We start from the raw sequence: 144,179 nt of genomic DNA on the forward strand, positions 1-144,179 counted from the left end.
TTATTCTTATGTGCGCATTTGCTTATCAAGACAGAAAGAAACCAGCAAACAACCAACCAACAAAACCTAACATAATTTTTGGTACAGCACTGGCGTAAAAAACGGGGAGCAATGGGGACCCCCCCCCCCCCCCCCCACACACACACACACACACACACACACACACTTTTCAGATAACTAATCCAGTCCTGGACAGACAGCCCAAATAGCTCAAGTGTGTTCCCAGGACAGCGTGCTTGAACCTTAATTGGGTATAAGCACGAAAATAAGTTGAAATGAATGAATATAATTGTCTAGTAGCTAAACACCACCCCCACCCCCACCCCCACCCCCCTTTCAATAATGTTCCGGTTAAATACGTATGTGCTGACGGGTTTCTTCCTGGAATCTGTGTATTAGTTATTAATATGTGATTTTTGTTTTTATCAGGGAGCTAAAAAATGATTGATGTTAAGGTATTTACAGGGATAGAAGCTAACGCTCGCCCCCTTGCCCCAGGCGAGTAGAAATATCTGGGGGCGAGTAGGCAACAATTCAAATGGCGCAAGTCCCCCGGGCGAGTAACACTGGGCAGTTGTGACCCGGATTCATGAATGAATGAATGAATGAATGAATGTTTGTTTAACGACACCCCATCACAAAAATACATATCGGCTATTGGGTGTCACAAATGGTAAGTATATGATAATATGAACATATTATTTGCATATACCTATGTAAAACCACAGTGTAAGGAGCTGTGGGGAGGGGGTGGGGTGGAAGTATAATACAATATATAAAATCAAGTTAAGTACATCTTAAAATTTTGTATAGAAGTCAAAGAGTTTTAAAAACTTTACAATTAACATTGGATGGAATTTAAATGATTCCAAAACATTTCTGTTGCCAAATATATCATTTCTTGTCGGCTTGAGATGATCACACTCCACCAAAATGTGCCGTACAGTCAGTGTACACTGACAGTGTTCACACTGAGGAGGAGGGTACTTCTTTAAAATAAATGAATGCGTCAAATATGTATGGCCGATGTGGGCACGGCATAAGACTACTTCATCCTTCCTGCACCGCCTGTAGGATGACTGCCACTCTCCCAGGACTGCCTTGACAGAATGAAGCTTATTCGCAACCGCACCGTCCCAATCATCTTGCCAAGTCGAAAAGATATATTGGTTAATATGAAATTTAAAAATCACTGTAGGGGACATCAACATGGACACGGGGCAAGTTCAAAGCAGACTTGGCAGCAACCTCTGCCTTTTCGTTACCCCTAATGCCAACATGGCTGGGTACCCAACAAAATATAACATCTTTATTGGCAATTGATAAAAAGACACACTTTCGTATCACCATCCCAACTAAGGGATGCTCCAATTTCTGCAGTAAAGATTGATGCTGAATCTCATGGAAATTATTGCGTCTGATGGAAAAACTGTAGCACAAACCACAGAATTCCCATCCCGTGATCCGTCTGTGTAAACAGGAATGTAATCACAGTACCTCTCTTGGATATCCATGAAATGTTGTTTATAAATAACTGCATCTGTGCAATCTTTTTTTTAGATGCACAAGATCGAATACAATTTTTGGTGGTTTGATACACCAAGGTGGGAAAATAAAATATGAAGGCGTTTCCAAAATGTCTGTTAAATCAATGTTGGAAACTGATAAAAACTGCTTAATGCGAAGACCAAATGTTCGAATTTATTTATTTATTGTCAAACACCGCATTGTGTGCAGGATGTTTTGGCATTGCTTTAATCTTTATAGGATACTGCAGAGAAAGCTTTGTACGTCTAGCACCCAAACTAGGTTCGTGTGCATCGACGTACAAGCTCTCCACAGGAGATGTTTTGAAAGCACCAAGACAACGCCTAAGTTCCTGGTTGTGTATAGGATCTAGCATTTGCAAGTAAGACTTACGTGCTGACCCATACACAATGCACCCATAATCAAGTTTAGACCGAACTAAAGATCTATAAAGTCGGAACATAACCTTTCGATCTGCTCCCCATTCAGTCTTGCCAATAACTTTTAAGATATTGAGGGCCTTTTTCACATAATGTAAATGAGGAACAAAAGATAGTCTCCTGTCAAAAATAACCCCCAGAAATGTGGTCTCCTCCACAACTGGAACCGGAGTTTTGTCCAGAAACAGCTGAGGATCTAACTGGTGACCTCTTTTTTGGCAGATATGCATACAGACTGTTTTTGACTTTGAGAATCGAAATCCATTGTCAGATGCCCATTGTTGAAGTTTATTCAAACAAAGCTGCAACTGACGTTCAATGATACTCATACTGGACGACCTGTAGCAAATCTGAAAATCGTCGACATATAACGAGCTATCAACGCCAGGTTTTAAACACTGGGTGATGCTGTTAATTTTCACGGAAAATAAAGTTACAGACAGGATGCTACCTTGAGGCACACCCATCTCTTGGGAGTGAGAATCGGATAACGTAGATCTCACTCGTACCTTGAAAGACCTATTCTGTAAGAAATTTGAGATAAAGTCAGGCATACGGCCTCTTAAGCCCATGCCATGGAGGTATCATAAGCTTTCTCGAGGTCAAAAAAGACCGATACCAAATGCTGGTTATGGATAAAAGCATCCCTACAAAACGTTTAAAATCTAACAAGATGATCAACCGTGCTACGTCTAGTCCTGAACCCACATTGCATGTTAGTAAGCAATTTGTGGGACTCAAGATACCAGACAAGTCTACGGTTGATCATTCTTTCCATGGTTTTACAAATGCAACTTGTCAAAGCAATAGGGCGATAACTGGTAGGATTTGTTGGATCCTTACCAGACATAGGAATAGGAATGACAATGGCTTTTCTCCAATCAGAAGGAAAGTCACCAGAAATCCAGATTTTGTTAAAGATATTTAATAGAACCATTAAGGATGATTCAGGTAAGTGTTTTAAGAGTTGATAATGTATTTCATCTGGCCCTACCGAAGTATCGTGGGCTCTACGTAGAGCGTCCTGCAACTCCACCAAAGAGAAGTGCCTGTTGTATACTTCAGCATTTTCAGATGAAAAGTTAATAGGTTGCTTTTCAGCTTTATTTCTGACAGATGTAAAAGCATCTGTACTGAAAGAAGAAGAAGAGTTGTGAGAGAAATTGTCTGCCAATGCATTGGCAATGTCACGATGAGACATCACATCCGTGTCATTGACAGAGAAATGGCGAACTGTATTATTGGATTCTTTTCCCTTGATTTTACGTATCCTATTCCAGACAGATTTCACAGATGTTTGAGAACTCAACTTGGAGACATAATTTCTCCAAGAGGATTTCTTACTCTGGCTGATGGCTTTACGAGCCTTTGCCCGAGCAATGCGATAACTATTCAGGTTATTCCCGGTAGGTTCGCGTTTGAACCTCTCGAGGGTCCTGTTTCGCTTTTTGATGGCATCTTTGCATGTCTCATTGAACCATGGTTTATTAAAACGCTTCGGTAATGCCGAAGTCTTAGGAATAGTTTCCTCTGCAATATTTTTCAAGATGGATGTGAACAAAGACATGGGATCATCGGCACCAGTCATGGCAGGTTGTTGCAGTCGAGTTCTGCATAGATGCCGAAATTGATCCCAGTTTGCCCCTGTCAACTTCCATCTCTGAACCCTTTCGAGTGATGGAGGTCCATCATTCTCCAAAATAATCGGAAAGTGGTCACTACCACAAGGGTCTGGACAAACTTTCCAGGAGAAATCAAGACAAATTGATGGACTACAAAGGGTTAAATCAATGGAGGTGAAAGAACCACTTGCAGGATGAAAGTATGTATGACTTTTATCATTAAGTAATATTAAGTCATTTTTGAGAATTAAGTCTTCGAATTGTTTACATCTAGTATTTATGTCATCGCATCCCCACAAATTGTGGTGAGCATTAAAATCTCCCATGATAATAAAAGAAGTAGGGAGTTGATCAAGAAGACCTTGAAGGTCCTAGTGTTAAAATTGTAATTGTTTTGAGGGGGTAAATAAACTGAACAGAGAGTAATCGTTTTATGAGCCGTAACCTTTACAGCCACAGCTTGTAAATTTGACTTTAATATGACTTCACTCTGGGGAATGTTTTCATTTACAATAATGGAAACACCCACATACGCTCTATTTTCGCTTTGTTGACATTTATGGTAGATATTAAATCCTCTGATGTTAATACTGTCAGTATCCTTCTGGAAGGTTTCCTGAAGACACACTGCAAGAGGATTATAGTTTTGAATTAGAAGACTTAATTAATCAAAATTGGGCCTAAGCCCACGACAGTTCCAGTGGATAACTTTCTTTTCCATCGGGAGGAAGTATGGGTTTTATCTTTGGCTTTGCTGGTGGTCTTTGTGATCGGCAATGATCTGGAGATGAAATCTCCATATCATCATCACCGATATCAGCCAAAGTATCATACATATTGCTGATAGGGACCGAACGTAGTTCGATCTTTTTCAGCCTACCAGACAGTACTTCTGTAACTTTCTTTGGAGATTTCTTTGTGTCACTGCCTGTCTTAGGGAGACTAGTGCTCAACCTATTTGGGGGATTCTTAGAATCAAATGACACTTGGGTTTCAATTTCCTTGTGTTGGAGAGTAACTTTTTCTTTTTGTGCTGCTTTCTGCACTTGTTTTTGTGCCTTCTCAATGTCAGACAGTTTTTTGTACTTGGCTTCGTCACAATGACAGGTTAGGTCTGTATTGACCGCAACACTTTTAGTGGCGACTTTGGCAGTAGCTGCACATGACTTGTCAGCCACTGTCGGTGTTGCTGTCTCCACCAACCTTCTGGCATCCATGAAGGATATTTTATGTTGTACCTTTACCTGTTGAACTCGTTTTTCCTGTTTCCACCGCGGACACTCTCGTGTGCTGTCATGGTCAAAAAGACAACAACGAGCACATGTAAGTTTGCCACGACATGTGTTCTGACCATGGCCAAACCTCTGGCATTTGAAGCAACGCAAGAGGTTTGGAATAAAGGGTTCAACAGGGATATTACGGTAACCGGCTTTGACAGACTGGGGAAGGGTAGGGACGTTAAAGGTGAGGATACAAGTATTCGTCGGTAACAAATCATTGTTTCGACGAACCTTTATCCTCCTCACAGCAGTAACACCCTGCGGACTTAAATTTTGGCATATTTCTTCCTCGCTTACTCCTTCCAGATCTCTGCATCTGATCACTCCCTTTGACGAGTTGAGGGAGGTATGCACAGTTACCTTAATCGGCACATTGCAAAAAAAACTGTCGACTTGAGGAGGCAGGTTGAATGTTTTTCGGTTAAACACTCAACCAACAGCCCATTCTTAATTTTCTTAACAGATTTTGGTTCACCAGCCAAGCCAACAATTGCCTTTTGAATGGCAAAAGGTGAAAGTTTATTCAAGGCTCCGTCATTAGTGGAACTGATGACGAGAAACCTTGGCCAATGTTGTGAAGAAATCACTTTGGATTACAAAAACATTTTGCTGAATGACGACCAAGTTCGTCTAGCGTGTTATACTTGAACTGAACCTGTGAAAACACTGTTCGTTTGTGTACGTTACGCTTATTTTAGTTGCCGTGTATAGTTCCCATATAGGTTTCGTCTTCTCAAACTGCTTCAATAATGAAGTTGTGGTGGGGGGCTAGTGATTTTTCCTTGGGACTAGTAACTTTCCTCAGCTACTAGTCCCCCGGGCCTGTGAAAATATGTCCTAATTTCTACCACTGGTATTTAGCATCAATCAAAAATTTCACTATCTCACTCTAAAATGTGTTATCGTCACTGCAGAAACTTGCCAAAAGTTATATAATAAATCAAAATTTCATGTGTTTTGTCAAATATGATTTATATCTCATCTCGTGAAGTTTGCAATCATATCAAACTCGTTGCCCTTGCCCGATTCGTGAGGTGATTGCCAACATCACTCGATGAGATATAAATCATATTCGACCAAAAACATGAAATATCCGCTCTATATTGATATAGATTGGTTACAAAGAAAAAAATGTTTTATTTAACGACGCACTCAACACATTTTTATTTACGGTTATATGGCGTCAGACGTACTCCAGTAATAAAGCGCTCGTTTGATCCACGGTCGGTCTGGGATCGATCCCCGCCGGTGGGCCCATTCGTCTATGTTTCGTTCTAGCCAGTGCACCACGACTGGTATATCAAAGTCCGTGGTATGTGCTATTCTGTTTGTGGGATGTTGCATATAAAAGATCCCTTGCTACTAATGGAAAATGTAGCGGGTTTCCTCTCCGAGACGATGTCAAAATTACCAAATGGTTGACATCCAATAGCCGATGATTAATAAATCAATGTGCTCTAGTGGTGTCGTTAAACAAAACAAACGTTTTAGATGTTTGATGACACCCCAGCACGAACAATACATCGGCTATTGGGTATCAAACTATGGTAAATCCAAACATGAAGTTAGAAATTATAGGTCTCACTACAGAGATATCATCTGCCATTAAAACTCATGTTAAATTGCCCAACTTCAATTGAAGATTGCCAATAGAACGGGTTCTCGTTGGCACTAACAACATACACCATTGCGAACATACATTATACGAGCATTTATTGTCACTCCAAAATTGAGAACATTTCCGTCCGGTTTTTTGTTTGTTGTTGTTGTTGTTGGGTTGTAGTTGTTTTTTTCGCTATATGACTGCATCTGGCCGTAGTACAGATCCGAACAGGTGGTTCATCAACAGATTCACCCGAGCTGTCTCTTGCGCTATACACCCATATCCCAAAGGTCAATGCACAATACTACAACATAACATGGACAAAATTAAGCAAGATTTGATTACCATTAAGCATACACATTATTTTAAATATTCTGTTTCCTAGAAGTGAATATGTGAACCATAACGTGTCACAATTCGGAACTATAGTGGACTGTGATCAGTGAACTCTAACCCAGAAGTGATCTGTGTAGTGAGACCTAGAAATATAAAAAAAGAAGTTTTATTTAACGACGCACTCAACACATTTTATTTAACGACGCACTCAACACATTTTATTTTACGGTTATATGGTGTCAGACATATGGTGTCAGACCACACAGATTTTGAGAGGAAACCCGCTGTCGCCACTACATGGGCTACTCTTCCGATTAGCAGCAAGAGATCTTTTATTTGCGCTTCCCACAGGCAGGATAGCACAAACCATGGCCTTTGTTGAACCAGTTATGGATCACTGGTCGGTGCAAGTGGTTTACACCTACACATTGAGCCTTGCGGAGCACTCACTCAGGTTTTGGAGTCGGTATCTGGATTAAAAATCCCATGCCTCGACTGGGATCCGAACCCAGTACCTACCAGCCTAGAAATATAAATGCTCAAGACATTTTTCATGGCAATTTAGTGTTGTATCCTGCGATTAAAACGGGCACTTCAAATGGAACCCTTTGACCACCACCCCCTATGGATCCGTCAATGGTCTTGAAGGGAGGTTCCGTGTCCCCTCCAGAACCACCCCTGTATAATGCTGGCTACAGAATACGCATTACAAAAATTATTAAAATGAGCAACTGGAAGAAACAATTACAATGAAACAAGAATATTTTTCAAAATATTTTTATTCAAGAGAAAAGCAAAACAGGTTTATCCACCACCTGTAATCAGATGCGAATGAAGTAACTAAGAACAAGTGGCTAAGACTTGTAGATCACTTGTCTATAATGACGACCTTCAATTCCAGTCTTCGACAGTGAAACACAGGGGTGGATCCAGCTTTTTGCAAGTGGGGGAGGGGAGGTAACAAAATCCTAAATTGGGAATTTGAAAAGAGCTCCCAAAGGGAACTAATCTGTAGGGAGGTACGAGGTGAGGAATGCTCCCAGGAAACGTTTGAAATAAAAATACTCAGATGTGAGGGTCTTTTTGTAGTGTCACTTGGTTTCTTCTATATTAGTAAATGCTTGATAAATATATTAAAAACGTTTTTAAAAACAAATGGCTATGACTGCCAGTATTTAACTTAAGATTAAGGAAGGAAATGTTTTATTTAACGATTCACTAGACACATTTTATTTACTGTTAATCGGAGTCAGACATATGGTTAAGGACCACCCAAATATTAAGTAAGGAAACCTGCTGTCGCCACTTCATGGCTACTCTTTTCGATTAGCAGCAAGGGATCTATTATATGCACCATCTCACAGTTAGGATAGCACATACCACGGCCTTTGTTACACAAGTTGTGGAGCACTGGCTGGAACGAGAAATAGCCAAATGTGATCAGACGGGTATCGATCCTAGACCGACCGCGCATCACCATTGGGTTACACCCCCCCCCCCTCCCCCCCCTAACTTGAGATTAAAAATGAGAAATAGATTTTAAAATGCTATATAACTTTTGATAAACATCTCCTCTTGTTCCCCATGCCTCCCCTACCCTTCCCCCTAGAATGTTGGGATAGATCCACGGGTGGCTTTTTAAAAAACTAAATTCATTGTGTTGCCCTTTTCATTAGTTGTTTCTGGCATTCTTTCCATCCTTAAGACACCCCTCCCCCCCCCCCCCCCCCACCTTCCCAATCATCAATATGTTTTCTGGATCCACCCCTGGTAATTGTTGAATGTAACCTAACTACAAATATTTACAAAGTAACACCATCTCCATTATTCTATTGCCTAGCCTGGTAATGGACAGATGAAAGATGTTTCGTATACAGTGTTACAGATTACAGAAGGAAAAGAAAAAGAAAAACTCTATAAAAAATATTTCAACTTTTTTTATATAAAGCACTCTGGAAGAAAAAGGTTAACTGCCATTTGAAAACAATCCACAACCAAGCACAACATCATGGAAAAATATATACAACAGCAAGCAATCAAACTGTACTGAATTCTTCAACAATAAAAGCTCCAATATTTCACACTTTATTAAGTTAGAGATGTTTCCTTCGGTTACACTGAAGTATAGTAATGTAGATGGGTTAATCATCATTTTCCACCTCATAGGTTGTTCCTCATACAGCAAGGGTCTTTTATAAGCACTTTCGTACAGACAGGATAGCACTCACTAAGACTTTTGATACTACTAAACAAAATAGAAGTGAAAACTAAATCGGTACATTATACATGTATATAAATTATTTCGATAAAAAACCCAAACCGATTATATAAAATCAGGTTATTAGCACTAGCATGTCAAAATGTTCAGAATTTAAAAATAAATTCAATAATGTTTTGGAGCTTATTTAAAAAAATAATAATAATAAGTATGTACACTTTAATAAAAAGAAAGCACAAAAAGAATTGAAAAATATAGCACTGACCTTTTTAATATTCATTTCCGTCTATACACATTTACATCATCAATATCATAGATAATGAAGTAACAATATTTTCACAGTATTTTTAACAAATAAAAACATTTTTCTTAAAGGAAGACCTAAAAAGTGCAAAGTTCTAATAAAAAGCTGCCATCTCCTCAAACTGTCAGCATATATTTTGCAAACAAATAATGCACTTAAGGCAAATCACAGGCACTTGCAACATAGTGCCCTATATCATACTATTGTAACTACTACGACTTTACGGCCATAGTGCCCTATATCATACTATTGTAACTACGACGACTTTACGGTAGAAAAATAAAATAACATTAAAATTTCAAATAGCTCTATTGAAATGCTAAAATTGAAATCCAGTTTTTGTTAAAAAAACAAAGCCTAAACATGTGATATTTAAATTTATTTGTTAAATGAAATAGGCTTAAATTTTACTCTGCAATGAGTTATCTTCCCATAACAAAAATCTCTGAAAGTAGTAGTTATATTTTAGCAAGAGAGATTGTTCATGACTACATTACAAAACATAATTAGTACTGTGTATTTTGATGCAAATATAACTTGTAATCAAAGTGAAAAAAAAAAAAAATATGGTTTTGACAAACAAAATTGTCTCCCTTTTAACAATTCAAAATGCTATTTACATTCATTTCACCTGGGTTTAAAAAAAAAAAAAGACAAAGAAAACGTCTAGACAACATTCATCTTTCTGTTTTTTCTTCTTTTTTTAACTTTCCTCATATAAAACATAAGACTAGTCAATATCACAAGATGACACCCATTATATTAACAAGAAGCTATGGCCTAAGGGAAATAACTCTCTCACTAATGGAGATGAAAATAAAACGAGCCAGACAATTCCATTAACGAAGATAGTAACAAAATAAGCTCAAATCCAAAGGTATTAACTGTTCCATTTAATGGACACGACAGTAAAACAAGCTAAAATGCAATGGAAACATTAAAATAACCTAACACCCAAAGTGGTTCCATTAATGAAAATGGAAAAAAAAAAGAAGCCACTGTTAAAAGGAAATATCAAATCAGTATAGTCAAAAATTAGATTTTTGTTAGAGTGTCAAATTTCAGAGACAAGTATAGCTTTTGCTAACATGGCTAAAGACGCATTTTCTCCATTTAGTGTTCATGTATTACCTACAAGTCATTTAGAAAATATGATTTTAATGTAAAAAATTGTGCAACAGACTCAACAAGTAAGCCGGCAATTAGCTAATTTTATCAGCTATTCTATTCAAATTTATTCAATACATGTGGCCATTTTCATTCCATCAATTCAAATAGTTCATCTGTGTCTTGTATTTCCCTCCCATCTGAAACTGGTTTTGGATCTTAGCAGCAGCATATTACTTTGTGGTTGGACACTAAGTTTTGTATAGTGAATGCATCACACCCAAACTGGTTTTGGTTTGTACATAGGTTTTAAAACTGGTTTTAAAAAGGCGAGTCACTGGGCTACATCCTCTCCCCCCCCACCCCCCTCTTTAACGATCAATGCAAAATCTAAAACCTGTTTTAACAAACCTGATTCAAACAAAAACCAGATTGTATGTACTTGTACATACATGTGCAGTACATTAACCCATAGACTACAAATAAACACAGGTATTACTATTTACCATACACTATAAACACAACAATTATACAATGTTACAGAAAGAAAAAAAATCTACATGTAATAAAATAGAATCTTTCTTATATCAACACTAGTAACCATAACGGAATAACAAAAATAATCTATATAAAATAACTGGAGGAAAATATGAAGATATCTGAAAAATATTTGTGCTAATCATTCATCTGTATTCACTGTAGAACAAACACAATGGGACAAATTTACGAAATGGGTTTATCCTTTAGTCTTTTCAACTTTTCAACTTTCCTAAGCAGACATCTATGTTTAATACAAACAAATTATCCTATAACTTATCAATAACGTCCATGTCATAAACCCATTAGATCAATCTACTAGTTTATCATCCATTAAAGGCTTTTGTAGGAGATCTCGCTGGCACGATAATTTGCTTCTTATAATCTTGATTGGTAAAAATTTAATCACAAGACAATGTTTTGTTATGTCACTGTGTTTGTTTCAGTGCTAAACCTACCATTAGTGATGTCACGCCACTGCCGTTCTGCTAGTTGAGTCTACCGCTGACATTCAACTCTCATTACTGACATTGTTTACAACTGTCGCAAATGAAAAGAATGATAATGGATGATAAAAAGAATACCCCCCTCTCGTGTCTTGTAATATCATAATTTACCAGCACTCGTTGATAAAAGTATAAAATCCTTGGCAAGCCTCGGAATTCATACTTTTATCAACTCGTGCTGATAAATTATGATATCACAAGACACTCGGAGATTATCCTCTATATATCATTATTTACCAAGTTAATAATGTTTTGCTGCCAATGGGTAATTTGTTTACAAGACCTGTATACCACAATTCAACAAGATATCCCATGTAAGACAGAAATTTCTTACATATAGCTTTCTTTCATGGGGTAGTTCTGTCCTATATACATGTACCTGAGGATGAGAGAAAATGTTTTCATAAGATATTAGTACTGTGATTGATTAAATGTCAAATTAAAACGTTATTTTACAAGTGTTACAGGAGAAATAGGATTCGCTACTCATGTGTTTTAAAATGTAAAATAACAACCTCGTCTAGTTAAACGACATTTAACTCACGATAGCTTCGACAAATACCAACTGACGTTACACTCGTTTGATAATTTCCCCCCATGTCATAAAAAACACTTGTCGTGAATCTTCTATATAAACACATGTGTTTAGTAGTCATGTAAACACTGGTACAATATTTCATGTGAAACGTTCTGTTCGTTTGTCAGTTCAAAGGGATTTATCCAGTTCTTTTTGCCAGGTCCCATGTTGGATGTGATTGGGAAAATTAGCGCTAGTAATTCAGGTCACTGAAGGACGCAATACATCATAGTTAAATTAATTTATTAGAACAGACATAATTACATATACATGTATATATATTATATACTCGGTCTTTTTTTGCATAGAAATTGGGAATTTTCAGCCCCATTTTCTTATGGGAAAGGGCCCATGTTAGGACCCACAGAACGTCTGGATAAATCACTGGTTAAGCAAATATAAATTCACATGAATTGGTTATGTTGAGAACCGTTACACAGTCTAAAAGTAACTTTATCAAAGAAACTATTCATCAGGGTATTAATTTTAAAACTTAAAATATACTAATAAATTTGCTTAAAATTACAGAATCAGGTGAAAAAAATTGCCACTAAAATGTAAGGTAAACAGTTAAAACACAAGTTTTAGGTAATTAATTGGGTCACACAAATATATTTAATGTAACTAAACAATCAGTTAACGACCGCAGGTAAAAATAAACTTAATTTTTGACTTCAGGTTATCTCAAATTTTTAAATATTGTCCCCTATAAACATGTCACATTTTATCCACATTTAATACTTATTTATACATCTGCATGACAACCTGTCATAAATTCGGCCCAATGTTTAACATACCATAGTAACGAAATATATATCTATACTAATTTTATACATATGTGTATATATAAAACAGAACACAAGCTTTCACAAAAACAAATGTCAGTTGTGCGTTTGTTACTGTCTGACAATTTCTTTACATCAAGCACCAAAGAAAACAACAACAACTAAATGTAACTCAAATAAACAATTGTTTGCACCAGAAGTTGAATTTTTAAATCATGTAACGTATCGGCAAAAAACAAATAATAAAAAATAAAAGTAATAACAACAGCCCAGTAATAAAACAAATGTTAAAAACCAGAAGTTACTATTACATGGCATCATAAATAATTTTATTCATGTCATCAGGTCCAATAATTTTTCGTTTTTTTAATTTTAAATATATTAATGAGGCCACAACAGCACCCTGATTTACTGACAAATATCGGCTTTTGGGCAAATCGAACATATCTGTAACAAGAACTGGTCAAAGCTGGGTTCAAAAATAAAATTAAATTAAATTAAAATAATAAGACATAAAATGAAAAATCATTTAAAAAAAACAAAAACAGGGTAAGTCCAGAAAGCTGTTATCAACTTGATTCTCAAGTAACCTGTATATACACATGTATGATGGACTCTTTTATAACTTTTTAATATTTTAAATATATTACACAGTAAACAATATATATATATTTTTTTACTGCTATAAGCTGTTACAATAACATAAATTACTACAAAATAGCAAGCTTTTAAAGAAATGTTTAGCTATTTTAAATGTTACTGGGTGGTGGTGTGTGTGTGTGTGTGTGTGTGTGTATGTGTAATTATATATATTATATAACCATAATGGGACAAAATTGTTGTTACTTACGTTAGATTTGTTATTACTTAGATAAAATTAGTCAGAAGAAAAAAACCCAAAAAACAAACAATTTTAATATAAGAATTGCAACACGACACCAGTGAGTATACTTTAAAAAAAAAAAATTCATCTTGCTGAGAAATTAAACGACTCGTGTGAGAATAATATATACAGTAAATATAATGCTACCTATTTCAGTAAGAAGAGAATATATATTGATATAACCACAACTGAGGTGCTAAACAATTTCACTTGTGCGTTTTAAACACCTTACCATAATGCTATTTAAAATGGACTACCCTGTATTTTCTTTAATGCTGGCTTGTGCGTTTTAGTCAACATAGGTATTTTCTTATGCAAATATCTTCAATCTCGTATTAATTTACACAATGACATCATTCGTTTGTGCGTGCAACCAGCCGTTCGTTGTGTGTAAAATAACAACCTGTCATCATCAGTTGAAAACGTAACATCTTTCGCGACAAATGTACAGTTTTAAAAATTAAAACGATTTTTGTGTCAACGTATATGCTTTCAAAGTCTGAATCTACCCGTTTTATTTTTTTGTTAAGTCTGAATTAATCTCTTTATAAGACAAAATTAAACTTAGCAGTTGAATTACTTTTAACACATTTTATTCCATCTGTTGTGTTTCTGTGACAAATCTGAGTCCATACAATGAATTACTGTTAAGTCTGAATCCAACTGTTTTATTTCTGCTGTCTGAATCCATCTGTTTTATTTTTGCCAAGTCTGAATCCATGTTTTACTTCTGCTAAATCTTGAATCCACTTATTTTATTTTTCAATGTCTGAATCAGTTTTATTTCTGCAATAGTCTAAACTCATGTGCTGTATTTCTTTATCAAGTCTGAATTAATGTCTCATCCATATGCATGAAGTAAGAATGTCTCATCCATATGCATGAACTAAGAATTCTTTTGTTATAATTATTTTAGTGCTGAATTACGTCTTAATCCATTTATTTAATTTGACATCACATCATTAAATCCATTTTGTATCTCAGAACAGTCTTGAATCTTAAATTATTGATTTCATTCTACGGCAAGGATGAAAATTACATTGGTTAAAGAGACAGACCCTAGTTTCAGCCCATGAAAATGCACACTAAGTTTAGTTAATCTACAAACCTGCAACACATTTGGATAAAGTTACAATTGAGTGAAACCTGAGTGAAACTTTGAAATGGTGAAATACCCTCTAAAAATAGACTAAAACATAACTGCATAACTGTTACTTCTCAGACGTATGTGGGCTTTTAAAAATATGAGAAAAGCATTTTGTGATATTAAAAACACCAGGTAGACCAAAAACATTTTGAATGTACAGAAATGGATAATCTAAACAATAAACTCTAAGTAAAGTATGATTTTCAGTTATCAAAAAGGGCTCTAATAGTAAAAAATATGCATTAGTGTTTAAAAACTAGGGAATGATCCTTTAAAAAACAAACAAACAAACAAAAAACACCTGAAAACGTCACAGGTCTTCAAAAGTCACAGTTCCTTGTGAACTTTCTACGAAAGAACAAAATACAGGGTTCAAGTTGTTGTTTTAAATGCTAAAATCTGGAATTCGTGGGGCAACAAAAAAAATTCTTTTAAATTTTTTTATCTGTGTACTATAGAAACATGTTTATTGTTGTGTCAAGTGTAAAAGTGTGCCACTGTCCTCTGTAAATCTATAGTTTATCTTCCAAGATAGTGTGAATTAACTATTTCATTAACCACAAGCGGTGTCCGACATCCTTCTCCGAATCTCCGCTTCCTGCTGCTGCTGCATAGGATTGTAGCAGACTTATGTCTGCTGTGGAACCTGCTTTGGCTTCACCGCCGTGTCCATTCCCAGGTGGAGCAGCAGGCGCCAAAACTTCGGGCCGTTCCAGAAACCCCTGCAGAAAAGAAGCAGTTTCCGAGTTAAACGCTTAAATTGTTTGTTTAACAACACCACTAGAGAAAGAAAGAAGTGTTTTATTTAACGACGCACTCAACACATTTTATTTACGGTTATATGGCGTCATTCATATGGTTAAGGACCACACAGATATTGAGAGAGGAAACCCGCTGTCGCCACTATATGGGCTACTCTTCCGATTAGCAGCAAGGGATCTTTTATTTGCGCTTCCCACAGGCAGGATAGCACAAACCATGGCCTTTGTTGAACCAGTTATGGATCACTGGTCGGTGCAAGTGGTTTACACCTACCCATCGAGCCTTGAGGAGCACTCACTCAGGGTTTGGAGTCGGTATCTGGATTAAAAATCCCATGCCTCGACTGGGATCCGAACCCAGTACCTACCAGCCTGTAGACCGATGGCCTACCACGACGCCACCGAGGCCGGTTGTCAAACGAATGAATGAATGAATGTCACCACAGCACAAAATACACATCAGCTATTGGGTGTCACAATTGGTAAGTAGATGAAAATATTATTTATTTATATATATTTATGTAAAACCAGTGTGGGTGAAAAGTATAATAAATACATAAAATCAAGGTAAGTATATTTTTAAAACTTTTTATAGAAGTCAAAGTGTTTTAAAAACTTTACAATTAATTCGGGATGGAATTTAAAAGATTCCAAAACATTTCTGTTGCCAAATATATCATTTCTCGTCGGCTTGAGATGATCACACTCCACCAAAATATGGCTACAGTCGGTGTACACTGACTATGTTCAAACGTGAACAAATTCCATTTTTGACAGTTATGGCCCTGGAATAAATTCCCATGAAATTCAAACTTAATCTGGCTATAAAATAACTATTCCAGAAACCTCTATAGACAACAAGCATTCTGAGAGTACTGCTAAAACAAAACAATGTCCCTTACAAAGCCCCTAAGTACAAGGGCCATAGATACATTCCATGTTCAACAGTTATAGCCCTTGAATAAATTTCCATGAAAGTTAAATCTAATGCCCCTAAAATATAATTGTCAAACCTGGATCAATTTTAATTTGACAGAGTTATGGCCCTTGAATAAGCATAAGCATATGCGACAGGGGGACTGGAGCAAAACCTCAGATTTGGGCAAACATGCTAGAGATATTCAGGTAAAATGTGCTAACCTTTTTGCTATGCATTTCAATCATTCTACCCTCAAAATTAGTTATAATCCATGTAAAAATGCATAGTGATTCATTTGTAACCATACATGTATATAGCTGTTCGGCAGTAATGCTAATATGAATAAATGTTATCCCGATTTTCGTTTAATTTGGGCAAAAGCCAGCCTGCTTCCCTACAAAAATGGGAGCCCATATGCCTATGTGAGGCATTACCAAATTAACAAATAAAAAATCCAGAAATATATTAGTGAGACATACAGACATACAGACAGACTGACAGACAAAACCTAGTCTCCTCCAATTGAAACTACTTTTAAATCAAACCAAAATTATCATTAACATTTGATTTGAAATGTAAGCATTGTACATGTACCTTCAATTACACACTCATAAAAAATTAAAACTAAATAATTTAATTTACTTGTAGAAAAAAATTATAAAACTAAATAATTTAATTTACTGGTAGAAAAAACTGTTTTTGAATGGGAAAACCTTTAGTTAATGATCGACAGAATTGGGTGCTTCAAGTGAGTCACACATCGATTTAATAATCATTAGATATCAAACATATGGTAGTTATGGCTTTCTTGATGTGACACATGCTGAGTAGCTCCTTGCCCTGGTAAGACAGGACAGCACATACCACAGCCTTTGATATACCTATCTACACCTATCACAGATGATCATCTTGCTACTTGCTACTTACGGCAGTATGAGGTACCAACAGACTGGAGCAAGGATGTCTTTCTTGATGTGGTACATGCTGAGCCGCTCCTTACCCTGGTCAGACATAACAGCACATACCACAGCCTTTGACATACCTGTCTTCACCTATTACAACATATACCACGGCCTTTGATATACCTGTCTTCACCTATTAAAACATAGCATGGCCTTTCATATACCTGTCGACACCTATCACAGGTGATCAATCATCTTGCTACTTACGGCAGTATGAGGTACCAATAGACTGGAGCAAGGATGTCTTTCTTGATGTGGTACATGCTGAGTCTCTCCTTACCCTGGTCAGACAGCACAGCACATACCACAGCCTTTGATATACCTGTCTTCACCTATTAAAACATATACCATGGCCTTTGATATACCTGTCTTCACCTATCACAGGTGATCAATCATCTTGCTACTTACGGCAGAACGAGGTACCAATAGACTGGAGCAAGGATGTCTTTCTTGATGTGGTACATGCTGAGTCTCTCCTTAGCCTGGTCAGACAGGACAGCACATACCACAGCCTTTGATATACCTGTCGACACCTATCACAGGTGATCAATCATCTTGCTACTTACAGCAGTATGAGGTACCAGTAGACTGGAGTGAGGATGTCTTTCTTGATGTTGTACATGCTGAGTCTCTCCTTAGCCTGGTCAGACAGGACAGCACATACCACAGCCTTTGATATACCTGTCTTCACTTATTAAAACATGGCCTTTGATATACATGTCGACACCTATCACAGGTAACCAATGATCTTGTTACTTATGGGAGCATGAGGTACCAGTAGACTGGAGCGAGGATGTCTTTCTTGATGTGGTACATGCTGAGTCTCTCCTTAGCCTGGTCAGACAGGACAGCACATACCACAGCCTTTGATATACCTGTCGACACCTATCACAGGTAACTAATGATCTTGTTTATTTACGGCAGCATGAGGTACCAGTAGACTGGAGCGAGGATGTCTTTCTTGATGTGGTACATGCTGAGTCTCTCCTTACTCTAGTCAGACAGGACAGCACATACCACAGCCTTTGATATACCTGTCTTCACTTATTAAAACATGGCCTTTGATATACCTGTCGACACCTACCTCAGATGATCAATCATCTTGCTACTTACGGGAGCATGAGGTACCAGTAGACTGGAGCGAGGATATCTTTCTTGATGTGGTACATGCTGAGCCGCTCCTTGCCCTGATCGATGGGGAATGTTTCCAGAGGCTCCGCCGCGAAATCAAACTCTGCCATGATACATTTCCCGTACCCGGTAAGGAGCGGACAAGACGTGTAGCCATCGTACTGAAACAAGAAACAACACACAGTGAGACACACGGGGAAGAACCGGTCATTATGCACAGTACCAGTCTATCATTTCAACAATATATAAAGAGTGAGAACATCTTGTTGTTATGTACACTACAAGTCTATCATTTCAACACTATATAAAAAGTGAGAATTTCTCGTTGTTGTGCACACTACAAGTCTATCATTTCAACAACATATAAAGAGACACTGTAAAAAGCTGGTTATTACGTAAAGTACTAGTCTATCATTTCAACAACATATAAAGACACACTGTAAAAAGCTGGTTATTACGTAAAGTACTAGTCTATCATTTCAACAACATATAAAGAGACACTATGAAAAGCTGGTTATTATGTACCATACCAGTCTATCATTTCAACAACATATAAAGAGACACTGTAAAAAGCTGGTTATTAAGTAAAGTACTAGTCTATCATTTCAACAATATATAAAGAGACGCTGTGCAAAGCTTGTTGTTATGTACTACCAGTCTATTATTTCAACAATATATAAAGAGACAGTGACAAGCTGGTTCTACGTAAAGTACCAGTCTATCATTTCAACAATATATAAAGAGTGAGATCAGCTTGCTGATATGTACAGTACCAGTCTATCATTTCAACAACATATAAAGACACACTATAAAAAGCTGGTTATTATGTACAGTACCAGTCTATCATTTCAACAACATATAAAGAGACACTATAAAAAGCTGGTTATTATGTACAGTACCAGTCTATCATTTCAACAATATATAGAGTGAAACACAGAGAAAAAAAATATTAAAAAAAAAAATGGTTTTCATGTACGGTACAGTACTTGCCATTGCAGTTTATACATTAGGGCTCGTAACAGCGGCCTGCGAAAAGTAGTACATTTTTTTTAAGACGAAGCAGCCGATATAGAAATTTACCTAAGAAAGGACTGGCCATCATCGACAATACCAGTCTATGATTCCAATAACATAGAAAGAGTGAGACTAAAAACAGCTCGGGCCTAATTCACTAAAGTCTCACAACTTTGCGATCTCACAGTGCAATGCTAAAAGACTTGCAGAGAGGATGCTTTGTTGTCTAGCAGAGCCTAAGAGAGCTTTGTGAATTAGGCCCCTGGTTATCAAGTACAGTACAGCCATTTCTTTTTAATAATCTAATTTTTAAAAATTAGTATCAAGGCTAGAAATATTGGCTTGTTTAAAAAGTTTCTTTTTGTTTAACGACACCACTAGAGTACATTGATTTACTAATCATCGGCTAATCATTGGAAGGAAGGAAAGAAATGGTTTATTTAACGACGCATTTAACACATTTTATTTACGGTTATATGGAATGAATGAATGAATGGATGTTTAACGACACCCCAGCACGAAAAATACATCGGCTATTGGGTGTCAAACTATGGTAAATGCAAACATTAAGTTTACGGTTATAAGGCGTCAGACATATATGTATGGTTAAGGACCACACAGATATTGAGGGAGGAAATTTGCTGTCGCCACTTCATGGGCTACTCTTTTCAATTAGCAGCAAGGGATCTTTTAAATGCATCATCCCATAGACAGGATAGCACATACCACTGCCTATGATGTGCCAGTCTCGGCTATTGGATGTCAAACATATGGTAATTTTTTCATTTAGTCTTAGAGAGGAAACCCGCTACATTTTGTATTAGTAGCAAGGGATCTTTTTACATGCACCATCTCACAGATAGGACAGCACATACCATACCTTTGATATACCAGTCGTGGTACACTGGCTGGAACGAAAAATAGTCCAATGGACCCACCGACAGGGATTGATCCCAAATCGACTGCACATCAAGCGAGCGCTTTACCACTGGGCTACATCCCACCCCACAAACACATGTTATAGTACCTACATGTACATGTATAGTCCATTCCACAGAGAACGCCTTTTTTCATACTATTAAATTTACTACAAGTTATTGATTTTTTAGCCAAATGATTTGTAAATTTTGCACAAAAATTGTACTTTTTTATGATTTCCAAAACACTTTTACTTTTCTTCTTTCGTGAAATCAAACTGCATTTATTTACTAAAAAAAAACATTTTTTATAAAATGACGGGTCGGACTATAGAGAGATCTATAATAAAAAAAATTATATTAAAACTGGGACACCAAATGATCTACTTAATAACCAGCATATCAGAAACAGCATAGATCACTGTCAACATAATTAATAAACGGATACAAGGACTGCATGTAAATCTATATGCAGTAAACACCAAGATTATACATGTAGATTAATCTGAGCTCATACAGTGGGCATTTTAACACAAAAACATTTGTTATAGTACGTACACAATGTATTTTTAACACAAAAACATCAATTGTTATGGTACGTACACAATGTAAATGTATACATGAGGGTTAGAAAAGACGTGTGACATGGGGTTTCTGAACATGTACATATGTGCAGTTAAATGACCCATGAATGACCTCACAGAAATGTACAGATCGTGGTGAGAAGGTATGCTTTAAACATTGGCCAAAATATGTAGAGATTATAATACACATTATTGGCATACATGTACATGCGGATATGAAGTACACATGTCTACAATACTTAGATCGTATGATCTCTGATAAAAACTTCTTTTTTTAAAAGAAAGGAATGTTAGTTTAAAGACACCTCAGCCCAGTTTAAACTATGGTTATTTAGTGTGTAACATATGGTACATACATGTATATATGACACATGTAATTTTGAAACTGGGTCGAAAGAAAGGAAAGGAATGTTAGTTTAAAGACACCTCAGCACATTTTAAACTCTGGCTATTTGGTGTCCGACATGTTTATTTTTACACTAGATAGTGAGAGAAAGGAAAGGAATGTTTGTTTAACAACACCTCTGCACATTTTAAACTCTGGCTATTTGGTGTCCGACATGTTTATTTTTACACTAGATAGTGAGAGAAAGGAAAGGAATGTTTGTTTAACAACACCTCAGCACAAATTAAACTACGGCTATTTGGTGTCTGACATATTGTTATTTCATCACTTGGTCAAGAAGAAAGGAAAGGAATGTTTGTTTAACAACATCTCAGCACATTTTAAACTACGGCTATTTGGTGTCTAATATATGGTTATTTCATCACTTGGTCTAGATAGTGAGAGAAAGGAAAGGAATGTTTAACGACAGCTCAGCACATTTTTAACTAGATATTTGGTGACGAACATACGAACACAACATACATTCAATGAAATGTCCCTTTTCAAAATGTTGGAACAATAATTAGAGCTCGATTATTAGTATAATACATTTTGTTGCCGATTTCAAATATACAGTAATTTCTATCTTCAACAAAACCCCAGGGCTTCTAGATTACGGTATCCCAACTCCCATGTCTAGTGATATTCAATGTTGGGCTAGTAAATAACTACTATTGCCATGCCCGACAGCATGTGAATGGGGTTTTTTGGTCAAATATTGCAATTAAAGTCTATTTTGTAAATATGAATATACTGCCTCCATCTCACCCCAATGTTAGTGTTTTTAAGCTCTATCTCCCTCTTTAGGTGACATATCTGATTATTACTATTATTTAGTAAAATTGTATTAACTTGAAGTAAAGTAGGACTAGTGAATTTTTAATCGTGGCTAGTAAATTTTTAAAATCACTGATCCCATGGCTAGTGGATTTTCAAAAAATTCTAGAAGCCCTGAATTAACCGTATGATACTTTATTGTTTGAAAGCAATAATAAGCTAAAGTAAGCTCTTTCTTCTTTTTGTCCTAAAACAACCTTTTTTGAGACGACAGAAAAAATTGGATGAAACAACAATTTTACACTATAAAAGAAAACACTGATCATTTTTTATTATTATTTACCCAAGACTGCACATCCCAACAAAAAATGAACAAAATAAACAAAAGAAAAACCTCCACTAAAGTAGAGTGTAACCTTTATAGATAAAATTCCAATCGAAAAATGCATTATCCATAATTATCGCCATGGAAACCGAAGCTCTCATTACTTCAAAGAAAACCATTTACAAGACAATGCATTGCCGTCAAACTTAACACGCATAAAAAAGGTTTTAGTCAGACATGCTAAAATAAGAAAGAAAATTTAAATAGCAAAACCAGTTTTTAATGGTTGAAATTCATTCAGTGTTAACAGCAGGCTTTTGATAATTATGTAGCCATTCTGTTTTTATAAAATTCATTGGTATCATTCCATGCCAAGTAAATAATCTTTACCTATAGCCATTCTGTTTTTCGTGAAATTCATTGGTATCATTCCATGCCAAGTAAATAATCTTTACCTATAGCCATTCTGTTTTTATAAAATTCATTGGTATCATTCCATGCCAAGTAAATAATCTTTATGTAGCCATTCTGTCTTTATATAAAGAGACGCTGTGAAAAGCTTGTTGTTATGTACACTACCAGTCTATTATTTCAACAATATATAAAGAGACACTTTGAAAAGCTTGTTGTTATATGTACAGTACCAGTCTATCATTTCAACAATATATAAAGAGAAAGAAAGAAATGTTTTATTTAACGACGCACTCAACACATTTTATTTACGGTTATATGGCGTCAGACATATGGTTAAGGACCACACAGATTTGGAGAGGAAACCCGATGTCGCCACATAGGCTACTCTTTTATGACAGGCAGCAAGGGATCTTTTATTTGTGCTTCCCACAGGCAGAACAGCACAAACCATGGCCTTTGTTGAACCAGTTATGGATCACTGGTCGGTGCAAGTGGTTTACACCTACCCACTGAGCCTTGCGGAGCACTCACTCAGGGTTTGGAGTCGGTATCTGAATTAAAAATCCCATGCCTCGACTGGGATCCGAACCCAGTACCTACCAGCCTGTAGACCGATGGCCTGCCACGACGCCACCAAGGCCGGTATATATAAAGAGATGCTGTGAAAAGCTGGTTATTACGTAAAGTACCAGTCTATCATTTCAGCAATATATAAAGGTGTGAGAACAGCTTGTTGATATGTACAGTACCAGTCTATCATTTCAACAACATATAAAGAGACACTAGCTTTTCATATTCTGTTTTCTGTAAAAATCCATTGGTAGAATTCCATGCTAAATAAATAATCTTTACGTAGCCATTCTGTTTTTTTGTAAAAATCCAATGGTAGTATTCCATGCCAAGTCAAATAATGAGAACTTTTTCCTATTTCACAAGTCCATTAATATTGCTGTCATGTGAAGTAGTTAATGATAATTGTCATGGAACTAAAAAAAACATTTGTTTGAGGATAACAAGCCTTTACTTTCTGACAAGACCATTAACACACTTGTCGTGTGGGATACAAATAAAAATTACCGTCAAGATAAGAACAGAACATTTGTTTAATAAATGAGGTAGGGTTCGTAACAAGTTCATTAACATTTAATACAAGAGAGTTGTTTAACATCATGCCAAGTTTAAATGATAAGTGAGAAAAGGAAACTAATGTTTATTTAATAAGAGCCAACATTTTTCTTTCTGGGGCTTTTTTTTTTTTTTTTAATTCTGTGGCTGTTAGGCTAACAAAAACGATAAGGTCTGTTTTGACACCACTGTTCTACAGCACTCGTTGATTCATTATCGGCTATTGGATGTGAAACATTTGATAATTTTTACATACATGTAGTCCTATAGAGGAAACTGGCTACATTTGTCCATTAGTAGCACTAAATCTTTGATATCCATCTTCCCACAGACGTGACATACCACAGCCTTTGATATCCATCTTCCCACAGACGTGACATACCACAGCCTTTGATATGCCAGTCGTGGTTTATTGTGGAGACAGGGAAAAGAACAATAATCAGAGATTGGATCCACTGATATGGTTCGATCCTATGGCTGAAGCAACTCAAGTGAGCTCTCTACCAACTGAGCTAGATCCCACACTCTCTCCCCCCCCCCCCCCCCATTAACAGCAACTGATCTTTTACTTGCATTTTCTCACAGACAGGACAGCACATACCCAGATCTTTGATACACAAATCTTGGGGCACTAGCTGGGGAGATGTTTCTGCTCATATATTTAGAATGAAAAACATTTAAAGTTTGTTTTTTGTAACAACACCACTAGAGCACATTGAATATTTAGAATGATGGCCTCTAGTACAGTATGACTTCTATTTAATGCTACTTGTGTACATGTTTAAAACAATTAGGAACCAAAAACCTCTAGGGACAAAAATATTTTGATTACCTAGCATATCAATATTTCTTGGTGTTGATTTTAACCAAGTGTTTTTTAACACAACTTATTTCAACAAATATGACACATGTATAAAATGTTACAACCACACTGATTATAGTCATGTGGACTCGCAACATAGCTATATTATTATATTATGTGCTGCATAACCCTGAATTATAACCATAAATAACAGTTAGTCTACTGAAACAGTTTCTACATTCATTTGATAATGAGAGGAAAGAAATGTTTTATTTAACGACGCACTCAACACATTTTATTTACGGTTATATGGTGTCAGACATATGGTTAAGTACCACACAGATTTTGTAAAAGGAAACCCGCTGTCGCCACTACATGGGCTACTCTTTCCGATTAGCAGCAAGGGATCTTTTATTTGCGCTTTCCCACAGGCAAGATAGCACAAACCATGGTCAGTGCAAGTGGTTTACACCTACCCATTGAGCCTTGTGGAGCCTTCACTCAGGGTTTGGAATCGGTATCTGGATTAAAAATCCCATGCCTCGACTGGGATCCGAACCCAGTACCTACCAGCCTTTAGACCGATGGCCTGCCACGACGTCACCGAGGCCGGTCTTTGATAATGAGAGGATTTAGAAAACTATGGTGTACATAAAATTTATCTTATTTCCAAATACTTTAGCCTATACCATTTTGTTAAATGACTTTCAAAATATTAGTAACTGTAATATTTTCCATCCTTGTATTAAGCACAGTAATACAAATGAAAATAACCAATTTATTCTATAAACCAATATGCGATTAAGTGGATGTTCTATAAACTCATATGCAATTAAGTAGATTTTCTATAAACCCAATATGTAATTAAGCAGATTTTCTATAAACCAATATGTAATTAAGTAGATTTTCTATAAACCAATATGCGATTAAGTAGATTTTCTATAAACCAATATGTAATTAAGTAGATTTTCTATAAACCAATATGTGATTAAGTAGAATCGGCTGTAATTGATAAATAGAGAAATTATTCCTGTCCCAGATTAACTGTAACAAAAAGGCAGATACCACCACAAAGGTTGAGAAATTGCAGACAGCAGTGTTTTGAAAGGTTAAAAAACCCAAATGTAACAAATGGATTTGTATGTCAGGATTATTGTGCATCAAAGATTGAAATGAAAAAAATCCTTGTCCCACCATTACAAACAAGGGAGATAAGCAGGGATGTGCAATGCTAGGCGCATTTTTGTGCTGTGCATAAATTTCAATATCCTGAAAACATACATTTTATTGTCTCACATTTGAGTAACATTAATAATCACCAAACAAGAATCGTATACTTCTATGTCAATGGTACAATGAAATATCAATATTTATCACATGTATAATAAAAACATGTACGTACAAAACTGAAATAAAATATATCTATAAAATTATATTACAATTCATAATGTAGAAACATTTAATATATTTCCTAATTATAAATATAAGCAATGGTAATATATATATGTACCCATTTCCAATTATCATTCCTTAGTAAATATAAGCTATGCATAATATAATGATACCATATAAATAACCTGTTATGTCACTAGCTATAAGACAATAAGTCACTATAGGTATAATGCAATAATAACCTGTCGATTCACTAACTATTTGCATCAATTAGCATCAAAGATTTGTAGCAAACAATCTCCACCCTCACCCCTATTTTGTATCATTAGTCAGACTATATATGCACATTAAAACAAAGCACTCTATGTACCTGTATACATACTGCCTATGACCATTGATGGAGGGACGGAGGGGTGGATGAAAATTGTATGTTACAAGTCTCTGCAATTAGTGCAAGCCTTTGCTAACTTTACAAAAAAATGTTGGCCATCCTTTAAAAAAAAAAAATGCTTTCTGTAAGAAGATCAATGTTTTAAAATATTACTGCTACATTAGTAAACTAAAAATAAATATGATACAGGGGTTTAAAATTCCCATTTCCTAGAGTCTGTGGTAAATGAAACTTCCATTCCGGACAAGTAACTTAATTTACTTGTTTAATAAAACTTCAGTTTTTTTTATTTTTTATTTATTGTTTTTTTTAACTTTGCTGTAATGAGATAAAAAAAATTGTTTTAAAAATTAACAGTACATTAGTAAACTAAAAAATTAAATATGACACAAGGGTTTATAATTCCCACTAACCCAAAGTCCGTGGCAAGTGAAACTTCCATACTGGACAAGCAACTTACATGTAGTTTACTTGTTTAATAAAATTTAAGTTTAAAAAAATATATTAACTTTATTGTATTGATATACACACACACAAAAAACACTATAAATTTTAACAGTAGATTAGTAAACTAAAAATTAAATATAATTCAGGAGTTTATAATTCCCATTTCCTAAAGTCCATGACAAGTGAAACTTCCATATTGGACAAGTAAGTTAGTTTATAATTCCCATTTCCTAAAGTCCATGACAAGTGAAACTTCCATATTGGACAAGTAAGTTAGTTTACTTATTTAAAGGGACAGACCCTAGTTTCAGTCCATGAAAATTAACACTAAGTTTAGTTAAAGGGACAGACCCTAGTTTCAACCCGTGAAAATTAACACTAAGTTTAGTTAAAGGGACATAATCTAGTTTCAACCCGTGAAAATTAACACGAAGTTTAGTTAATCTACAAACCTGTAACACATTTGGATAAAGTTACAATTGGGTGAAACATGATTCCGTGGCTTTGAAATGGTGAAATACCCTCTATAAATAGACTGAAACTAGACTCTATAACCGTTACTTCTCAGACGCACGTGCGTTATTAAAAATATGAGAAATGCATTTTGTGATATTAAAAATATCAGGATGACCAAAAACACTTACCGTATATCTTCGCCTATAAGTTGAATTTTTTTCACCCAAAAATTATTTTATAACTTGGGGGGTCGACTTATAAGAGGTTAAAAAAAATTCACCAAAAAATATTACTGTTTTGGGGATTATTTTACAAGTTTTATTGTTGAAGTATGCCATGTATTTATACTCAAATATGTTAATTTGACACATTTATTTTTTATAACCTTTTGTTTTTGGCATTAGAACGGTTTTGGTTATGCAAAAAGGCGTACGATCTCACTCACGTGCCAAGACAACAGTCCACTTAGTTAAATTAACAGTCATCACTAATAGTAAAAATGTAAACAATACTAACTACCTGTTGCCTGAGTTTATTTTGAAATCTGGTCACTGGCATTAATGGTTGTTCAAACAATGTTTTGGCGGTGATTAACTTCATGAATATTACTGAGCTTTCCCTTAAAATAGACTGATCTCTGCAGTTCACTATCTAGAGCAATAGGGACACACATCATTTGGTACAAAAACCAGTGTACTTTCCAGAGTTATCCTCCTTACATGTATTAATATGGCGGCAAAACGTGATACTTTCAGTTTTATCGTAGTGATCTGTTGGCAGTGTTTATAAATAAAGTTGTTGTCTGTGCACAAAACCATCTGTACAGTACCATACAGTAACAGTCAAACAGCTTTCACTCTCTACTAAGGGAATATTTCGTTTTGATGCTATGTAATAATGATAGTTTGATTGGAATAGTCTGATTATATTGCGATGTACAAAACGTGAAAACCGAAGTTTGTAAAATAATTTTCTTTTGTTCAAATATTGTACATTATTGTTCTCATGTGCTGAAAATAAGAAATATTTCAATATTTATAAGTCGTTTTTCATGGGTCGACTTATAAACGGGTCAATAAAAAAAATATGTTTTCAGGGCTTGAAATTAGGGACTCGACTTATAGCCGAGATCGACTTACAGGCGAAGATATACGGTAGAATGTACGAAAATTTATAATGTAACCAATCAAATATAAGTAAAGTATGACTTAAGTTATCAAAAACGGTGAAAAAATATGCGTTAGTGTTTAAAAAATAGGGTATGTCCCTTTAATAAAACTTAAGTTTAAAAAAATATATTAACTTTGCTGTAATGATATATAAAAAAAATTTAACAGTATATTAGTAAACTAATTCAGGGGTTTATAATTTCCATTTCTTAAAGTCCATGACAAGTGAAACTTCCATACTGGACAAGTAACTTAGTTTACTTATTTAATAAAACTTAAGTTTTAAATTTTTATTAACTTTACTGTAATGATATTAAAATGTTGAATAACGTACATTAGTAAATTAAAAATTAAATTTAATAGGATACAGGGGTTTAAAATTCCCACTGCCAGACATCTGTGGCAAATAAAATTTTCATACTGGACAAGTAACCTACATGTAGTTAGCATGTGCCTGCAGGCAAGTGATTTTAATTATTATTATTTTCAACTACTCTTAATACCTCAGATATCCATCAAACTTTTTGACTGGCAAGCAAAAAAAAAATTGAACCTTTGATGGCATACCAAATTTTGATATTATTACATATACATATAGTAAAGACATGGGGAAGAAAAAGGTTAAATTTGTTTTTTTAAAAGACACCACTAGAACACACCGATTTATTAATCATCAGCTACATCATCATCAGCTAACATTTGGTAATTTTGACATATTTTCTTAAAGAAGAAACCCGCAACATGTTTCCATTTGTAGCAAGGGATCTTTTAAATGCACCATCCCACAGACAGGACAGTACATACCACGGTCCTTTAATATACCAGTCGTGGTACACTGGCTGGAACGAGAAATAGCCCAACTGACTAGGATCAATCCTAGACCGATCACACACCAAGCAAATGCTATGTCCCACCCTCTTAGATCTAAGAAACCCACTACATGTTTCCATTAGTAACAAGGGATCGATCCCAAACTGACCGCACATCAAATGAGCACTTTAACACTGAGCTACGTGCATCCCGCCCAAATGGAGAAGAAATATTTCATCACGACTTCTAGCACTTCGATAATCTTCCTGTTTAGCAAAAATGAATTTGTTGTTATGCAGTTTACCACAAACAAGACAGCACCTATGATAGCCTATCAAATATCAACTACATAGAGACTTGCAGGGTTTCTGCCAGAGGGTAAAACGGGTATGGCGCCATACCCAAATTTGTTAATTTTTTTAAGTTAACTTTTTGACAAAATTAATTACTGTTATCATTACTGTATGATTTTCTTAACCCTAACCCTAAACTTTACACATGTTCTTTCTAAGGGAGGTCCCCCATACCCCATGTCGACTGTGGTTGCACTGACTGGATGCAAAGATGGAAACCCAACTGGATGCAAAGATGGAAGTGACTTGAAGGGCATCAATCAAAAAATATAAAAAACACTTGCTGACATCACTCTTTGACAGTCTGCAAATGCTCAACAATGAACTTGACGCTTGTTCTGATTTACACCACCAGTCCAAACATTTGGTAACATGCAGTGGAATGCTGTATAGGAAAACCAGCTGTGGGTTGCATCACAAAGCAAGATGGCAACTTACATGATGAAATGTTTGCTAACCTCCATGTAACATTAAAAAGAAACAACGCACTCAACACATTTTATTTACAGTTATATGGCGTCAGACGCATGGTTAAGGACCACACATATATTGATAGAGGAAACCCGCTGTCGCCACTTCTTGAACTACTATTTTCGAATAGCAGCAAGGGGTCTTTTATATGCACCATCCCACAGACAGGATAGTACATACCATAGCCTTAGATATACCAGTCGTGGTGCATTAGCTAGAACGAGAAATAGCCCAATGGGCCGACAGGGATCGATCCCAGACCGATCACGCATTCGAGCGAGCGCTTTACCACTGGGCTACGATGTAACATTGTGACATTGTCCTAGATATGTACCAAGTCGCACCATGATGTAACAGACTGGCTTAATTAATAGCAAAGGTTCCCATTAACTGCATTCAATAATAATTAATAGGGCGTAAATGGAAAACACACAAAAAAAGGTTTTCCAAAAACAATGAAAGTCATCTGAAGAATCACGTTCCTCGTACACATGTGTTATTTATAGTATCTATACTGATGCATATAAGTGTGAATCGTGATCAACGTCAGTCAAAGAATTCTGGAGCTGTTTGCAAAACACATGAGACTGCAAATATCCCAGAGTTTTTAAGGATTGTTTTTCTTGCAGCTCTTCAAGTGCCATATAATAATATAATATCTATCAAGATAAATATTTATGAAGCTTGCAAAACACATGAGTTTTCAAGAGATGTTTTCTTGTGTCTTTCATAAAGATAAATATTTGTGAAGCCTATCTGCTAAATATCAGTGGGAAGAATTCTTCAATTGCTTGCAAAAGACATGAGTTTTCAAAGTCACAAACTCATGTTTAACTGAGTTGTAACTTTATCCAAATGTGTTACAGGTTTGTAGATTAATTAACTAAACTTAGTGTGCATTTTCATGGGCTTAAACTAGGGTCTGTCCTTTTAATTTCCAAATAATATCATAGCATATAATATTTACTAACATCTACCGATGCATATCTGTGAAGCCTAATAAATATCGGTTGAAGAATTCTTTTTGTTTGCTTGCAAAACACGAGATTGCTAATACCCCAGAGTTTACAAAAGAATTTTTTTTTTCATGTCTTTAATTTCCATAATAATATCATAAGTATAATATTTAATAACATCTAATGATGTTCATCAGTCAAGCCTGATAAATATCAGTCGCAGAATTTTTCAATAGCTTGCAAAACTAATGAATCTGTAGATACCCGCGAGTTTAGAAAGGGTTTTCTTTTATGTCTCTTTAATATCCATGTAATAATATAATACAGCAAATATTATTTATAGCACTGTCGATGCATATCTGTAAAGCCTGATAAATAACAATCTAAGAATTTTTCAGTAGTTTACAAAACAAATGAGACTAGATAACCCCGAGTTTCCAAGAGATTTTTTCTGGAGTCCTTAATTTCCATTTACATGTATCAGTTTTATCAGTTCATAAGGCTGGACAAAGAAAAAGCTGGCCACTGCCGCACTTCGTCAGCTATTTACAATAAAACATCGCAGACAAAACATTATGATTACAGATACTGGCCCGAGTTTGCTTACACTGTGACATGTTTCTGAGACATGTTTCTGACTAAAAGAGTCTTTTAAACTAATTAACGTACATATTAAATACATATTGATATTCTCGTTTACCGTATCAGAGTTTGTAAGTATGTATAGACACACCTGGAAATTAATTAAGCATCACTTGAAGTGTGTTACGGCCGAAAAGGCACTTAGAGGTAATTATCCATGTTGACTGAATTTAAACCCGATATTGATAATTTTTACATGATATTGATAATTTTTACACATTCTCTATCTACTGGGTATTTACCGAGATGGCATCAGTGAAGCATATCAGTGTGATTCCAGTTCCATATAGTTAATTACCAGACATTTTCATGTATACAGGTATTTACAGTTTCTGTCTTTTTCTTTAGAACACATTAAATAGAGGATCTTGTGATATCATAATTTATCAGCACGAGTTTTATACTTTTATCAGCGAGTGCTGACAAATTATGATATTACAAGATACGAGGGGGGTATTCTTTTTATCATCCATTATCATTATTTTAATATGCGACAATTGTAAATAATGTCAGTAATGTGGGTTGAATGTCACTATATTTGGCAGCGGTAGACTCGTTAACTAGCAGAACGGCAGTGGCGTGATGTCACTAATGATAGGTTTAACGCTGAAACAAACACAGTGATGTAACAAACTATTGTCTTGTGATTAAAACTTGACCAATTAAGATTATATGCGATATCTCCCACAAAAGCCTTTAATGGATGATGAATATTGATATAACGACGGTGTCACTTGCTATCAATCATTTTCAATATCCTCTGTACACACAGAGTATTAATTTCAGTGGGGGTTTACTTGCGAAGACCGGCCTCGGTGGCGTCGTGGCAGGCCATCGGTCTACAGGCTGGTAGGTACTGGGTTCGGATCCCAGTCGAGGCATGGGATTTTTAATCCAGATACCGACTCCAAACCCTGAGTGAGTGCTCTGCAAGGCTCAATGGGTAGGTGTAAACCACTTGCACCGACCAGTGATCCATAACTGGTTCAACAAAGGCCATGGTTTGTGCTATCCTGCCTGTGGGAAGCGCAAATAAAAGATCCCTTGCTGCCTGTCGTAAAAAGAGTAGCCTATGTGGCAACAGCGGGTTTCCTCTAAAAATAGTGTCAGAATGACCATATGTTTGACGTCCAATAGCCAATGATAAGATAAAAAATCAATGTGCTCTAGTGGCGTCGTTAAATAATACAAACTTTACTTTTACTTGCGAAGTATAAGCCATAATAAAAAAAGAAGAAATATTTTATGATGACTACAATGCTTTTAACAGTTGGATAATCTTTTTCTTTAGCATAATCAAACATCAACAACAAAAAGACTGGATGGATTGTGGGAAACCCAAATGAGAAGTTAAAAGTTTGTTTTGTTTAACGACACCACTAGAGCACATTGATTTATTAATCATCGGCTATTCGATGTCAAACATTTTGTAATTTTGACATATAGTCTTAGAGAGGAAACCCACATGTTTCCATTAGTAGCAAGGGATCTTTTATATGCACCATCCCAGACAGGATAGCACATACCAGTCTTTGATATACCAGTCATGGTACGCTGGCTGGAACGAAAAATAGCCACTGCTGGGAACTGATCCCAAAATGTCTGTGTATCAAGTGAGCACTCTTACCACTGGGCTACATCCCGTTCACTATTGTAAATAAGAGCATACATTTAACATGTAATTGCAGTCGTTAAAAAGGATATGTTAGTCAAAAAATACCTTACAATGATAGGATACTCATAATGTAAATGAAAGAAAGAAATGTTTTATTTAACGACGCATTCAACACATTTTATTTATGGTTATATGGCGTCAGACATATGGTTAAGAACCACACAGATTTTGAGAGGAAACCCGATGTCGCCACTTCATGAGCTACTCTTTCCGATTAGCAGCAAGGGATCTTTTATTTGCGCTTCCCACAGGCAGGATAGCACAAACCATGGCCTTTTTGAACCAGTTATGGATCACTGGTCGGTGCAAGTGGTTTACACCTACCCACTGAGCCTTGCGGAGCACTCACTCAGGGTTTGGAGTCGGTATCTGGATTACCTACCAGCCTGTAGACCGATGGCCTAACCACGACGACGCCACCGAGGCCGGTGTAATGTTTATGTAGTTTTATGCTGAATGAATAATGCTGGCACATTCAGTTTGAAAACTTACAATTCTACTTTGAAACTAATGTACATGTACATGTAATTCCTATTTTTTTATTTTTTTTATTAATTCATAAAACAAACAAAAAAAAACTTTGTTTACTAAAGGATTTTTACAAGAATTAAAAAAAAAAAAAAAAAAAAAAAAAAAAAAAAAGAAGAGTTTATTAAAAGATTTTAAGAGTTAAAATTAATTTTAAAAACCACAACAAAACACAGAAAAACAATGGTCATCAACTATTTTCATGAGCCGATAGATTAACATTATGGGATGTTGTAACCCTTATGAATCTGTGCAACCCATTCAAATCTTTATCAATAAACACATTGGGCCAAATGTATGAATGGTACTTCCCCTTAGCTACGTGTAACATCCCTAAACAGCTGTATTTTAAATAATTTACAATAATAGAATGTATTTATCCAAATACGCAAGTCATACAAATAAAATCCATACCCCGTCTTTATTACATCAATTTAAAAAAAAAACCTATTATTATTATTTTACTTTATTACATCAATTTAAAAAAAAAAACTTTTTTTTTTTTTTTTTTTTTAAAGGATGGCCTCGCAGCTGTGTTGCAATGTATAAGCAAGAAAACATTTTCAAATCTATTGTTCTCTTTAATGCAGCATTCCTGCATGCCTTCACAGATGTGTAGTTCGCTGGGGTCAGACAAACATGTCACTTTCAGTTAACCCAAATCAAAATTCTTATTACAGGTCAACCCAAATCAAAATTCTTATTATGAGTCAACCCAAATCAAAATTTATTATAACAGGTCAACCCATATCAAAATTCTTATTACAGGTTAACCTAATTAAAAATTCTTATTACAGGCCAATCCAATTCAAAATTCCTATTGACGTATCAAATATTGATTTATTGCTACACTATTAAAATATTAAATTATTATTGCAGAAAATTAAATTTCCTAAAATTATTTATCTAAGAAAAAATGCCAGTCATTTTACACATACATACATACATATAATATATACAGTATAGTCTTCAGCTACATTTTTCCATTAGCAACAAGGGGTCTTTTATATGAACATTCTCATACAGGACAACACATACCATGGCCTTGGAGCACTTGTTAGGATGGGAAACCTAATGCTCATAATCTTGAACATAATATTTTTATTGCAAAAAAAAAAGATTATAATAAAATCACCTTTAAAATGAATTAACAAACTACTAACTAGTATACTACAATGTAACTGACTGTAACAAATACCGTATTTAACATAATAAGTGAGGGGAGTGCATGCTGTAATTGATATAAATAGCTGCCGAGAATACTTGTAAAGATTTTGATGTGGGTTAACATTAAAACCTCCGTCAGATGTGACAGTCTATGAACACGACAATTATATATAAATATTAATAATTACAGAAAATTTAAATAATTTTAAAACTTTTAACTTAAGAATAAACAATATTCACTTTGCAGAAAGTAATTACAATCAAACATATGTCACAAATGAATAAATTGTCATAAAAATTTAGCATGTGCATCTGTTGTTGAATTTTCTTCTTTTTTGAAACGTTAAAATACTTAGAAATATAAAGGCTTCAAAATGTATAAGATGTAAATCTTCACAAATAAATGAATACATTCTTCCAAAAATTTATCTTCTGTTATTTATTATTTATTTATTAGTAAAAAAAAAACATTTTTAATTAAATTTTTTTTATAAATAGTCGACACAGAAATATAAACTAGGTACAGAAATATAAACTAGGTACAGATCTAAAACCAACTTTTTTTTTACACAATTTGGAACGTAAGCGTGAAATAGCGAGAGCCTAAAATCACCCGACTGCTCCAGCGTGACTATCACATCTGAACCGTTTTACCTGTCTCGACAACGTAGTAGACCCGTTCATGACCGCCAGCAAGTTTTGTTGTACAACACCGGTCTGTGAAGCTAAAAACATGTCATGGACTCATTAACGTCACATACAACATAACCACAGTCTGGTCAGAGAAGCGGTGCACCGTGGACATGGACAGCAGTACACAGAGAAAAAAAAAATACACATGGGGAAGTAATGCTACATCATTGGTGTTTTCTACAGCAGTAACGGATAAAAAAAGTTCAAATTTATACATCTACCAGGGGAAATAACTCCATATCATCGGTGTTTTATCCAGCAGTACACGGAGAAAAAAATATATATATATTAAAGAAATGTATACATTTACCAGGGGAAATAACTCCACATCATTGGTGTTTTATACAGCAATATGTGTAGAGAAAAAAAAAATGCATCTACCAGGTGGGATAACTTTACATCATCCGCATTTTATAGGAAAATTGATTATTTTATACAGCAGTACACAGAAAAAAACAAAAACATCAAATTTATACATATACCAAGGGGGATAACTCCACATTATCGGTGTTTTATACATAGTACCCAGACAAAAAAAACCCACATCAAATTTATACATCTACGAGGGCAAATAACTCTTCATCATCAGTGTTTTTTTTATACAGCAGTATACAGAGAAAACATAAGCATCACATCTGTACATCAACCAGGGGAAATAACTCCACATCATTGGTGTTTTATACGGCAGTACAGAGAAAAAAAATTAAACAAATTTATACATCTACCAAGGGAAGTAACTCCATATTATCGGCGTTTTATATTTCAAAGTCCATTTTTGACCATACCAGAGGTTCTAAGAAAGAAAGAAAGAAATATGTATGTGTGTATATATATATATATATATATACCCATATACATGTACATCTATGATGGAAAATAACATCACTTACACCTGTTTGTTTGTTTGTTTGTTTGTTTGTGCGTGTGTGCGTGCGTGCGTGCGTGCGTGCGTGCGTCTATCTGCACCCCCTAAATCTGGAACTGAACTTTTTTTGGATATATAATCGTCAAAAGAAGATATCAACTTTGCATTTTATGTAATATACTTTATTATGCACCAACATGTCTTGCTCCTCTCCCTTGAACTATTCCTGTGGAGGCCTCTATTTGCACAACCATCGTCTTAACTGTCCTGTAAGCCTGAAGGTAAACAAGGCCGTCACTGATGCAATTGTTGACCTTGGACAAACCTCTATCATGGACTATATTTGATAATACCAGTTGTAAAAAAAAAAAAAACCAGTTTAAACAAACACTGAAAGCGGAAGTAATGTTGTTATGTAAACGATTATTTTGTTTTGTTAATTCTGAAAGTAAACACCTGAGTCATCGTTGACATATTACTCAATCTCTACCTAACCCTGGGCAGATCGAGATAACTGCATCACTTGACCAAGGATCATTTTATTTCAACTGCTGTTCACACATGTTGAAGGCTAAAAAAAATACCTATGTTATGGGCTACATCTTTGACACAATCTCTAACTCAGGGCCAATAACCAGGGTCTAATTCACAAAGGTCTCTTAGGCTCACTCTGCTAGACAACAAAGTATTCACTTTGCAAGTCTTTTAGCATTGCACTGTGATATACCATATGTGACACCCGATAGCCGATGTGTATTTTTGTGCTGGGGTATCGTTAAACATTCATTCATTCATTCATTCACTGCACTGTGATATCGCAAAGATACTAGAGTTTAGTGAATTAGACTCCATATCACTTAAATAAACAAAGATTATTTTTAACTGGTATATATATTGTATAGGACAAAGTATAAAGTTTGCTCTGTTTAATGACACCACTAGAGCACACTGATTTATTAATCATCGGTTATTGGATGTCAAACATTTGGTAATTTTGACATAGTCTTAGACAGCAAACCTGCTACATTTTTCCATTAGTAGCAAGGGGTCTTTTATATGCACCATCCCAGACAGGATAGCACATACCATCGTCTTTGATGTACCAGTCATGGTGCACTGATTGAAGCGAGAAATAGCCTAATGGGTCCATCAACGGGGATCGATCCCAGACCGACCACGCACCAAGTGAATGCTTTACCACTGGGCTACGTCCCACCCTCCTCTTGTTGGAGAAAATCTGTCTGCTATGGATACGATCTTTGACCTTTGCTATGGACACGATCTTTGACCGTACACAATCTTGAGCCGTTCATGTGCAAATAACTACACCATCTAAACAAAGATCATGCACTTTACTGAACTGGTGTTTGTACCTTGAAGGTTAAAACACGTCTGTCACAGGTACAGTATATGACCTTGCACTTGCAGTATCTTTCAGTAGGACACACATAAGCTTTATCAACGAAATGATATATTATCAAAAGGGTTCAAACAGGAAATGTTCAATCAATGAATGTTTTCATAACAAATTGTTGTCTGAAATTTAGACAGGTTATGAAAACAACAAAAGTAAAGATGTGAAAAAAAAAAAAAAAAAAAAAAAAAAAAAATATTTTGCCTAAATTTCCAGGACACAATAAAATGTTATGCTTTTTCCAGGATATTCCAGGATTTCCAGGACGAATAAGAGGAAATAAAAGGAAGGAAGGAAATGTTTTATTTAATGACGCACTCAACACATTTTATTTACGGTTATATGGCGTCAGACATATGGTTATGGACCACACAGATATTGAGTGAGGAAACCCACTGTCACCACTTCATGGGCTACTCTGTTCGATTAGCAGCAAGAGATCTTTTATATGCATCATCCCACAGACAGGATAGCACATACCACGGCCTTTGATGTACCAGTCGTGGTGCACTGGATGGAGCGAGAAATAGCCCAATGGGCCCACTGACGGGGATCGATTCCCAGACAGACCACGCATCAAGCGAGCGCTCTACCACTGGGCTATCTCCTGCCCCAGAGGAAACAAGTGCATATATATCTGCAGGTTAATAAAAACTAAATCATGAGACCAATTTCGGATCTCATCAAAGTAAGAAATTATCAGCAGCAATCTTGTTTAACAACAGCCATCAAAAGATTGATTTATCCTTATCCAGAGGCACTGGTCCCAGTTAAGACACATTGACTTATTAAAGCCGCACGCCCTAGTTCCATCCAGCGAAAATAAATTATAATTTGGTTAATCTACAAACCTGTAACACACTTAGATCACGTTTTTATCAAATGGAGTGAAAAAGCAGGTTTTATATCGATAAATACCACGGGAATCCCCATGTCCCAATTGCTTGAAATAATTTTGAAAGTTAGTATTCTGATGTCACCAGTAGATGTCGCTCGAAGCACAACAATGCCTACGTCACGACAAATTTCACAGAGTGCGCACAGACTTGGGGTGCGTTCTTTTCACCTCTCCTGGACATGTTCCAACTGTTCTGTCCTGGTTGTATCCCCTCTCCAGATATCATAAGACTTAGCAAAATTATTGGTTTTAAGGGTTTGTAACGTTTTGTATTGAGACACTTACTTGTCTGAACTTTATTGTTACTGAAAATGTTCACGAACTGTGAAGAAAAATCTCACAAATGAACAACAACAAATCGGATGTTGAATGCGCGAACCGTGCACGAGAAAACAAACCGAACCAAAATGATAACGGTCACGTGGTATACCAACATCTGTGACGTTTACACAGGAAGATTCCCTCTAAAAATAGATTGGACCTCGCTTGCTTAACGGTTTTTTCTCGATAGCATGTCTTGTGAAAAAATGCAAAAAATGCATTTCGTGGTTTTACAAACATCAGGATTACCAAAAACCACTTCAGGTGAATGGAAATGTGTATTCTAAATAATAAAATGTAAGTAAAGTGCAATTTTATTTGTGAAAAATGGGGTTTAATAGCAAAAAACAACGCCGTAATGGTTAACAAATAACTGTAACTAGGGTGTGTCCCTTTAATCATAGACTACTGGATGTCAAACTGACAATGACACACGTCTTGGAGAGATGAAACCTGCTACATTTTTCCATTAGTAGCAAGGGATCGTCTATAGGCACCATCCCAGAGACATACCACAGCCTTGAATACACCAGTCGCGGTGCACTGGCTGGAATGAGAAATAGCCCAATCGGCCCATTGATGATTCCTGGAATCGATCCCAGACTGACCGCGAATTAAGCAAGTGCTTTACCACTGGGCTACGTCCCCCTGTTATTTAACCACAGCGATCAAAAGATTGATTTATCGTTAGCCAGTGGCACCAGTTCCATGATCTTGTTACAACAGAGAGACTAGGTGAATTCATCAATGATTTCGAAATTGATTTTGTTTATGAAGAATGGTCAAAACCCAGATAAAGCTGGACAAACTCCAATCCCGGTGGAAAAATAGAGCATATTTCTACAGAGATTCCTAAGATATCAAGAACTGAGACAATTTGAGTGGCCTATATATCGACACTACCCTATATATACACACCAAGCTCTACAGTGACACTGGAGAACTGAAAGAGACGGCTTAAAGTTGCCGAATGGTTAAAAGTTTGTTTTGTTTAACCTCCAGAGCACATTGATTTATTAATCATCCGTTATTGGACGTCAATTTTTTTTTTTTATTATGTTGTTTTTGCAGTTAATAGTCTAAACTCCTTAAACGGTGAAGAGAATTTTCTTTAAGTTTCTATAATGCTTTCTGGATTTTTTTCGGACGGGGGGGGGGGGGGGGGGGGGGGGAGTAGCAATTGCCCCCTTCTCCCCCCTCTAGCTACTGCCCCGAGGGCTCTCACTGGAACATGTTTTGATTTAGTCATTTTTCAGATATGTAGACGATTCCTTGAAAATTATTAAAATGTGGTTAATGTAAGGAATATTTTATTAGCTAAAGACTAATAGTTGTAGCCACTTTTGTATTAAAAATTAGCAATTGCCTAATTTGGCAATGGACAGGGCGAGCCGTGCCCACCCCCCACCCCCACCACATGCACCCACCCTCTCCTATTCATGCTGGGTGGGCCCTGGTCCCACCCAAAACACACACCCTCTCCTATTCATGCACCCAAAACCCTCTCTTATCGGCTATTCATGCAGGGTGGGCCCTGGTCCCACCCAAAACACACACCCTCTCCTATTCATGCTGGGTGGGCCCTGGTCCCACCCAAAACACACACCCTCTCTTATCGGCTACTATTCATGCAGGGTGGGCCCTGGTCCCACCCAAAACACACACCCTCTCCTATCAGGCTTACAATTCGATACTTTGCTGCAATCTGAAGAAATCATTTAACACACTATATAGTCGTCTAGGATATTCTTTGCAGACTTCATTAGTGGATGGTATAGAGTGCAATTTTCTCTCATTACTGCTGTCACAATCCCCTCCAGCTTCTTTCACGCTAACAATTATATACCACTCTCCATTATTTTTAATTTTTTTACTTCATTATTTAATGTGAATCATCTTCACTTGTGTGCAGTAAAATGTAATTGTCGACAACAGGTTTTTGATTTTAATTTAGGACTCCACCAGACTCATTAAAAAATCCATTATGCAATGTAGTTATTTTTGGATTCCATCTCAAAATCTTATGCTTTAACTCAAATCAATTGGGATCAATTGGACTCGAAGGATCCTGCAATATTTACAACAGGGTAAGGCATTATTATAGGCCAATTAATGGTGGTTTGTCAATTCACTTGATAAGAAAGAAAAAAATATATATATACTGTAAATCATGTAATTAATACGTCATGATATTATTGCGTCTGTACATGAGTGAACAAAAATGCGTATTTTTATTAATGCGTCGGGCAAAGTCCACATCACATAAAAACCACAGTTGTGTTGTTATTATATTGTTTGGGCTTTATCTTTCATGTTAAAAGAAGTCAGTAGTTGTTTTCACAGCTACTACATAACCTGAAGCTAATCGCATGGTGGGTCGACCAGGAAGCCCTAATTACATAAAGTAGTGTAATTAGTATAACTACACCTTATTGTTAAGGGTATGCCTCGCACTTTTGTGTGGTGATTGCTTCTAATTAATCCACCAGTAGGAATAAAAGGTAAACGGGTCGCTATTACAGGGCACAATATTTCACGCGAACGCAGACGTATTATTCTAACAAATGTTTTAGATTGATTTTATACACTTGATGCGCAGCACAGGAATAGACGTTAACAAATGCTATATATTGCAACAGTGACAACTTGCGACCAGTCTAACTTAAATGCCATGTATAGAGTCGAGCCAAATGGTTTGAAGAAATACGCACGGATTGTTGGTTGCGGTTATATAATTTTCTACTGTTTCATTTTTAAAGGAATATATTTAGTAATAAAATTTGTTGATTATAATTTTACAAATGTTCAAAACAGTTTAAATGTATACAGTAATCCAGAAGTGTAAGAAAATTTGAAAAATACTCACATCGCAAAATGAGCTTTTTAAAAACAAAACATTTGGAACATCACTGTATTATATAACCGCTATGATATTACAGGAAAGTGAAAATAGAATGGCAACCTCGAAATGAAAGAAAGATTCTTTAAGTATTCACAAAAAGACATTTAACAAAAATTGTTTTTGTATTTTGTTTCATCTTTTTATTATAAAAGTTTTATTTTATTTAGAAGTATTATAGTAAAATCCTGCACAATTTTTGTATTGGTAATGAGACTAAACAAAATGTGTCGTTATTATTGCGTCGATGAGTTCGCCGCATTTTTCGCATTAATTACTTGCTCGCATTAATTTCATGATTTACAGTATATATACAAAAAAACAACAACAGCTACAACAAAACTACAACCCAACCCCTCAAAAAAGAAAACCCAACAACGATAACAATGACGACAATAAAAAAAATTTTTTTTTTAAAAGAACCAAAAAAATAATAATAAACATCAACAATGAAAAAACTACATTTTTTAAAACGACAACCATAAAACCCCACAAAAACATAAAAAATTGAAAAACGATTCCTTTTTTTTTTTTTTTTAAAAGATGTACTACTGTCCACTCCACTGATTAAGGTTTCTGACCAGACCTGAAATGAAAGCTCACCTCTGCGTGTGGTGATTTTCCAGCCATGGCTGCCGAGAGATTTTGAAAAACTATATGGCACTGAGTCGCTGCAAGTAATTAGTTAAGCTTTGTGTTACGTTATAGCCCAAACGACCTCTGACCTCACACTGCTTACCGTACAACTACTCATGTCTGCAGTGCACAGTCATAACAATAGTAAAACAAAATGTGCAATTTTTTTTTTTTTAATAACCACATGGTTAAATGATGATTAATTGTACTGAATGTTCAACAAAAGAAAAGCTATTATTAATTAAGTTTTCTTAAATTCATTTAAAATGATTCAGTTTCAATCCCAATATTTTTTGTGTTTAACAAAATTATCAGTATTTTGTGGCATATTTTAGACCCCATTGTAACAGTGTGTTTACCAAATTACCTGTATCATAAAACAAAATATATATTAAAATATTCACATTTCTTTTACCTTTCAATATACATGTCTAAAATACATAAAGAGTCAAATGTAATCTTGGCGTCTGCAATATACAGTCACGGACATCTGAAGGTCAGAGGACAATTGTTTTTTAAAATTCTGATTAGTGATAGTTGTTATCGAATCGAAAACAACTGATTAGAAACCTCCATTTAACATTTTAGAATTGTGTGTGGTGATATCTGAAACTTGCATAGCGAATTATGACAAGATCTTAAACAAAATGTTCCTGAGTCGCTTAATATTTTCACTGTTAATTTGGGCTAGCACTGGATGAACAGAAAATTTTGTCTAATTATCTATTCATCTAAAAACAAAATACTGAATAAACAGGCTTCGTAAATTCTGCCCTATGTTTATTAAACTGTAACGACACCCTCCGAAAAATCTGTAAATGATAAGTTTTGCCCAAGCATCGCTGATACAAGTCTAATTTTACATTTTAAAAAATTTCACTTGAATATTACATTTAGGACATTTTATTTATATTGTCACGACAGGTTTTGGAAAAACAAAATGGCTCATCTTTTTTTGTTTTGTGTAATTGATAAATGGTTTAAGTCATTTTTCAATTATCACAGGCTTGTTATGATAATTATATACATAAACATGTATATCTTTGACAAATACACGATTGTAAAAACAAATTGCACATTTTGAGCAGTGTAGAACCAGAGGAAATTTGGACTATGATACATCAAAAGCAGATATATAATACATATAATTAAAAAAGAAAAAGATACTAACTATCTATTAAAATAAAAAGTGTATAATACAAGTCAACAATGTGAAATAGTATCCACACAACAACATTTTAATACAATCCATCTTACCTGTCCGCCAATGAGCAAAAAAAAAAAAAAAAAAAATGGTTTAATTAGAATTATGTTTTAGAGTAAAATGGTTACTGATACACAACATAGTTTTCTACATTCTGTAGTTTGGTTTATTACTATACAAATATCATTATACATAGCGATAATTTTTCACGCACCAGCTAGTAGTTATCTAAATTCTGTAGTATGTTTATTACTGAACAAATATTATTAAATATTATTATATTGTTTGATGTACCTGTTGTTATCTAAATTCTGTAGTATGTTTATTACTGAACAAATATTATTAAATATTATTATATTGTTTGATGTACCTGTTGTTATCTAAATTTTGAAGCTAGATTTATGACTGCAGAAATATTATTAAACATAATTATATTTTGTTATGAACCAGAAGCCAATTTAAAACACAAAACTATTTAAATTTACGTCTGCAACTAGAGTTAAATCGGTCTTACGTTTACATGTGTTTGGAATCTATTTCACGCAGAAAATTACATCATTACGGAAGATGGAGCATTTTACTGACAAAAAAAACAACGAAATTTTTTAGAGCTTTATTACTGTACAAATAGTATTATACACAGCGATAGTTTTTGATGCAATAGTAGCATCTAAATTCTGTAGTTATGTTTATTAAGTACTGCACAAACAGTATTATACGTATAACTATATTTTTTGACACACCTGTAGTTCTGTGAATTCTGATGCTAAAACATTATACATAAATATATTTTTGATGAGTCAGAAGTTATCTAAATCCTGTACCGTATTTAAGTTTATTACTACAATTTTTTTTATTATACACAAATATATATATATACACATGTATATATTTTTTCTATTTTTGTTTTTTAATATAAAAACATTTAAAACTGTGGCAGTGTGTTAGCACTGAGGATTTAATCATATACAACCTTGAATTCAATTATTGATTAAGCAGCCATTCAAAATGAAGACAATCTGTGATCTAAATTTTGAAAAGCTTCTTGTCTATTCAGAAATAGTTTCAGTTTACACCGTTACAGGCATATGGCTGCAACTTTCGTTTGATATTTGTACAAGCCATATTTACGGCAGTTTTTTTATGCGTGATTTTCTTTTGTTGTGAGCAGGGGGTTTTTAATTATAAAAAAAAAGAGAAAAAGAAAAAAAAGGACACTTGAAAGAGGAAAAGGAAGTAGGCGACAGACAAGTTGACACGCCAGGTTTGTGTTTCTCTTTATTGCTTCCTGTGATCTAAAAACAATATCACCGATATTTTTTATCAGACAAAGGTCGATAAATATGATTTTTTTTTTCTTGTTTTTTTTCTTTAAATATATATATTTTTTAATAATAATATTTATTAATATTAAATAGAGTAATTTTTATTTTTAATGTAACGATACTGAAAGAAAGAAAGGAATGTTTTATTTAATGACACATTCAACATATTTGTATTTACCATTATATGGCATCAGATAAATGGTTAAGGACCACACAGATATACAGGGTTTCTGCCAGAGGGTAAAACGGGTATGGCACCATACCCAAATTACTATTTTTTTAAGTTAACATTTTGACAAAATTAAAGATTCTTATCATTATTGTATGATTTTCTTAACCCTAACCCCAAATGTAACCCATTTTCTTTGTTGGGGAGGCCCCCCTTACCCCCTGTCGACTGTGGCTGCATTCAATTTCATAGCGACATACCCAAAAATTCCTTTCTGGCAGAAACACTGATATACAATGGCATACATTTTCCAATTATATTTTCAAGGGATCTTTTATATGCACCATCCCAGACAGGACAGTACATACATAAAAAAAACGTTTGGTTTGTTTAACTACACCACTAGAGCACGTTGATTTATTTATCATCGGCTATTGGATGTCAAACATGTGGTAATTCTGACAATGACATAGTCTTACAGAGATTTGCTACATTTTTCCATTAGCAGCAAGGGATCTTGTAGATGCACCATCCCAGACAGGACAGTACATACCACGGCAGTATATACCAGTCGTAGTGTTAAAAAAAGTTATTTTGTAAAAAAGGAAAAGGATTTTTAAAAACACTTCAGGACATTTGAAAACTGCACATGGTCTAACATATTGAAATTTTGGCATTGACAGATAAAAAAACAACAAACATTTTTTAAAACCTGCTGCTTCCACATAGGTTACTCCCATTAAAAAAGCAGCAAGAGATCTTTTACACACATTTTCACACCAATAGAAAAGTATACACCATGGCCTTTGATGTATCGGTCATTAGACATTTGATGGAAAAAAAACACCTCAGTTCCATGGTGGGTGATTGATCCTATAACATGTTGCACCTCAGGCGAGTGCTCTACCATCGAGCTATAACACACTCATAGTTTTAGTAAAATTTCACAGCAAACATGGCAGCAAACCAGTACCAAAAAGCGCAATATAAATAGGAAGAAAGGAAATGTTTTATTTAACGACGCACTCAACACGTTTTATTTACAGTTATATGGCGTCGGGTTACTGGAAGGAAGGAAATGTTTTATTTAACGACGCACTCAACACGTTTTATTTACAGTTATATGGCGTCGGGTTACTGGAAGGAAGGAAATGTTTTATTTAACGACGCACTCAACACGTTTTATTTACAGTTATATGGCGTCGGGTTACTGGAAGGAAGGAAATGTTTTATTTAACGACGCACTCAACACGTTTTATTTACAGTTATATGGTGTCGGGTTACTGGAAGGAAGGAAATGTTTTATTTAACGACGCACTCAACACGTTTTATTTACAGTTATATGGTGTCGGGTTACTGGAAGGAAGGAAATGTTTTATTTAACGACGCACTCAACACGTTTTATTTACAGTTATATGGCGTCGGGTTACTGGAAGGAAGGAAATGTTTTATTTAACGACGCACTCAACACGTTTTATTTACAGTTATATGGTGTCGGGTTACTGGAAGGAAGGAAATGTTTTATTTAACGATGCACTCAACACATTTTATTTACAGTTATATGGTGTCGGGTTACTGGAAGGAAGGAAATGTTTTATTTAACTACGCACTCAACACATTTTATTTACGGTTATATGGCGTCAGATATATTGTTAAGGACCACACAGATATATAGAGAGAGGAAACCCGCTGTCGCCACTTTTTAATTAGCAGCAAGGGGCCTTTTATAGGCACCACCCCATAGACAGGATAGCACATACCATAGCCTTTGATATGCCAGTTGTTGTGCACTGGTTGGAACGCAATATAAATAGAGTAACTAAAAAATCATTCTTTAGTGTAAACTTTAGATGAACTTTAACTCAAGGAAAAAGGTTGAACACTTTATTTGCCTGGCGCGGAATGTCAAAAAAAGACAGAGAGAAACAAAGAGCCTTATATATAGATAAAAGGAAAGGAATGTTTGTTGTTCATCAGAGCTTACAGAGATAAAAAGGAAAGGGATGTGTGTTTTTCATCAGAGCTTACACAGACAGTAGGAAAAGAAAAGAAAATCTTTGTTTTGTAGTATCATGGCTCTTTGACACTAGGTCAGGAAAGACAGAGAGGAAACCCACTGCCACCACATAGGCTATGCCCATCAAAATAGCAGCAAGGGATCATTTATATGCACCTTTTCACAGTCACGTGGTTGAGAAAAAAACCTGCTGTTGGCACGCAGGCTACCCACATCTCATGCGAGCACTCTACCACTGAGCTACTTATTTTATATCCACTTCCCCAAAGTGGTCAGACTAAGTCCACAGCTAGAAGGTGATGGGAAATGACAGGTGTGTGGCACAGATAGCCACAAGAGACAACACCTGTCATGGTTGGAGAGGCAAGGACTGGGATGTGGAGTTGGACAGTGAAAAAGACGAAAGACAGGAGGAGCTGCCAGATCGAGAAGAAATGAGATGGAATTTAAAGGAGAGAAGGGAAAGGGGACAGTGGAATAAAAAAAGAAAAAAAAAGGACGTATTAACAATTTTTATTCTGTGTTTGCAATTCCTAACCTACAAGGACGTTTAACGAAATACGCTATAAAACTAACTACGTACACCCTAACTAACACACAACACAACACAACATAACACAGATGGGCCAGAATCTAAACACAACAACAATGACTAATTACGGTAAACAAAAAATATGGGTAAAAAACCAAATCCCTAAATTTACAAAATCTAACAAAATCTAATGTTTTTAATCTATTTATTAGTCGATATATGTTTGGTTACACTCTGCTAATATATACATAAAAAATGCAAAAATTGATATAGTGCAAAAATGAAAATGTTAATAGTTCTTGTTTCTACGTGTATTAGGGCAAGCTACACTAGAACGAGTTACTTGTTTCAGTGTATATACGAAGTTAGATCACTCCGTTTCATTAAGTGTTGTCGTGGTTACCTCGTGTTTTATTGTTTTGCCATTCATCACTGCCCAAAGATTTTTCATTAAGGGATAACACATAGTAGCTGAAATTCAAAACAAACAAAATAATACAGGGAAAACTTTGTTTTATATATTTTGTTTATAGCGACAGATAGTGGGTGACCAGTTGAAAATTGCGTTACAATCACTATTTAACATTTTAGAATTGTGAAATTTGCATCTAAATTTTTAGAATTGTATAGCAATCTCTGAAACTGGCATATAGTGAATGACGACGTGCTACCGAACAAAACAATACAGGAAAAATTTGTTTTATATATATTGTAGAGTAGAGTACTTTAGAACTGAACAGTACTAGGGTCTGGACTGAATAATAATAATATGGTTTTGAACGTAACAGTCTGAAAGCAATAGTAGTTTAGAACTGAACAGTACTAGGGTCTGAACTAAATAATAATAATATGGTTTTGAACGTGACAGCTTAAGTCAATAGTAGAGTACTTTAGAACTGAACAGTACTAGGGTCTGGACTGAATAATAATAATATGGTTTTGAACGTAACAGTCTGAAAGCAATAGTAGTTTAGAACTGAACAGTACTAGGGTCTGAACTAAATAATAATAATATGGTTTTGAACGTGACAGCTTAACTCAATAGTAGAGTACTTTAGAACTGAACAGTACTAGGGTCTGGACTGAATAATAATATGGTTTTGAACGTAACAGTCTGAAAGCAATAGTAGTTTAGAACTGAACAGTACTAGGGTCTGAACTAAATAATAATAATATGGTTTTGAACGTGACAGCTTAACTCAATAGTAGAGTACTTTAGAACTGAACAGTACTAGGGTCTGGACTAAATAATAATATGGTTTTGAACGTAACAGTCTGAAAGCAATAGTAGTTTAGAACTGAACAGTACTAGGGTCTGAACTAAATAATAATAATATGGTTTTGAACGTGACAGCTTAACTCAATAGTAGAGTACTTTAGAACTGAACAGTACTAGGGTCTGGACTAAATAATAATATGGTTTTGAACGTAACAGTCTGAAAGCAATAGTAGTTTAGAACTGAACAGTACTAGGGTCTGAACTAAATAATAATAATATGGTTTTGAACGTGACAGCTTAACTCAATAGTAGAGTACTTTAGAACTGAACAGTACTACGGGTTTAAAATGAACACCACCATAATAAAACTGTGGATTTGACTGGATCAGCAGTGGTTTTGAACTGAATAGTTTTGTGTGGTTTTGAACCGAATAGTTTGGTGGTTTGGAAACAAATAGTATTGTGGTTTAGAACTGAACAATGTGAGATTTTGAACTGGACAGTATTGTTGGCTAGACATGAACAATACTATGGCTCTTAATTAAGGGGTATTGTGGTTTTGAACTAAATAGTACTGTGGTTTTGAACTAAAGAGTACTGTGGTTTTGAACTAAATAGTACTGTCATTTTGAACTGAATAGTACTTTGGTTTTGAATTGAATAGTACTTTGGTTTTGAACTGAATAGTACTTTGGTTTTGAACTGAATAGTACTTTGGTTTTGAACTAAATAGTACTGTCATTTTGAACTAAATAGTACTTTGGTTTTTAATTGAATAGTACTTTGGTTTTGAACTAAATAGTACTGTCATTTTGAACTAAATAGTACTTTGGTTTTGAACTGAATAGTACTTTGGTTTTGAATTGAATAGTACTTAGGTTTTGAACTGAATAATTCTGTAGTTTTGAACTGAATATTACTAAGGGTTTGAACTGAATGGTCCTGTAGTTTGAACAGAACAGTACTGTCATTTTGAATTGAATAATACCTGGAAAATACAACATTTTAAAAATAATTAATAAAGTGACTACATACTTATTGTTTTTTAATCATTAATAAAAATATTACATAGTACTTTATTTTTTCTTCTTTTTTTCATTTTTTATTTATATTTGATCTTACATTCACATTGTACACACATACAATGTTGTAATAATTATTACAACATATATGTGAGAGATAAAAAAATTTATACATACATGTAGAACTTAATTTCTTTTAAATCATTAATAAAGATACTACATAGTACTTAAATTTTTTTAATCAATAATCAAATATGACATTAATCATTAATAAAAAATACCATATTCTAAATTTTGCAAATTAGAAACAAAGACTTAATTTTTTGTACAATAATTATTTAAAATTGTTATAATTACAACAGCATGTGAGAAACAAAAAATGTATACATAAAACTTAATTTTTTTTAATCATTAATAAAGACACTACTACATTGTACTTAATTTTTTTTTTTTTTTAAATAATAAAATACATCCTTTTTTTTTTTTAATCATTAATACAAAAATACCATATTCTAAATTTTGGCAATTAGAAAAAACCATTTAATTTTTTATTACAATAATTACAAAAGGACAACCGACCTGCAGCTGCGGCCGTCTTGGATGTTGGCGCGTTGATGCAGTCTCCGATGCCGAAGATGTTGGGGTATTTCATGTGTTGAAGCGTGTGCTGGTTCACTTCGAGGTAGCCAGTCTCGTTGACAATTTTCTTCGCCAGTCGTAGTGGATCTGGCGCCGACATTGGAGGCACAACGTGCAGAAAGTCATACTGGAAGTACAGTAAAATTGATATAAAGTCATACTGAAAATGAAGTTAAATTAATGAAGAATATAAAGTCATATTGAAAATAAAAATATATATTGAATATACAGTGTTAATTACCAGGGCTCGAAACAGCCTGTGGCCAGGTCGCCAAATGCAATCAATGTCCTCTTTGGGAGACTTAAATATAAAAAAAATAATGGCATTGGTTGCCCAAATTTAATATTATCTTCTTTAGAGCTATAACACAAAAGCCACCGTTAATATTTGTATTCCACATTAAAATCTTGCTCGTGGTTCGCTTACCATAATTTGCCAACATGCATTTAGTATTTTTTGGCCACCATATTTTTGGGCGAGTTTCAAACCCTTGTTACAGAAAATAAAATCAAACCGAACATAAAGTCATATTAAAAATAGTCAAACTGAAGAGAAAGTCAGACTGAAAATAAAGTCATACTGAAAATAAAATCATACTACAAATAGTCAAAATGAATATAAAAACATACTGAAAATAAAGTAAAACTGAAAATAAAGTAAAACGTTATAAAAAGTCATACTGTTAATAAAGTTAAAGTGAATAATTTTTTTTACTCAAATTAAATAAAAATCATTCTGAAAATAAAAACTGTAATCACATAGATATTCGTGGCACAAAGTCATACTGAAAATAAAATCATACAAATGGAAGGAATCGTATTTAACGACGCACTCAACATCATACCAAAGATAGAGTCAAACTGATATACAAATATTAGTGGCACAATGTGGCTAAAGTCAAACTAAAATAGCAAATATTAGTGGCACAATGTGCCTAAAGTCAAACTAAAATAGCAAATATTAGTGGCACAATGTGCCTAAAGTCAAACTGAAATAACAAATATTAGTGGCACAATTATGTGCCTCAAGTCATACTTAAATGTTTTATTGACTCACATGGTATGTTTCAGTCTCTCCACTATCACTGTCAAGTTTTGTGAAGATCGCCTCTTTCTTGTCAGGCCGAACTTCTATCAGATTCCTCTTGTAGTTCACGTTGATATTTCTGCAAATATTAAGAGCCATGCATTATTATAAAAAAACCACCAGCTTTATACTCAAGTACGTACATATTTTGTATCAATTACAGACACTGGCGAATGTCCACGTCAAACAGAATCACAATCTCCAGAGCATATCATGGCGGATCCAGGATTTTGTAAAGACTGGAGTCATAAAATTCTAAACAGGGCAATTTGATCCCATCCCTGTCAGTCAAACGCTCTACCAACAAGTTAGAACCCTGTCCCTGTCAGTCAAACACTCTACCGACAAGTTAGAACCCATCCCTGTGAGTCAAACACTCTACCGACAAGTTAGAACCCATACCTGTCAGTCAAACGCTCTACGGACAAGTCGGAACCCGTCCCTGTGAGTCAAACACTGTGTACCGACAAGTCAGAACCCGTCCCTGTTAGTCAAACGCTCTACCAACAAGTCAGAACCCGTCCCTGTCAGTCAAACACTCTACCGACAAGTGAGAACCCGTCTCTGTCAGTGAAACGTTCTACCGACAAGTGAGAACCCGTCCTTGTCAGTGAAACACTCTACCGACAAGTGAGAACCCGTCCCTGTCAGTCAAACGCTCTACCGACAAGTCAGAACCTGTCCCTGTCAGTTAAACGCTCTACCGACAAGTGAGAACCCGTCCCTGTCAGTCAAACGCTCTACCGACAAGTCAGAACCCATCCCTGTCAGTCAAACGCTCTACCGACAAGTCAGTACCCGCACCTGTCAGTTAACCATGATTTACAGAATGTTTAAAACTTGCCTGTCTTTGACCACTTTTGTTAGACTCTCTGCATATTTCTTTACTCCAAAAATGGTTCCCAACGTCGTGTTGAACATGATGTTGGCCTGGTCACGTTTACCCGTCTGAAATACACACACAGACATTTTAAAACATGATGTCGGCCTGGTCACGTTTACCAGTCTGAAATACACACACAGACATTTTAAAACATGTCGGCCTGGTCACGTTTACCAGTCTGAAATAAACACACAGACATTTTAAAACATGATGTGGGCCTGGTCACGTTTACCAGTCTGAAATACACACACAGACATTTTAAAACATGATGTCGGCCTGGTCACGTTTACCAGTCTGAAATACACACACAGACATTTTAAAACATGATGTCGGCCTGGACACATTTACCAGTCTAAAATACACACATGCACAGACATTTTAAAACATGATGTTGGCCTGGTCACGTTTACCAGTCTGAAATACACACACAGCCATTTTAAAACATGATGTGGGCCTGGTCATGTTTACCAGTCTGAAATACACACACAGACATTTTAAAACATGATGTCGGCCTGGTCACGTTTACCAGTCTGAAATACACACACAGACATTTTAAAACATGATGTCGGCCTGGTCACGTTTACAAGTCTGAAATAAACACACAGACATTTTAAAACATGATGTGGGCCTGGTCACGTTTACCAGTCTGAAATACACACACAGACATTTTAAAACATGATGTCGGCCTGGTCACGTTTACCAGTCTGAAATACACACACAGACATTTTAAAACATGATGTCGGCCTGGACACATTTACCAGTCTAAAATACACACATGCACAGCCATTTTAAAACATGATGTTGGCCTGGTCACGTTTACCAGTCTGAAATACACACACAGACATTTTAAAACATGATGTAGGCCTGGTCACGTTTACCAGTCTGAAATACACACACAGCCATTTTAAAACATGATGTTGGCCTGGTCACGTTTACCAGTCTGAAATACACACACAGACATTTTAAAACATGATGTCGGCCTGGTCACGTTTACCAGTCTGAAATACACACATGCACAGACATTTTAAAACATGATGTCGGCCTGGTCACGTTTACCAGTCTGAAATACACACATGCACAGACATTTTAAAACATGATGTCGGCCTGGTCACGTTTACCAGTCTGAAATACACACACAGCCATTTTAAAACATGATGTTGGCCTGGTCACGTTTACCAGTCTGAAATACACACACAGACATTTTAAAACATGATGTCGGCCTGGTCACGTTTACCAGTCTGAAATACACACATGCACAGACATTTTAAAACATGATGTCGGCCTGGTCACATTTACCAGTCTGAAATACACACATGCACAGACATTTTAAAACATGATGTCGGCCTGGTCACGTTTACCAGTCTGAAATACACACATGCACAGACATTTTAAAACATGATGTCGGCCTGGTCACATTTACCAGTCTGAAATACACACACATATACATTTTAAAACCGTTGTTTTTTTCTTTAGCAAAACCACTAGAGCATACTGTTTAATTAACAGTGAGATTACCAACAACAAAAAAAGGTTAAAGTTTATTTTGTTTAACGATACCAACAATGTGCTCTAATGGTGTCGTTAAACAAAACAAACTTCATAACTTTATTGGAAATGAAAACATGTATGCATGTCGTCTTCTGGTATTTTAATACAACTTGAAAAAAATATATATTATCTGGTTTTTAACTTTAATTTATTATAAAGAAAACCTTTAAACTAAATAAAATTAAGCAAATGACGTATCGCGATCACAAACTATTCCCAACATATAGTAGAATGATGGCTGTAAACTTAAAGAGGCCAAGTGGGAAAGTGGTCATATATGCGACATTTTATCCAAACTTAAAATTGACTTGTAACAAAATGTAAACGTGGTTTGCATACGGGTCAAAATTTCTAAAATCTGCTTTAATCCATGGATGAAAACAAATGCTGAGTTGTTACTCATATAATATTGATATTCAGCATAGAGACTAAAGATAGCACTGCACATGTATGCAGTTGGTTCATCTTGGCCATTGCAGCTGTCACCGTATTCATGTATCAAAAGGTGGCTTAATTAACCTATTCAATTTGATAGTCATTTGTTAAAACTTGTTTTCATTGACACTGAGGTTTTTTCTTGTATAAAGTGTCATGAGAGTTGGCATGGGTTAAACGTGTGTTTATACATGTACGAGTTTTAGAACTGTTTAGTTTATAATTACATGCCAAGGCCTCAGTTCGCTTTGGATGCAAATGGACAATAGTACACTTTTGGGTTTTGTCCAAGATTTTCCACTATGGTTCCTGGTCTGATGGAATTGGGGGAAAAGTAGTGCAATTTATTCATAATTGGGACATTTTACGGCCAATTCATTCATAATTGGGGCATTTTTAGGCAACTGAACGATGCAATTCCAAAAAAAAACAAAAAAACATTAAAATAAAATGTAAAAAAAAATTGTACATATTAAGTTATTGGAAGGTAAAATCCAAGTTGGGCTAATACAAAAATAAAGATATATATCAATAAACACTTTGTACATGCATATATGCAGACATTGATAAAGATATAAATATGAAAATGCAGTTAATCTAAATATGTATATAAAAAAAAGTAAAAAAAAAAAAGTTACAACAACAGTAATCTCAGGCTATAGTCTCTTTAAACATTGGACAATATACCTTTATGAGTGGCCTGTCCCAAGGCACTACAAGCTTCCCTAAACCAATGACCTACAGGTTAAAATTTAACGTTCTAAAGTAATGCTCAGCCATGTACACGTACATGTACTTACATAATTTTCCTTGACAGTCAACATTAGTGAAAAATACTGAATGTTAAATATGGGATCATGTATCTTTAAGAATGGCCTGACCCAAGGCACTACATGCTTTTTTAAACCAATGACATGTAAAAATTTACCTTTCTGAAGTAATGCTCAGCCAAACAAATGATTTTCTGAACATAATGTTCCACAACAGTCAACATTAGTGAATAATACTGAATGTTAAATATGGGATTATGTATCTTTAAGAATGGCCTGTCCCATGGCACTACTTGTTTCTTTAAACCAATGACCTACAGGTTAAAAATTTACCTTTCTGAAGCAATGCTCAGCCAAGAACATTAACATAATTTTCCTTAAGTTAACATTAGTGAAAAATACTGAATGTTAAATATGGGATCATGTATCTTTAAGAATGGCCTGTCCCAAGGCACTACATGCTTCTTTAACCCAATGACGTGTAAAAATTTACCTTTCTGAAGTAATGCTCTACCATGTGCATATTCTGATGTAATGTTCTATAATAGTCAACATTAGTGAAAAATGTTGAATGTTAAATATGGAATCATGTATCTTTAAGAATGGCCTGTCCCAAGGCACTACATGCTTCTTTAAACCAATGACGTGTAAAAACTTACCTTTCTGAAGTAATGCTCTGCCATGTACATGATTTTCTGCGGGGCTCCCGCACACTTGATGGGAGAGACGGGGAAGGTAAAGATCGCATTACCTCCCTTGAAGGCCTGCAGCGCTGGGAATGTTTTGACCACGGTAGCTCTACTGTAGTTGGAACATATAGTGTCGTCCATATCGAATGCTTCTGGCAAGCCTTTGATCTGGAAGAAAAAAACGGAACACACATACAGCATTTTTTGTTTACAATTTAGGTTACACACCACCATTAATTACTCCATGCAGTTCAATATAATTCGGCAAGACGTAGCCCAGTGGTAAAGCGCTCTCTTGATGTGCGGTTGGTTTGGGATCGATCCCCGTCAGTGGGCCCATTGGGCTATTTCTCGCTCCAGCCAGTGCACCACGACTGGTACATCAAAGGCTGTGGTATGTGTTGTCCTGTCTGTAAATAAAGCACTCCTTCCATTAGTAGGACGAGACGTAGCCCAATGGTAAAGCGCTCGCTTGATGTGCAGTCGGCTTGGGATCAATCCCCGTCAGTGGACCCATTGGGCTATTTCTCGCTCCAGCCAATACACCACAAATGGTATATCAAAGGCTGTGGTATGTGTTGTCCTGTCTGTGGGATGGTGCATATAAAAGATCCTTTGCTGCTAATCAAAAAGAGTAGCCCATGAAGTGGCGACAGCGGGTTTCCTCCATCAATATCTGTGTGGTCCTCAACCATATGTCAGACACCATATAACCTTAAATAAAATGTGTTGAATGTGTCATAAAAACTATTTCCTTCCTTCCTTCCTATATAATTTCTATATCAGAATATATCCCGTGAAAAATACGAAACTATCGAGAGGGTCGTGTGACTACTAGTTTTAGGTAGTGCACTCTCTTGAGAACTACCATGCAAAACATCACTTGCACAGAGTTGGTTTTGTTTAATGACACCACTAGAGCACATTGATTAATTAATAATCGGTTATTTCATGTCAAACATTTGATAATTCTGAGACACAGTCTTTAGAGAAAACCTGGTACATTTTCCCATTAACAGCAAGGGATCTTTTATAGGCACCAATTGACCAAAAATTTATTTAATTTTTTTAATAATTTGCATAATGGAAATAAAATTGTGGTTAAACATCTTTCTGCTGTTATGGAATGAATTTTTTTTCCCAACACACCAAAACACCACTCTCATGAATATATATATATTAAAACAATAAATAAACATGTAACATACATGTAGAAGCTTGCTTTGTTTAACGACACAACTAGAGCAACTGATTTATTAATCATCGGCTATTGGATGTTAAACATACATGTATGGTCATTTTGACAAAATCATAGAGTGGAAACCCACAGACAGGATAGCACACACCACAGCCTTTGATATATCAGTCATGGTGTACTGGCTGTACCCACAGATAGGGACATCCCACAGACAGGATAGCACACACCACGGTCTTTGATATATCAGTCATGGTGTACTGGCTGTACCCACAGATAGGGACATCCCACAGACAGGATAGCACACACCACGGTCTTTGATATATCAGTCATGGTGTACTGGCTGTACCCACAGATAGGGACATCCCACAGACAGGATAGCACACACCACGGTCTTTGATATACTAGTCGTGGTGCACTGGCTTGAAACGATGGCCCACTGTCGGGGATCGATCCTAGACTGACCGCGCATCAGGTGTGTACTTTACAACTGGGCTACGTCTAGCCCTAAACGCAACATACATGTATTGTGGTTTTTCTTCAGTAGACTCTCAGTGTATTGGCATACGCAACATACATGTATTGTGGTTTTTCTTCAGTAGACTCTCAGTGTATTGGCATACAGTTTCTTTTGAACGTCGGGGCGACACATACCTCAGCGGTACAGTGCTCACCTGATGCGCGATCGTCGTGCGATCGATCTGGGATCGACTGCCGTCAGTGGGCCCATTGGGCTATTTCTCGTTCTAGCCAGTGCACCACGACTGGTGTAACACGGCCTGTGGTATGTACTATCCTAGCTGTGGGGGATGGTGCATATAAAAGATCCCTTGCTGCTATTTGAAAAGAGTAGCTCATGAAGTGGCGACAGCGGGTTTTCTCTCTCAATATCCGTGTGGTCCTTAACCATATGTCCGATGCCATATAACCATAAATAAAATGTGTTGAGTGTGTCGTTAAATAAAACATTTCCTTCCTTCCTTCCAATGATTAGCCCATTATGATCAAGTGGTGTCGTTAAACAAAAAGAAACTTTTTAAACAAGCCAATATTTCTAGCCCTGATATTAATGTTTTTTAAATTAGATCATTAAAAAGAAATGGCTGTACTGTACTTGATAACCAGGGACGTAATTCACAAAAATCTCTTAGGCTTTGTTAGACAACAAAGCATCCTCTTTGCAAATCTTTTAGCATTACACTGCGAGATCGCAAAGTTGTGTGAGTTTAGTGAATTAAGCCCCAGCATTAAACAAAACATTTCTTCCTTTTGAATGTCAGTATGTATATCCAGCACTGCATGTAGTTTAGTACATTTGTACTTCTTGTATAAAGAACTCCTCTGGTAACAAGATAGAAAGAAAGAAAGAAATGTTTTATTTAACGACGCACATTTTATTTACGGTTATATGGCGTCAGACATATGGTTAAGGACCACACAGATTTTGAGAGGAAACCTGCTGTCACCACTACATGGGCTACTCTTTCCGATTAGCAGCAAGGGATCTTTTATTTGCACTTCCCACAGGCAGGATAGCACAAACTATGGCCTTTGTTGAACCAGTTATAGATCACTGGTCGGTGCAAGTGGTTTACACCTACCCATTGAGCCTTGCAGAGCACTCACTCAGGGTTTGGAGTCGGTATCTAGATGAAAAATCCCATGCCTCAACTGGGATTCGAACCTAGTAACTACCAGCCTGTAGACTGATGGCCTAACCACAACGCCACCGAGGCCGGTACTACTGGTAACAAGATGCACCTGTCATATGGACAGAATTCTCTGGCCAAGTCAGAAGTTGTGCCCACGACAGGTGTTCTTGAACACTTCTCTGATGGAAGCAAAAAAGTAAAGTTTGTTTTGTTTAACAACACCACTGGAGCACATTAATTAATTAATCATCGGCTATTGGATGTCAAACATTTCATAATTTTGACATATAGTCATCAGAGAAAACCTTTGTCCAGTTGTGGTGCACTGGTTGGAATGAGAAGAAAAACAATCAGCCGAATGGATCTATCAAGGTGGTTCGATCCTGATGGAGGCAAAAAGAAAGAAAGAAATGCTTTATTTAACGACGCACTGAACACATTTTATTTACGGTTATATGGAGTCAGACATATGGTTATGGACCACACAGATATTGAGAAAGGAAACCAGCTGTCGCCACTTCATGGTCTACTCTTTTCGATTAGCAAAAGGGATCTTTTATATGCACCATCCCACAGACAGGATAACATACCATGGCCTTTGATATACCAGTCGTGGTGCACTGGTGGAATGAGAAATAGCCCAATGGGCCCACCGACGGGGATCGATCCGACACCGACTGCGCGCTGTACCACTAGGCTACGTCTCACCCCCCCCCCCCCCCCCAATGGAGGCATGCCAAAAATTACACCCACCCACACAACAAGAAGCAAACGAGCCGCATTCAGCAATGCTTAAAATGGATTTTGTGGGTGGGTTTTTTTTTACAAAAAAAAACATTATGGAAATTACAATAAACATTCTCAAGAGACCTCAAAGTTTGTGAAAATCAGTTAGAGAGGTTGGACAAAATCAATAGACTGGTTTCCAGTCCGCCGAAAAGGTGTCCACTCTATATTATTTGTTCTTGGTATTGATTCACTAGAGTCAATTATAGTCATTTTATTTCCACTCTGTACTAAAATAGATACTTGACTTAGATATCTGGATTCTTAGTCGGTGAGATATATATAAAACAACCACACCAAATACACTTGTCAAAGTTAAAAGTTTGTTTTGTTTAACGACACCACTAGAGCACATTAATTTCTCAATCATCGGCTATTGGATGTCAAATGTTTGACATTTTTTACATATAGTCTAACGAGTATAAAGGTTTGTTTGTTTAACAACACCACTAGAGTACATTTGACTTTTTAATCATCAGCTATTGGACGTCAAACATTTGGAAATTTTTGACGTATACATGTAGTCTTAGAGTATAAAGGTTTGTTCTGTTTAACGACACCACTAGAGCACATTTGACGTTTTTAATCATCGGCTATTGGACATCAAACATTTGGTAATTTTCGAGGTATATAGTCTTAGAGGATCGATAAAGGTTTGTTCTGTTTAACGACACCACTAGAGCACATTTGACTTTTTAATCATCGGCTATTGGACGTCAAACGTTTGGTAATTGTTTATGTGTAGTCTTAGAGGATAAAGGTTTGCTTTGTTTAACAACATTACTAGAGCACATTGATTTATTAATTATCAGTTACTGGATGTCAAATATTTGGTAATTTTTACAGTCTTAGAGAGGAAATCCACTACATTTTTCCATTAGTAGCAAGGTATCTTTTTTATGCATCGTCCCAGACAGGATAGCACATACCACAGACTTTGATATACCAGTCGTGGTGCACTGGCTGGAACGAGAAATAGCTGATAGTTTATTAAATTCCTTCACATACCGTATATCTTCGCCTATAAGTCGAATTTTTTTCACCCAAAAATTATTTTATAACTTGGGGGGTCGACTTATAAGAGGGTAAAAAAAATTCACCAAAAAATATTACTGTTTTGGGGATTATTTTACAACTTTTATTGTTGAAGTATGCCCTGTATTTATACTCAAATATGTTAATTTGACACATTTATTTTTTATAACCTTTTTTTTTTGGCATTAGAACGGTTTTGGTTATGCGAAAAGGGGGTGCAATCTCACTCACATGCCAAGACAACAGTCCACTTAGTTAAATTAACAGTCATCACTAATAGTAAAAATGTAAACAATACTAACTACCTGTTGCCTGAGTTTATTCTGAAATCTGGTCACTGGCATTAATGGTTGTTCAAACAATGTTTTGTCGGTGATTAACTTCATGAATATTACTGAGCCTTCCCTTAAAATAGACTGATCTCTGCAGTTCACTAGAGCAATAGGGACACACATCATTTGGTACAAAAACCAGTGTACTTTCCAGAGTTATCCTCCTTACATGTATTAATATGGCGGCAAAACGCGATACTTTCAGTTTTATCGTAGTGATCTGTTGTCAGTGTTTATAAATAAAGTTGTTGTGTGTGCACAAAATCATCTGTACAGTACCATACAGTAACAGTCAAACAGCTTTCACTCTCTATACTAAGGGAATATTTCGTTTTGATGCTATGTAATAATGATAGTTTGATTGGAATAGTCTGATTATATTGTGATGTACAAAACGTGAAAACCGAAGTTTGTAAAATAATTTTCTTTTGTTCAAATATTGTACATTATTGTTCTCATGTGCTGAAAATAAGAAATATTTCAATATTTATAAGTCGTTTTTCATGGGTCGACTTATAAACGGGTCAATAAAAAAAATATGTCTTCAGGGCTTGAAATTAGGGACTCGACTTATAGCTGAGATCGACTTACAGGCGAAGATATACGGTAACTGTTCTCAATGTAGTGATAATATTTATCTTATATTTAAATAACACAATTTACCAACATCTAGGTGATATATGGTGTTTTCGTTTAATAATGCTTTGTGGATGATTAAGTACCGTTCTTGACGTTCTTGACATGGTATTAACCTCCTTTTAACCGAAACAACTGTTCATGACTTACATGTAATTATTTCAGTGTCTGAACCGTTAGTAAATTATTATTCCTATGGGTTCGCTGAATAATGTTTTATATTAGGTTTTGAACTGCTAGTAAATTAAACCAGTGGCCTTTCAAAAATAATAATAAATAAAAAAATAATTTACTAATTTTCTAAAGTAAAGTTATTCTTAATTTAATTACAGAGATACATGTACAGTTGTAATCCCATTGCCACAGAGAGTAATTTGTAACTTAAAGTAAAGTTTGTTTTATTTAACGACGCCGCTAGAGCACATTGATTTTTTATCTTATCATCGGCTATTGGACGTCAAACATATGGTCATTCTGACACTGTTTTTAGAGGAAACCCGCTGTCGCCACATAGGCTACTCTTTTTACGACAGGCAGCAAGGGATCTTTTATTTGCGCTTCCCACAGGCAGGATAGCACAAACCATGGCCTTTGTTGAACCAGTTATGGATCACTGGTCGGTGCAAGTGGTTTACACCTACCCATTGAGCCTTGCGGAGCACTCACTCAGGGTTTGGAGTCGGTATCTGGATTAAAAATCCCATGCCTCGACTGGGATCCGAACCCAGTACCTACCAGCCTGTAGACCGATGGCCTAACCACGACACCACCGAGGCCGGTTTGTAACTTAAAGGGACATATACCCTAGTTTTAAAACACTAAGGCATATTTTTTACTATTAGAGCCATTTTTGATAACTGAATTCATTCTTTAACTTAGATTTTATGGTTTAGATTATCCATTTCCGTACATTCGAAGTGTTTTTGGTCATCCTGGTGTTTTTAACATCACAAAATGCAGTTCTCATATTTTGCGTCTGAAAAGTATAACAGTTATGCAGTCGAGTTTTAGTCTATTTTTAGAGGTATATTTCACCATTTCTAAGTCACAGACTCATGTTTCACTCAACTGTAACTTTATCCATACATTATATGTGTCACAGGTTTGTAGATTAAATAAATTTAGTGTTAATTTTCACGGGTTGAAACTAGGGTCTGTTCCTTTAACAAGTTGTAATGTACATCTACAGGAAGGGCCTCCACGAATCCGAAATATTGCACTCTGGGTACTTGACAATCAAACTCGACCCAGGCCCAAGTACCCGACACTTACACTAGATGATAATGAGATTACGGAATAAAGTAAAATAGCATTATGTATCTTAATTTCAGTGCTGAACATGGAAGCCAGATCATGCCATTGTATTGCATTCCACACATTTGACTTTTACTTCCCCTCCATATCTCATATAGCAGTGTTCGAGATTAACGCTATCCCGATATCCCGGGGATACCAGAATTAATTTTGGATACCAGACTTCAATAACCCAGTATCCCACCAGGATACCATATAATATTGTGTGGGTTTTTTTAATCTTGTGTTTTTATTTTTTGCTGAAACAATGAAAGTCGAAAGTTAAGTAACAGTGTCGTCCAAGTTTGTTACGATGTTATTTATGAATTTCATTTAAGTGGGATACTAAATTCTCAGGTGGTACAGCAGATTTTGAAATGTTAGTATCCAACTGGGATATGGCTCAAATTTTTTAATCTCGAACACTGCATATAGCCCTATAATTTACAAGTCGGCAAGCGTATGGCAAAATTACTTAAACAATATAATTACATGAAAGTGCTCTTCCTTGCACACGTACTCTGAGAGTCCACTCTGCGTCATGTGAACAGAGTTGAGTCTCGCTCTAGACTCGGCCCGTGACTCGAGTACTCATAGACACCCTTTGTACACGATTTCATTTTATCATCCATTTTGTAGGAGATATCGCTGACACTATAATTTGCAATATCTCCTGCGATATTCTCCTAGGAGATATCGCTTCTTATAATCTTGATTGGTCACATTTTAATCACAAGACATACTTTTTGCTACGTCACTGTGTTTGTTTCAACGCTAAACCTATCATTAGTGACGTCACGCCACTGTCTTACTGCTGCCAGATACAGTGACATTCAAGCCACATTACTGACATTGCTTACAGTTGTCGCAAATGAAAAGAATCATAATGGATGATAAATTGAATACCTTCCTTGTGTCTTGTTACGACATAATTTATCAGCACTCGGATTTCATACTTTTATCAACTCGTGCTTATAAATTATGATATCACAAGACACTCGGGGACACTCCTTTGTTTCGTCACTGAGTAAACATGCATTACTTACATGGTGATAGTTCAGCTGTAATCCCATTGCCACTATCAAGTACTCATAGTTTATCTGTCAAAAAACAAACACATAATAGGAACAAATATAATTCATTGGAATTCACAACACAATTTCATAGCCAGTGTTTCTGCCCGAAACAAATTTATTGGTATGGCGCTATGGAATTGAATGCAACCACAGTCAACATGGGGTTAGGGGGGGGGGGGGGGGCTCCTCCTCCAGAAAGAAAATGGGTTACATTTAGGGTTAGGGTTAAGAAAATCATACAGTAACGTTAAGAATAATTAATTTTGTCAAAAGGTTAACTTTAAAAAAAAAAAAATCTGTAAAAACATTTGGGTATGGTGCCATATCCGTTTTACCCTCTGGCAGAAACCCTGATAGCAACATATGTTTAATGCATGAAAACATTCAAAAGAACACATGTAATTTAATAAAGATTTCTGCCACACCTTGTTCCATGCACTACAAATGATTCTAAAAAGATTACTGAATAATTTATAGTGTTATGAATATTAGGGTCAGATTTTATTCACGTAAATCTACATAATGTCCATATTTCGTAACCTAATGTCATGTACCATGTTGCACATGAATGTGAAAATTTGACATTGAATTTTCTATATTAAACAAGGCTAGCTCTGTGCGAACAGAAACATTCGCCAAATCATCTATTCAAAATTCAAAAATTGCAAAAACACATTTATTTTCTAATAAAATAACAATTATTACATGAAATTTATTTGCCAAATTGAAATAAAATTTGCCAATTGTTTTTAAAATGCTCATTTGTTGAATTTGGCGACTGCTAGATCGAGCTAGCCCTGTTAAATTTCCTCCACAGTGGTGCTTTTGTTAGTGCTTTAGGAGGAAATGAACACAGAAGACCGGATGTGTAATCGTGAGACTAGACGTATGCTATTCACATCACTTTATAAATTATTCATGCTTTTTTGTAAGATGTTCAGTCCATTCCATCACAATAATATCCCTCTGAGCTTTATAAGCATTAAAATGTAGCATTATTTGATAATCCACTGCACGGCTGTGTCGTCAGAATACTTGGCATATGGCCCCCAGAGGCGGTTTCTAGGGGTGCACAGGGGCCCGGGCCCCCTCCCCCCCCCCTAAATTTTGCAATAATTATAATTTTATTATATATTAATTTTTATTTTTGTACGATACCCTCCAAACTTTCCCCGGCATTCCACCTCATGTCACTGAGCACACACACCCCCTCGCCTAAATGGATTTTCTGGATCTGCCACTGACTCCACAAACTTGGGAGTTCGAATCCAGACTGTAGCAATATGTAGTACACTAAGTTAATAATGTAAATTCAATACCCCAAAGATGGGATGGAGATGGGGTGCAGACAGAAATCTTTTCTCTCTATTTAGCTTTTTTGATGAATTAACAATCATTTTGAAAGGACTGCTAACTATAAAGCAACACATTGTCTGCTGGGCCCAACAAATGTTCATATCTCCTAACTTCAAGCCATAACTGCAAACAAATGGGTAATTTGTCATGAGAGTTAAACTTGATTTGTAACAGGACTTGATAAACCTTTACACAAATTTTCAGCTCAATATCTCGAGGCATTGTGGGAAAAACTAAATGTACATGTATATGTGGCACAGACAGACAGAGACAGAGAGAGACAGAAGGATGGACCAGTAAGGGACTAATAATGAACTATACATGTATGCACCACATTCAAATTAACTGTCATATAACTATATACATATGTGCTAAATAAGGCTAATTATTACCCAATAGCATATGGTTAAAAATATCTTGGTACATAATCAAGGTGATACGTCTGATTAGAACGCTAAGTGAGACATAACACTTCGACATCACATGATGATATCATCGATTGGTGCACCCAGGGCAAGTCTTTAACAACTCCGTGGGTAGGGTTAAGACAGCTACACCCTCTTCTCTCTCACTAACCACTTAACCACTAACAGTAATGTTCAACTAACCCACTGTCTTGGACAGACAACCCAGATAACTGAGGTGTGTGACCAGGACAGCGTGCTTGAACCTCAACTGGATATAAGCAAAAAAAAAAGTTGATATGAATTATATCAAAAGCAAAAATATTTCCTTCAACCGACGGCAATAATTTTTATTCAGCAGCAAAAAAATAGCCAACGGTAAAGACCCCAAGCTATGGCAATTCATATGGCAATGACAGCAGTTGTGGTAAGTGACGTCGTAAATTTCGAACTCTGTATTTGGCAATATTTCATTCATTTCAACTTATTTGCGTGGTTATATCCATTTAAGGTTCAAGCACACTGTCCTGGGCACACACCTCAGCTATCTGGGCAGTCTGTCCAGGACAGTGGGTTAGTAGTTAGTTGTCAGTGAGAGAGAAATATAGCCTGGTAACCTATACATGTAGGTTACGACAACTATATGAAAGTTACAATTGAATTCCTGTTACTACTACTTTTAACGCCAGATGTGTGCCAGATGATTATTGTAGTATACATGTATTTATGAACGTTCTGAAATTGTATTGGTGTGTACGAACATCGGTACGAGAAATGAAATCCGGAAGTAAATTTATCTAGTGGGCGCTGCTTAAACGCGGATTGCCGAACTTGCTTGCAATTGCACAAGTGTACACAAACATCGGTGCAATTTCGTACGAGAAAACGAAACGCAGAAATAAATTCATCTAGTGGACGCTGTTTAAATGCAGAATGACTTATATAAATATAATTGCTTGCAATTGCACAATTTTTCTTACATGTGGTAACCTCCTGGTAACCTGAACGACCGTTCTCGACTTATTTCAATGCCTGTGTATATAGTGGTCTTACACCTACCCATCGAGTCGTTATAACTCGCTCTGGGTGGGAGCCGGTACCGGGCTGCGAACCCTGTACCTACCAGTCTTATGTCCGACGGATTAGCCATGACACAACCAAAGCCAATTTTGGCAATATGGCTAACAACTGCTTAACTATACCGCATTAGCCATGTTGTGAGTGACAGCTTAACCACATGACTACTTATGTAAGTAATTATCATACGAACCAATTCGCCATTTGATGTGGTCACTGTACAGTTATCCGGGTCAAAGGCCACCGCCTTGTCCTGTATCCAGTCACAGTTCTTTGGAAGGACACTTCTCATTGGCCGCCCGGAATCCTTCACATCTTTCAAGCCACTGCCCACCAGGGTCCAATAGGGCTGGTAGTAGTGTGTCTGCAAAGAACAAGAATTCCACACAATTAAATGACGTCTCATCTACAATACATTCATTTGGTGAATGAATCCCGGAAGGAAATGTTTTTAACAACGCACTCAGCACATTTTATTTACGGATATATGGCATTAGACATATGGTTAAGAACCACGCAGATATTGAGAGAGGAAACCCGCTGTCGCCATTTCATGGGCTATATATATATGCACCATCTCACAGCCAGGATAGAACATACCACAGTCTTTGTTACACCAGTTGTGGAGCAATGGCTGGAACGAGAAATAGCCCAATGGGTCTACCGACGGTGATCGATCCTAGATCGACCACGCATCAAGCGAATGCTTTATCACTGGTCTACATCCTGCCCCGGTGAATAAATCAAGGCTTCTAGATTATGGTAGCCCCACTCCCAGGGCTAGTGATATTCAATGTTGGGCTAGTAAATAACTACTATTACCATGCCCGACAGGGCTTCTAGATTATGGTAGCCCCACTCCCAGGGCTAGTGATATTCAATGTTGGGCTAGTAAATAACTACTATTGCCATGCCCGACAGGGCTTCTAGATTATGGTAGCCCCACTCCCATGGCTAGTGATATTCAATGTTGGGCTAGTAAATAACTACTATTACCATGCCCAACAGGGCTTCTAGATTATGGTAGCCCCACTCCCATGGCTAGTGATATTCAATGTTGGGCTAGTAAATAACTACTACTGCCATGCCAGACAGGGCTTCTAGATTATGGTAGCCCCACTCCCATGGCTAGTGATATTCAATGTTGGGCTAGTAAATAACTACTATTGCCATGCCAGACAGGGCTTCTAGATTATGGTAGCCCCACTCCCATGGCTAGTAATATTCAATGTTGGGCTAGTAAATAACTACTATTGTCATACCCGACGGCTAGTGAAAACATTTGTCAAATTTTGCATTTAAGTCTATTTTGTAAATATGAATATCCTGCCCCCACCCCAACCCCCAATGTTAGTGTTTATAAGCTTTATCTCCTTCTTTAGGTGGCATATCTGATTATTACTACATGTATTATTTAGTAAAATTGTACATGTATTAGTTAACTTAAGTAAAGTAGGGCAAGTGAATTTTTTATTTTGACTAATTTGTTTTAATCACTGATCCCATGGCTAATGGATTTTTTTTTAATTCTAGAAGCCCTGATGAATGAACGAACGGTTTAATGACACTGCAACAGAAAAATAAACTGGCTATTGGGTTAATTTGGTGAATAAAGGAAAATAATTTCTGATGTCGAATTCCGGATTAATATATGCACAATTGAGAAACGAAAAAGGTCTAAATTCAATGTGCGACATTTATAAATTCAACTACATTTATAAACCAACTTTCATTGGTATTGGACCTCTGATAAGAAATGGACCCATGCATGATGACGTTAAATATAAAAGCTAATACAGCCATCGATCACTATCAAAAAACAAAACAATGGTATAAGTCTAATTGCACTATTTTTAAGTCAAAAACAATTGTAACACAAAAACTCTGACATGTAAACAACGGCTACTATTAATGCACATCTATTAATATTGGTTTACAGACAGGGTGGCATATGCATGTAGCAGTTGTTTTTCATCACAACCAGTACCCCACGACTGGTATACAAAGGCTGTGGTATGTGCTGTCCTATCTGTGAGAAAGTGCATATAAAAAATCCCTTGCTTCTGTATTGGTAGGGGAAGCTAGTATCCAATAGTCCAGGATTAATTAATCAATGTGCTCTACGGACATCAAATAAAACAAACACTTCTCATGACTGGTATACATCAACGGCTGTGGTATGTGCTGTCCTGCCTCAAATGACAAGGAAAGTGGATATAAAAGATCCCTTGCTGCTGGATCGGTAGGGGAAGCTATTATCCAATAGTCCAGGATTAATTAATCAATGTGCTCTACGGACATCAAATAAAACACACTACTCATGACTGGTATACATCACCGGCTGTGGTATGTGCTGTCCTGCCTCAACTGATAAGGAAAGTGGATATAAAAGATCCCTTGCTGCTGGATTGGTAGGGGTAGCTAGTATCCAATAGCCCAGGATTAATTGATCAATGTGCTCTCTACGGGCATCAAATAAAACAACCACTGTTCATGACTGGTATAAGTCAAAGACTGTGGTATGTACTGTCCTGTCAAGGAAAGTGGATATAAAAGATCCCTCACTGATTTAATGGGAAAATGAAGGTTGCCTCTACATGTTCAGCGGTCGAATTTTACGCTATTCCGCAAATAGTAAATTTCGAAATAAAATAATTCTTCCAATATTCCATCATGAAAATGAAAATAAAGCACGGAATACCGAAAATCGCCTGTGACTATTCCGATTACGCTTTTTCTTCAGCTACTCGCACTACTAAAAACCTTTTTCATGCACTTACCGGTACAAAATAAACGTCTTTTTGATCAAGACTAATTTTTGGAGTGAGTTCGTTTGTAATTCCAGCTAGTACACAGTAATGCATAGACTGGTATATAAACTATTGTTCGTTACGCAATGTTGTACACTGCGACATAGCACAGTCAGGAAAACTAGTGGTACATTAATACAAATGTAATTGAAGGGATAGTAAATTTTTAGACGGGATAGTGTTTTTTGAAATTCACTATTCCTTCGGGATAGTGGTAAATTTTTATTTTTAAATTCAACCCCTGATGTTGTGTCAGATTTAGCAAACATTTGACATTATACCGAACAACCAATGATTAATTAACGAATGTGCTCTAGTGGTGTTATACATTGTGTAACATGACACACCCATATCCTAGCTAACAGCATTCTTCATATATTACACGTCACACCATCCTTGTCATTAAGAAGTGACAGGTGGCACACATACATTTGCATAGTAGCTGCCTACAGGTTACACTGCACCAAAGAAAATGTTTAACAACACCACTAGAGCACATTGATTTGTCAATTAATGGCTATGGGATGTCAAACATTTGGTACAGATTGTCTTAGAGAGGAAACCTGCTACATTTTTCAATTACATGTATAAGCAAGGAATATTTTATATATATATATATATATATATATATATATATATATATATATATATATATATATATATATATATATACAGTCGACCTTCGATAACTCAAACTTCGATCTTTCAAAAACGTCGATCTCTCGAAGTGAAACAGCGGTCCCGGCCGAACTGCTATACAAACTAGTAATAACAGACTTCGAACACTCAAACTTCGAACATTCGAAAAACTCTATCTCTCAAAGTAATTTTTTGGTCCCACCATAAAAAATTAAGGGATATTGCACTTCCAAAACTCGAAGTTTGTGGAGTGACTGAGCCTTTTAACTGTACCGGTAATACTTTAAAGAAAAATTAATTGTCACCCAAGCCAAGCGCGAGTGCCCCGACTGGTCTCAGCTATCGATAATACACGCGGTAATTACAGAATAATAGATTGCCGACTATTTGGTTGTCGGTGTTTGTACACAGCAGCGGGCCTCATTACACAAAGTACGGATAGTCTTGTAATCTTCAAAGAACTGTTGTAATAACAATTAACGCTGTTTGTTTTTTCTCTTAAACGAGTGAATCATGTCAAATTTGTTATTTGCTATTTAAGTGTGAATTCAAAATGATTAATTACTAGTCATTTAGTTATGTCAAAAACTGATACATCAGAGATCAAGCAAGCTGGGGAAGGACCCGGCAACGTGGGGATAGCCAAATCGGTTAATAGCAACAGCTGCAGAACCGTGAACATTCGGAAGAAATGCTGCTCAATCTGTGCAAGATTACAGACAGAGTAATGAAAGACGATTTTTTAAGCAAGTGTGCCAAACAATCTTTAATTACAAAAATGTTCCGATAGTTCTGCTCTTTGTACTTTGTGATTTGAGAGCTATAAATCATTTTGTACTGTTCTGAATGTTTTCAATTAATGTGAAAAAAGTACATGACCTAGTGCTATTTGGCATACAGTGTTTTGATTTGTTATGTTATGTCCCGCTATGTTAGTGAGGGTTTTTTAAAAAGATTTTTGGGATTTACAATAATTTTGCTTTTTATATTGTGCATTTTTTATTTGGTAAACAAACGTACTTAGTGCTAATCGACATCCAGTATTTTAATTTATTAATAAATACAATAAAAGTACATAGAGATGTACGTCAAATTGATCGGATTTATCTCGTTTCTGTTAATATTTACTTAGTTTTATCATATACACAGAAGGAATGTGCTAACATCTGTGTGTTGGGGACAGGGATGGAGCTACAAACGTGTCTTCCGATATCAACGAAATGATAATACTACAATGCAGTTTCACTCTGGGGTCTGCTGTACGAATTTCGAAAACTCGAACTCCCTGAAACTCGAACTATTTCGTCGTCCCCTTCAACTTCGAGTTAACGAAGTTCGACTGTGTATATATATATATCCACTTTTCTTTAGACAGGACAGTACTCCACCGCCTCTGATGTATACCCATAGAAGTACAGGCTCTCCTTTTTGTAGGGGTTAGGGTGGGGGTGTGGCACGCTGGTTTTTTCATAAATTAAATGATAATGTCCGAATCTGGATAACGTTTTTTCACACAGACAGGATGGCCTTCGATATATACCAGTCATGGTGTATCTAGCTGGACCGAGAAATAGCCCAATGGGCCTACCTACGAGGATTGATCACAGACCAAGTGTTTTACCACTGGGACCCTTCAAAGAAGAAAGTTTTGAATCAAAGTTCGAGGTGCATGCACTGTCAAATATTTTACTGAGTATAAACAGCTGTGACTATAATTAGCAGTAATATGTGACATTGAATATTTGTAAAAATACCAGTAAACATTGAGGAGATAAATTTAAGGTTGTGCAAAATTAGCTGGCCCAAATTAGAGTACAAACAAGCTTAATCTCAAAACAAAACAAAAGTTTGTTTTGTTTAACAACACCACTAGAGCACATTGATTTATTAATCATTGGCTATTGGATGTCAAACGTGGTAGTTTTGGAGTCTTAGAAAGGAAACCCGCTACATTTTTCCATTAGTAGCAAGGGATCTGTTATATGCACATTCCCACAGACAGGATAGCACATACCATGGCCTTTGAGATACCAGTCGTGGTGCAACTGTCCCAAACGAGAAATAGACCTCAAAACATTTTGCCTACATAATTAGTCATGACTGATGGTTTTTACTTCCTGTCATTGTTTATTCTGTACTTCGAAAAAAAAACCACCATGCAATTTAGACACTTTTCATTTTTCACTGCTTATAAAAACAACGGAAGTCGTAGTTTACTTTGTTACATTTACGTCTTGGGTGCTAAATAATAGTTATCCTGCAACCACTGTTTTTATTGACAGAATATAACGATGAATAAAGCAAAGTCATATCCTGCAACCACTGTTTCTATTGACAGAATATGACGACGAATAAAGCAGTCATATCCTGCAACCACTGTTTCTATTGACAGAATATGACGACGAATAAAGCAAAGTCATATCCTGCAACCACTGTTTCTATTGACAGAATATGACGACGAATAAAGCAAAGTCATATCCTGCAACCACTGTTTCTATTGACAGAATATGACGACGAATAAAGCAAAGTCATATCCTGCAACCACTGTTTCTATTGACAGAATATAACGACAAATAAAGCAAAGTCATATCCTGCAACCACTGTTTCTATTGACAGAAGTCATATCCTGCTACTAGCAAGATATCACTTTCGACGTCACTCATGCGATGTCATACGCATAGCTACATTACAAAATCACTCATTTGACCTCTAGGTCATCCTACAACGTGGCTTAAATACCAGAAATAATAGCTTTTCCTCTTATTTTTTATGGTTTGCAGGATATAAGATAATAATTAGTTAATGATGTTCCGGGTTTCTGCCAGAGGGTAAAATGGGTATGGTGCCATACCCAGATTTGTTTGCAGATATTTTTTTTTTTAAGTTAACCTTTTGACAAAATTAATAACTCTCATCATTACTGTGTGCTTTTCTTAACCCTAACTCTAAAATTAACCCATTTTCTTTCTGTCAACTGCGGTTGCATTCAGCACACACACATTGTAAATATTCAATTCCATAGCGCCATACCCAACAATTTCTTTCTGGCAGAAACACTGATGTCGGATATTTGCTTTATCCTGTTCAGGCTGAATGATAAATTCCGCTGGGCAAGCCTCGCGTAATTTCCAATTCTTACCTTCACAGGATATATAAAGCCGATATCTTCTCTATTTACACAGCCTTTATAAAAACTAAACTTAACATTTTATCAGCTATTGATTAGCGATTTGTGTGGTTGTTTCACTCGAGGAAGAAAGAAATAACAGAACAAATGGGGAATCTCGTTTAAAAATATTTTGTACTTTTTCTGTAGTGTTGATTTTATCAGTTCATCGAAACGAATACCTGCGATTTACTCTGTTCATTGACAGTTGACAAACTACTCAGGGCTCTACGCGGCGAGTGTTTTTTGCGAGTAACCTTCTTTCACAGGCTACTAGCTGTTAGTTAAACAGTACGTACAGCCAACTGGCGAGTACAAAATAATGGACCTAGTAAGCATAAACAAGTTGAAGATGCCTATGATATCATCAGTTATTAATATCCAATATATCTTAGTACCTTATTATTATTATTATTATTATTATTTATTTTTTAAACAAAACTGGCCCCTTGTCTGGGAATAAGCCCACCCCATGCTAAGCTCACAATGTGTTGTCTTGGCACCCTAGCTAGGCTTATTTCTGGTCAAATACGGTAACAGTGTTCAAAATAAGCACTTGTCCGCACAAGTGAAAATCTGCTCAGACAAGCACAATGTACCTTGGTGGTTATCCAGGGGACTAATAAAAATGTTCAATGCAGTTTCATTTTGAGCAATCAAAACATTGTCCTTGCACTTGAATGAAACAAATAATATATTTGGACAAGTGAAATTATATATGGACAAGTAGATTCGATGGATAGGTGCATGGGCGTATGGGGACTCTTTGATTTAGGGGGCTGGAGGGGTTGATTTGCCCGAAATTTTACCCAGATAAAAACTGCCCGAATTTTTCCCCCAGTTTTGCCAGAATTTGGGGGGGGGGGGGGCAATTGCCCCCCCCCCCCCCAGGTTGCACGCCCATGGGTAGGTGTAAGGCCACTACACCCTCTTCTCTCACCAACCACTAAACAACTAACAACTAATTCACTGTCGTGGACAGACAGCCCAGATAGCTGAGGTGTGTTTCCAGGACAGCGTGCTTGAACCTAAATTGGATATAAGCATGAAAATAAGTTTCATTTAATTTCAACTTATTTTCGTGCTTATATCCAATTAATGTTCAAGCACGCTGTCCTGGGCTATCTGGGCCGTCTGTCCAGGACAGTTGGTTAGTCATCAGTTGTTAGTGTGAGAGAAGAGTGTGTAGTGGCCTTACACCTACCCACTGAGTCGTTAAAACTCTGGTGTCCGATGGCTTGACCACGATGCCACAGAGGCCGGTTAAGTTAAAATAAAATATTTTACTTTAATAAAGCTCTAAATTACATCTCGGAGATGCTAGTTTTACACACACTGTCCCAAACCCTCCACTCACCACGTGCCATCTATATTTTAAGCAGGCCACATTTTTCTCTTACAAAGAAAGAAATGTTTTATTTAACACACTCGCACGCACTCAACACATTTTATTTACGATTATATATGGCGTCAGACATACGGCTAAGGACCACACAAATATTCAGAGAGGAAACCCGCTGTCGCCACTTCATGAGCTACTCTTTTCGATTAGCAGCAAGGGATCTTTTTTATGCACCATCCCATAGACAGGATAGCACATACCACGGCCTTTGATGTACCAGTCGTGGTGCACTGGCTAAAGCGAGAAATAGCCTAATGGGCCCACTGACGGGGATCGATCCCAAACCGACTGCACGTCAAGCAAGCGCATTACCACTGGGCTACGTCTCGCCCCTCATTTTTCTCTTAGATAATATTTTGTTTTGTCTGCTATTTTAAAAGAATTACATCAGACCATATTTCAGACTATATTTTACTTAACTCCGCCACGGCACCGGTCTTAAGCCCAGATGATAAAGGAGAAGGGCTTAGCATGGGGCTAACACCCCCACCTCATAAAACCCCCACTTGCTACAGAAACGTCAATATTTTACTTAACTCCGCCACAGACGGTCTCAAAGTCCGGATGATAAAGGAGAAGGGCTGAGCATGGGGCTAACACCCCCACCTCATAAAAACCCCACTTGCTACAGGAACGTCAATATTTTACTTCACATTAACGAGCCATGTAAACGTAACCAATAGGCTACGTTAATCTGCTTTTACGCAACCTGTTTATAAAATACATTACAATCAATTTTCTTCAATCCTACCCTGTGGATCAAAGCTTCATGTATTTACTATTTGCTAAATAATGAATGGTGATGCAAATCCTAACGAGATGCTGATGTGTTAACAATCGAGTATGTGCATATTGATAACCCAATTGTATGCGCTTCACAGCGTTTGAAAATAGGTTAATGTTAGCTGTTAATATTAGCTGCCAGGAATAAAGTGGATCAGTCCAGGTTACATGCAGGTTAATATATTGCTATCAAGAAATAGGTTAGTTTATTCTTGGCAAATTTTTTATTAAAGAATGGCAAAAAAGATCTGATATAAATTTATTAAAATTAATTGGTGTTACTCAAATACGAGATACAACTGTTAAAATGTAAAGGTTGTTTAGTTTAATGACACCACTCGAGCACACTGATATAATCTCTCTGACCCTTGTAAATGAACGTATGTCTGACATCCAATAGCCGATGATTAATAAATCAACGTGCTCTAGTGGTGTTGTTAAATACAACAAACTCTGTTACCCCTGTGCCATGTTTGTTGTTAACATCACTCATGTCTTTTGACCTATTAAAAAAAAAAACCCCACACCCCAGCAGGTCATATTTCACTAACTACAGATATTTCGAGCCCTGTGTGTTCTATGTACAGTGTAACTCCTCTAAACTGGACACTCTCTGGACCAAGTAAAAAGTCCAGTTTTAAGAGGTATCCGGTTTAGAGAGGTTCTCTTCTGTACAGATATTTAAAAAGGGACCGTGAAAAACGTCCGATTTTGAGGGAATTCCAGTTTACTGAGGGTCCTGTTTTGAGGGAATTCCGGTTTACAGAGGGTCCTGTTTTGAGAGGTTTCACTGTACTTTTAAAGATGTAATCTCTCTGACCTAGCCAGTGCTCCACAACTGGTGTAACAAAGGCCATGGTATGTATTATCCTGTCTGTGGGATGGTGCATATAAAAGATCCCTTGCTGCTAATCGAAAGGAGCTAGTAGCCCATAAGTGGCAACAGCGGGTTTCCTCTCTCTCTATATCTGTGTGGTCCGTAACCATATGTCTGACGCCATATGACCGTAAATAAAATGTGTTGAGTGCGTCGTTAAATAAAATATTTCCTTCCTTTCTTCTCGTGTTTGTGCACGTAGCCCAGTATACATGTACTTAATATTGTCAGGTACAACCACAACCGTATCAGGATATAATGAGAAACATCACAGCTCCTGGATTAATTGCCATGAACCCACTATTAATTACCTAGGCCCCAGTATTAACTACCAAGCAGGTGACATATGCTCCTATATAATAAAAAAAAAAATACGTCACAGTGACATAACACAAATGTTATACACACACATGTATGTCAAAATAGCAAAATTTGACACTCGTAAAGTTCTGTGATAGTACACCTATGACAACAATAAAAAAGAATACATGTACAGGTAACCTAAAGGTTAATTTGTTTCGTTTAACAAAACCACTAGAGCATATTAACTGTCTTAATCGTCAGCTATTAGATGTCAAACATTTCGCAATTCTGTCAAACATTTCGCAATTCTGACATGCAATCTTCACTTAAGAGTTTGTTTTAGATACAAGTTTGTTTGTTTTGTTTAATGACACCACTACGGTGCATTGATTTATTATCATCGGCTATTGGATGTCAAACAGACAGGATAGCACATACCATAGCCTTTGATATACCAGTCGTGGTGCACTGGCTGGAACAAGAAATAGCCAAATGGGCCAAACCGCGCATCAAGCTTTACCACTGGGCTAAGCTCCTGTTTTATATAGAACAACGCCCAGTGTTCTCATCGACTCATTACAGGGGAGCACTGCAAACACCCCCTTTGACATTTTGCCACCCCCTTTGGCTTTTTGCCACCCCTCTTTTTACCCACCCATCCCAACAAAGAAGTTGACATGAACTGTTTGTACTTCAGCTATTACATCAGCATTGCTGAATATAAAAGTAAGTTGTGAAGCTTGCAAAGAAAAAGAAAGAAATGTTTTATTTAACGACACACTCAACACATATTTACGGTTATATGGCGTCAGATATATGGTTAAGGACCACACAGATTTTGAGAGGAAACCCGCTGTCGCCATTACATGGGCTACTCTTCCGATTAGCAGCAAGGGATCTTTTATTTGCACTTCCCACAGGCAGGATAGCACAAACCATGGCCTTTGTTGAACCAGTTATGGATCACTGGTCGGTGCAAGTGGTTTACACCTACCCATTGAACCTTGCGGAGCACTCACTCAGGGTTTGGAGTCGGTATCTGGATTAAAAATCCCATGCCTCAACTGGGATCCGAACCCAGTACCTACCAGCCTGTAGACCGATGGCCTAACCACGACGCCACCGAGGCCGGTGTGAAGGTTGCATGCATAACTGTAGGAACACTGGCCAATCGTCTTTTTTGGTCCCCACCTACTTTTATATTTGCCTGTCGCCCCGTAACAGTGTCTTACACAGTATGGGTGCCCCTCATTCCTGCCCCAAAGTAGAATGAACTCGGAAGGAAGGCATGTTTCATTTACATGTAACAACACACTCAACACATTCAGGACTTTTGATTGCATCAAAATAGAAACGTTGTGCCCAAATTAAGTACAAACATGCTGACCTCAAAATATTTCACCTCAAAATCACTGAAATGTTAAAGTTTAATTACATTAAAATACAGTGAAACCTCTCAAAACCAGACCCTCTGTAAACCGGAATTCCCTCAAAACCGGACCCTCTGTAAACCGGAATTCCCTCTGTAAACCGGAATTCCCTCAAAACCAGACCCTCTGTAAACCGGAACTCCCTTCAAAACGGACCCTCTGTAAACCGGAATTCCCTCAAAACCAGACCCTCTGTAAACCGGAATTCCCTCAAAACCGGACCCTCTGTAAACCGGAATTCCCTCAAAACTGGACCCTCTGTAAACCGGAATTCCCTCAAAACCGGACCCTCTGTAAACCGGAATTCCCTCAAAACCGGACCCTCTGTAAACCGGAATTCCCTCAAAACCGGACTCTCTGTAAACCGGAATTCCCTCAAAACCGGACATTTTTCAGTTCTTTTTTAAAAATCAGTAAAGAACTTAACCTCACTAAACTGGATACCTCTTAAAACTGGACATTTTACTTGGTCCCGAGGGTGTCTGCTTTAGAGGGGTTTCACTGTAACTTGAAATGCATTTCTGAATACTGACAACTCTCCAGAAGCTGTTAATGACAGTTTACTGAACTAAAACGACCTTCCTGCAGTCAGAAAAAAAGAAATGTTTTATTTAACGACACACTCAACAAATTTTATTTACGGTTATATGGCGTCAGACATATGGTTAAGGACCACACAGATATTGAGAGAGAAAACCCACTGTCGCCACTTTATGGGCTACTCTTTTCAATTAGCAGCAAGGGATCTTTTATAAGTACCATCCCACACAGAGTAGTACATATACCACGCCTTTAATATGCCAGTCGTGGTGCACTGCATGGCTGGAACAAGAAATAGCCCAATTGGCTCACCGATGGGGATCGATCCAGCAGCTGTTAATGACAGTATACTTAACTAAAACGACCTTCCTGCAGTCAGAAAAAAAAACACAGTTCTCATTGTGCCCAAATTAGTGAGATCTAAAACCTTGACATTCTAATTACGGTTACTGTACAGGGTTTTTGCCAGGGGGTAAAACAGGTATGGTGCCATACCCACCTTTTTTTGCAGATTTTATTTTTGTATTTTAACCTTCTGACAAAATTCATAAAGCATTAATTGATCAGAGGAAATATTTTCTTAACCCTAACCCTAAACGTAACTCTTTTTTTTTCTCTCGGGGGAAGTCCCCCATACCCCCTGTTGACTGTGGTTGCATTCAATTCCATAGCGCCACACCCAAAAATTTCTTTCTGGCAGAAACACTGCCATATATGGTGTAGGGTTTTATAGATAACAATAATTTGGACACAACAGGTTTTTTGTCTTGTTCACCAAGGTATTTTTATTGCAGTAATGTTAATAAATTTATAGCTTGTAAAGAGCTGTACGTATTCCAAGTTAATTTGATCTAATTACAAGTACAAGTATACAGAGCCAGCTTTCGCCAAATCATGTATCCGTATTTAAACTTTAAAAATGGCTAAAACCAGTTACTTTGTAATAAAATAACAATTATATAATACCTGAAATTTATCTGCCAAATTAAAATAAAATTCGACAGTTGTTTTCAAAATTCGCAACTGGCGAATTTGGCGAATGCCAGAGCTAGTCTTGTTAAATTGATTTTGAAAGAGAGAGAGTACCTTTAACATGGCCATGTACCACTAAGGTTTCAGACATCATGTCTGTTACGGGCCAGGTCTCTGGATAGCCAGTGGCCTGGTCCGGAACAGAATTGATTTTGAGAGAGAGAGTACTTTTAGCATGCCCATGTTTTCAAGCATGTCTGTCATGGGCCAAGTCTCTGTGATTTTGAGGTGAAATCTTTCGAGGTTAGCATGTTTGTATTTAATTTGGGCTGGCTTATTTTGCCGACTCAGCTTATTAGGTGCAATCTAAATCCTTGCTGGTGTCAGACATATGGTTAAGGACCACACACTCCCAGTGTTGATGCCCTCACCCAGTGTATGGGGCAAGACGTAGCCCAGTGGTAAAGTGCTCTCTTGATGCGCGGTCGATTTGGGATTGATCCCCGTTAGTGAGCCCATTGGGATATTTCTCGCTTTCCAGCCAGTGCACCTAGACTGGTACATCAAAGGCCGTGGTATGTGCTATCCTGTCTATGGGATGATGCATATAAAAGATCCCTTGCTGTTAATCGAAAAGAGTAACCCATGAAGTGGCGACAGCAGATTTCCTCTCCAAATCTGTTTGTTTTATTTAACGACGTCACTAGAGCACATTGATTTTTTATCTTATCATCGGCTATTGGACGTCAAACATATGGTCATTCTGACACTGCTTTTTTTAAGAGGAAACCCGCTGTCGCCACATAGGCTATTCTTTTACGACAGGCAGCAAGGGATCTTTTATTTGTGCTTCCCACAGGCAGGATAGCACAAACCATGGCCTTTGTTGAACCAGTTATGGATCACTGGTCAGTGCAAGTGTTTTACACCTACCCATTGAGCCTTGCAGAGCACGCACTCAGGGTTTGGAGTCGGTATCTGGATTGAAAATCCCATGCCTCGACTGGGATCCAAACCCAGTACCTACCAGCCTATAGTCCGATGGCTTAACCACTGCACCACCGAGGCCGGTCTGATGCCATATAACCGTAAATAAAATGTGTTGAGTGCGTCGTTAAATAAAACATTTCCTTCCTTTCCCCCCAGTGTACAAGCCTGGGGGCTAGCTACGCTAATGTTGTTGAATAGCTCCTATCATAATACCTGTAATCTTAGATATCACCAATCTCACCCTAGACCGAACACATGGATTGTATTTCTACACCCGCCCACAATAAACCTACTTTGTGTAGTGAGAAAGACATTTTTTTTTACTATACAATCAGATCCTGTTATTTACCAACATTTGGAGGTGACATATAGCTGAGCTCAAGCAGAGCTTGAAATAGGAAGTAAAATATGGTCTGCTGCCTTTTTTGTGTTGTTTTTTTTCAAAGGCCAAATGAAATATGTTCTGCTAAGAAAAAATATAACCAGATGTTATTTTTTCAGTTTTTTTTGCCAAAGGCCAAAAGAAATATGTTGTTAAGAAACAAATATGATCTGTTGGGAATAAGATAGCATGGGGTGATGTGAGGGTTCAGTGTGTGACAGGGGCGTAGGCCGGGGGGGGGGGGGGGGGGGGGGGGGTCCAGGAGATTTGGAGGAACACACACACACACACACGCACACACACACAGACATGTGAACGTACACACACTAAAGCAAATGATCCGCTTTCAGAACAAAAGCATACAGCTTTATACATATGGAGTTTCTGATGGTGCAAAAAAATAAATAATAGAAAAAGGGTCCACTTGTTCATATTTTAGTTTTAGTTTTAGAAGGTGCAGGGCTCAAAATAGCAGCCTGCTAGTGCTAAATCCACCAAACACTCACAAGAGTCAGATGTAAAAATAGATATATAGAGGATATTTCATGTTGTTTGTCAAATATGATTTATATCTCATCTCCTGAAGTTTGCAATCATATCTCAGTGTGTGTGATATGATTGCAAACTTCATGAGATGAGATATAAATCATCTTTGACAAACAACATGAAGTTTTCTATTTATTATATAACGTTTGGCAATTTCCCTTTTTAAAATGCCAGCAGCAAAATAGTTCTGGCTTTCTTACAGTGAAGATAACATTTCTACAGTGACGATAACACATTTTAGAGTGAAATAGTGAAAGTTTTACTCTAAAATGAGTTATCGTCACTGAGTGACTGATAACACTTTTATTTCACTGATATTTTAAGATATTTTACTAAATGTTATATAATAAATATGAAATCTTATCTTATCTGCTATTTAACTCAAGGTTCTGTTTCAGATTTTAATTCCTTAATATGATTATCTCATCTGCTATTTAACTCAAGGTTCTGTTTCAGATTTTAATTCCTTAATATGATCATCTCATCTGCTATTTAACTCAAGGTTCTGTTTCAGATTTTAATTCCTTAAAGCCGCGGACCCTAGTTTTAATCTGTTTAGTTAGTTTAGTTAGTCTACAAACCTGTAACATATTTGGATAAAGTTCTAAAAAAGTGAAAAAAGAAAGAAAGAAAGAAATGTTTTATTTAACGACGCACTCAACACATTTTATTTACGGTTATATGGCGTCAGACATATGGTTAAGGACCACACAGATTTGGAGAGGAAACCCGCTGTCGCCACTACATGGGCTACTATTTCCGATTAGCAGCAAGGGATCTTTTATTTGCACTTCCCACAGGCAGGACAGCACAAACCATGACCTTTATTGAACCAGTTAAGGATCACTGTGGTGCAAGTGGTTTACACCTACCCATTGAGCCTTGCGGAGCACTCACTCAGGTTTGGAGTCGGTATCTGGATTAAAAATCCCATGCCTCGACTGGGATCCGAAACCCAGTACTACCAGCCTGTAGACCGACTAGTGAAAACAGGAATAATGCTGTTAGTATAGGGTGTATACTACCAAATCAAATCCCATAGACGACAATAGTAACATATGTGGCTAAAACTCCTACATGCAACGTATCAATCGACACAGACGCCATGGATATAAATACTACCACCCCCTCACCCTTAAAGTGAATCACAAAAAAGTGGGTGTCAAGCTGCTCATTTCTGAGGTAACGGGTAGCGTCTACGACTACCCTAGTTCTGCACAAAATTTGAGTACTTTTTTTTACAGGTACCCGATACATGTTCCAAGCACAAGGCTACTTGACACAGTGGTACTAGATGAAATAAAATTGCATACATTTTTAGCCCACATGAAACTATTTTTTTTTACAACCAACACTCACATTTATAACCAATCACAGGACTTGTGGTGTTCACTTCTCTATCAAAAATTGGGTGCACCTCGAACTTTGACCCAGCCGGACGTTATTTGGTTTAGTACTACCTTAAAGGGACTACATGTATATCCTGTGTTAACTGGCACTGTAACATGTATATTTATGACATACGGAGCCTTTTTATGACTAAACATATGGCTGGTAGGTACAGGGTTCGCAGCCCGGTACCGGCTCCCACCCAGAGCCAGTTTTAATCACTCAGTGGGTAGGTGTAAGACCAGTACACCCCTTTCTCTCTCACTAACAATGAACTGTGCTGGACTGACAGCCCAGACAGCCGAGGTTTGTGCCCAGGACAGCGTCCTTGAACCGTAATTGGATATAAGCACAAAAATAAATTGAAATAAAAATGTGACATGTTTATGGCATACGGAGTCTTTTTTATTTTTATGACTAAACATAAGGCGGGTAGATACAGGGTTCACGGTCCGGTGCCGGCTCCCACCCAGAGCGAGTTTTATAATGACTCAATGGGTAGGTGTATAAGACCATTACATCCTCTTCTCTCTCTCTCACTAACCACTAACAGCTAACCCACTGTCTGGACAGACAGCCCAGGACAGCGTGCTTGTACCTTAATTGGATATAAGCACAAAAATAAGTTGAAATGAAATGAATGACTAAAATATATTAAAGGGACTATTATCGTAAGACACCCTCTTCTTTTTCACTAACAATTAACAACTAACCCTATGTCCTGGACAGACAGCTGAGGTGTGTGTGCCCAGGACAGCGTGCTTGAACTTTAATTGGATATAAGCACAAAAATAAATTGAAATACAAATGTGACATGTTTATGGCATATGGAGTCTTTTTTTTTATATGACTAAACATAAGGCTGGTAGGTACAGGGTTCGCAGCCCGGTACCGGCTCCCACCCAGAGCGAGTTTTAATGACTCAATGGGTAGGTGTATATAAGACCATTACACCCTCGTCTCTCTCTCACTAACCAGTAACCCACTGTCCTGGACAGACATCCCAGATAGCTGAGGTGTGTGCCCAGGACAGCGTGCTTGAACCTTAATTGGATAAAAGCACGAAAATAAGTTGAAAATGAAATGAATGACTAAAATATATTAAAGGGACTATTATCCTAAGTTTGCTACTACTGTAACATATGTTTATGATTTATGGAGCTTTTTTTTTTATAAATAAAATGACTGTATCCAGTGTTTGCTGACACTTTAACATGTTTATAACATACGAAGCGTTCTTTAGAGCTAATGGGGCGGGACGAAGCAGCACAGTGGTAAAGCGTTCACTCGATATTGCGGTCGGTCTAGGATTGATCCCCATCGGTGGGCCCATTGGACAATTTCTCGTTCCAGTCAGTGCACCACGACTGGCATATCAAAGGCTGTGGTATGTACTACCCTGTATGTGGGATGGTGCATATAAAAGATCCCTTGCTGCTAATCGAAAAGAGTAGCCCATGAAGTGGCGACAGCGGGTTTCCTCTCTCAATATCTGTGTGGTCTTTCTTCTTCTCCTTTAGAACTAAAGTTACATACAGTAGTACAGAATGTGTCATCTACCTAATATTTGTAGTAGCCCAAACTGGGTTTAATTTCAAAAAAGTTAATTTTGCTTGACGGCACCACTGGAAGGAAATGTTTTATTTAACAACGCACTCAACACATTTTATTTACAGTTATATGGCGTCGGACATATAGTTAAGGACCACACAGATACTAAGAGAGGAAACCCGCTGTTGCCACTTCATGGGCTACTCTTTTTTATTAGCAGCAAGGGATCTTTTATATGCACCATCCCACAGACAGGATAATACATACCACAGCCTTTGTGACACATACCAGTTGTGGGGTACTCGCTGGAATGAGAAATAGCTCAATGGGCCCACCGAAGGGGATCGATCCCAAACCAACCGTGCATCAAGCGATGCTGTACCACTGAGCTACGTCGTGCCCCCAACAACAACATTGAAGTTTGTTTTGTTTAACAACACCACTTGAGCACACTGATTTATTAATCATCGGCTATTGGATGTCAAACATATGGACAGTCATAGAGATGAAACCCGCTGTTTTTCCATTCGTAGCAAGGGATCTTTTATATGCACCATCCCACAGACAGGATAACACATACCACAGCCTTTGACATACCATTTGTGGTGCACTGGCTAGAGCGAGAAATAGCCCAGTAGGCCCACCGAAGGGATCGATCTTAGACCGACCATGCATCAAGCGAGCATTTTCCCACTGGGCTAAGTCCCGTCCTCCATTGAAGTATATTGATTAATTAAACATCGGCTATTGGAAGTCAAACATTTGGTAATTCTGACACGGCTTCTGACAAGAGGAAACCCGCTACATTTGTCCTAATGCAGCATGGATTCTTTTATATTTACTTTCCAGCAGACAGGAAAGCATATACCACAGCCTTTAATTGGCCAGTTGTGGTATACTGGTTGGAACGAGAAAAACCCCAGTCAGTTGAATGGATCCACAAAGGTGGTTCAATCCTGCGACGCAAGCACCTCAAGCGAGCACTCAACCGACTGACCTAATTCCAGGCCCTGTTTATGGAGCCTTTTTGATGACTAAAATTGCATATTAAAGGGACTACATTCTGTTTGTTGCCAATTGTAACATACAGACTTTTTGATGACTAAAACTGCACATTAAAGGGACTATATATTCTGTTTATTACCAATTGTAACGTGTTTATGACATCAGACTTTTTGATGACTAAAATTGCATATTAAAGGGACTACATTCTGTTTGTTGCCAATTGTAACATGTTTATGACATACAGACTTTTTTATAACTAAAATTACATACAGACTGTACAAATTATTAAAGATATTATCTTGTTCAGAACATCTGCAATGTCTGTATAAATAAGATATTTGTAGTCATCCTAATGTTTGTAGCAGCCCAAACTGGATCAAATTTCTAATAACTGCACATATTGTACATGAACGTAGGAAAAAAACAAAAACATTACAAAGTAAAATGAAAGCTGACTGCTATAAACATTAACACATGGCTGCAATCACAATGGATATATACAGACACTGGTATTCTGAACAAGAAAATGTCATTGAACTATGTAACGTTAGTCACTAAAAAAAAATGCTAGATGAACACATCTTACAATGGCTGAAAACTCGGGAATATAACACAGAATAAAGGCTGTTACATAATTCAGGGGCAGAAGTGGGGGACATGCTCACCCCCTGCCTCACACCCCCACTCCACCCCACCCCCATTTTTCCAGTTATTTTGCTCAGCAGGCTGTATAAATATGCTTTATTTGAACAGCTGAAATTCAAATTTTTTTTAGAAGAGCATCCTCCCGAACCACACCCCCTTCACTCAAAGAGGTTCAATTTCTATCTCCCAGGACATCACACTGAAAAAGCACCCCCTTTTTCAAATTCCACAGGAAGCCCCCCCAAACAAAAACTGCAAGCTTAATAAATAGCTGGTAACAACCTTGCAGCAAGGTAGTAACTACCACGTTTCGAGCTAGTATTTGGAACCTTTTTACAACCTTGCCGCAAGCTTGCGACGAGCTTCTTGCAACCTTGCGACGAGCTTCCTGCATGCAAGCTTATTCAGTTTAAGCTAGTATTTGGAACCTTTTTACAACCTTGCCGCAAGCTTGCGGGAAGCTTGTTGCAACCTTGCCGCAACCTTGCGACGAGCTTCCCGCAAGCTTATTCAGTTTAAGCTAGTATTTGGAACCTTTTTACAACCTTGCTGCAAGCTTGCGACGAGCTTCCCGCAAGCTTGCGACGAGCTACCCGCACGCTTGCGACGAGCTTCCCGCAAGCTTGCGACAAGCTTCCTGCAAGCTTGCGACGACCTACCTACAAGCTTGCATCAGTGGCAGCCATCTTGCATCTTGTATAATTCTTTAAAAAACACAACAATGGTTTTAAAGTGAAAAACATGAACAGTTAAAACAAAAAAATAGGTGCTACATGTTGTTAAGATACTTAGGCTACAAAATTAGTTTACCTGTCTGATAGACATGTTCCATTTATGTGGGATAGTCTTGACTAAACTAATATGCTAAAAAGCTCCTGGTCCTATATTCTTCTTCTTCTTCTTGTTTTAGGTTATATTCCTCCACTATCTGGAGATCCACACTGTGGTGTAAAGTGATTTGTTTGTTTCTTCTTGTTTTCTTTTTTCTCCTGTTCCACCAAGCAGGATTCAACCAAACTTGGTCCAAATGATCCTCTTATAGATCTGACCAAGAGTTATTATTTTTCAGGCCAATAAAAATTCCAAGATGGCCACCCTGGCCTCTGAATAACTGAGACATTTTTAACTTTTACTCAAGTTCCACCATGCAAATTTAAACCATATGTATTCCTAATGATCCTCTCATGGCCCTGACCAAGTTTGTTATTTTTTCGGGCAGATTTAAAATCAAGATCGCTGCCCTGGCCTCTGATTGACATCGAAATAGGTCAAGAATGGTCATTCAGCTTACCAGGAGGTTACCATATGATATGTCAACAAAGTCGAGAATGGAACTTGGTTCGAGAATGGAACTTGGTTCGCTGCCAATTGTTTGGGGTATTTTTCACAAAAATAACACAACTTAAATTTGTATTAATTGTGTGTTGTTTAATTATAAATTTACACACAGATGTTTTGAGTATAATGAGAATAATGGTATGTACAGTATGAATTATATTATAAACAAGGTATCAGCATATTTATGAAGATATTATAATGCAGTGTTCCTGCCAGAAAGAAATTTCTGGGTATGGCGCTATGGAATTGAATGCAACCACAGTCAACAGGGGGTAGGGGGGGGAGCCTCCCCCAGACAGAAAATGGGTTACGTTTAGGGTTAGGGAACTTTAAGAAAATCATACAGTAATGATAAGAGCAATTACTTGTGTCAAAATTTAACTTTAAATAAAATAAAAAAAATCAGCAAAACAATTTGGGTATGGCGCCATACCTGTTTTACCCTCTGGTAGAAACCCTGTAATGGGAATTGCAGTAGACTCCATTATAAATACATATGTGGTAACCTACATACATGTAGGTTACCAGGCCAGCTATTTATGGTATCCTGTATATATGGGTTATACCATGCACTAGGCTTACTTTTCTATGCCCGACACTAGACCTCATTGATTTATTAATCATCAGCTATTGGATGTCAAACATTTGGTAATTTTTAAACAGTTAGAGAGAAAACCTGCTACATTTTTCCACTGGAATTGGGAAATTGTTTAACTTGCACATTCAGAGCAAGCTGTTGTAGCGCATGCCATTTTTCCATTAGCAGCCAGGGATCTTTTATATATGCACAATCCAACAGACATGATAGCACACACCAGCAATTGTTATATAAGTTGTGGTGCACTGGCTGGAACAGCACAATGGGCAATTGACAGGATGGATCCTAAATAGACCTACCAACCGACCGAGCATAAGGCGAGTGCTTAACCACTGGGCTACATCCCGCCCTCCAATAAATGTGTGGTAACCTTTAATGTCAATGACATGTACTAGCTTGTTCGAGATATTTATTCTATACTGATCCAACCTTTTATATGTTGCTCAGGGCTCAAGTAAAACTCAATTAAAACATGGCCTGCTTTTCTTTCTTAAAGGGACATTCCTGAGTTTGATGCATTGTAAGATGTTTCTCTTAAAGGGACATTCCTGAGTTTGATGCATTGTAAGATGTTTCTCTTAAAGGGACATTCCTGAGTTTGATGCATTGTAAGATGTTTCTCTTAAAGGGACATTCCTGAGTTTGATGCATTGTAAGATGTTTCTCTTAAAGGGACATTCCTGAGTTTGATGCATTGTAAGATGTTTCTCTTAAAGGGACATTCCTGAATTTGCTGCATTGTAAGATGTTTCCGACTAATAAAATATTTCTGAGATTAAACTTGCATATTAAATATATTTTCTTGTATATAATATCATTGCCTGTATATTTAATGTGTTTCTGGTCGTCTTAATATTTGTAAGAAGCCCAAACTGGATTTTGTTTTCAAATAATTTCGTACATACGAAAAAATATATTTTAGGAAATATAATGAAATTTAACCTAGAAACAAATATTAGAACGATCAGAAACACGTTTAATATACAGCCAGTAATATATTATGCATAAAAATATATTTGATATGTAATTACAATCGTTAAAAAGTCTGTTAGTCGATAACATCTTAAAAATTGTTGCAAACTCAGGAATGTCCCTTTAAAAGGTCAAAAGAAGTACCTGTATATCCTGCTACAATGAAACTCCTCTAAACCGGACACCTTCTGGACCAAATAAAAAGTCTGGTTTTAAGAGGTATCCGGTTTAGAGAGGTTCTCATATGTGCAGTTATTTAAAAATGTTTCATGAAAAACTGCCGTTTTTGAGGGGTTACTGTTTACAGAGAGTCCGGTTTTGAGAGATTTCACTGTACAAAAAAAAAAAATGTCTGGATGGAAATAAAGACAGAATGGGGTGAGTGCATGGAGGGTTTGGGACAGTACACTGTGTGAAAAATTAGGATCTTTCAGATGTATTTTAAAGCATCAATTATGGAATTAAAATATAGGTCAGGTCATAGGGTTTAAGAAGCTGCTGTAGAACACGCTTGTCATGGGCACAGGTGTCGACTCACGCCAGCTCCTCTGTCCAGAACAGGAAAGTGGTTGGGGGGAGGGGGTGTGTGTGTGTGAGAGGGCGGGTTGATAGCTGGCAGGGGTGTTTGTAGAGTTACTGAATTTTGAAAAATGTCTCATAGGATTGAGATCAAAGATGAAACTAGTTTGCACAATTTCCTGAGGTAATTTCGGCACATAATTTGGAATTAAGACAACAAAATCATGAGCTAAATAAATGTAGAAGATGAGATTATAATCATACATACATCTTTCACTTGTAGGTCTAAAACATGGGACTAGTTTTCGCTATTCACAGGTTGCAATTTTAAGCCCCGTTACTCCATATATATATATAGAAGGGCTCCTAGATTATGGTAGCCCCACTCCCATGGCTAGTGATATTCAATATTGGGCTAGTAAATAACTACTGTTGACATGCCAGACGGCTAGTGAATTTTGTTTTTGTCAAATGTTGCAGTTAAGTCTATTTTGTAAATATGAATATCCTGCCTTCACCCCAACCCCCAATGTTAGTGTTTTTAACGTCTATCTGCCTCTTTTGGTGACATATCCAACTATTACTACTGTAATTATTTAATAAAATTATATTAACATAAAGTAATGTAGAGCTAGTAAAACAAATTAATTCACTGATCCCATGGCTAGTGGAATTTATAAAAATTCTATAAGCCCTGCTTTTTCTAGACGATGCCATAAACGTGTCGTACCATATATATAACTGTAAATAAAATAAATAGTGTCGTTAAATAAGACATTTCTTCTTTCCTTCTTTCCTCAACAATTATCTTTTCTACATGTCATATAAGTTATAACCGTAAATCAAATATGTTTAGTCCATTGTTAAATTAAAGAGTTTGTCCTTCCTTAAAGGGTAAATACCCTAGTTTTTAAACACTAACACATATTTGTGACTATTATAACCGTTTTTGATAACGTAAATCATACTTTATTTTATTGTTTAGATGTGTTGTTGGTCATCCTGGTGTTTTTAATATCACAAAATGCATTTGTGATATTTTTAAAAACGCACGTGCATCTGAGAAGTAACAGATATGCAGTCGAGTTTTAGTCTATTTTTAGAGGGTATATTTCACCATTTCAAAGTCACAGACTCATGTTTCACTCAATTGTAACTTTATCCAAATGTGCTACAGGTTCGTAGATCAACTAAACTTAGTGTTAATTTTAACGGGTTGAAACTAGGGCATGTCCCTTTAACATAAATACTTTTATCTACATAAAAATTTCACTTAGCACAGCTTTATAAATCTCTCTAATTTGGGTGCTACAGTTGCTGTTGTTTTTCAATCTGTTCTGAGCACAATCAACGTCTTTCTATCGCAGTACTCAATGCTATAAACAGCAGCTGAGCCTGTTGAGGTGTAGATATTCAGAAAAGCATTTCAAGTTCAATTGTAATCTAATTAAATCAGAACATTTCAGTCGGTTTTTTCAAGGTGTAATGTTTTGAGGTCAGTATATAACTGGGGCATGATTATTTCAACATGTATGTGTATTTTTGGCACAATGTTTATCGTCTTCACTTCGGCGCAATTAAAAGCCATTTTATTTACGGTTATATGGTGTCTGACATATGGTTACGGACAACACATATATTGAGAGAGGAAACCCCAGGGGACATTTTAAAATCTTAGGTAACCAGAAGTCAGTTCATGTCAGTTTTACTCAGGTAACAGACTGTTTGGGTACGTGAATATAGTTCTCGTAACCGATCAGTTACGCCTACCTAATCCTAAAACACTTGAACTACGGTTCTGTGCTACATTCGTGGTTCAAATGTATTTAAAAACAAACTGATTTTCACTTGCATTAAGTGATACTTTTAATTTTAGAATGTAATTGTTCACCATGTAACCGATTGGCTGTTCTCGTGATTTTAAAGTTGCATAACAACCACGCGAACAGAACAATGGTTCTCGTGAAATATTATGACCTGAAACCTGCTGTCGCCACTTCATGGGCTACTCTTTTCGATTAGCAGCAAGGGATCTTTTATATGCACCATCACAGACAGGATAGCACATACTATGGCCTTTCATGCATATACCAGTAGTGATGCACTGGCTGGAGCAAAAAATTCCACCACCTGAAAGGTAAAGGTGACACAATAAATTTTATTTGAAACTTCATGTGATTGCTCGCTTAGCCCCATTTCAGAAGAGTGATCTTCAGCTCGCCTAGCATCATTTCAGGAGAGTGATCTTCAGCTCGCCTAGCATCATTTCAGGAGAGTGATCTTCAGCTCGCCTAGCATCATTTCAGAAGAGTGATCTTCAGCTCGCCTAGCATCATTTCAGAAGAGTGATCTTCAGCTCGCCTAGCATCATTTCAGAAGAGTGATCTTGAGCTCGCCTAGCATCATTTCAGGAGAGTTATTTTCGGCTCGCCTCGATTTCTCGCCTAGCACCATTTCAGGAGAGTGATCAGCTGCTTGCCTTGATTGCTCACCTGGCATATTTCAGGGGGAGTGATCTTCAACTCGCCTTGATTGCTCACCTAGCACCATTTGAGGAGAATGATCAGCAGCTAGCCTTGATCGCTCACCTAGCACCATTTCAGGAGAGTGATCTTCAGCTCGCCTTGATTTTGCTTATGGTCAAGATTGTACATGCATCACGTAATCTCTTATCAGTATACTGGCATACGGGTGGGCAATGGCCCACCCCCAATCACACCTCTATTTTTCTCCCATCTCCTTACTTAACCTGACAACATGAAGTGAACACTTTGCTGGAATAATAACATCAGACACAACATGATCCCATAATACCTGAAAAAATCAGGAATGAATTCTCATAGACAGTATATGGGGTCCCAGCCTTCCCCATAAAATATGATCTATGCAAATTGCTTACCAAGATAATCCAATGCAGTTAGTCTAGACCAAGAAAAGTGGGGCGCTAAAAGTTGTCATTAGATTAGTGATCAGTCGTCAGTGGTTACAGAAAGATAATGCCTAACCAACCTGGGAATCTTAACGTTCTAATCAGAGGTTGAGCAAGCCGTTGTGAAGCACATGACCTGAAGTCCTCGAAATAAGCTGTAGTCAACATACAACCCAGGGTTTCTGCCAGAGGGTAAAACGGCTATGGCGCCATACCCAAATTTTGGGGCAGATTTTTTTTTTTAAGTTAACCTTTTGACAAAATTAATTACTCATATCATTACTGTATGATTTTCTTAACCCTAACCCTAAACGTAACCCATTTTCTTTCTGGAGGAGCCCCCCCCCCCCCCCCCCCCCCCCCCATAACCCCATGTTGACTGTGGTTGCATTCAATTCCATAGCGCCATACCAATAAATTTGTTTCTGGCAGAAACACTGGCTATGAAATTGTGTTGTGAATTCCAATGAATTATATTTGTTCCTATTATGTGTTTGTTTTTTGACAGATAAACTATGAGTACTTGATAGTGGCAATGGGATTACAGCTGAACTATCACCATGTAAGTAATGCATGTTTACTCAGTGACGAAACAAAGGAGTGTCCCCGAGTGTCTTGTGATATCATAATTTATAAGCACGAGTTGATAAAAGTATGAAATCCGAGTGCTGATAAATTATGTCGTAACAAGACACAAGGAAGGTATTCAATTTATCATCCATTATGATTCTTTTCATTTGCGACAACTGTAAGCAATGTCAGTAATGTGGCTTGAATGTCACTGTATCTGGCAGCAGTAAACAGTGGCGTGACGTCACTAATGATAGGTTTAGCGTTGAAACAAACACAGTGACGTAGCAAAATGTATGTCTTGTGATTAAAATTTGACCAATCAAGATTATAAGAAGTGATATCTCCTAGGAGAATATCATAAGAGATATTACCTGCCAGAGGGTAAAATGGGTATGGCGTTATACCCCGATATTTTGGCAGATTTTTTTTTTTACGTTAACCTTTTGACAAAATTAATTACTCTTATCATTAATGTATTATTTTCTTAACCTTAACCCTAAACATAACCCATTTTCTTTGTGGGGGAGGCCCCCCATACCCCCTGTTGACTGTGGTTGCATTCACTTCCATAGTGCCACACCCAAAAATTTCTTTCTGGCAGAAACACTGTAACCACAGGGCTCGAACTTAAAAACTTTTTACCTACAGCAATTTTAGTTTTGGGTTTTTGTTTTTTTTTTTTTGGGGGGGGGGGTTTAATTTGCCATAGGTAAAATGCTCAACAACAGTAAGTTTGAGCCTGGATGCTCCCAGTAATTTTAAATCACTAACGTCAGTGTGGTACAGGCCAGCAAACGCCAGAACATATCCTATAACAATGTCCACTATATACAACTCGGAGAGAAGCCAATTCTGGCCGCATGGAACAGAACTACATCAGAAACTCTGGGCACGGTTTCTACAATGTTTATAAAATCCACTAGCCATGGGATCAGTGATTTTTAGAAATTTACTAGCCATGATTAAAAATTCACTACCCCTACTTTACTTTAAGTTAATACAATTTTACTAAATAATAATAATAATCAGATATATATGTCACCTAAAGAGGGAAATAGAGCTTAACAACACTAACTTTGGGGGATGGGGTGATGGCAAGATATTCATATTTACAAAATAGACTTGACTGCAACATTTGACCCAAAAACAATTCACTAGCCCTCGGGCATGGCAATAGTAGTTATTTACTAGCCCAACATTGAATATCAATATAGCCATGGGAGTGGGGCTACCATAATCTAGAAGCCCTGTCTGGGGATCCAGGGAGGACATGCAAACAACTGCCCAATTCATCACTCAAATCAGAATAGCTGTATGAGACAATTTTTACAAATTTAAATGAAGAAGAAGAAATCATTAACTTTTGCAACAAATATAAAAACCAAAAATAGTCCTTTCATTCAACAGTAATAATTTCTATCTATCGGCAAAAAAAATGCCATTGGTGAAGCCCCTGGCCAATGGCAAATCATACTGCAACTGTGGTAATTGCTGTCGATGCCATCGTTAAGTTCGAGCCCTGGACTGATATTTAACAAATAGTTGAAGTATTTTTTTGGCAGGTACTTGCAGCCACTGGACAAAGTTTGAGGGTGAAACTCACACCTTAAAACATTTACCAGTTGACAGTTCGTACATATATTGTAGTAGAGGGCCAGGGCATGGATAGAATAATTTTTGGGGGGAATGGCAAGTGTTTGCTTCTATATTAATAACAAAACCAGGCCTCTAGTAATTGAATATTTGTATAAGGCCAAACAAAAAAATAGGTGTGTTTCCGGTCGACCGACCGTCCCTAGTTTTACCCCCCCACCCCACCCTAAATTTTTTTCTCTCTTAAACTGAAAAAAAAAAAATGAAAAATGAAAAAAAAGAAGTAAAAATAAAAGAGGACAACATCACCAAACAAGAGTATTTCCTTCCTTGCATAATGTTTACGTACTATTATACGATACATTTTGCACATGTAATTCCCTTCCGAAAAACATCGAGAAATTATGGAAAAGCTTTTGTAATAGAGTTCCTTCCCCTGATTAGCTACCACCGAACAGCTTGGTCGGTCACGGAAGTAACCGAATGTATGAACATAGCCTTTTGCACCTACATTTACAAGGACTCTTTCCAAACTCTACATAAACACAGACAAAAAACAACATTTTAAACATGTTTATGCCACAAATCCATATATATTATTTATAGATAATGTTATATAAGTACACACACAAGGAAAGGAAAAAAAAAAAAACCTACCTACCTACCTACCCTAATTTTGGGGGGGAGGGTGCAATCGGAAACACACCTAAAAAAAAAATTGGCCTACGTCATTTATGGGTTACGCAGAAATAAATTCAGGTAACCCATTTACTTTTTGCATATAGCCCGTTATGTCCATGTAAATAATGAGCTAAATTTAATGTGCGAATGGAAAACAGGTTACGCTAAATTAGATTTGTGTGTGAACAACGCACAAATGAAATTGTAGATCTCACTATTTTCAGAGGCCTGAAAACTTAGGGCACCAAACCCAAATATTTTTGCAGATTTTGTTTTTTAAGTTTCAACTTTTTGACAAAATTAATTACTCTTATATCATTATTATATGATTTTCTTAACCTTAACCCTAAACATAACCCATTTTCTTTCTGGGGGAGGACCCCAATATACCCCCTGTTGAGTGTGGTTGTATTCAACGTCACAGTGCCTTTACCAAAAATTTATTTCTTGCAGAAACACTGAGTGACAAATTTAATTTTTTCAGAAGAAGGGCATAAAAGCAACTTGCTATCTATCAAGTTTTCTCAGACAAAAACTACTTAACCTTGGCCTCAAGTCATTTGTTGCATATATGCACAGTGTTCGAGATTAACGGTATCCCGATATCCCGGGGATACCAGAATTTAATTTTGGATACCAGACTTCAAGAACCCAGTATCCCACCGGGATGCCATATAATACTAAATTCTCAGGTGGGATACCAAATTTTGAAATGTTAGCATCCAATTGGGATACTGGCCAAAAAATTTAATCTCGAACACTGATGCATGAACACTTGTTATTGATAATTTCACTATTTCTTATACATGGAATGTGGACCATGTGGGAAGGACCATAACATTTTCTTGCCGTTGACACCGTCTGATTTTCAGGCCATAAGGAGGACAGCCACAACACTTAAATCATTAAGTGGTTTCTCAGTCGGAGATTGCCGAATCCATAAAAAAAAAAAATGTTTTCATTGCTCAAATAAAATATAACTTGTATTGTATGTATCAAACATACAAATGGATACAGGTATGGGACAAAATAGAGGCTGTTAAAATACTGTTAAATTATGTTACGGTAACTGTCATACGTTTTCTGTCAGTTGGTTTTTCGTACACACAAAGCAGGTTGTTTCCTTTGATGTCCAGTGTGCAGACTAATTGTTGGGAGTTTTTTTATGTGTGGGAAAAAAGTGTGCATTTGGAAATAGTGGAGATAGGTGCTGTAAAATATAGTAGGGTGCAGGAAAATAAAGGAGGGCGGAAGAACGTGAAAGGAGGGCAGCAAAATGCTTAAATGGAGCAACGAGAACACTGGGGGTGTTCCCGCCTGTAACATTTTCAAAGATATCTACTTTAGGGTGATATTGTCAGAGTATTAAACCAAAAGGACACTAAAATACAGGCTAACTTTTATTTCATTCTACATTCTTAGAATTAAATATCTTTATCACTCATTTCAACCTGAGCTCCGTTTTGTCTAATTTTGTGCCATTACCAAGGTCGCGGGCTTGTCTATTGCCAACAGCCAACCAATGAAATTGTTGAGTAAACTGAAGCCAAATATGAAAATGTTCTTTATTATTTTTTATACTCGAATAGTTTATATGTATTCATTTTAAAGATATTTTAAATATCATAGACTTATGTTCCTACAGTGCAGGCATCGGTTCTATGGCGATGTATGTAATTTTGCCACTGTGGATGAAAGCATGAATATATAACAGAAGAATGCTATGATCGTACAAAAACAAAAAACATCCAAACCGACAATTGTTTTCTTTCCATTTGCAACATTTGACTAACTAATATTGGGCCATCACTAATCTATTATATAACGCATCCATGACATTAATATACCTACCGATATTATTTTTATTCAAGTTAAATAATAAGTTTAATGCGATTTTTTTCTGTACACTGGCTCCCCAAAAGTGTTACTGTACTAGTAAAGTAAATGTAATGCAAAACGGCAGTCTTAATGTGGGTAGCAGACGTTTCGTCCACAAGCCAGTTCGCCACAAACCGGTTCGACCCCACTACATGCATATGATGAAATCGTGCATATGTGGCAATGTATCTACATAAAAAGTAACATTGGTCCCAAGTTTGTTTGTCACTTTATTGCTAATCTGTAGATGGGAGTCTTAAACTGTAATAGAATATTTGCTAATAAAGTGGGGTTTTTTGGTGAACTTGTTGATGATTTTTGATGTGTGTAGGTAGGTAGTCTTTTTATGAGGAAGTTCCAATTCACATATAAATAATGATATACTCATTTGTATTGTCATTTTTCAAATATATGTCAAACATGACATTTTTTGCACTGTTTAAAATTACTTTTATGAAAATGATGTTTTCGCATGCTTTAAATTATTGTTTTGAAAAGGGTGTTTGCACACATAAAAATGAAAATATCAGAAAAATATTTCCATTAGGTTGGTCGCCCTGAAAATATGACACCTCTGCTTGAGACTTTAATTGAGGTCATGGCAATGCCATACTAACTGCATGCATGTGAATCGTGATGTCATTAATGATTTTAGTCCAGTCTAGATTTTAGTCTTGTTTTATATAACTCATAAGGAGGGTGCCGATTCTTGCTATATACTATATTGCCACTACCACCCTTATTCTTGGTTAGTATGAAGTGGGGAAAGAGAGGGGTGGGGCCCCTACACTAGATATTGTCAGATACATGTGCAGGAATCTTAGCTAGGGGTCTCGACTGTGATGACCAAAGTTTATTGGGGAGGGCTGAGCCATGCTCCCACAAAATATATTGGAAAAAAAATGAAAATATGCTCAAGAAGGGAGGGGTGTCGATTCCTAAAACCCTCCCCTGGCAAGGCTGCGCACATCCCTGTTTGCCCCCCCCCCCCCCCCCCCGATGTTCCTACTGGCCTGTGACCGTTTCGAGAAGTAGGCAACTACAGTTTAGTTTTTAACTTGGCCTTACATTGTTACAATTACACGCTCTCACCCACCCTGTTAGGTTGTATGAAAGTTGTCTAATAAAACCTAATAGTACGATTTAGAGTACCTGGTTAACCTGACAACATGAAGGGAACACTTTGTTAGGAGTGCCAACAGCTATCGTGATGTGTCCCGCGATAAAAATATTTTAAAAAACTGCGTGACTTTTCAACGATAGTGTGTATGTACACCACGCTTTATAACCCACCGTCGTATTTATAAGTCTTACAAATGACGTGTACTTACTTCGGCGGGATCAATAACTGCTATCTGTCCCTTGCCAAGTTTTCTGGCGAACTTTGCAGCTGTACTGCACCCTCCGGCGCCGCCCCCCACCACAACCAACTTGTATGATTTCCTCTCCCTCACAGTCGAAGTGGAAAAGCATTTTGTGCCGAGAGTGATGCATTTTGCGCCCTGCAGCGTTATCAACGCTTTTAAAGTCGCCATAATAGCTAGTCTATGCGAAAAAGTTATGAATGTAAAATCCACACGAAATGACAAGACCCGATTAAACAATTATATAAATTCACAACACAACCAGCCCTACATATCCAACTCCGTAAAATGGTGACGTAATTTATTTTCTCCGTTCGCTCGCTCGCTACCGTTATCTCGACAGTGATTGGGCATCGATTCTGCAGTACCGATAAGAACGACCAATGAAAATTTATCACCCATTCGCGACAGCTGCGGAAGGGGTTAACTGTAACAACCTCGTTTTCAACGTTGTTCTTTGTACGTTTATGTAGTATTATTTAAAGTGTCTGAATGGCTTTTTGAGCCATTAACCATTCATGACATTTGAGCTTGAGTAGTTATGTGTGCATGTGAACTTCACACTAGATTTGTATTAAATGGTCACGGTATTTATTTCAATACTACAAAACACAGTTAAACTAGCAACAAATGGGCCTAATGAAATCTATAGTTATAACCGATTGGATATGAATCAGTTTTTTAATTCTAGATCAAAGCTCTCACAAAATTAGTGTTTTTATTATTTCTTTTAATCAGTGAATCATTATTAAAAATATATATGACACTAACGTTAAAAACTTAAAGTTTAGAATAAATAAAAACAAAGCCTTTTTTTTTCTTTTCTGTTTTTTTTCAACCAGTCGGTGGGGTGGTGGTGGGCAGGGGGAGGGCGGGGTGTAACAACAATATAAATGACCTAGGTCAGAGGCCTTGAAAAAAGCTCATGTGTCCAAACACGACGTCACGATGCCGGTTCACGCACACTTAATTAGCTCGAGTGTCCTCTACCCGGCCTTGTCTCCCGGGACACGCGAAGTCAGAGGACACGAAAGCTATTAAACATGCACTGTCGCCATTAGTGCTTATATATATATATATATATATATATATATTATGTTTGACGACGCCACTAAATCATACTGGTATATCAATCGTCGGCTATTGGATGTCAAGCATTTGCAGTGGGCTACATACATATATAGTGGGTTGCTCCCCATCCCCATATGGGTTGTCCCCCCCCCCCCAATATGGGTTGTTCCCCTAATATAAAATCTTGGCTACGCCAGTGAACATTTGGTAATTTTGACATATAGCTTTAGAGAGGAAACCCGCAAAATGTTTTCCCCATTAGTAGCAAGAGATCTTTTACAATACACCATCCCACAGACAGGATAGCACATACCACGGCCTTTGATATACCAATCGCGGTGCACTGGCTGGGACCAGCGACGGGGATGGATCCTAGATCGACCGCACACCAGGCGATCGTTTAACCACTGGGAATAATTAAACGATCCCTTGCTGCTATTAAATCGATGGAACAAGAGTAATTAGCCATGAAATGGCATCGGGGGGGGGGGGGGGGGGGGGGGGTCTCTGTCATTTTCTAGCAGCAAGTGTCGCAATTATTGTATATTTAGACCTACTCAATGAATATAGCCATTTAAATAAAAGCCGCTGATTAAATGTGTCTGGCGCGGTGCAAAACTTGGATTTTTTTTTATGATTTTTTTTTTTTTTTTTTTTTATGCGGGTGGGGATGCAGGAGAGACACTGATCTCCAAATGAAGACAAGCATTACCACCCTCCCCAGTTGCAGGGCGGTAGCTAGGATTTTGTTTGGGGGGGGGGGGGGACTGAGTAGTTAAACGTCTAAAACTCCTAAAACGGTTAAGAACAGAATTTTCTACAACGGCCCCGAGTTGAAAGTCGAATTAATTAATGGAAACACACACACACAGAGAGAGAGAGAGAGAGAGAGAGAGAGAGAGAGAGAGAGAGAGAGAGAGAGAGAGAGAGAGAGAGAGAGAGAGAGAGAGAGAGAGAGAGAGAGAGAGAGAGAGAGAGAGAGTTTACGACACCCTGGGTTTGTACTTGTGCGTAGTTTGGGATCGGGGTGACATTTGCTAAACAATAAATGGCCTTCTGTATAGCCAGCCACAAGGACGGATGGGTCACGCCTCACCATGGTACTTATTCCGTGACCTTTTTGTTTTTGTTCTTCTTCCACGAAACCTTACTGCACTAACAATGACCAGTTCAGAAAGTCGAGCGCTCGCGAACAACTCGACTGGTACCATCGACTTCTATCATCCAACGTTAGGCACAACAGCAAGCTTAGTAAGCGACCGTGATTGGTCGCCTTCTTTGTTTTTTTATGTTGTTGGGTTTGTTTGTGTGGGGATTTTTTTTTTTGGGGGGGGGGGGGTTTGGGGGGTTGTTGTTTGGTGGGGGGGTTGCTCTTCGTTTTTTTGTTTTTTTGTGTATCTTTTTTAATGGGGGTTGGTATAGTTTTGGGTCCTTTTTTCTTTCTTTTTGTTTTCTTTCTTTTTTTAGGGGTGTGGTTGCCTTATTCTATATAAATATAGATTAAAATATGGCGTATGACCATCGCCACTAGAGCCTAGAGGATGTGATCCTTCACTAAAGATTGCGTCACCCCCCCCCCCCCACACACACACACACACACACACACACACACACAAACACCAGATATCGTCCTAGGCTACACCCTAAAACCCCACCTTACACATGTATACGAATAATACAACAGTAGAATGTCTTCCATTCTAATAATAACTAACGCTTGGTAGTGCTAGCTCTATACGCCTCAATGTATTTGCTTTGCTCTCGCCGTCCGAAAAGTAAACACTACACAGCTTGAGGCAAACTAAACTTACAATAATAGTATTATTGATCCCGATGCTAGTGAATAGCGCGTACTTTGGAAGCCAGTTTTTACGAGTAATGTTATTCGTTTAAAAGACACACTTTATAATAAAGCTCCGCTGATATATAAACATAAAACAAACTAAACATTCGGCTGGTATATTACTATTGCACGCGATAAAATGCTATACTGATACATAAAAATAAATAAAAAATAAACGCGAACTTTAACTTTAGTTTTCTTAAAATTCTTAAAGGCGCTCAATCACGGATGGTTGACCTATTTATTGACCTAACAAAGTATTATATGACAATATATACATTTGATTTGTACCTATTTGTACCTAAAACTACTTTATTGAACCATCTACATAACCAGCATATTCCACTTATCATTGATATTTTATTATTTTTTTTTAATAATAATTGAATTATGTCAACGGTCCATAATTCAGAGAAAAATAACGGCTATTTGGACAGCAGAGGTGTGACGTATTATTTTGAGTAACGTGACGGGCATCACCCGAATAACCGCAGTGTCAACACGATTTACCAAGCTCGTGTAACGAGAACGCTTGACCGTCCTCTGCGACGTAGGGTAAATAGAAAATTGTGTGACTATATATACGACGGCCGTGTATATGGCCTCCGCTAACGAGGGCTGGGTATATTCACAGCAAAAATGTATATAGGCGGTAAATAAGTATATTTGATTGATCCATATTACTGAACCATCTGGAGTAGGAGGAACACATACTAAGTACTGTACGAACTGGGCGTTTACTGAACAGGCGAGACGGGGGTCAATAAAACTCAAGGGGCAATAAAACTCAAAATACATATTTTTTTATACCAGTAACGCTGAGACCACTCCCGGGTAACCCTCTAAATTTATGTAATGTTTCTGTAACAACCGCCACCACCCACCCCACCGCGACATGATTTTACCAACATTATAATACATGTAATAATAATAATGATAATAATAATAATAATAAATGGTGAGTTCATGTTCCGACTTATTATTATTTTATTTCAGCGTATTCGCAGTTATTTTTGTCATGAAATAATTTATTGTTTTATTATTTTATTATATAGCCGGCCCGCATTTGCCAAGTCTCTATATACGGCGGTCGTTTATAAAAAATATAATTCTAAAATACATTACACGGTTGTCGTATATATAGCCTCATCACTACGAGTCTGTGTTGCCGTATTTTTTATAACTTTTCACAAGAAGAGTTCCAAATTTTAAAAAAGAAGCGTGTCATGGAATTCCATCGATCGTAGTTCGATTAAAATGTTTTGGATCATACAATAACTAGGTTTGGTATTCCAAATGAAAGTAATTTCCATTTATAACCTATATTTAGAAAAATAAGGTCCACTAAATCCGTGAGTGAGCGCCTTTAAGGGCCTTTAGCCCAATAGTAACATGCTCGCCTGCTGCTGTCGGTTTAGGATAGATCCAACGTTGGTGGACCCATTGTGCTATTTTTTTTTCTAGCCAGTGCACCACGACTGGTATATCAAAGGCTGTGGTAGGTGCTATCTTGCCTGTGAGATGGTGCATATAAAAGACCCCTTGCAACTAATGGAAAACTTTAGCAGGTTTCCTCTCTAAGACTGTGTCAAAATTACCAAATGTTTGACATCCAATAGTGAATAATTAATAAAATCAATGTGCTCTAGTGGTGTCGTTGAAACAAAACAAACTTTAACTTTGTTAGATAATTATTATTGCACACGATAAAATATTATATTGAAAAACAAAAAAAGTCGCGAAGTTTAAATTTGGTTTTCTTTTAGTCATCTAAAATTATATAGCTTGTATCCCATTAGGTTTTTAGTTGGTAAAATTATTAAAGGGACAGACCCTAGTTTTTAAACACTAAGGCATATTTTTCACTATTAGAGCTGTTTATCAGCACTCAATCTAATTAAAATTAGCTCCACTATTATCTGTGGATCTAACAGCAGCCCGTTGGAGCTCATGTCCAGTTGACCTTTCATTCGACCAATCAAAACCTTACTTGCAAAATCAACCAGTGATTTGAAAAGAATTTTAAAACATTCGGCGTTATGCCGAGGGTAGCCTATACGAAATAATTCGGGTGATTACGAAGTATGCCGGAAACTAATTGCAATATAAAATTTTATTTAAAATTCGTTTCAAGACGAAAAACAACAACCGTGATGGTATAGCCATAAAATCTGTTTATACTAGTATATAATCCAGAGTTTATTACTGCACTTTTCCCCCTATTTTTTCAATGTTGAAATAGACCAACAAGTTCGCCTATTGCATAACTAGTCTCGCCAGATATTTTTAGAATTTGTATGCTCCCGAATAACGCTATAAAAGGCGAAGTGTAATTGGTCGATATTTAAATTGTTATTTATAGATGAAATGTGAACTGGACATGGGAGTCCACGAAATGCTGTTAGATCTACTGGCTAGACCCAGTAGAGCTAATTTTAATCAGATTGATCAGCACTGAAATCAAACATTATTTATATTTTATTGTTTAAATATCTATTTCCGTACAATCGAAGTGTTTCTGGTCATCATAATGTTTCTAATACCACAAAATGCATTTTTCATATTTTTTAAAAACGCACGTGTGTCTGAGAAGAAACGGTTATGGAGTTCTAGTCTATTTTTAGTATATTTCCCTGTTTTAACGTCACTGACTCTTATTTCACTCAATTGTAACTTTATCCAAATGTGTTACAGGTCTGAAGATTAACTAAGGGACCGTCTCGAAATTTCATCCCTTTTCCAAATTTCATCTCTTTTCCCAAAACGAATAACCCGCGGAAGGTGGGGAAGGGGGTAAAACACCTTTGCGGATAAAAAGTCGAAAATAGAAGTGTAAAAACGTTATTATTATTATTTTTGTTGTTGTTGTTGTTGGGTTTTGGGGTTTTTTGGTTTTTATTGTTTTGACTGAATCATATTAATAAAAGTCACCTAAATACCTTTGCCATGCGTCTGTTATTTGTTTACTGACTGTAGGAAGATACATCTTGTAAATTTCGTCCTACAACTTTTGTGGCCCAAAACAAATCAACACCTTTTTCCCTGACTAAATTCATTTGAAGGGGGGAGTGGGGACAGGAGTGAAAAGTGTTAGAGAGTTATTCGTTTTGGGAGAAGTGGTGACATTTTGAGACGGTCCTTAACCTTAGTGTCCATGTTTACGGGTTAAAACTAGGGTCTGTGACTGAATTTTTTATTCCCATTTCCATATTTGTTTATTTACCAAATTACTTTTATCATAAAATAAAATATATATTAAAATGTTCACATATCATTTGTTGTTTGGTAAATATCATCTACAGATTAGAAGTGTGTTATTAAGACTCTACACGTACCCTCATATATATGATATGTATATAATACAGTATGACCTTGTACGTAATACAAATGAAATAATAATATATGGTCCTGTACAGTTTACAGGACCGTACCCTCCGGGGATAGGGGGAGGGGGGGGGGCAGTTGTCCTCCTGAGAATCTCACTTGTTTTCTTTCTTTTTGTTTTACTCCATAAAATAGCATACACATCTCAGTTTAATTTGTATAGTGTTTCATTTGTTTATAAAATGTAATGCCCCCCCCCCCCCCCCCCGGATTTTGATCAGGGTACGGCCCTGGTTTAATAGGGGTGGGGTCTAGCTCAGTCGGTAAAGAGTTCTCCTGTATATAATATATGTTAAAATGTTTGCACATCTTTGGTTGTTTACCGGCCTCGGTTAGGCCATCGGTCTACAGGCTGGTAGGTACTGGGTTCGGATCTCAGTCGAGGCATGGACTTTTTAATCCAGATACCGACTCTAAACCCTGAGTGAGTGCTCCGCAAGGTTCAATGGGTAGGTGTAAACCACTTACACCGACCAGTGATCCATAACTGGTTCAACAAAGGCCATGGTTCGTGCTATCCTGCCTGTGGGAAGCGCAAATAAAAGATCCCTTGCTGCTAATCGGAAAGAGTAGCCCATGTAGTGGCGACAGCGGGTTTCCTCTCTCAATATATGTGTGGTCCTTAACCATATGTCTGACGCCATATAACCGTAAATAAAATGTGTTGAGTGCGTCGTTAAATAAAATATGTCTTTCTTTCTTTGGTTGTTTGGTAAGTATCATCTGCAGGTTTCAAGTGTGTTGTTAGACTCTACATACCCTTCCTTACACATGACCTGTAATACAGTATGACCTTGTACGTAAAAAAAAAATAAAAAAATAAAAAAATACATAATGGTCTTGTGCACAGTTTAATCGGGGTGGGATCTAAGGTTAATTTGGTTTGTTTAACGACAACAAAATGTAATATGAACACAACAAAATATGACAACAAATTGTAATATGAACACAACAAAATATGACAACAAAATGTAATCTGTACACAATTAAATATGATGTGTATATAAAACGTAATATGAACACAACAAAATATGACAACAAAATGTAATATGAACACAACAAAATATGACAACAAAATGTAATATGAACACAACAAAATATGACAACAAAATGTAATCTGTACACAACTGAATATGATCTAAACACAATAAAATATTATTCGTACATATTGAAGTGTGACCTGCATACAATGAAATGTGATATATATGTACCTATCAGATATGGTGTGTATATAATACAGTATGACGTACGTAAAATATAATCCAAAGACAATGAAATATGATCGCTACAAAATATAATATGATCTGTATACAATAAAATACGATATGAACACAATGCAATACGATATGAACACAATGCAATACGATATGAACATAATAGAATATGGAATTGGAATTCAGAACACAATGGTATATGATTTGAACGCAATGAACATTGCTTTTCTTGGAATTCAGAACACAATACTATATAATCTGAATGCATTTGTCTCTGTTTTTAATGGAATTCACAACACATTACTGTATGATCTGAACTCGGTGACCTTTGCTTTTATTGGAATTCAGAGGAGAATAATATATAATCTCAATGCAGTGATATTTGCTTTTATTGGAATTCATAACACAATGATATATTATTTGAATTGAACGCAATGAACCTTGCTTTTATTGGAATTTAGAAGACAATGCTATATAATCTGAATGCATTCGTCTCTGCTTTTAATGGAATTCACAACACAATGCTATATGATCTGAACTCGGTGACCTTTGCTTTTATTGGAATTCAGAGGACAATAATATATAAGCTGAATGCATTGTTTTTTGCTTTTACTGGAATTCAGAACACAATGATACGTGATTTGAACGCATTGATCTCTGTTTTCATTGGAATTCAGAACACAATGATACGTGATTTGAACGCATTGATCTCTGTTTTTATTGGAATTCAGAACACAATGATATATGATTTGAACGCATTGATCTTTGCTTTTATTGGAATTCAGAACACAATGATATATGATTTGAACGCATTGATCTCTGTTTTTATTGGAATTCAGAACACAATGATATATGATTTGAACGCATTGATCTTTGCTTTTATTGGAATTCAGAACACAAAAATATGTGATTTGAATTCAACGAACTTCGCTTTAACTGGAATTCAGAATACAATTATATGACATCTGAACACATTGATCTTTGTTGTTTGTATTAGAATTTCGAGCACAATAATACTAGTATATCATCTGAACTCGATGAACCGTTCTCTTATTGGAATTTCGAGCACAATAATACTAGTATATCATCTGAACTCGATGAACCGTGCTCTTATTGGAATTTCGAGCACAATAATACTAGTATATCATCTGAACTCGATGAATCGTGCTCTTATTGGAATTCAGACAGGATGTGCATGGACACATGGAAGGGTGGGATCTAGCTCAACAGGTAGAGCGCTCGCCCGAGGTGCTTGCGTCGTAGGATCTAACCAAATCAGTGTATCCATTTTTGTATTTTTTGTTGTTGTTGTTGTTGCCGTTAGTAGCAAGGGATCATTTATATGCACCATTCCATAGACAGGATAGCGCATACCACGGCATTTGATATACCAATCGTAGTGTACTGGCTGGAGCGAGAAACAGCTCAAACCGACCGCTTATCATGTGAGCGTTTTACCACTGGGCTACGTCCCGCTCCTCCCATGGAAATCATGCCACGACATTCGAACGGTGCGGAGGACAACCAAGGAGGATTGGTAAGGTGGTGGTGTGCTGTCGTGCGTAACGCACAAGGCTATTAGTAAAGACACGTTCGGTAATTCAACACAATGGTACGTAATGTTCAAATGGTGTGACATAAAAAAATTTGACAAATGAGATACGAACGTGAAAGCCTTATCGTCCGATATTATATGATGACATGTTCACACTAATTAGTTTTTTAAGTAGGCTAAGCCACGGTGTTAAAGGTGCCAACCTCGACTTTTAAGAATTGGATTTGTTATGTAAATGTATTTGATATGCGACAGATGCAGAGACAGACGTACAGAGAAAGGGCAGACAGACAAATAGCGACAGATGGAGAGAGTGAGAGAGAATCAGATAGTGGCAGAGAGTGGGGGACAGAAAGAGAGACAGAGACAAAGAGAGGGAAGACGAGGAGAGAGAGAGAGAGAGAGAGAGAGAGAGAGAGAGAGAGAGAGAGAGAGAGAGAGAGAGAGAGAGAGAGAGAGAGAGAGAGAGAGAGAGAGAAAGCGAGAGGATGAGAGAGAGAGAGAAGGGGGATGAGAGGGGGAGACAGAAAGAGATGAAAAAGGATGAGAAAGAGATTAACTGACGGAGAGAGAGAGAGAGAGAGAGAGAGAGAGAGAGAGAGAGAGAGAGAGAGAGAGAGGGGGGGGGGGGGGGTGGAGAAGGGGCACAGAAGGCTTGAAATGGCGTATTTAAAGATCTGAAATTCAAACTCCAGGTTGTACTATACCAAACAAAATGTCATAGGCGATCATGTTAACGTTTGTGTTTCAAAAAACTCTATATACGATATATCAACCAAACTAAATTAATGAATGGACGAATGTTTAACGACACCTCAGGACGAAAAATACATCGGCTATTGGGTGTCAACCATGGTAAATGCAAACACGAAATGAAATAAATAAGGAAGTGTTTTATTTAACGACGCACTCAACACATTTTATTTACGGTTATATGGCGTCGGCCATATGGTTAAGGACCACACAGATATTGAGAGAGGAAACCCGCTGTCGCCACTTCATGGGCCAATCCTTTCGATTAGCAGCAAGGAATCTTTTATATGCACCATCTCGTAGACAGGATAGCACATACCACGGCCTTTGTTACACCAGTCGTGGTGCACTGGCTGGAGCGAGAAATAGCCCAATGGGCCCACTGACGGGGATCGATCCCAAACCGACCGCGCATCAAGTGAGCGCTTTACCACTGGGTTACGTCTCGCCCTCGCACAAAATGATGAACCACATAAATATAAAAAAAATCAACACGAAATGATGAACCACATAAATATAAAAAAAATCAACTGTTAAATTAATCAACCATATATTACCCATAAATATTAGTACTACAACCCCTACCTCAAAGTATTAACTGAAGAAAATGGTACCTTTCATGGCTCATTTTCGGTATTACCTGATGTTTTTAAAACACCCCCAAGTTTCACACAACATTTAAAGGGACATTCCTGAGTTTGCTGCACACACACACACACACGCACACACGCACACACGCACACACGCACACATACACACACACACACACCGTTTCTATTTGACATTCCGCTGTTCGTGCTGTATTACTAGTGTCATACGTCGCTATTCTGACATTCATCTGAGATAAATAAAAACAAATTAATCAATACCACGCATTATCTATGACTAAATAACTCGAGGAAACTGAAGCTGCAGTGTGTTCATAAATACACGTACGCCGTATAAACAGCAGCGTTCTGTTAGACTAGATTCACATTATAACAGATCATATAAAATCGACCAAACTGATTAAAATTAGCTCTACTGGGTCTACCAGTAGATCTAACAGCATTGCGTGGACTCCCATGTCCAGGTGACATTTCATCTATAAATAACAATTTTAATATCGACCAATTACACTTCGCCTTTAATTTTATAGCGTCATTCGGGAGCATACAAATTCTAAAAATATCGGGTGATACTATTTATGCAGTAGGCGAACTTGTTGGTCTATTTCAACATTGAAAAAACGGGAGAAAGTACAGTAATAAACTCTGGATTGTATACTAGTATAAACAGATTTTATGGCTATACCATCACGGGGTTTTTTTCGTCTTGAAACGTATTTTATATAAAATGTTATATTGCAATTAGTTTCCGGCATACTTCGTAATTCATCCGAATCATTTCGTATACCCTCGGCATAATCCCGAATGTTTTTTAAAAATTTCAAATCACTGGCATGATTTTGCAAGTAATGTTTTGATTGGTCGAATGAAAGGTCAACTGGACATGAGCTCCAAAGAGCTGCTGTTAGATTCACATGTAATAGTGGAGCTAATTTTAATTAGATTGAAAATCGACGAATCCACAAAACCTTGCAAGTTGACTGGATTGGGTCATTGGAGACAGATGAGTTGCACAAAGACGGCAAATTTGTCGACAACATCCCGTACGAGACAGGGGGCATGGGGGCCAGTATCCCCCAAGTGCTGGAGCAAAATCTCAAATTCGGGCACAAATAATGGAGATATTCGGGGGAAATGTGCTAACCTGAGACCTTTTTACCACGCGTTTCCATCATTTCACTAGCAATATTAGTTATAATCCATATAAAAATGAGAAGTGATTCGTTCACAACGCTATATATCTGTTTGCAGTAATGCTAATATGAATAAATGTTGTTATACAAATTCGGGCATTTTCGTTTAATTCGGGGAAAACGCAGCCTGCCCCCGCAATGGGAGCCCGTACACCTATGTGTGAGACCGTACGCCTATGTGTGAGACCGTACACCTATGTGTGAGACCGTACGCCTATGTGTGAGACCGTACACCTATGTGTGAGACCGTACGCCTATGTGTGAGACCGTACACCTATGTGTGAGACCGTACGCCTATGTGTGAGACCGTACACCTATGTGTGAGACCGTACACCTATGTGTGAGACCGTACGCCTATGTGTGAGACCGTACGCGTATGCATACGCCTAACCTAACGTTAAGCATCTTCATAAATCAAGGCTAATATTCGTTCCTCGTATTCAGCCTTGATACATGTAGTCAAGATTACTGATACTAGCACTACTAGCGCCCTCTATTGGAAGAAAATTTGTAACACCGATTATGTCCCTTACACGATGACATCGCTGACCAATCACAGCATCGGTAACATGTGACAATCTTGAAAGCAATATCAAAAATCAACCGCCGAAACCTTTTTTTTTTAACATATCGTGACAAACACGACACGTTACCACGGACGCTGACGCTGCCATTTTTGTTTACAATAACAACGGAATCTATAAGGAGCGTTGCGATTCGTTGCAATCAGATCTCATCGCATCCAATGAAATTTAAGCATTTTGTGGCACGATTTCTTGACAACATGTATCAAGGCTGAATACGAGGAACGAATATTAGCCTTGATTTATGAAGATGAACGTTAAGCGGCGTCCTCAGGTTACGATTTTTGTAATAACTATTTGTAGTTGCGATTTATAGTAGGGAATGTAACCCGTGCAAGACTGAGGAAAGTTTAGATGAGGTGACAGTGTGGTGACCGTACACTGGTCTTGCCTCAAACAATTTGACCACCGTATAGATCGTTAGCCCTCATTAGAATAGTCTATACACACGGCCGCCGTTCATATAGCCACTTCTGTGTTAAGTAACAAATATGGCGACCTCCATCAGGGTTGTAATCATGGAATTCATCTTTGTAACTAAGCAATATTTAGCGAGATGTGTGTATGGTAGTTGACTGGATTTTATATGAGGGTAAACAAAGATCCTTATGAAGTACAGCATGGGGTACATGGAAGGAAATAGTTTATTTAACGACGCACTCAACACATTTTATTTACGGATAAATGTCGTCGAACATATGGTTAAAGACCACACAGATATTAAGGGAGGAAACCCGCAGTTGCCACTTTATGGGCTACTCTTTCCGATTAGCAGCAAGGGACCTTTTATATGCACTATCCCATAGACAGGATAGCACATACCACGGCCTTTGATATATCAGTCGTGGTGCACTGGCTAGAGCGAGTACATTGGGTACAAAGGTTATAGGATCGAGCCTTTTCACAAATCCATTGGGTTTTTGCCGTCCCAATCACTGCTATATCAAAAGCCGTATTATGTACTGCCCTGATTGTCAAAATAAAATATGCATATAAAAGATATCTTGCTACTAATGGAAAACTATTGAAGATTTCCTTTGAACACTATGTATCCCAATTACCTCCAGTGGTCAATAATTAATTAATCAATGTGCTCTAGTGGTGTCGTTACACAAAACAAACTTTAAACTCTAACCATTATTAAAATTTTGAGATAGTGCCTTTAAGATTTTGATACGTCTGCACTTTGGCTGTACAGACGTGGCTACCATTACGAAAGGTTACGGAATGGCTCCAGATAGCATCTACTACACACCCTTGTCCTCTGATGTCTGGTAACCCGGGCCACCAGGCTGAATAAGGTGCGCGATGACTTGGGTTACAGTAACGTTCTGTATTAATGCTAGCTGCAACGCGTGCAGAACGTGTACACTAGTAACAACCTAACGACGCCTCCCGACTCCTCCGCCTTGCCAAAAAAAAAAAAAAAAAAAGACCATTACAAAACGAATGTTACCGGCAGAAAGAAATAAGGGACCATTTGATATTGTAGACCGATTGGTGGTGTAATGTATATTATAAACTACAAAGAAGTAATGTGAGATTGAATGTCAGTAATGTGAGATTGAATGTCAGTAATGTGAGATTGAATGTCAGTGACACAGTTAACTTCCTGACCGGGTCCCAGTGGTAAATTGCTTGCTTGATGCGCGGTCGGTTTGGGATCGATCCCCATCAGTGGGCCCATTGGGCTATTTCTTGTTCCAGCCAGTGCCCCACGAATTGAATATCAAAGGCTGCGATATGTGCTGTTCTGTCTGTGGGATGGTGCATATATATATATATATATATATATATATATATATAAAAGATCCCTTGCTACTAATGGCAAAAAATGTAGCGGGTTTCCGTTCTAAGACCGGCCTCGGTGGCGTCGTGGTTAGGCCATCGGTCAACAGGCTGGTAGGTACTGGGTTCGGATTCCAGTCGAGGCATGGGATTTTAAATCCAGATACCGACTCCAAACCCTGAGTGAGTGCTCCGTAAGGCTCAATGGGTAGGTGTAAACCACTTGCACCGACCAGTGATCCATAACTGGTTCAACAAAGGCCATGGTTTGTGCTATCCTGCCTGTGGGAAGCGCAAATAAAAGATCCCTTGCTGCTAATCGGAAAGAGTAGCCCATGTAGTCGCGACAGCGGGGTTCCTCTCAAAATCTGTGTGGTCCTTAACCATATGTCTGACGCCATATAACCGTAAATAAAATGTGTTGAGTGCGTCGTTATATAAAACATTTCTTTCTTTCCTTTCTAAGAAAATGTAAAAATTACCAAATGTTTGACACCCAAAAACCGATGATTAATAAATCAATCCTGACACTGCTATGTTTGTGATCTGTGACAATAATAAAAAAAATTAATAATAAAAAAATTAAAAAATTAAAAATTAAAAAATAAATCAATGTGCTCTAGTCGTGTCATGAAACAAAACAAACTTCTTAACCCTGAATATCAGTAACACGGTTTTAACTTCCTGACCCCATGAATGAGGGTCTTGGCTGCCGTCACTGTTTTTGTCACGGGCGTTCAGGTCGTGGTTCGCTGTTATAGCTGTAAGTTTAGTAACAGTCGATGGAACACCGATGCACGCAACGCTATATAGCCGTTGTTCATGTATATAAACTCACTTTTGATGGAACAGGCCCGTACGCAGGGGTGGGGGGTGGGGGGTGCGACGGGTGTGTACGCACCCCCCAAAATTACTAAAGGTCCACTTTTCTCTATTCAATTTAAATAATGTTACGTAATCGTTGTTGTTTTGAGGGGTTATTTTTATGTTGATTGGTCCCATCATGAGCAATTCGCACCCACCCATTAAAAATCCTGCGTACGGGCCTGTGGAACCAAGTGTTTTTTAGACGAAATTGCACAAGTTTTCGGTGAATGTGACATGACAATTATTCAATGAATACCATTAAAGGCATATTGTCACAGATCACTGACCTATTTAATTGTCTAACAAAGTATTACTGGAACAAAAATAATTTGATTTGTTCCTTAATGTACTTTATTTAATCATCTTCATAACCACCATACTCCATTTATTAATGATATTTTGTAAAAAAATTTATTGAATTATGGCAATGGTCCATAATTCAAAAACTAAAATTGCCGAGAGGGTTGACATGGATTTCACTCCATCATGGTTCATTTTAGGTGATGCGATAGCTAGATTTGGTTTCCAACAATTAATGTAATTTTTATTTATTATCCATTTTTAGAGAAATAAGGTCCTTAAATCCGTGATAGTATGCCTTTAAACGATATAGGTAAAAGAAAGAAAGAAAGAAAGAAAGGAGGAAATGTTTTATTTAACGACGCACTCAACACATTTTATTTACGGTTATATGGCGTCAAACATATGGTTAAGGATCACACAGATTTTGAGAGGAAACCCGCTGTCGCCACTTCATGGGCTACTCTTTCCGATTAGCAGCAAGGGATCTTTTATTTGCGCTTCCCACAGGCAGGATAGCACAAACTATGGCCTTTGTTGAACCAGTTATGGATCACTGGTCGGTGTAAGTGGTTTACACCTACCCATTGAGCCTTGCGGAGCACTCACTCAGGGTTTGGAGTCGGTATCTGGATTAAAAATCCCATGCCTCGACTGGGATCCGAACCCAGTACCTACCAGCCTGTTGACCGATGACCTAACCACGACGCCACCGAGGCCGGTCAGTTATTCAATGAATACCATTAAACGATATAGGTAGAAAGATTATCATTCTAGTAATCGACTGATATATGTTTTGTGGTGTAAATGTAATTTTTTACGTTTTATATTTGTCTTTTTTCGCGAGTGGGGGTGTGTGTCTGATCGATATTCGTTTTCGACCTTCTTTCTATATACCAGTACATATCGTATACAGCGTTGCGCGCATCGGTTTCCCATCGACTGATACTAATCATACACCTATAACCGCAGACCACGGCCCGGTAACATAAAAGACTCTTTATACTTTTTAAAGTCAGACGTACACCATACATAATTTGTGGTGTACGTCTGACGTAAGTGTTACGAGTGCTTTGTGTTACCGGGCCATTGACCCGAACGCCCGTGGTTTTTGTTAGTGTTGGCGTGCTCCCTTATTTTACATCAGTTGTATATAAATAAAATAATGTGGTAAATATAATGGGCCAAATTTACAAAGCCAGTTTCAGACTTCCACGCGTGTAACTACATACATTTACAATGCTTAAACACCGGCGTTTAGACTTCCACGCGTGTAACTACATACATTTACAATGCTTAAAGACCGGCGTTTAGACTTCCACGCGTGTAACTACATGCATTTACAATGCTTAAAGACCGGCGTTTAGACTTCCACGCGTGTAACTACATACATTTACAATGCTTAAAGACCGGCGTTTAGACTTCCACGCGTGTAACTACATACATTTACAATGCTTAAACACCGGCGTTTAGACTTCCACGCGTGTAACTACATACATTTACAATGCTTAAAGGGACAGACCCTAGTTTCAACCCGTGGAAATTAACATTAAGTTTAGTTAATCTACAAATCTGAAACATATTTGGATAAAGTTACAATTGAGTGAAACATGAGTCTGTGACTTTGAAATGGTGAAATACCCTCTAAAAATAGACTAAAACTACACTCCATAACTGTCATTTCTCAGACGCACGTGTGTTTTTAAAAATATGAGAAATGCATTTTGTGATATTATAAACACCAGGATGACCAAAAACACTTCGAATGTACGGAAATGAATAATCTAAACAATAAAATCGGAGTAAAGTATGATTTCAGTTAACAAAAACGGCTCTAATAGTAAAAAATATGTCTTAGTGTTTAAAAACTAGGGAATGTCTCTTAAACACTAGCGGTTAAGAAAAATAGGCTTCGTAAATTCGGGGAGCGGGATGAAGCTCAAGCGGTAGCGTGTCCGCCTGTGAAGCGGTCAGTCATCGGATCGATCCTTCTCAGTAGACCCATTTGCAGTTTGGGCTATTTTCCGTTCCAACCAGTGGTCCACAACTGGTTCATCAAAGGAAGTGGTATGTGCTTTCCTGTCTGTGGGAAAGTGCATATAAAAGACCCCTTGCTGCTTATCGGAAAGAGTAGCCAATGTGGCGGCAGCGGGTTTCCTCTAAAAAAATATGTCAGAATGACCATATGTTTGACGTCCAATAGCTGATGATAAGATAAAAAAATCAATGTGCTCCAGAGGCGTCGTTAAATGAAACAAACTTTACTCTTAAATGTGTATGTTAAATGAACACATCACAATGGCTTCGAGAGTTTTGTTTAGCGACACCTCTAGAGCACATTGATTAATTAATCATCAGTTATTGGATATCAAACACTTTATAATTCTTAGAGAAAACCCATTACATTTTTCAGTTAGCATCAGCCCTAGATGTCGCTAGATTTCATAAAATGTTCTCATATATTTTGTTAGAGGACACCACTAGAGCACATTGGATGTCAAATATTTGGTAATTCTGACACGTAGTCATCAGAGGAAAACAAAAAAGTTTGTTTTGTTTAACGACACCACTAGAGCACAATGATTTGTTAATCATCGGGTATTGTATGTCAAACATTTGGTAATTTCGACAAATAGTCTTAGAGAGAAAACCCGCTATATTCTTCCATTAGCAACAATGGATCTTTTATATGCATGTTTCCACAGACAAAAAAAAGCACATAGCACGGTTATTGACCGGTTGTGGTGCACTGGTTCGAACGAGAAAAAAAACATCAGTTGAATGGATCTACCGAGGTGGTTCCGTCCAATGACGCAATCACATCAAGCGAGCATTCAACCGACTGAGGTAACTCCCGCCCCTTGATATTTCTTAAAGGAAACTCATCACAGTTTTCAGTTAGCCGCAGCGGATCTTTTATATGCACTTGCTATCAAATATTTGATAAAAATCTTCTGATATATTGTGTTAGACGAAACCCATTACATTTTCAGTTAGTAGCACATGATTTTTTTGTTATATATATACGGGTATATACTTTTATAGAACAGCATATACCACGAGTTCAGGATGATGTATACAGATTGAATTAGAGTGAAATAAATAAAAAATAAGAAGTTTGTTTTGTTTAACGAAACCACTAGAGCACATTCCTTTATTAATCATCAGCTATTGGATGTCAAACATTTGGTAATTTTGTTTGACATATAGTCTTAGAGAGGAAACCCGCTATATTTTTTTATTAGTAGCAAAGGATCTTTTATAAGCACCATCCCACAGGAAGGATATCACATACCACGGCCTTTGATATACCAGTCGTGGTGCACTGGCTGGAACAGAAATAGCCCAGTGGACCCACCGACGGGGATCGATCCTAGACTGACTGTAAATCAAGCAAACGCTTTACCAGTGGCCTACGTCTCACCCTCTAGAGTGAAGCCAGTGCCCAACAGCTGGTATATCAAAGACCGTGGTATGTGCTATCCTGCCTGTAGGATGGTGTTTATAAAAGATCCCCTTCTACTAATGGACAAATGTAGCGGGTTTCCTCTCTAAGACATATCTGACATCCAATAGCCGATTAATAAATCACTGTCCTCTAGTGGTGTCGTTAAACAAAACAAACTCTTTAACTTTGGCGAGGACGTGATTTAGCACAGTTGGCTGAGTGCTGCTTGCGGTGCTTGCGTCACAGGATCGGATCCCTTCAACTGATTGTTGTTGTTTTTTGTTTTTTTTAGGGGGGGGGGGGAGTGGGTTGTTTTTTTGTGTGTGGGTTTTGTTTGGGTTTTTGGTTGTTGTTTTTTTTTTGGGTGAGTGAGTAAAAGTTTTACACGTGCGTATATACCACGAAGGTTTCACGCACGCCTGTCACGGGCTTAATCTCTGACTTTCGCCAGTGACTAAGTCCGGGCCAGGAGGGGGGAGGGGTACGTTTGAGGTGGGCGGAATTTGGAATAAAAAATTTAGTGGTCGGTCAAAGACCTAAGTCCTAAAATCCTAACGACATTCTACACTTCTACACATGTCCGGACTAAGAATTTAAAACCAAACGTTTTTGACTGCTCGACCTAAAAGGTTTTAAGGTGATTTGAGCAATTGATCGGGCACCCAAGTAAAGTGCGTTGGACTATTTATAAAAAAATAAACATAAGAATTTTGAGCCGCGGCCGAAAATTTTTAAAGTCCAATTAAGCCCAAAAAAAGAAAAAGGAGGTTGGCGTCTACTTTGGCGAGCCTGAAGATTCCCGGAGTAGAGGCAGGAGATGTTGGCGTCGTAGCAAAGTACGCACTACAGCACCGTAGTCGGGGCCACAGACCGCCCGGATCATCTTGTGGATGTTCTTGTTGTCCAACTTGGCCGGAAGTATGACTTGGCGGTAGGTCTTGTCCCTCTGGTGCGTCACGACTACGGTGGCATGAGTTCCAAACATCTTGTTGTGGAGTTCGTATTTGCTGCCGTCCTCCAGGGATCTCCAGTCTGTGTTGAGGTGGCTGCCTCGTAGCTGCGTCGGGTTAGTCGTGTCCCCCTGCATGTACTGGTGAAGTTGTTTATTCAGTCCGTTCACCGCGACGGTCCATTCGGACTCTTCAGGGGGAGCGACTACCGGGGCTGGTCTCTCGGCCTTGGCTGGCCGGTCGGTCAGTGATGTTGCCTTCCTTTTTTCTCCAACGGTGGTCGATCGGGCCGATGGCAAGGCGACTGGCTGTACCGGAGATACCGGCCAGTTCTTCCTGGGCCACGTGACGGTCGGTGATGGAGGGTCGTTGGGCGTCTCACACACCGCAGTGTTGAGCTCGTCCAGTTCGGTGGCCGACGGTTCCCTTGGGGCTGGTCGCGTCGTCTCAGGTTGGACTGGGGGCGGCGTCGCAGAAGGGACCGCCACTGGCGGTTGAGCCGCCAGCTTAGATCCCCCCCGTGCCGCTCCTGGCGCAGGTTTCCTCTTCCTCCACTTCCGATTCCTTGTCGGTGAGATCGCGTCCCCGTACACCAAGGTCATGGAAGCCCGTGACCCGGTGTGCGTGACGCGATACTCACTCAGCTTTCCAAAACTGGCGAGCAGTCCCCCCAGGTGGGGGGGGGGGGGGGTAAGTCAAGAGCGCAGCTAACCACGTCTACTCTCATCGCGAGTTGAGTTGAAAAGCCGGTTTTTTGGGGTTTTTTTTTTTTTGTTCCAACCAGTGCACCACAACTAGTCAAAGGCCTTGGTATGTGCTTTCCTGTCTGTTGGAAAGTGCATATAAAAGATCCCGTTCTGCATTAAGAAAAATGTAGCGGGTTTCCTCTAATGACTACGTGTCAGAATTACCAAATGTTTGGCATCCAATAGCCGATGATTAATTAATCAGTGTGCTCTAGTGGTGCCGTTAAACTAAACAAACGTTTAGACGTTTTTCACAACTTCAGGCCCTGTCGTGGCGGGACGTACGTAGCTCAGTGGTAAAGCGTTCTTCTGATGCGCGGATGGTTTAGGATCGATCCCCATCAGTGGGTCCACTTAGCTATTTCTCGTTCCATCCAGTACACCACGACTGGTTTATCAAAGGCCGTGGTATGTACTATCCTGTCTATGGGAAAGTGCATATAAAAGATCAATTGTGGCTAATTAAGCGAGTTTCTAATTAACATCCAATGACCGATGATTAATTAGAGATGCGCTGAAATTTTTTTAAAGGCCCACTATTTAATTTTTGGATGTAAATTTCAAAATTGTCCCCTTAAGTTTTTCTGTCCCGGAGCAAGTCACTGGCTATCCAGAGACAGGCCCCGGGACGGACATGCTCTAGTGGTATATGAGCATGTAAAAATTATTCGCACTCGCACTCGACCGATGATTAATTAATCAATATGCTCTAGTCGTGTCATTAAACCCGTAATTCCGATCTGTGTTCAAAATGTCGAGCGCTCACCAACAATTTGACTAGTTTCTGCCCGTCACATTCATTTACGATGATATTATGCGCTCAAATCGGTCAAGCGAGCGGCTAACCGACCTTCGGAACGTGCCTTCATTGTATTACCGCTATAGCCACTATTGTGGAATTATCCACGCGTCTTGCGTGACAAATTCAATTACTCATTACCGTAGCTTGGTCCTGTCGTCGACCTTAGATACGGCAGATACTAAAAATGGCACATCACAAGCTCGTCGGAACAAAGTCTTAAGTGGGAGCAACAATCTCTAGTGGAGGGTCACACAGCCTCTAGTGGGTGGGTGGGGGGAGGAGATCAAGCGAGATGTTTATCTTTATTTGTATGGAGTGGGATAAAAAAAAAACGAACTACATGTTCGTCATCGAGTGAAGGTCACAGCTCACACACACACACACACACACACACACCCGCCCCCCGCCCCCACCCCCACCCCGGTTTCCATGGGTCTGCATTACTGTTGATTTGATATTTAAGGGGCACATGTGTAACAAGAAGACGTAGTCATCAATATCCCCTCCCCCGTTAATGAAATGGAATGAATGAATGAATGAATGTTTAACGACACCCAACACGAAAAATACATCGGTGTTAAAGGGTCATTCCTGAGTTTGTTTCAATTTTTAAGATGTTATCGACTAACAGAGACTTTTTAACGATTATAATTACATATCAAATATATTTTTCTGCATAAAATATTACTGGCTGGATATTAAACGTGTTTCTTATCGTTCTAATATTTGTACTAGGTTAAATTTCATCTTATTTCCTAAACTATTGTTTTTTCGTACGTACGAAATTATTTGCAGACAAAATCAAGTTTGGGCTTCTTAGAAATATTAAGACGACCAGAAGCACATTGAATATACAGACACTGATATTCTAAACAAGAAAATATATTTAATATGTAAGTTTAATCGTAGAAATATTTTATTAGTCGGAAACATCTTACACTGCAGCAAAGTCAGGAATGTCCCTTTAAACTATGGTAAAGGCAAAACGTGGTGATGGTCAACATCAATATAACAATTCAACAAAAAAACCAGTGTAAAGAACTGTGTAAAAATACAAATATCACAGATAGATAAAATTAAAATTTAGAATAAAAGTCAGTATCACGTAGAAACTGTAATATAAGTTCTGGATGGAATCGAAAGGATTCCATCACATTTCGTTATCCAAATATATCTTTTCCGAGTTTTGATAAGATCCTTACACTCCATCAAAATGTGGCGTACCGTCAGAGTACACTGACAGTGCTCACAATGAGGTGGAGGATCTTTCTTCAAGATAAATGAATGGGTCAAGTAAGTATGACCGATGCGAGCATGACACAAAGCTATTTCATCTTTCCTGCATTGCCTATAGGAGGACTGCCACTCTCCCAAGACTGGCTTGAAAGCATGAAGCCTGTTCGCAATCGACCATCCCAATCATATTGCCATGTCAAACAGATAAATTGGTTGATACTATGTTTAAAATCAGTATAAGGCACACCCAACACTGGCGCCCGTTTTTTCACCAGACACAATCCTTTCCATAAGACTACCGAACTCGGAATCAATTTTTATTGCTTAAGTTTGGGCAGTCATATAAGCCTTGGAAGAAATCAAGGATTCTAGTACATCCAAATTTATTATTTTCACAGATTCACTTTCGTGTCTCCAAGCTTTACAAAACATGAAGCTGGACCATCCCTTATTTGGGATGGTGATATGAAAGTGTGTCTTTTTATCCATTGCCAATAAATACATTGTATTTTGTCGGGTGCACAGCCATGTTGGCATCAGAGGTCATGAAAAGGCAGATTTTGCTGCTAATGAAATGGAAACACGTTTGGCTGGTAACAGAAAAAAAAGGAAAATTAAAAATGTTTGATAGCAAAAGGTTAAAGATACCACTGAGCACATTGATTAATTTATCATCGGCTATTGGATGTCAAACATTTGGTAATTTACAAAAATAACGACACCACTAGAGCACACTGATAATATTAATCATCGGCTATAAATATTTGGTAATTGTGACATGTAGTCGTTAGAGGAAACCCGCTACATTTTTCCATTAGCAGCAAGGGATCTTATATGTGCACTTTCCTACAGACAGGAAAGCACATACCACGGCTTTTGACCAATGGTGGAACTAGAAAAAACCCAAAACATCCAGCGACGCAAACACCAATCTAATTAAAATTAGCTCCACTATTACATGTGGATCTAACAGCAGCCCGTTGGAGCTCATGTCCAGTTGACCTTTCATTCGACCAATCAAAACCTTACTTGCAAAATCATGCCAGGATTTGAAAAGAATTTGAAAACATTCGGGATTATGCCGAGGGTATACGAAATGATTCGGGTGAATTACGAAGTATGCCGGAAACTAATTTCAATATAAAATTTTATATAAAATTCGTTTCATAATTGGTGCACTGGCTGGAATGAGAAATAGCCAAATGGGTCCACCGACGGGGATCGATCCTAGACCAACCGCGCATCAGGCGGGCACTTTACCACTGGACTACGTCCCGCACCTACTAGACCATTAGCTTAATAATACGTGTACAACCTTTCATGAAGATATGATTTTGGAGTTGTGCTCCGGAAATGGGGAATTTGGTCATTCTGGCTTCTTGTCTCTGTTTTTTTCATTTTAACAGAACAATATCGAAATTAAAAACTCCCTCAAAACACACTACTAGAAAACTAAATTGATATGTGTACAAAGTTTCATGAAGTTAATTTTTTGACCAGTTTTGGAGTTGTGTTCCAGAAACGGTTAAATTTGGTCATTGTGGCTATTTGTTGGCCATTTGTTTCCATGGTAACAGAAACAAAATGTTAAAACTGTAAACAAGGCACTACTAGATCACTAGACTGATAAGTGTACAAAGTTTCATGATGTTATCGGAAACGGTTTTGGAGTTGTGCTCCGGAAACGGTGAATTTGGTCATTCTTGCTTTTTATTGGCCATATGGTTTCATGGTAACGGAACAATATCGAAAATTAAAACACTGTCACAGTTAAAGGCACATTCCCGAGTTAGCTGCATTGTAAGATGTTTCCGACTAATAAAATATTTCTACGATTAAACTTACATATTAAATATATTTTCTTGTTTAGAATATCAATGTCTGTATATTCAATGTGTTTCTGGTCGTCTTAATATTTGTAAGAAGCCCAAACTGGATTTTGTGTTCAAATAATTTCGTACGTACGAACAAATATACATTAGGAAATAAAATGAAATTTAACCTAGTACAAATATTAGAACGATCAAAAACACGTTTAATATACAACCACTAATGTTTTATGCAGAAAAATATATTTGATATCGTTAAAAGTTCTCTATTAGTCGATAACATGTTAAAAATTGCAGCAAACTCAGGAATGTCCCTTCAAAACCATCCGTCCGTCCGTCCGTCTGTACGTACGATAAGTCCAAAACCATTCGAGAAAACTTCAAGAAACGTTGTATACAAATCAAGTCTAATGGTCTAGTTGTGCCTTTTGCTATAAGGAAGGAAGGAAATATTTTATTTAACAACGCACTCAACACATTTTATTTACGGTTATATGGCGTCAGACGTATGGTTAAGGACCACACATATATTGAGAGAGGAAACCCGCTGTCTCCACTTCATGGGCTACTCTTTTCGATTAGCAGCAAGGGATCTTTTATATGCACCATCCCACAGACATGGTAGTACATACCACGGCCTTTTATATACCAGTCGTGGTGCACTGGCTGGAACGAGAAATAGCCCAATGGGCCCACCGACGGGGATCGATCCCAGACCGACCGCGCATCGAGCGGGCGCTTTACCACTGGGTTACGTTCCGCCCACCTTTTGCTATAAGAGTTTTCTTTTTTGATATTTTTATTCTGTTACGATGGAAAGAAATATACCAGAATTCACAGTTTAAGATAACGTTATGAAACGTTGTACACGTATTTAGCTAATTATATCTAGCAATGCCTTTCACTATGAAGATGTTTTCATTTCCATGGAAACAAATGGCCAACAAATGGCCAACGCATAGCCAGAATCACCAAATTTCACCGTTTTTGGATCTCAACTCCAAAACTGTTCAAGATAGCTTCATCAAAGTTTGTGGTGCTTTTAAAGGGACATGCCCTAGTTTCACCTCATGAAAATGCACACTAAGTTTAGTTAATCTACAAACTTGTAACACATTTGGATAAAGTTACAGTTGAGTGAAACATGAGTCTGTGACTTAGAAATGGTGAAATACCCTCTAAAAATAGACTATAACTCGACTCCATAACTGTTACTTGTCAGACGCACGTGTGTTTTTAAAAATACGAGAAATGCATTTTGTGATATTAAAAACACTAGAATGACCAAAAACACTTCGCATGTACAGAAATTGATAATCTAAACAATACAATCTAAGTAAAGTATGATTTTAGTTATAAAAAAAATTGCTCTAATAGTAAAACGTATGCCTTAGTGTTTAAAAATAGACTGAAAACGCGACTCCATAGCCGTTTCTTCTCAGACGCACGTGCGTTTTTAAAAATATGAAAAATGCATTTCGTGGTATTAGAAACACCAGGATGACCAGAAACACTTCGGTTGTACGGAAATGGATATTCTAAATAATAAAATATAAGTAATTTTAATTTAAATTATCAAAAACGGCTTTAATAGTGAAAAATACGTCGTAGTGTTTAAAAAACCCAGGGTCTGTCGCGTTAAATCAATGAGACGAACTCAATCCCCACCCACCTCTGCAAACGCTTCGTTTGTTTGCTGCAATGGAATTATAATGATAGGGTTTCCACACAGCATGGCGTTAAAAAAAACCCACAAAAAATCCCGACCGGCCACGACGTAAAATGCATCAAAAGTTTGTTTTGTTTAACGACACCACTAGAGCACATTGATTTATTAATCATCTGTTATTTGATGTCAACTATTTGGTAATTTTGACCTGTAGTATTAGAGAAGAAACCCGCTACGTGTTTCCATTAGTAGGAAAGGATCGTTTATATGCACCATCCCGCAGACAGAATAGCATATACCACAGCCTTGGATATAACAGTCGTGGTGCACTGGCTGGAACGAAAGATAGCCTAATGGGTCCATCGGTGGGGATCGATCCCAGACCGACCACACATCAAGCGAGCGCTTTACCACTGGGCTACGTGCCGCCTCGCGCCACACGTCTGGTAAAACGCTTAGTTTGATGTAATGGAGTTATAATGATAAGGTTTCCACACAGTATGGCGTTACCAATAATAATAATAAAAAATCAACACGACCTGCCACGACGAAAAATGTATATGCAAAAAAAACCAAAACGCAATTTGCAGGAGTTAACTGTATTCCAACGTCACAGACTCTTGTTTCACTCTGTTGTATCCACATTTGTTACAGGTTTGTAAATTAACCAAACTTAGTGTCCATTTTTACGAGTTGAAACTAGGGTCTAGGTGAAAAACATGCCTTAGTGTTTAAAAACTAGAGTGTGTCTCTTTAATATACAGACCGGACTCGGTGGCGTCGTGGTTAGGTCATCGGTCTACAGGCTGGTAGGTACTGGGTTCGGATCCCAGTCGAGGCATGGGATTTTTAATCCAGATACCGACTCCAAACCCTGAGTGAGTGCTCCGCAAGGCTCAATGGGTAGGGGTAAACCACTTGCACCGACCAGTGATCCATAACTGGTTCAACAAAGGCCATGGTTTGTGCTATCCTGCCTGTGGGAAGCACAAATAAAAGATCCCTTGCTGCTAATCGGAAGAGTAGCCCATGTAATGGCGACAGTGGGTTTCCTTTCAAAATCTGTGTGGTCCTTAACCATATGTCTGACGCCATATAACCGTAAATAAAATGTGTTGAGTGCGTCGTTAAATAAAACATTTCTTTCTTTCTTTCTTTCACATTTGGACACCCCCCTCCCCTTCAGAAACCCTGCATCCGCGCCTGATATTGGGGGAGGCCAACCCATATTGGGGGGACAACCCACACTATGCAGGCTCCTATGTATGATTTTATATAATAAATAAATAAATAAATAAATAATAATTAAGTTTATTGGGGGCATACCCCTCCCCCTCCCTACGCCACTGCTGTAACGGAATACGAACCCGGTACCTACCAGCCTCAAACGTTGTATTTTGTTTGTAGGCCTATTTTGTATCTGTGCAAAAATTAAGGAAACTATTAAACTAACCCAGGGCTAGTTTAACCATAAGTTTACGAGGCAGGAGGGGGGGGGGGCAGGATGTAGGGCAAGTACCCCCCGTACTGGATCAAAAACTCAAAATTCGGGCAAAAATGATACAGACATTCAGGGCAAATGTGATAACCCCGAGACCTTTTTACCATGTATTTCCATCATTTAACACTCAAAATTAGTGGTAATCCATGTAGGCCTATATAGCTGTTTGGTAGTAAAGCTAATATGATTCAATGATTTTTTTTTTTTTAGATTCGGGCATTTTCGTTTAATTCGGGCAAAATCCAGCCTCCCCCCCCCCCCCCCCCCCCTACAGAATGGCAGCCCGTATGCCTAGGTATCTGTGAAACTATGAAACTAACCCAATGCTAGTTCAACTATATTTTGAACAGACCGGACCATGGTGTGTGGGGCGGAAATCGTATCTGCAATGCGCAGAACCGTTGCCATTCAAAACGATATTTGTTTTCAGCATTCAACCAAACTACATAAAAATTTAAAAAATAAAAATTAAAAATTAAAAAACCCGATAGCGCTGACTGACGTTAAGCCAAATGACCAAATCGTTAAACAATCAAACAGTTCTCTGGCGTTAGCTGCAATCAGCTTTCGCTGAACACAGGCGATGATCTACTTGCACATCACGAATAGGGAGTGCGTGTAAACGTAACTCGCTCCCCAGTACCAGACGACAACTTATTCGCTGATGCGAACGTGACTTATTGAGGGCGTGGAATTTCTGGGTCAGGTCAACTAGGTTTGTGTGTCGGGTTAGTAAACGCACGCAACAGATAGAAATACTGGGGACGTTTTAATTACGTCATTCATATGCCGAGCGCGTCGTGAAATAGATACCACACCGGTGCAGAAAAAAAAACAGGCTTTCTTGCCAGTTTGCCGGTGTCTATTTTTATCACGTTTTGTCTGAATAGCTATAAAACAAAGTGAGAAAACTTTTTATAGCTTTCTTTTGTAAAATGAGTAGAACGCGTTTATTGGTTTTGTCAAATTTCGTTTCGTGTGCATTCAATTAAGTTTCAGACGCCTATCCATAGGGTTGGTGGGAGGGGGTTTCGGGTGTTGAAGCTAATCTTTAAATTGTATGTATGTATTATTTTATTTATTTATTTATTTTATTGACTTATTTTAAATACTATTTATTAATTTTGGGCAGGACGTAGCCCAGTGGTAAAGCTCTCGCTCGATGCACGGTCGGTCTGGTATCAATCCCCGGCGTCTGTAGGCCCATTGGGCTATTTCTCGCTCCAGCCAGTGCACCACGACTGGTATATCAAAGGCCGTGGTATGTGTTATCCTGTCTGTGGGATGGTGCATATAAAAGATCCCTTGCTGCTAATCGAAAAGAGTGGCGGCAGCGTGTTTCTTCCTTCAATATCTGTGGTCCTTAATCATATGTCCGACGCTATATAACCGTAAATAAAATGTGTTGAGTGCGTCGTTAAATAAAACATTTCCTTCCTTCCATATAGATGAAGCAAGGGATGTTTGTTTAACCTGTGCACATTTTAAAATAAGGCTGTTTCCTAACGATATTATTTTGTTCCTTGGAAGAGAGAGAGGGGGCAGAGAGAGAGAGAGAGAGAGAGAGAGAGAGAGAGAGAGAGAGAGAGAGATGGATGAGGTGATAGAGGAGAGGACAGAAGAGAGACGGAGAAGAGATTTTGATAGAGAGGAGAGGATAGATGAGAGGGACGCATAGAGATTGGGAGAGAGAGATTGATAGAGATGAGGTGATAGAGGAGAGGATAGAAGAGAGGGACAGAGATTGGGGGGAGAGAGAGAAAAAGAGAGAGGGAGAGAGAATGAAGAGGAGATAGAGGAGAGAAGAGAGAGAGAGAGATACTGTAGACAAATACACATACACAAAAAGAGAGAGAAGGAAGGAAGGGGCGGAGAAGGGCCAGGTGCTGCCACACGGGCTAAATATACTTTAGTAATAAAAATGATATAGGCAGCATATCAGCAAACCCAGGCAGTACATCTCGAATTAATCTGCTTACCATTTGAGAAATTCTACGAATGTTAGTAAAAATTATAATTAGCAACCCTCTTCTTTTTTTTTTTTTTTTTTTTTAACTGAAATTGCTGTTCCAATTTTAGTGGAAACCCTGGCCTGGTTTCAACCTCTTGTGTATCCTGCCTAATTACGATGTCCTAAACGTAAGTGCATTTATTTATTGGCAATATATAGGCCCTACTATCTACAGATCTGGCAGCAGACGAAATAGAACATGCGCTATATTTTTACACTGCCAGACTGGTAGCGGCAGCTGTAGCCTACAATATTCGAGCCTTATGGGTTTTTTTCTTATGCTAATAAATAATTGGAAATTCAGGTATATCATATTAATCAATGTGGAATTGAGATAATTATTGTTAATGTTTACATAAACGTACGAGGCAGGTGGGGGGCAGAGGCAGGTGGGGGGCAGAGGCAGGTGGGGGGCAGAGGCAGGGGGTCAACTGCCCCTCTAATGCTGGAGCAAAACCTCAAATTAACCTCGAACATTATTATGTATTTCCATCAATCTACCCTCAAAATTAGTTGCAATCCATGTAAAAATGCGTAGTGATTCGGTTGCAATCCTGTTTGGTAGTAATGCTAATATAAATAAATGTGCAGATTCAGGCATTTTTGTTTAATTCGGACAAAAGGCAATTTTGCCCCCCTATAAAAATGGGAGCCCATACACCTATGAATGTTTATCGAAAAACCCCAATCCATATATATATATATAAAGCGATGAATGCAATAAAAGACACTGTTCTGGGTTTGCTGTTTTTGTAATATGTTCTCGTCTGGTAGAGTCTTTTTAACGTCTTCTATTACATATGCAATGTATTTTCTTGTTTAGAATATCGGTGTCTGCCATTGTATCATGTTCTCGACTAGTATAGCCTATTTAACGTCTTCTATTACATATACAATGTATTTTCTTGTTAAGAAAACCGGTGTCTGCCATTGTATCATGTTCTCGACTGGTAGAACCTTTTTAACGTTTCCTATTACATATGCAATGTATTTTCTTCTTTCGAATATTAGTGTTTGTTATTGTAACATGTTCTCGACTAGTATAGCCTTACTAACGGCTTCTATTACATAACGTCTTCTATTACATATGCTATGTATTTTCTTGTTAAGAATATCGGTGTCTGCTATTGTAACATGTTTCCGACTAGCACAGCCTTTTTAACTAAAGTGTGTTGTTTTCTTTAACGACACCACTAGAGCACATCGCTTTATTAATCATCGGTTATTGGAAGTCAAACATTTGGTAATTTTTGACATGTAGTCTTAGAGAGGAAACCCGCTACATTTTCCCATTAGTATCAAGGGATCTTTTATATGGACCCTTCCACAGAGACGATAACACATACCACGGCCTTTGATATATCCGTCGTGGTGTACTGCCTAGAGCGAGAAATAGCCCAATGGGGATCGATCTTAGACCGACAGCGCATCAGGCAAGCGCTTTACCACTGCGTCCCGCCCCCCCCCCCCCCCCCCCCCCCCCACTGGATATAGACACTGACATTTTAAACAAGAGCATTTATTGAAAGGAACATACCCTAGTTTTTAAACACTAAGACATATTTTTAACTATTATAGCCGTTTTTGAAATCATAGTTTACTTAGGTTGTATGGTTTAGATTATCAATTTCCATGCATTCGAAGCGTTTTTGGTCATCCTGGTGTTTTTAATATCACATAATGCATTTCTCATATTTTAAAAAACGCACGTGCGTCAGAGAAGTAACAATTATGGAGTCGAGTTTTAATCCTTTTTTAGAGGGTATTTCACCATTTCAAAGTCACAGACCAGTGTTTCACTCAGTTGTAACTTGATCCAAATGTGTTACAGGTTTTGTAGATTAACTAAACTTTGTGTTAATTTTCACAGGTTGAAACTAGGATCTGTCCCTTTAAAGGGACATTCCTGAGTTTGATGTTATCAACTGACAGAGACATTCCTGAGTTTGATGTTATCAACTGACAGAGACATTCCTGAGTTTGATGTCATCAACTGACAGAGACATTCCTGAGTTTGATGTCATCAACTGACAGAGACATTCCTGAGTTTGATGTCATCAACTGACAGAGACATTCCTGAGTTTGATGTCATCAACTGACAGAGACATTCCTGAGTTTGATGTCATCAACTGACAGAGACATTCCTGAGTTTGATGTCATCAACTGACAGAGACATTCCTGAGTTTGATGTCATCAACTGACAGAGACATTCCTGAGTTTGATGTCATCAACTGACAGAGACATTCCTGAGTTTGATGTCATCAACTGACAGAGACATTCCTGAGTTTGATGGCATCAACTGACAGAGACATTCCTGAGTTTGATGTCATCAACTGACAGAGACATTCCTGAGTTTGATGTTATCAACTAACAGAGACATTCCTGAGTTTGATGTTATCAACTGACAGAAACATTCCTGAGTTTGCTGCAATGTTTAAGATGTTATCAACTGGCAGAGACATTTTAAGGATTGTAATTACATAACAAATATATTTTTCTGCATAAAATATTAGTGGCTGTATATTAAACGTGTTTCTGATCGTTCTAATATTTCTACTAGGTTAAATTTCATTTTATTTCCTAAAATATACAAAATCTAGTTCGGGCTTCTTGCAAATATTAAGACGACCAGAAACACGTTGAATATACAGACACTGATATTCTAAACAAGAAAATATATTTAATATGTAAGTTTAATCGTAGAAATATTTTATTAGTCGGAAACATCTTAACAATGGAGCAAACTCGGGAATGTCCCTTTAATATGTTATTTAAGTCGTTAAAGAGACTGCTACTCGGGAATATCTTACCATGGCAGCCAATTCAGGACAGTTCTTTTAATAAATATTGGTAGCATGTAACACTTACAGACTCTTAACATCAAAGTTAAAAGTTTGTTTTGTTTAACGACACCATTGGAGCACATTGATTTATTAATCATCGGCTATTGGATGTCAAATATTTGGTAATTCTGACTCGTAGTCATCAGGGAAAACTCGCTACATTTTTCCATTAGCAGCAAGGGATCTTTTATATGCACTCTCCCACAGACAGGATAGCACAAACCACTGCCTTTAATATACCAGTTGTAGTGTACTGGCTGGAACGAGAAATAGCTCACAGTTCGTTTAATAAATATTGGTAACACGTAATAGTTTCAGACCCTGACGTTTAAAATACATCAGAACCAGATACATCCAATCGTGGGTTTGGGCCTAGCAACGCCATTCTTCAATATGGATGGATGAGTATTGTTGTTATATATTGGTCAATGTTGGTGTTGTTTGGGTTTTTTACATGAAGTCAAACTCAAATTAAACTTACAAAAAAAATAAACCCAAACAATAAAAACACCCCACCCCACCCTGATATATGTACACACACACACACACACACACACACACACACACACACACACACACACACCAGACAAAAACAACCACCACAAACCCCCCTCCAAAAAAGAATAAAGCAAAAAAAAAAAAACGAACACACACACACACACACACAAGCACACGCACACACACCGAACCCCCCCCCCCCCCCACACACACACACACACGCACACAAAACCCAAAAACAAAACCAAAAAAAAAAAGCACAAAAAAACAACAATAAACCCAATTGCCTTCCTCTTCCAAAGACTTTAATGGCTCTGTCGATTCTGGGTACTGTTACCGTGAAGGTTATTTCCGGTATTTGGGGGGGAGGGATTTAGACCTTATGACTCCGACTGTGCTGTGACATTGACAAGTGTAGAAACAGTGACGCGTGAAGAGGGATGGTAAAACAATATATATACATACGTGTTTACCTAGCACATAAAAGGTTAAATTCCGCGAGATGAATAGACAACAAAAGCTGTATGGAAATCTGTGTCGTGTGGTATAAACATTGGCCTTAAAGCGTGGTGCTGGGTTTCTTATTTATAATATTCGTGTCGCAACGCATGAGCTCGTTTTTTTGTGGGAGGAAAACAAAATCAACAATAAAATAAACATTTACATAATACAACAAAAACACTGTACGCTTTAAAACGGGAGTAGGAAGGTGCCAAAAGTGGGGGGTGGGCACACACATACATACATATACATACATACATATACATACATACATATATATACATACATACAAACATATACATACATACAAACATACATACATACATACATACATATACATACATACATATACATACATACATACATACATACATACATACATACATACATACATACATATACATACATACATATACATACATATACATACATACATATACATACATACATATATATATATACAAATATACAGGCATACATACACATACATACACACATACATACACATGTATAAATATATTTTAAAAAAACATCGCAGCTTCCTACGCCAGTGTTTAATAGCACAAATCAATAGTACTTCCTTGTCATTCAACACCCATAACAACCTTTATCACGTTATTGACACTTATGGCGACAATTGTTGTACAACAATCGTTTCTGGGCCAGGTAAGCTATCATAAAGCGATCATAAATTATGCAACAATTTCGTCTTGAAGTCGACCACACTTACTCATTTAATCCAATATCTTGTTGAACACGTAGTTTAGAAATATTTGCATAAACGGTCACGTTCAAATTTACGTCTGTTATGAGAGTAGTGCATGTAGCCCTCGGTGACGCAGCGGTTAAGTCGTTAGATTTAAGTCTGGTAGGTACTGGGTTCACAGCCCGGTACCGGCTCCCACGAAGAGCGAGTTTTAACGACTCGGTGGGTAGGTGTAAGACCACCTAACCCCTCTTTTTCTCTCACTAACCACTAAAAACTAACCCACTGTCTTGGACGGACAGCCCAGATAGCTGAGGTGTGTGTGTGTGTGTGTGTGTGTGTGTGTGTGTGTGTGTGTGTGTCCAGGACAACGTGTTTGAACCTTCAATAAGCACGAAATTAAGTTGAAATGAAAGACAAAAATGAATGTGATTGAGGAACATCCCTCAGTGGCGCAGCGGTTAAGTCATTGGATTTAAGGCTGGTAGGTACTGGGTTCACAGCCCGGTACCGGCTACAACCCAGAGTAACTTGTAACCCAATCACTGTCCTGACGGTACTGCGATCGTATCTTGTAACGGGGCCAATACACTCACAATTACATGGATATTTATGATGACAATTAGTACTACGATCGTTTCATGCAAGGCCGTGGTATGTGCAATCTTGTCTGTGGAGAAACGTTTGTTTTGTTTAACGAAACCACTAGAGCACATTGATTTATTAATCACCGGCTATTGGATGTCAAAAATTTGGTAATTTTGACACATAGAGAGGAAAACCGCTACAGTGTTTCCATTAGCAGCAAGGGCTCTTTTATATGCACCATCCTACAGACAGGATAGCACATAACACGGCCTTTGATATGCCAGTCGTGGTGCACTGTTTTGTCTGTGAGGAAGTGCGTATAAAAGATCCTATGCTGCATTAGAAACACATGTAGCGGGTTTCCTCTGATGTCTACGTGTCAGAATTACCAAATGTTTGACATTCAATAACCGATGATTAATTAACCAATGTGTTTTAAGTCGTGTCGTTAAACAAAACAAACTTTTGATGGGATGGGGAAAAAAATCAAGAATAAAATAAAACTTTTATATAATACAACAAAACCATTGGACGCTCTAACATCACCAATCAATAGTACCTCGCTTTCTTGTTATTCACCATCCATGACAACCTTTAGCAAGTTAATGCCACTTGCGACGACAACTGGTGTGTAACAGTCGTTTCTGGGCCAGGTAAGCTATTATAAAGCGACCCTGTATTATGTAACAATTTCGTCTTGAAGTCGACCACACTTACACATTTAATCTAATATCTTGTTGAACACGTAGGTTAGAAATATCTGCATAAATGGTCACGTTCAAATTTACGTCTGTTTTGAGAGTAGTGCATGTAGGTCTCGGTGACGCAGCGGTTAAGTCATTAGATTCAGGGGCGTAGCGTGATCTGGACCGGGGGGGGGGGGGGGGGGGGGTCGAATATGAACCAAGTGGACCTTTTTCTATTTTGTTTTTTGCACCACCAGAAACTCCATATGTATAAATCTGTATGTTTTAGTTCTGAAAGCGGACCATTTGCTTCAGCCCCTGAGATTTAAGGCTGGTAAGTACTGGGTTCGTACCCTGATACCGGCTTCAACCCAAAGCGAGGCGTACGGGCTCCTATTTTTGTGTGTGTGTCGGGGGGGGGGGGGGGGGGGCCGAATTAAACCAAAATGCACTAATCTGAATAACAACAGCATTTATTCATATTAGCATTATTGCCAAAGAGGAAGGAAGGAAATATTTAATTTAACGACGCACTCAACACATTTTATTTACGGTTATATGGCGTCGGATATTGCCAAACAGCTACATGTATATAGGGTTGACAACTAATCACTACGCATTTCTTCATGGATTACAATAATTTTGCTGCTAAAATGATAGAAAGTCTCCTGTTAGCACATTTTCCCCGAATATCTATATCGTTGTTGCCCGAATTTGATACGTTGCTCCAGAACTAGGGGGGAGCAGATGCCACCCCTGCCCCCCCCCCCTCCCCCTCGACTCGTACACTTATGAGCTGTAACCGACTCAGTGGGTAGGTGGAAGGCCATTACACCGACCTTTCTCTCGCCAAGCACTAACAATTAATCATTAGCCATTAATCCACTATAATGGCAGTACTACGATCGTTTTTTGTAACGGGGCCTATAACACCATCTACAGCCACATAGTTATTTACGATGGTAATAGCACTACGATCGTTTTTTGTAACGGGACCTATAACACCATCTACAGCCACATAGTTATTTACGATGGTAATAGCACTATGATCGTTTCTTGTAACGGGAACATCTACAGCCACATAGTTATTTACTATGGTAATAGCACTACGATCGTTTCTTGTAACGGGGCCTACAACACCATCTACAGCCACATAGTTATTTACGATGGTAATAGCACTACGATCGTTTCTTGTAACGGGGCCTATAACACCATCTACAGCCACATAGTTATTTACGATGGTAATAGCACTACGATCGTTTCTTGTAACGGGACCTATAAAACCACCTACAACCACATAGTTATTTACGATGGTAATAGCACTACGATCGTTTCTTGTAACGGGACCTATAAAACCACCTACAACCACATAGTTATTTATGATGGTAATAGCACTACGATCGATTCTTGTAACGGGACCTATAAAACCACCTACAACCACATAGTTATTTACGATGGTAATAGCACTACGATCGTTTCTTGTAACGGGACCTATAACACCATCTACAGCCACATAGTTATTTACGATGGTAATAGCACTACGATCGATTCTTGTAACGGGACCTATAACACCATCTACAGCCACATAGTTATTTACGATGGTAATAGCACTACGATCGTTTCTTGTAACGGGACCTATAACACCATCTACAGCCACATAGTTATTTACGATGGTAATAGCACTACGATCGTTTCTTGTAACGGGACCTATAAAACCACCTACAACCACATAGTTATTTACGATGGTAATAGCACTACGATCGATTCTTGTAACGGGACCTATAACACCATCTACAGCCACATAGTTATTTACGATGGTAATAGCACTACGATCGATTCTTGTAACGGGACCTATAACACCATCTACAGCCACATAGTTATTTACGATGGTAATAGCACTACGATCGTTTCTTGTAACGGGACCTATAACACCATCTACAGCCACATAGTTATTTACGATGGTAATAGCACTACGATCGATTCTTGTAACGGGACCTATAACACCATCTACAGCCACATAGTTATTTACGATGGTAATAGCACTACGATCGTTTCTTGTAACGGGACCTATAGCACTATCTACAGCCACATAGTTATTTACGATGGTAATAACACTACGATCGTTTCCTTCAACGACGCCTAATACACCAGTCACAGCCACAACCACACAAAAATATATTAAAGGGACTGTCCTGAGTTTGCAGCCATTGTAAGATAGTTTGCGATAACAGAGCCTTGTTGGCGACTACTGTTTCATACTAAATATATTTTGTTGTTTCGAATACCAGTGTCTGTATATCGAATGTGTTTGCGGTCGTATACTAATGTTTGTAGCACTCAGTTTTTACTTTAATTCGTGATATATATTGTTTCGTACGTACGAAATTGGAAGGTAAAATCCGGTTTGGGCTACTGCAAGCATTAGGACAACAACAAACACCTTGTAAATATAGACACTGATATTTTAAATAGGAAAATGTATTTAATTTGTATGTTACGTCACTGAAAAGGCTCTATTGGTCGAAAACATTTTACAATGGTTGTAAACACAAGACTGTCCCTTTAATCATGATTAAAGGGACAGTCCTGAGTTTAAAACCATTGTAAAATGTTTACCATGAAAATAGTGCTATGATCGTTTTCTGCAGTGGGACCCAGTAAAACACCTACAACCACATAGGTATTTACGATAACAACAGTACTGCGATCGTTTCGTACATTGGGATCCTAATGCACCATCCAATACCACATAGATATTAACGATGACAATAGTATTATAATTATTTTCTGCAAAGGGACTCAATACACCACTAACAACCACACAGCTATTTATGATGACAATAGTGTTACGATCGTTTCTTGGCCAATACAAATGCAATTTACAGACAAGCTATGGGGAACCAAATGTGATCTGATCAACACCACACAGTTCATCAGGAACATACAAATCCTGATCTAAATTAAGAGCCGTAACCAACAGTGTTTGAACGCAGAAGAAGAAGACGTATCTGCAAAATGTTTCAGCCGCATCCATGAACTCCACGGATCATCTGTTGTGGGCTATTTACAGAATTAGTAAAGTGTGCACATCCTTCGTCAAAAACAAATTGAAAGAAAGAAACAAACAATGATGTTGTTGCTAAAAACCCACACAAAACAAACATGTATGAATACACATGTACGCCCTGCGTCTGTGTGTTGGGGGTGATATTTCTGACACTCTCGATGTCCTGACAATTCTGATATATGGACTTTTGGAACTGTTTGTTAAAAGGTCCGGGGGAGAGGGACCTGTGATAACCTACTTGAGGACAAAAATGTACGTTAGTTTACTAATATATAAATAAAGAGAAAACGTATATTGCTTGAGACAGATGTCGTTCACATGGGCTTGCAATCCATGTATGTTTACTTACAGGGGCATTCCTGGATTTTCTGCATTGTATGGAGTTTTTGACTAATAAAATAGTTCTAGGATTAAACTTACATATTAAATATATGTTCATGTTTAGAATATCAGTGCTTGTATATTCAATGTGTTTCTGGTCGTTTTAATATTTTAAAGTTCATTTGAAACCTCTAAAGAACGTTTGCACATTTAGGTCCGTAAAATATTGTTAAAGGGACATTCCTGAGTTTGCTGCATTGTAAGATGTTTCCGACTAATAAAATATTTCTACGATTAAACTTACATATTAAATATATTTTCTTGTTTAGAATATAAGTGTCTGTACATTCAGTGTGTTTCTGGTCGTATCAATATTTGCAAGAGCCCAAACTGGATTCTGTTTTCAAATAATTTCATACGTACGAAAACATAATATTTTAGAAAATAAAATGAAATTTAACCTAGTAAAAATATTAGAACCATCAGAAACACGTTTAATATACAGCCACTAATATTTTATGCAGAAAAATATATTTGATATGTAATTACAATCGTTAAAAAGTCTCTGTTAGTAGATAACATCTTAAAAAGTGCAGCAAACACAGGAGTGTCCCTTTAATATTGATAATTATTGGTCAGCTTCCTTCTTATTCTAGAAAATATAGTACATACTTCCATCAAAAATGATGTGACCAAATATGTAAAAAATATCCATAGGATATGTTAATATGAATTACAGTCCATGCTACTGTCAAATTTCGTCCACAAAACGAAAGGTTTGATTTATGAAGAAAATTGTGAGTTTTAATCAAATGCAGCCTACTTTACTTCATCCGAAACCGCTAAAGAATGTTTGCACATTTAGGTCCGTAAAAATATTGTTGAATGATTGTCTTAATAATTAAATACAATGTATTTATTAAATAAAATGTATAAATATATAAGTAATTTAAACTCTCGTCGTAATTCAACACAATTAACATAAAAAAACGGACATCCTTTCAATAACATTTGTTCTTAATCTTTTCTTCTTGTTTTTAATTTTATACTTATAAAAACGTTTATTATTATTTCTGTTTTAAATATTCGATTAAAAATGTTTAAAATGTGCGTGTATTATGGGTTCTATAGTATATTACGGGTTCTCAAAGGTTGAAGACGAAAATAGGTTACTGACGTAATCAGGTTACGGGACGATAATTATACATTTACGTTTGTAGTAAAGTTGGCACACCTCGGAAACTTGGGGACTTTTGATATGTTATTTCTAATGATATTCTGTAAGTATCCTGAAATATTCAGCTCTGTACTACTTATTTCCCTGTTAAACACCAATTTTGACCTAATGTTCCAGGGCCCAATTTCACAAAACATCGTTAAAGTCTAGTTTTGCATGTAAACGTAAATCTACGACTCCGCCACAATTCTTCTCATTATTATAGTACAACAAATATAGTTAGAAATACACATATTTCATTTTATTTCGTCCTCAAAATGATCCATCTTCCGCAATGATGTAATTTTCGGCGTGAAATAGATGTAAAACATATGTAAATGAATGGTCGGTATAACTGCTAGTTGTAGGCGTAAACTTACGATGTTTTGTGAAATAGGCCCCTGGACAAACAACATGACAAACACTGTACTTGTATACTACTATACAGAGAGAAAGGAATTAAGCAGCATCCTCTAAAGTAATAAAGGACAATGATTTACATTGACAGAAATGCTATTTGTATTTGACTTATCCCTAGAAGGGCCTTCCATCTACAAGCACGGATGCAAGGGGGGGGGGGGGGGGGTCCAATTGTGACGACTCTTCTCTCCTTGTTACACAGCGCGCCTCTTACAGCTGAACACATCATGTTCGAATTTACAAAAAGGGGGGTCCAGACCCCTGGGACAGGCATCGGTGGCGTAACCATTACACCAACTAGCTGCTCTCTCACCAACCAACCGGCCTCGGTGGTGTAGTGGTTAGGTCATCGGTCTACATGCTGGTAGGTACTGGGCTCGAATCCCAGTCGAGGCATGGGATTTTTAATCCAGATACTGAATCCAAAGTCTGAGTGAGTGCTCCGCAAGGCTCAATGGGTAGGTGTAAACCACTTGCACCGACCAGTGATCCATAACTGGTTCAACAAAGGCCATGGTTTGTGCTATCCTGCCTGTGGGAAGCGCAAATAAAATATCCCTTGATGCCTGTCGTAAAAGAGTAGTCTATGTGGCGACAGCGGGTTTCCTCTAAAAACAGTGTCAGAATTACCATATTTTTTACGTCCAATAGCCGATGATAAGATAAAAAAAATCAATGTGCTCTAATTGCGTCGTTAAATAAAAACAAACTTTCCAGACCCCTGCCCCCCCCCCCCCCCCCCCCCCCCCACCCTGGATCCGCTACTGCATCCAGATGATGTACTGACTGCACTGCACCGCGAATGGCAGACGTTATTTCTTGATCGTTATCAGACGATTTACTGGTAGAATGAGAAGTAGGGCAGAGGCAATCATCAGAACAAGCGCCGGTTTCACTCGCTAATGACGTTTTTGTACTGAGATTGTCTTTATGATGTTCTCCTGACAGAAATAATCATGTATTCCCGAGTGTAGAACAGATCCATAGTTATTACGGCTCTCCATTTTTCCCCAAGTATAGTACTGTCATAACCGTGTTACTAATAAAAATACTCAATTATATGAATATTGCCATCTTTCAGATATCATTAATTTTTCCGCTGGACGTTTTGTTAGACAACCATCATAATCCCACGAGTCCTGGAGAAAATCATCAAATTTGGGCAAAACCAATAGAAAAATTCTAGTAAAATGAGCTGGCCTGAACACTTTTCATGATGTATTATCATTATTCTACCCAAAATATTAGCTGTAATCCACATAAACAAACATGCGATGCGATTCGTTTGCAACCCTATATAGCTGTTTGGCAGTAATGCTAATATGAATAAACGTTGCAATCCAGATTCTGGCACTTTTGTTTCATTCGGACAGAAATCAGCCTGCCCCCTACAAAAATGGGAGCTCGTACGCCTATGACAACCATGGTAGAAACATCGGGATAGTTGGGAACAGGGGAGGAGGAGGGCGGCTTAATTAATTTCTCTGTGTATATAATGACGTATTGTATTACGATTTAAGAAAGCGCGGTTTTGGTATTTGTCTCGGTTTGGTCATAAGCGTAGGAGACGGACAATCTAATTAAAATTAGCTCCACTATTACATGTGGATCTGACAGCAGCCCGTTGGAGCTCATGTCCAGCTGACCTTTCATTCGACCAATCAAAAACCTTACTTGCAAAAAAGAATTTGAAAACATTCGGGATAATGCCGAGCGTATACGAAATAATTCGGGTAAATTACGGAAACTAATTGCAATATAAAATTTTATATAAAATTCGTTTCAAGACAAAAACAAACCGTGATGGTATAGCCATAAAATCTGTTTATACTAGTATACAATCCAAAGTTTATTACTGCACACACACACACACCCCCCCCCCCCCCCCCCCCCCCCGTTTTTTCAATGTTGAAATAGACCAACAAGTTCGCCTATTGCATAAATAGTCTCTCCCGATATTTTTAGAATTTGTATGCTCCCGAATAATGCTATAAAAGGCGAAGTGTAATTGGTCGATATTTAAATTGTTATTTATAGAGGAAATGTCACCTGGACATGGGAGTCCACGCAATGCTGTTAGATCTACTGGCTAGACCCAGTAGAGCTAATTTTAATCAAATTGAGGAGACAGAGTGCTGGAGACCTTTTTACCATGTATTTCCATCATTCTACCCTCATAATTAGTTGTAATCCATGTAAAAATGCGTAGTGATTCATTTGCAACCCTATATAGCTGTTTGGTAGTAATATAAATAAATGTTGTTATCCAGATTCGGGCTTTTTTTTTAATTCGGTTGATTAGTCAACTACTGAATGTAAATTATTTTAGACTAATCCACAACATATCGCGTTTACAATAGACGTGTTCCTTGAAAATTGATATTATTTTACGGATTTGGAATCTCATGAGAACAGATGAAACATCGATGACCAGTGTTTTGTTTCATTTAGTGTCGAATATTTTATTAAATAAAGAAGGAGAGTTCGTCTGTGATGATGATTAAACATCTGAGACATAAAATGTGAGTTGATCTCTTTAAAACAGAAAAAATAGAATTTAAAAAAAAAGAACAAAGAAAATAAAGGCGTAAATTTGCGCGCATTAAAATAAAAATATTACAACATTGCGTAAAAAAAAAGAAAAAAAGAAAAGAAATTCATTTATAAATGATAAAAATTTAGATTAATATATATATATATATATATATATATATATATATATATATATATATATATATATATATATATATATATAAAGAACAAGAATGAAAAAAAGCCGTTTATTTGCGCACATTAAAATAAAAATGTTAAAACATTGCGGAAAAAAAATTGATCAGGAAGGTCGTCCTGAAGACGACAGGGATATAAAGAATTTGTCAGTCTGTAAATCCGGAAATTCTGCTGATTTTGATGCAAGGAAATGAATCGAGACCCGTTTAATGACATGTTGACCTTTTATGACGTCACTCGGCCATGATGATTGGTTCTTGGGATGATTAGCATGCAGAAAACAATCCTTTTCGTGGATTACACGCTATTTATTTATGTCAAACATGTTTAGTTACCGGGAGGGAATGACCAGCAGTTTGACTTCTCTGTACACTTTAACTGAACCGCTTTAAAAACGCAACATTTTTGGGTTGCTATATTTTTTTCATAATGCATGTTTTGTTAATGTTGTACTGCACATATACGTTGTGAATGATCAGTAAACGTGTTCACTAATTTTCATCTCAATACCCAGTGAAGCATGACGTTGAGTGCACGGAATGCAGTTTGCCATAATAAGGCCCGTACAAATGAAACGTGCACGGAATTTTATAAACTTTTTTGTTTCTGATAGCTAAAGTGTCACCACACCAAAAACACACCAAACTTTTATGAAATTGTTTCAAATAAAATGCCTAGACTCAATGAAAACGAACGGAATCAGGCTCTTGGGATGTTGCGTGCGAACATGTCCATGCGTCAGGTAGCTAGACATTTTCGGTGTTACGCATCTACTGTTTTGAGGCTTATGAATAGAGTGCAATAGACGGGTGTAACCAGAGATGGCCCAAGACCCGTCAGGCCCAGGATAACTACTCAACGACAAGACAACTTCATAAGGACGCGGCACCTCAAAAATCGATTCCTGAGCGCAACGTCTACCGCGAGACAAGTTAGGGAACATCACAGGTAGGTTTCTTACAACTGGCACACCAATTCACGTTTTCACAGTCCATACCTTTTATGTCCACTAAAAAGAAATTTTCCTGCTTTTAGCCGAACCATTCACCCGGAAACTGTTCGACGTCGCCTGAAGGAGAGACAAATTTACGCACGCCGACCCTATAAAGGACCTGTCCTAACTCCTAGACACAGAGCTCAGCGATTACAGTGGTGCAGGAGACATGTCCGATGGACAAGGAATCGTTGGGCCAACGTACTCTTTTCCGATGAATCGAGATTCAATTTGAGTATAGCTGACGGGCGGAAACGTGTTTGGCGTCGACGCGGGGAGAGATATGCAGACTTGTGTCATGGAGCATGACAGATGGGGCAACGGAAGTGTCCATGTTTAGGCAGGTATCGCCTCCAACCGCCGTACACCCCTTGTAATTTTCCAACATGCAGTTAATGCACAACGATACAGAGATGAAATCTTGGCACCAATTGTTTTACCATTTATGCAACACCACATGCCCAACGGTATTTTTCAACACGATAACGCCCATCCCCACACCGCTAGGCTGACGGCAGAGTTTCTACAAGCGAACAACGTCGGCGTCATCGATTGGTCTTCTCTTTCTCCCGACCTGAATCCTATCGAGCACCTCTGGAATGAACTGGGACGACGGGTCTATACAAGGAATCCCCAACCAGCTAACCTGCAACAACTGGAGCAGGCCCTTATCCAAGAGTGGCAGCGCATACCCCAAGGAACGGTTAAATCAATGCGTAGGCGATGTAACGTGTGCATTTAATCGCGTGGCGGCTATACCAGATATTGCATTTTTGAAAATTGGTTTAAGCACAAAAATGTTTCGCTTATGCTTAAATCCTGAGACTTAC

The 144,179-nt window shown here is 37.5% G+C and overlaps 1 protein-coding gene across 3 annotated transcripts; it reads right to left on the reverse strand.

Annotated features, from left to right (window-relative positions):
• Positions 1-15,055: 15,055 nt before the first annotated feature.
• On the reverse strand, positions 15,056-99,705 carry LOC121373313 (sulfide:quinone oxidoreductase, mitochondrial-like). Of its 3 annotated transcripts, none has more exons than XM_041499877.1 (10): positions 99,395-99,705; positions 67,746-67,916; positions 64,686-64,739; positions 56,681-56,878; positions 53,230-53,333; positions 52,356-52,464; positions 51,239-51,425; positions 43,139-43,206; positions 18,628-18,806; positions 15,056-15,594 (listed from the first exon to the last, which is right to left on the reverse strand). In XM_041499877.1, the coding sequence occupies exons 1-10, from the start codon at positions 99,596-99,598 to the stop codon at positions 15,501-15,503; spliced, it is 1,368 nt and encodes a 455-aa protein (XP_041355811.1). In that variant the 5' UTR covers positions 99,599-99,705; the 3' UTR covers positions 15,056-15,500. The 3 variants fall into 3 exon arrangements, with proteins under 3 accessions (XP_041355811.1, XP_041355810.1, XP_041355812.1); XM_041499876.1 differs by lacking the exon at positions 43,139-43,206 and adding an exon at positions 48,822-48,889; XM_041499878.1 differs by lacking the exon at positions 15,056-15,594 and adding an exon at positions 36,100-36,170 and having other exon boundaries at positions 18,686-18,806.
• Between the last annotated feature and the right edge of the window lie 44,474 nt (positions 99,706-144,179).

This window comes from Gigantopelta aegis, chromosome 5, assembly GCF_016097555.1.
Source record: "Gigantopelta aegis isolate Gae_Host chromosome 5, Gae_host_genome, whole genome shotgun sequence".
NCBI classification, from domain to species: domain Eukaryota; kingdom Metazoa; phylum Mollusca; class Gastropoda; order Neomphalida; family Peltospiridae; genus Gigantopelta; species Gigantopelta aegis.

Bases quoted from the DNA above. Each gene is read 5' to 3' on its own strand.
- LOC121373313 (XM_041499877.1), bottom strand. From the start codon at position 99,598: ATGGCGACTTTAAAAGCGTTGATAACGCTGCAGGGCGCAAAATGCATC. The intron at 67,917-99,394 runs GTAAGTACACGT...TGTTCTTTGCAG, and splicing joins CAGTTATTGATCCCGCCGAA to ACACACTACTACCAGCCCTA. The intron at 53,334-56,680 runs GTAAGTTTTTAC...TGTGTATTTCAG, and splicing joins CAGAGCATTACTTCAGAAAG to ACGGGTAAACGTGACCAGGC.